A 144179-nucleotide genomic window follows, 5' to 3' on the forward strand; every position below is an offset into this window, starting at 1 on the left:
TGGGAAGGCACGATGCCTTTTTTTTAAGCCCTCACTACAATTTAAGCATTTTAATGGGAAACTATAGTGATACTACAAAGCATTTCTCATATAGAAAATCCCTGTACTTTTTTCAGGACTTCTTCTTGGAAAGACAAGTGAAAAAGCAACTGTAGTGAGAGTCCTCCCTTGCCTACATGCACCAGACATTTGAAATCATTGGTTATCTACAGATAAAAGTCTCCAATGCTTTCAACAGGACAGACAAGAAACAGTTTAGGGAATTATCTGCCTATTTCCTTAGTGTCTTCATTCTAAGGTTAAGTGCATTTTCTGTTTGTTGTTGGTCTTCTTTTAAATTTCAGGTAAGGTAAAGTTGCTTCACTGCGTGTTAGATGCAAACAATTTCTGAGTACATTAAGAGGAATGCTGTTGAGCATCTTCCTTGTCATTTCCAACCCAACACTCTCCTGCCTTTCCCAGCCTACCAGTGTTATCTGGATGACATTCTGCTTACTCTACATTGCCAGAGTATCTCTGGTGTTATCCACACCCTGTGGAATTAAAAGAAAAACACTTTTGCACTGCACTTCAGTGTTTCACAGGGATACACAAGTTTGCTCTTGGACCAGGATTAATTTATTCACCAGTATGCTAATTTCATTTGCCTATGGCTATTAGTGAATAACCTAAAGCTTGAATTTGGTGTGGTTGTTACGAGTGCTTGCAATGATAAATGACCAAGGGGGTATATCTACATGGATTGTCTTCCCTCTGCATTTTACTTCATTAACCAAATGAGGTCTTAAATCCACTTACCTATTTCCTACCCTTCTGATAGATTAGTGTGTGTTTCATAGTCATTCATCTGATAGAGGCAAAAAAAAAAAAAAAAAGCAAGGCACTCTTCCACAGCATTACAAGCAGGATTCTCACCACCCTTCTCATTACTCAGCAAAGCCCAATTTTGTGCCTTTTGTTATTTTCTATTTATGCAGTCATTTGCAAGTGAGAGTGAACCACTTCACTCTGAAGAGGCTGGATCAGACGCCAAGTAACTCCACCAGACTAGAACAAACCGAGCTGCACATCTTCTCACACCTACTACATTCCCAGTTAGCCTGGCAGAGCAACGTTCTCACCAACCTTTTAATGTCTTTTAGGGCATGCACCTGCAGAGAAGCTGAGTTAGTGTTCGCCCTAGGAGATGGGTCCATGAACACTTCCCACCCATATCAGTGGCATTTCCCTCTGGATGAGATGCCCCATCACCTGGGGCTAGGTTTCCTCTTTACCCCCATGGTGCGAGAAGGCTGCAGGGTGAGCAATGGCAGAGTAACAAAGCAGCAGCAGGCTCATCTTTTAGTATTACTGCTGGGTTAACCACTTCAGTGAACCATAATGCTGGCCTGGGTAAGGCAACAGGAACCTGCAGCCAGGCACAGAAAGAAGGCAGCAGGAAGAAAGGAAAGCCATCCCACTCAGCAGCTGCTGCCCAAGAGTGATGGTGGAGCAGCAGTCCAGTGGGCAAAGGAGGACTTGTCTGGGGGCCCTCTGTGAGGAGGGTGAGGTTCAGCTGTTCCTGGTTTATAAATAAAGTCACCTCTATGACAGTTGTCTCAACCATTTGCTCAGGGGCTTTGTTTTCCATTTCTTTTTGAACTTTCCATGCAGGCATTTGACTTGTTGTAATAAGGCTTTATTTTTATTTTTTGTCTTACCCAATAAAAGCACACTACCCTAAAATGAAGAGGTTATGGAAATATGCAGGGAATCCTGTAATGCAAGGGTCATAGCTCCAGAGATCTGTAGCCCATCACCATGTTTTTGGAATACATGGCACAGAGACTGGGACAAATTCCATGCTTCCTCTACTTCCAACCTCACAAGCTGTTGAGTCCAGCAGACTTCAACATTGTCTTTAATTTATCAGTGCTTGTCCTTTAGAAATCTAGTATTTTATTTGCAGAAACACCCTGACTTATCTTTCCTTTTAGAGTCAAGTAAATCACCTTGTGCTCATTCAGTCCAAAGGTGGTGCCTTGTTGTTTTATAAAACCACAAGTAGCTCCTTCAGAACATCCTCACCATTTACTGACACCAAGACTGCAAACATGTCACATCCTATTGACTCGGTAAATATTTGGTCATTGCTTCCAGAAATAGCACTTGTTTTTGGCTTGCATATAGGAAGTCCCCCACCCCAGTACTACAAAAATAAAGTCACCTTTTCCTTTGTGCAAGAGGGCAATGGGGGTAAGCAACCATGTAATATTCCAGATCCCAAAGACACAAATTGTTTTTGCTCCATTTGATGACCATCTGAGACATTCTGGTTCCTGAATGTCTGTTTACCTAGACTTTTTTTTTCCTTTACCTGGCATTTAAGGATTTTACTTAAAAAGTTGAATTTGAAAACCATCAGCTGCTCTCCCACTGAAGGATGTGGATGGAGATTGTGCTACACCATCTGGTCCCAGATGATTTTATGTTATTAAAAAGAAAACTTCTAAAATCAGTAATTCTAAGAATTTTTAGTTTGCATTTGTTGCTAGTCTACAGCTGGGATCACAATGTTTTGAAGTAAATCAGATGAGAATTATACTGTGCAGAATGTAGCAGCAGATATTCAATGCACCTATACTAGGTTAATGTATTCTTTTTATGGATTTATTTTTCTTAGTTCAAGACATACAGAAAATAGGGAAATAATAAAATCCTTCAAACAAGTGATTTACTCTGTATCAGGGATATGTTTACCTGCCCTACTTAGATGGGGAAAAAACAAGTTAGCTAAATGTTGCTGGATATGAATATTTTCATCTTTTATTTCCATAAAGATTAGCTGCATATGGCCCCTTGAGTAAACAATGTGTATTGGCTCATAAGCTCTACTGGGAAAAGAAGCAGCGTTAAAGATGGATCTCTGCTCTCAGTTCCACTGCAATCACACTACAACCCAGAGACTACAAGAAACAAAAATGTTTGATTACTTTCCCCATAACTTTGTATAAAGAATATTGAAAACCAGCAGAGTACACTAATGACTTAACTTCTTTTCTTTAGTTACGGCATGAGGACAGAAGCAAAAAGCAACAGGGAAACCATTTGTTCAAAAAAAAAATTTGGATTAGAGAGCACTACATGACCTTCATTCCTTTCAAATTAGGAATTGTTGCCAGCAGAATACATTTTACTTTATTTTTAAAGTCTGAAATACTATTTTGTCAACTCTCTGCAGGGCAGTAACACAAGGCAATATTGTGTTTCCATAGCTAAGAGCCTGTCATTTAAGAGAGCTATTAACAGAGATGCTGCCAGTGCAGCTCCACTTCCAGGACAAGGGGACTTCTTTCCACCACCTCCTGCAGATCTCCTCCTCTGCTTCCCCGTTCCTTCCCATTCGTTCATGGAGGTTGCTTCGTCTTCTTGAAAGAACTTTCAGGCAGATGCAACGCACAAATGAGGATGGGGGAATGGCAGAACTGAAGTTACTGTTCATGGTGACCATGCACTGCAGAAAACTTCTTTCAATAAGGTTGGAAGCCTTCACAGGCCATCCAGGAAGATGGCAGCTCAGCTTCTTTCAGCTTTAGTTAGTCCTTATTCAGCTTCAATCAATTTTCTCTTTTAAAAACTCAAGTGAGGTCAACATAGATTTCTATACAGACATTCAAACTCAACACCATGTCCCAAATTCACATTTGCACTGCCTTTTAAATCCCTAAACTTAGTGTCTGAGGTTAGAGCTCATCCCTACCTCAGCAGCAGAGAGGCACCCCTTGCACAGAGACCCATGTTAACCACGATGTACATGGTGGACACCCAGAATGAGTCCCCTTTCAAATGTTCATCTATCAGAAATATTCTGACATTTTAATTTTAATATTGCAATAGCAAACAAGGATATTTTTTTTGATTGAACAGCAAATGCTGGCACTTCAGTCTGTCAACCAAACATGGTCCAAGGACCAGTACTTCTTGATTCCCAGATTTCTTTGCTAACAGTCCCTAAGTGGCAGTGGACACCAAGTGGCATAACTAGCACTTGCTTATATTTTTGCAATCTATCAGCATTGTTCGGACATGGTTGCTGCCAGCCCTACAGTCCAATAGAAACTAGTCCATTGGTTGCCTGAGAGCAGAGAACAAATTTGGAAATTTGATGACCATTGCTCCTCCCTAATGGTGATGCACTGAAAGCCTCCGCACCTGCCACTAGCTGCAGCTCTGTACCAAGAATCAGTACAAACCTCATTTATTATACTGTTTGGTCTCAGATGAGACCATCTTTAAAGTCTCCAAACCCACATGTCAATGCTCTTCACTATGAACATCCTTACTGTCTTCAATTTAAGTTTAGGTTAGAAAACAAACACTTTACAATTGCATTCTGTTCAAGCTCATATGACTTGAACATTTATCAGCTACTCCACTGTTCAAGGCATTATTCATTTCAACAGCATTTTGCTTGCTTTTCATCCTTTCCCCAGAGAGACAGTAAAACAGATTTATCTTTACTTTCTGATCTTTACTCTCCATTGCCACTTTATAAAGTGACAAAAAAGCTGCTTTGTTTCCCCTGCTTCTAGACAGTGGTTTTGCCTGGAAATCCAACTTTCTGGGTGCTGTTCTGTTTTCTGTTAATCATTTCCTTGATGTAAACTTTACTAAATTGGCTTTGCCGTTACCTACCTTACTCCAGTTGGCATTACAAAGTGTCTCCATGTTTGCAAATTTAAAGTGAGCCTTCAGCAAGAGAACTAGTCCCAGGTACAGTGCTTCTGAAACACTAGCATGTGCCTGAAAACCAGGCCAATTTCAATCATGGTTGACCATCAGTGGCTTTCCTAATGATGGCTCTTTGTTAATTTGGTTCTGTTATTCCCACCCTCAATTCCATGATTAGATAGGACTGCAGATGTGGCTGCCTCAGGATATTTAGTCTGGGAAACTTGAGAAGTAGAAAGAGAACAGTTGGTTATCTTCTAGTGGCAATCCAGGAGAGGAAAGCTAAAAGGATTAGGGACATCTGGGATATGGTTAATTTTATCTTCAAGAAAGAAATTACAGCCATTTTAAATGACAGCTTATTTGTATAAACATGTTTGATCAATAAGCACTAGAGTATTTACCAAGCTTTCCTAATAGCTGATGCAGCTTTTTATATATGTCTTGCCCTACTGCCAAACAGGTTCATTCTCTATGATCTGTAAAAGAACAGAATTTTAACCATGGACTAGAGTTATGCTGCTCCCCTGAGCCCACCAGAAAGTAAGGAGTATTGCTTTTCTTAGCAGTGAGTAAAATTAATGTTGATACTCAGTAATGTAAGCAGAGAAGTTATGGGGGAGCATTGCATATGAAGTGTAACCCTAACTCTAAGGAAAAAGAGTAAAAGTGGGCTTCTATTATCCTTAGCCACTCCTGACAGCTCTTAAGAATAAATGCTAAAAAGGTATCATCTGTCTATATTTTGTTAGGAATTGGTCACAGTCCCATCTGCTCTATCATTCATCTGAACATCTGAATGCAATATTAAATTAACCCAGTGTGGGATACTTATTCCTGCTCTGTTTAAACTGCAGTATATTTCAGTTTTGGCTTGATCCAAGGCAAGTTTTATCGATACAATTATATTAAAGAAAACTTAAACCGTTTCTATAAATTGAATGTGAAAATATTCTCTAAGGCAATTTAAGTTACTCTCCTGATAGTAGAATCCCCATGGCAAAGAACTACAAGTTTGCTTAGCAGCATAGCATGACTTAAAGCCACATGCCTTTCCCACTCAGGTCATAGGGACAAAACTGACCTTTTTGCCTCGATGCACAATTATTTTCTGAGCAGCGACTGGAAGAGGCTCACCACAGTATGCAGAGGCCAGAACACCACTGCTCAAAGCTACGGTAGCTGCAAGTCAAAAACTACTACCATGTCACTGAGATGTTACCATGTGGCGTGGAAAAACAAAAACTAAACATGGATTTTGCAATCTGAAGTTCATCTGACAACAGCACAAGGTCAGCAGCTCAGCTGAAGCTGTACTGAGCAGACAATTTAGTATTACAAGAGGAAACTTGAGAATGATTAAACTTCAGGCACCAACATCTTTGTCTTTGGTTTAGGAAACAAGTTTACCAATTCAATAGACATTATCAAACTCACCAGAAGTAGCTGTTACAGCTTAAAGATTTTTCAGGTCAAAGAAATGTGCCATTTTCAGCTACAACAACATCAGATAAATTTCCATCTGGATCCATCTCAAATGTTCAACGATTTTTTTTTTAAACTACATAACAAGCATATTTTAACCCAAGTAACAGTTTTAGTACAAGCATAAATAAAAACTTAATAGACAACTTTCAGCAAGGCTTAGTCCTTAGATTTAAATAAGCTTATCTAACCTAAGATGCATCAATACCTGGAAAGGATTTTATCTGTTGTGATCACATTTGGGATGTCCATCTCCACATTCTTATTGGCTTCACTGGGAACTGACTACCCTTATTGTGAGACAGAAGACAGACCTTGCATATGATTTTTCTTCCATCCAGTTCAAGCATTGTTGAAATAATCAGGTCACGTGTGCATTTATGTAAAATCAGACATAATTGACCAGACAAATTTGTGTTTACAAAAAAGGATTTGCTAAATATGGAAGACTCGCTGTCTTAAAACTAAGTGCAAATACATTGGAAGACATTCACAATGTCCTTAAAACAAAATGCCTCAGAAGTTTGAATTGTTACCCACCACAAGACACACAAAAGGCTGGATAGATTTTAAATAGATCCTGGAGCTGTTTGGTATGATTTCATGGACAGCTTATTGCAAAAGAGCAAAATAGTTACCACCTCCTTCCCCTTCACTCAAAAATTCATCCTAACTAGTCTTCAAGATAAAGGAAGAACAAAAAATATTTAAAGAACTATTAATATTTATAGTCTTGGATTCATAACAGAGTGAGACCATACATTCATGGTGACTCACCAGGAATTGCAAGATCACAAGAACAGTAAATAGCTTTGCAAAATCTGAACTATCAAAACCTTTTTCGTGTTTCCTAGACCCTGGTTTCAGCCAAACACTATGCCACTCAAGTTCCCCTGCCGTTCACATGCTGTGGTCAAAACAAACAGACAGTAAATAGATAGTGCTTTTTATACAACTGGACAATGCCACAATGGCATTGACTATAACAAATGACAACTGACAGCTAATTAAAAAACGAGGGGGGAAGAAATGGAAAATCATGCGCAAATGAGTGAGCAAAATCTGGGTGAATATACTTGACAAACTGTAGAGATTAATAAGAACTGCAGAAGGCAGAACTGCAGAATTCAGGCTGCCCTTTTTCCAATGTAAGCAGTAAGTATCTGAGGCATCTTGAGAAAAATTAGTCTGTGGTTGGCTCTAAAGACTCAGGTTGGACTACCTGACCCTTGGTGGTTTCACTATGCAGATTTATCTTTTTCAATTTGCACTGTGTAAAGCACTTTGGAAAACATATGGTAAATGGAGACGTTCTTGAACACGTCCCATGTAATAAATACATTTTATGTTGTATAATAAATAACCAGATTCAATTAAGCTCAGCATAAGAGCCATATTTTGTGAGTATTGTTGGGAATTTTAACATCCAACACTTTTGGAAGAAAGCATTGTTAGAAACTTTCTGAAAGAACATGAAGTTAGAGAGCCTGAAGTCTCCTCCCAGCCACATCAGAAAACCTGAATCTAATTATTGTAGTAATCTTCAGAATGGCATTTTAACCTCTTATCTGTACAAGCCAGGAATCCTTTGAATCTTCATCTTTACAGTTATGGAAATTATCCACTAGACCACAATTGGTTTGTAGTAGGTTTTGGTAAGGTGTAATATATGTGGCTAATCCTAGCTGCAGTGGTACAATTGTAGATTTATAGAGTCTTCACATGTAGCCTGAAAATCTTTCAGACTTTCAGATCTTAGAACTAAGCTGGGGGACCAGAAAATTGAATTTCTGCCTTTTCAAAAGGAAATAAAGCCACAAAGATCCGAGTAAAAAAGGAACCTTGAAATTCAGCACAGAATAAAACTTTTACTTTGGGCAGGCTTCCCAAAAACACTACCCTCCTGCTCCATAGTCATAGTTTGTGTACCATATCCCTTTTCAATCAGTTTCCAAGGTTTGAAATTTTGCTAGTCACATTTGGTGTTTTTCCCATCCATTGTTTTCTCCAGACACCGCTGGAAGCAAAAGTTGGATGGCACAAGAAAGGAAGAACTTTATTCTGTTTGAAGTAGCGTTTGAATACATATGCTACCAAATTGATGTGTGAAGAGTGAATAATCATTTGTTATTAAATGGAAAAATAATGATTTGACACAAAGATGTGGAATGTTTTCCAGATAATTTCACTGTTGTGGTGGATTGAGATTTAATTCACTTTGATCAGTCACTAAAAACATGACTCCAACTTAACTGATTTATTAAGAAACTCATGTTACATAGCCACTAACACACCCCACAATGACAAGAGGGTAACCATCCACAGTCAGAAGGATCATTACAAGTATTGAATTAGGGCAACACAAATCTGAACCTCTCCACACAAAAGCCTAAAAATGTTGGATCGCAACATTTAGAAAAGTATCCATCTTTGAGTTAAAAAACACAATAGACTTTATATATGCCTATCTTGCTCCTGAATGAGTCTGTTTATGCAAAAGTGCCTTCTATCAATTCATTTGCCTACTTTCCCATTTATCCTTTGGATTCTGTTTTGCCATGGCCTGCTGGAAGTAACATCTGGAGCTAGTAACAGCATGAAGACGAACCTTGCTATATAAATAGGCATTAAAAAGACTGTCTTTGGAGACAGCACATATATTTCCTACCCCGAAACTCCTGTGAAAACTAGTTATTATATTTCCTACATCAGCTGTGGCATTTCAGTTGTTGATACTGTGGTAACCATTGCTGAATGACAACTTCTTAATAGCAAGCACTTAAGCTCTGGAAAATACACTGCCTGCGAGACAGGCTATGGACATGGTTTTCAGTCTTCCATCTCCTTAACATCCTCAATCTGCACATCAACTATAAAATTTATTTTTCCCCTTTCACCATTTTAATGCAAGTATCCAAGACTTTAAAAGGAAAAAGATTGAGTTCCTGGATCCTTTCAATTTTCCATTCAAGCCAGTGGAGCTACTCCAGGCTTGCTGGAGCAGACTGTGGTCCTGTAAGATGCATCTCTTGTGGTTCACCCAAGATGCTATTTGGAAAAATTGGGAATCTTGCAAATGCCATGCTATTACTTTAAAATAACTTGGTAGTTTTGTTTCCTATGATGAACACAGGATGAGTCTGGAAACTACAGCAATCAATTGTGGCCAAGCTGTGGATTACAGCAGAAATGTCAGTACTGGAAGCTTGTCCAAGATATCCTATAGACAGAACAGAACTTGTACTTCCACTCCAATACTCTATTAAAGCTCTTGCTATTTCCTTCTTCCATTCTCACACCACACTTATCTGGCTGTATCATAAAATCCCCAGGTCTGGAGCAACTTTTGCAACTTTTCTATACAGCACCTATCACAGAGATGTAAATATTTAGCAGGATATACTGGGTAAATAATAACAAAAGAAGCCCTTTGCACAGAAAGAAAACAGCCTTTGAAAACTTTTGAAAATTTAAATTGTAGCCCAGATTCTCAAAGCAAGAATTATACTCCAGGAAACCAACTCATGCCCATACTGACAACACTTCAACTTTTCTCCTGCTTCAAAGCCAGATGGTTTCAACCCCCTTCCAGTAGATTTTCAGACTATTCTTCAGTAGCAAATTCCTTCCTCAGCAGTAGGAAGACCTGCCAGTGAGCAACTCTAGAGCACAGGATAGGCTTCAGACCCCAAAACTCTCCAAGAAAGGGAGGTTTTTTAAACCAGTTAATTGAGATTGGAACTAACTGATCTTCACAACAGTTTCTTTACCAGCAGACAGACCAGCATTCCCTTGCAGTGCTTAGTCCAGAATTTTCTGTTCCGATGTGTTTGTGTGTAGATGGAAGGTGGGCATATGACCAGCTTTAAAGTTTACTCAGTTTACGCAATCTACTCTATAACAACATTAAAGGCCTGGGCACCTTGCAGCACTCTCATTTGATTTAGTGAAGTGAAAAGCAGTATCAAAGAAAATGGCAGGTTACATTATGTTTCATGTTGCTAAATATCTTATATATTTCATAAAATCCTGTAATAGCAGGAAAAAAATAGAAACAGAAAAGCATTACCACCATTTATGATAACCTGTACCTTGATTACTAACAAACCCACTGGATTTTTTAGTCTTATTCTTCCATGTAAATATAGTCTGAAGCAAATAACAGATGACTGATGTTGCATTACAGAAAATCCCACACCAGCTACATTATAATATTTTAAAATAATGTTACAACCTCTCAACCATCACACAGTATCAGCATTGCGCTAGATTAGTTTTCTGATTTTTTTTCATCTTTGAAACTCTGGACAGAAGATTAGTTTAGGTCATATCATCAACACAATGAGGCTGGTGATTTCTCAAGCTAAATTAAGGATGTATCTTTATCATATGAGCCCAACTGTGTTACAGAAGGTAAGTGCTTTGCACTTATACATATATTTAAGTTCAGCTTCAGTTGCGTTTTTATAGCACTAGTTTGTGCAGTAGTGATAATATGGTTAAAGTTGTTATGCATATATGTAGGATAAAAATTTACAAACCAGACAATATCATAGTAAAACTATAGTTATCCCACGCTAACATCTTGTAAGTTCATTTATTTCAGCATAAGAATGCTTTTGCTGCATGCAAAGTGCAATGGTCAGTGGAAATTCTTAGTGATTTCACCTACCTCAATACACTTCTCAGGCAGAGGTCCCAGGTTGTCATGCTGGCCGAGAGCAATCCTAATATGTGGCAATTCTGACAAACACTGAAAGAAAAACAGAAAAACAGGACTGAGTACCTCGACCAGATTTCATATAGATAAAGCCAACCTTCAGTTTTAAAAGCAAAAGCAACCTCATATTAGATTTAAAGACAGTTTGGTGGGGATTAGTTTCACTACAAAATGAATTGTTACATGAACTTTAATTACACTTGAAGGTTACTGCACAGGATGCACTCAAACATTAGCACGAGATCTGGAGTAGGACAAAACCCCTTCTGACAATTACACTAAAAGAAGCAGCTACAGAGGCATACATGAAAGCCATTTAAATAGGCCAGTACTAATTCAAACAATTCAATACACTTTGTCCAATTTTTGCTTATACATATACACATATATGCATGCAATTCTCCAACTCTGTTCTCACAAAAATCCCACATGTAATGGTTTATGATAGCATAAATTGTACTGATTTACTTGGCAAGTCCATGCAACACACTGACAGGTCTGAAAGCCAAAGGCTGAAGCCCAACCCCAGACATTATTTAAAAACAAAGCCACAAGATCTCCGAGCTTCAAACTAGCATGTCTCACCAAAAAGGTGATGATTTAAATCCACTAAATTTCACACAGAGTAAATGAACTGCTGAAACTTGGTCTTTAACCAATGCTTGGAGCATACATCAAATTGCAGGGTCTGAGATGAGAAAGGTTCATCCAGAGGACACTGCAACAGGTCTGAGCCCAAATAGGTACAAACAAAGTGAGCTGTGCGCAGCTGCCTCATTATTATACTCAGATGGCCAGAAACAGTCTATGTCTTGATGATGTTGTATACAAGGGGTGGGAAAATGAGTTCTCTGTTATGTGGGGATTTTAAAGATGAACACATCTTTAAAAGTTGGAAGGCAAAAAAATCAAATGAAGATCCTGCTGATAATGAGTTTGTTAATTTTTGTTTCAATGGATCAGAATCAGCAAGATTTATTTTTGTTATGAAGTCTTTAAGACATTTTGCACTTCTCTAGCTCAGATGGGGATATCACATGAGAACCATGTGCAATGAGCTCAGCATGTGTTAGGTTTCTGAAGGACAGGAGAAGCTGCTTCTGCAGCCTCATGTGGCTGGATGCTGTGCTCTGCACGAAACCAGGGGCTGCACCCACCCACAAGGGCACTGCAGAGTCAGGAGGTGAAAAGGTACCACTCTCTACCTTTTGCTCTTGCACAAAGCATTTTCAGAAACCAAGCAGACCTTGTAGGGAAAAGCTGGTTCAAATCAACTATCAGACTTATTGTGAAGCTTGAACCTGTATCCCAAAGGCTCCAAGGGCTCTGCTGTCTTAGGAACTTGTTCTTGTGTCAGTGGTGAATATCCAATTCTCACAAAGGACACAGAAGACCTAGAAGCAATCATGACTCAATCCAAGACACTGACATTAAAACCATTCCTTGTATTTCAGCAGAGCTCAAAGCATTTGTTGTTGTTTTTGTGTATGTTTGTTTCTTTTTAGTCAGACCTCAGGGTAATGGGTAATAGCATTCAAATACAAAGAGATATTAACTGAAAACAAGAGGGGACAGAATAGCACTCCAAGATTGCATGTAAGATTTCACATGTAAAGTAAAGATACCTGTTTTGCTAATGATCCAGATATATAAACTACATATTAGATACTTCATATGTCCATGATTTAAAGCCATAATTCCTGAAAAAAATGGTAATTACTGGCAGTTAATATTCACTCCATTCAAGCTCAGGCTTGAAACAATGTTCTTAATGGTAATTTCAAACAGTTTTGTTTTTTTTTTTTGTTTTTTTTTTTTTTAAAAAAAGATCTTAAATGATGGAAGTCACTACGCATTTATAAAACAAAGTAATTGTAGGACTTCACATTTTCCTTAAAATATTTTATAGCAGCCATTTAGATATTCATGTGCCATAAGGAAAGGCTGTCACAGTTTTGTGAAACAATCCTTGCCTACAAAATACAAAGATTTCTGTATAGCTGTATAAAGCATGGCCTGCCCCAAGAACTTTACTTGTGAAGAGGACAATCAAGACCTACCCCAGTTCCTTGAAATCTAGCTGAAGTTTTACCATTCAGTTCAATGAGATGTAACAAGGGCCACACCCAAAGCAATATACAGAGTTCCCAAAACCTCGTTTTCACTAAATCAGAGAACAAAACATATATACTCCTGACAGTAAATAGTGGTGAGAAATCACTCAGGCATAACAATGCCAGAATTTACTAAGATATCTATACAGTTTATTATGATTCTACATTTGAGGTCAACTCAAACAAATCATTAAATCATCAAAATCTAGTTAATTTCCCCCAAATTTCACTATCACACCATAGTAATTTCTTACTGTATACCTTTAAGGCTTTATTTCTCTTAATAATCATTGATCGCCTCTGTTTTCTTGCTATTGAAGCAATAGAGGACTCAAGACTTATTAAAATGGGGAAATATGCCATTTTAAATATAGCTTAACCAGTTCCCAGTTATTTGCAGGAAGTATCCAAAAACAGTGATAAGAAGCTTAGTGTGGTCTACCAGATTACCTAGGTATTTTTATGTTTAAATAATGTTGGAGGATTACCCTACATTAACACCATAATACAAATTAATGAGACACTCTAAACAAAAGTCCTTGTAATACTATTCCTTTGTTTAATTGCTTATAATCTTTGTTTTGTTCAGTATAATACTAGGTGCAAACAGCTAAGTACAATGGTTAAAACAGTTCATCAGACCCAAGGAAGATCCACAACAAGTATTCAGACCTCTTCGCCCTGAGGTTAGATGTTTAAGATCAGAATAATACTGAATCATACCCCTGCTCATAGCCCCATTATCTTTTCTTTCTTTAGTTCTCAGACAAAAATTGATGAAGACGCCTAATCTCTAGATTTTATCATCAAGTAGTAAGAACAGATCCATCACTTGGTATAAATCCATGTTGTTTCCCTAGAGTCAATGGAGTTGTATTAATTTACTTTAGCCAAGGTCAGAGCCATTGCTTTCATCTACTCCAAGCTAGAAGTACCAGATAGCAATCTTTTTTCTCCCTTCCAAATCAGAATCACCACATCAAATGTCTGTTTGATCTTGAAGAGATTTTACATGTTTTATTGGCATAATAATTTGACACTATTAGAAATACTGTTTGAATTATAAGCCTTTTTTTTTTCCGTGTTGTATTTCCCACATACTACAGCAGTGCATAGGATGTACTTACAGGTCCATAAATAATTAAAATCTAAAAGTGCTGTTGGGAAAATTGTCTCAAATGATCATTAGACATCTCACCTGTCTAAACATATTCACTTAGCATTTATTCTTATCTTTAAGAGGCACAATAGATTACACAAACCACAGGTGCCAAAGGAGTATGGAACCAAAGCTCCTTTTTAAGTTAAGCACATAAGTCCTAGCATGGGCCCCTGGCCTCAAATCATTCAAGTGCTTTCACAAGCTTCTCACAACACCTTCTCCCTTCCCATATAGGAGAAGTTTCATCTTCACTATCTCTCATCTATGACCGGCATTGATTTCCACAAACATCTTTGTAGTTAGAGAGCAAGAACTTCAAAGGTAGGCTTTAGGAAAGTAAGGAGCAGTTAGCCAACCCCAAGACACTACTAAAATAGAATCTAAAGGCTGGTGAAATAAGTCCACCAGCCTTCTCTCTTCAAGGAGACTTCTCTGAAGGAGCCATTTTACTCACCAAAAGTAATTACTGTGAAAATATTGTCCTTAACACTGAGTACAGAGCAAAGGAAAGAGTAGCCTGAAAAGGAACATACAAATGACACTCAGGAATTCTCACTCTCACAGACAGAATAACTAATTTTACTAGTTATTTAAGAAATTTAAAAACATGCTTACAATTCCCAAGGTCATCTAAAGCAACAGCTCATGGTCTTAAGGATCAAGCAAAAGGGTTCTTGGCATTCTCTTCCTCCAGGGCAGTGTTCATGCCTACCTCAGCCATCCAAAAAAGCCTCACACCCCCCATTACTTGGTTTATAACTGCTCACTCAGAAACTAAATTCAGTGCAGCTGAAGCCAGCTCCATCTTCACACAACTGGGCTCCCTGGCAACAATTTTAGAGACAACTGCCACCTGTGGTAGATGTTTAGTTCAAGGAGAACATTAACTTTCCCTCTGCCAGTGATTTAGCCCCGGTCCATATACATCTCATCACAGCCCTAAACACACACAACTGCTCCAATGAAAGCAGCCTGTTCCTCATTAGCAATTTCACAGAGTCCGAAAATAATGATGTGACAACAAACTCAACAAAATTTGCTCTAGGGCACAACAAGAAATAGACAAGATTTCCATATTTTTGGAGGACAATTTACTGTACTTGAAAGAGATGAATTCTTTCTGTTTACATTAACTGCCTCACTATTTGGTCCAATTATTCCTACTACTTCAGCAATCATGTTACGCTTGTTCAAGAAGAAAGAAATAACAACAGCTTATCTTGTTGAGAGCAAAGAACAAACAGTAAAAAATCAGTGGATGCACTTAAGCACTACAGTTGTTGCTATTGTGCTAAAGAGATGATTCATGTTCTCATAGCAACTAGGGTGAAAGAAAAATGCTCTTCTTCTGAAAAGGCTTCTGTTGTAATGGTTAAAGAACTCTTGAATAATCAAGCTAAATGGAGAGGGGAAAAAACACTTCCCTATGAAATTATGTGCACTAAACTCAAGGACATGTTGATCTTTATATTATATCGATCTTCATATGTATCTCAGTTTATAATCTGTCACTGGTCTGTGCGGTATTAAGCCAAGACAAAGAGGGGCAGCATCAGACATCAGAAGGCCCTTTAAATAGCGTGAATCTTCCAGCCAACAGCTGTGGTAACTGAATGTTTAGGGAGGCTTGCTACAGGAGAAATCTGTGTCGTATACTCAGAACCAAATGCTCTTCAGTCAAAACCATTCACACAAATGATTACTACCAGCTCTTCGCAAACTGCCCCGTACATTTCGCATTCACACAGCTAACTGGCCACAAGCAGCGAGCACCGAATCCTTCCTGGCATGGCTGTCACTCCATGCTCATGTCACTTTGCTCTCGCTGCACACACATCACAGTCACAGCGCGTTGCAGGAGCGGTAGTGAAGTTCGAGTGGGCCGTGCTCACGTTGAGCTGACTTCAGAGTTTCAGTGTGCTGTGATCTTGTCCTCACCCATTGAGGTTTACGCTGTTATCACAGTCAAAATAGATCACGGTTTGCTAGCACATCGCTGTCATGTTTTATTCATGCTGAATATGCTTTTTTTTTTTCATCCATTCATGGCAAAATGGCTTTCACAAAGCACTTGCTAAGTCGCTGCAGGCATGGAAGGCAAGCTTGTCCTTGACCTGTGTTTTACCACTCCCCTTTGCGGCAAGCTTGAGTTTCAAATAATGGCCAGGTCGTGGGATTAGGAATCGATATTCAGGAGCACTGGTAAGAGAGAGGGGGGTTTGTTTCCCAATATCTGTCAGCACAACAGCAAGCTAGACCTAGGCCAGGTAGCACCAGCTAGCAGCACTCCTTCCTGGAGCTGCTCCTGCACTGAACTTCCCAGGGAAGGATAAACGCATTTGCAGTCAGCTTCCCTTCCCCAGCTGCTCTCCCTTCTTTTCTCACTATCTTCCTTTTCCTCATCATCCTCCTGTCCTTCACTCACTTCTTTTCCCTTCTTCGCTTAAGGGAGCCTCAGCTGTCACCAACTGTGGGTGCTGGAGCTGCGTGCGTCTGGCACCATACACGAGACCCAGAGCAGGATGGAGGCTGTTGGGATGACAAAAAGCCACAGTGGCCAGAGGAAAAATGACTAAGTCTCTTGAACTGATTGCTAGGCCAAGAATTACTGTAAAAATTAATAGAATCCCACCCAAATGAAGGGATCCCAAAAGTATGGCTTTTAATCTTACCAAGGTATGTTCCACATTAGCCCTCTGAGGGAGTATTCAGCTGGTGGCCAACAGCTGGCTGCAAGATGGGCTGCAGCCTTTCATGTTTATTTCCTCTGCAAATTTATGTTGCAACTCTATAGCCACAGAGAGTTCTGTATGCACCCATTAATTAATAGTTTCAGCCAAGTAACATTTGGAGTATCTGCCCTTTTAGTAATGAGCATTGTGGAAACTAAACCCATATTGGTAAATTCTCTTCAAAGTTTTCTCGGCAAGTTTTGACAGCTTTAATCCAGGAAAGTGGGATGGCAGCAGGATATCTATCCAGATTATTATTATTTTTATTTTTTTTAAGCTTGCCCAAAGCTTTTCAGGAACTTCTTTGAATGCCCTATGGTTTGACCATCCTCTCCCTCCATCAGTTGGGATTTTGGCAGAGAAGCTCATCTGGGTATCAAAGAGCACCAGAAGATGCTGGACTGACTCAGACACTGCTTCCGCTGGGATAAAGCCCCTGTGACTGCAGCAAAACACAACTGCAAGCTCAGCATGCAGCCCCAGAGCTTCTGGCGAGGATGCCACAGTGATCCCCTCTGGATGTAACAATTTCTGAGGCTGTTCACTAATCATTTTTAAGACACCGACTTGAGCACATGCCTTCCCCAGATCTTTCAAGGAACCCAGAGATATACTTAGACCAACACACAAATTAAAGCACTGCCTAGCTATGCAAATATGTTTGAATTTCATTGTTTACTATATTTTTTTAATATCTGCAAAACACAAAACTATCTAATGAAGCAATGTTCCTCTGCTCTACTTCAGAATCATGTTGAAACAACTAAAGCAACTCTTTGTGGACCAGGTGTACACACCCCCAAAATTGCCCATAAATTAGATTAATCTTTCCCCTACATCCAGCAGCTTAGTCCCTCTTTTAGCAGCTAGTGCAAGTTAACAGCCCCACCAGGCAGTGAACTTTACTTTAAAACTGCGTCGAGTATATATTTGGTGCAGTGCAGCCAGTGCAGAGCTGAGGAGCATTCCTGACGTGAACTTTCCTCCACTCCTACAAGGCCTGGGAGCTCAAACCCATTTGGAGTGCTCAAAGAGCTTTTCCCCATACATGCACGTTCCAACAATAGACCCAAATGTCTTCTAGCTAATTCTGGTTTCCAGAAAAGCTATGCTGCATGCATATGGCTGTATTATGATTAAATGATGCACATCTAAGTATGTTGAATTTACAAAAAGAAAATGGTTATGAAGCGACTGTTTTCACTAGCTCTCTATGTGCTTAGAGCGTAATTAACTGGAGGACAGGCTTGTCCTGGCACAAGTCAAAAATGATTTAAACAGAGATCTTTCAAATTAAATGTTTGAGAGCCTGCTTGCGGGTTTTATGGATTTCAGGAGGGCAGATTCACATGGCCGAGTACGCCAGGAAGTATGAGAACAACACAAGAAATGCCCGTTTCTTGCAGTACCTCTCTGGCTTGTCCATTCCTGAAGTATTACAGCAGATGATTCATGAGGCAGAGGGTGCTCTGCCGTGCAATTTACAGTCAGTCTCTGTCACTCCTTGACACAATAAAGAGAAACTTTAATACACCATAGTTTGTTCCAAAGGAAAAAATAATCTTAAAGAACAGCAAGCAGGCTCACTGGACTCTTTCAGCCTGTTTCTTCTCGTTAGGCACCAGACAGGTGGGCCCACGTAGATGGCTGATTTATTTCCAGCACACTTCAGCTCCAGTATCTTTGCTGCCCCAAATCACCATGCTCTGGTGGCTAGGCATCTGCAACCCCATCAGCATCCCTGTATGACAGCTTGGCTTCATCTGCAAGGGTCCCTTACCCTGGCAGTGCCCCAAGGGACAGTTTGCTCTGGGAACCAGGAGGCACTTGGAAGCTGTATGCAGTGCAGCCCAGCAAGGAGTGGAGCTCCACGGTCTCCCTTTATCGCAGTAGCGTGATGGAGCTTTACTTGCCTGTACTCATTTTTTCCCCACTGCCAACAGTACAGTACTTTTTAAACCAGCGAACAAATTTCTCACATGTGGTGCATTGTATTTTAAAGCGGACCCCTAAGGAACTTTCAACAGTGTCAGCATCAGTATATTACAGTGCCTGCCACCGCCCATGCCAAGCTAAGCCAAGGGAGACATTCTTCCTGGAAACTCCCGTGTTCAAGGGATTTCTCATGTCTGTTTGAATTTACTGGGGATCAGCATAAATAATCCTGGATGGCTTCTGGGGGCAGAAAGCGCTCTTGAAAGCTGTGGCCCTTTTTGCCTAGAAGATGAATTCTCAAATACTCATTTTGGACGGAAATCAGATCTACTACCATGGTGGCACCACTAGGAAAGCAAATGTCAAAGCTCGGTAGCAAACATGCTCTGTACTTTTTTATACTACTTTCTTGCTTTGAGTATGCTGGTTTATTAATGTTGTGGTAGGGACACGATCCAAGTCAAGGTGAATAAAGGTTACTGCTGCTAAAACGAGTGGTTCCCAGGCCTCCAACATGTTTGCACCACCACCTTTGTGCACAGTAAAAAAAAAAAAAAAAAAAGAGAGAGATCCACAATTAGATCTCAACCGCGGCAGTGCCCTGATATATCGCACTGCATGGCCCCATGGGCATCCGTGTCTGCCTGAAGGAGGAAGCAGAAACGTGTTGCTGGAGGCAGGGCTGGTGCACATTTATAAATGTTTCCAGGGCACATCACACTTAGATGAGCTTGAAGCTATTGTCAAAAATTCCTCTTTTAAATTATTTAAACTCTCTCATAAATTGCTTGACAAAGAAGTAAACTTGCCATTATATAAATTGGGTATCTGGTTGCTAATCAGTTGGAGGCTGGCAAACAACGGAGATATCTTTATCCTGACAGGTAATGTGGAAGACTACCAGTATGCTTATAGTAACCACAAGACTACCCACTTCTAATTATTCTCCCTTTCTACCATTTTTTTTACGAGAAGGGGATATTTCTGGCCCAAATACATTCACCTAAAGTCTGTTATGACTCCAAAGAACAAATATTTTTGCTCTTTTAAGAAAATAAAGTTTTAATTGTCCACAGCAGACCTTTCTGGTAGACCCTACTGGAAGAAGGTCTCATGCCCTACAAAGGTGAGCTTCTCCAGGGATTCACCTCTGTCCCCCCTTTCCTCCAGAACAATGTTGAATTCATTGCTGAAATGCCTTTGGCAGAAAGGAGTGACATTTCTGCTTGGCTGCCCCAGACCAGATCTTGCATGGCATGGATTACATGGAGTCCCATCCTGAAATGTAGTGATCTTCTGCTTTAGCCAGATATATCCAGACCTGGAGGTCTGCTACAGCTGTGTTGACAATACAGCAAGTGGCAGTGCCAGAACTTAAATACAATATTGCTCTTTTTGGCTGCCAAAGTAGCTCTAAGGAACCATTTACACTGAGTACTGCAGAGTCCAAAATGTGGGAGGTATTGCCCAGAATGCAAGTGAAAATGTGACTTTAGTACTGCGCATTGGCAACCAGCCCTCGCACGGCAAACAAAGGGGGCCAAGACCATTCCCAGTATTAACTGAGGAGGGTGGACTCCCTGCTGGAGCTAGTGAAATCTGAAACAAAACGAATCCCCATGACTGTGATCCAGACACGGTATGTCTATAACCAGATCTCCTGTCCTTCTTAAAGCTGACTAAAACTTACACTAAGAGGGCTTTTGGAAAGCCAGCCTTCTCTTATAAATAGGGTACCAGCTATAAATCAAGTGCTGTAGCTGTAACTTGGGTTTGCACCACAATATGAAAAATGGTAAGCTAGTTGCTCGCCTTGGTTTTATCACAAGTTCCCCTTAGCCCAACACAACCATCTGGAGTGAAGGAAATGTTCCCAAAAAACTGTGATTTAGTTTTTAGTCAGACCCCTTAGAGGTCCATTCCTTTTCCATTCATTTTCTTTTTCACACGTTCTTCACTTGGACCACTTCAGTCCTTAAGGACGGCTTACATACTGGAAGAAATGTATTTCTTACAGAAGAAGACCGTTCCTTTCTCTAAGCACTATTTTTCCTTTGGACATCAAATTCACACTGTTTCTCAAAGCTATTTCTATTTCTCTGCAAGTTAAACTTTAACGGAAGCATTATTCCAAAATTCATTGCTCTCAAGTCCATTAGGATTACCTGGTGGGTATGATACTCCTCACCACAGCATCTCAACCCACTTTTATGAAGTATGAAAATATCATAAGCCTCATTCATGTGAAATGCATCATTATCTTTTCTACTGCTGGGAAAACAGTGCTGCCTCGCTCTCCCAAACATTCAAGAAACGAAATGTAAGACGGAAGAACAGAAAAATGATATTTCCTTCTATTTCTTAAAAAAAAGAAAAAAAAAAAAAAAAAAGGAATTAAAAAAAAAAAAAAATTTTATAGCAAATATACTTGCAGAGCAGAGAAGGAGTATTTCAGATGACAAAGCTCTCTGGCACATGTACTGCTGGGCATTCAGAACAGAGTTACCTTGATAAAACAGCTACGTTGTGTTGCCGTTTGCTAAACAAGCAGCAAGTTCATTCTGTTCACCTTTGTGTCCCATTCATAAGAGAACGGCTTAAACAACTCTCGATTCCAAGCTGTCTCCCTGCCTAATAAGTTTCTTTATTGACAGCTTGCCAGCAACAGCCCTAAAGTCAGCCTGAGAACATAAATACAGCCTCTTGAGCTTGCTTCAGAGTGTTAGAGGACTGCTTTCAATACTGTCGACAAAGCTTTAATGGTGTGAACTCAGAGCTTGAGTACTACTGAGTACTGCAGCGCTCAACACCCACAGAACATTTCAGAGAGTTTCATTCCAAAAGTATTTTAGGAACCCTTGAAATCAGAGGCTTTCTCTCTGCTCTGCAAAAGCTCGTTTTGGAAAACAATCCAGCCCATTTTTAGTTGCAGAAATGTTGAGATAACCCCATGTGCAGTGTCACTCTCCTGTTGACTTCATTTCCACAATGTCATGCTTTCAAGCCGCCTGCCTTTTTGGTCCTGAGTTTCTCGCCTTTCCAAAAGTCTCTGAAACGCCATTAACATATATTAAAAGTTCAGCAATGTTTCCTGTTCCTGCTCATTCCTGAGTGGCTTGGGAGCTGGAACATGTCCCTCCTTGCCTGCTGGGGGCTGTTATTCTTTGATTAAACCTAGAGAAGCTCAAGGCTGCTCCAGCTCACGGTCATTGCAGCAGGAACCCCGCTGGCTTGGGCAGCTCTTGGAGAACTTGTGTGTGAGCTCCCCATGCTTGTGAACACGGCTTGCTAAAACCCCTAAGACCCCCAGAACTTCATTACCTAGTATTTTTTCTTCATATAGAGCAATTAATCCTTCTGGGAAGTGAATGCCTTGTATCCCATTCTTGCTTTAAAGCACCTCTAGTCTTCTTTCCCACCAGCTTCAAGAGAATGTGCTGCAGCCCCCAGCTATCAGAGAGCCCCCGTGCATTCCTCAGCCCAGCTCTCCCAAACTTTGGGCTTTAGGGCTGGCCTATGTACAAAAGTTACACAAGCTTAACAGTTTTTAAATTGATCTAAAGTGGTGCAAAATGTGTGGAAGCAAGGCTATTGGTTTGCAACCATCTTATCCAAAAATTAGACAATTAGTGGTTGATGCAGCTATTATGGTAACTTCCTGATTTAAACTAATTTGATGTAAGCTGGTTATAAACCAATTTAAGTGTGTCCAATCACAGACATACACTGGTTTAGCTAAATGGATTTTGCAGCTGAACCGATGCTACTATTGTGCACGGACAAGCCCCCAGGCTTGTGCAGCCTGTTTCTCCATTGCTTCTGTCTACTTTCATTTACACCAGGGCTGTAAATCTTACCAACTCCTGGCAGTACTGCTAAATGCCCACGCAGAACAAGTGGAATGCTGGTACAAGCCCAGAATTCTTTCATTTTTCTGTTCCCAAAGAAGAAAAACATTAGTATTTTATCACACAGAGCATAACTCTTACTGACTAGCCTCCTACGGATGGCAGTCAAGCATAAGAACCATTACAGGAACTAACACACAAAGTCTCATATTTCAGTGGCAAAGGATCATCATCTCCAACCACACAGCCCAGCATTTGTCTGGACTAATTCTAAGGAAATAGCAGTGTTGCCCTTCTGTGGAGCCAGGGAAAACGAGCAGAATTAGGGGCAGCGTCTGCAAGTGTTCCTGAAGGAGAGGGGGACAGTGGTTCCTTGGCACCACAGCAGCACACAGGAGCTGTAAGCAAAGGGAAAGCAGAGAAGCAGGTGCACAAAGGTACCTCTCAGTGACTTTCACTTGCTCTCTATTTCATATGGAAATTGTGTGCAAATTACTACAGGGTGTCCCCCTGTGATGCTGCTCTGATCTCTGCTACTGACTCAAGCTCTAGGCACCATGTCCTGGAGTCCCACTGGAGCCTGATGCTCCTCCCAGCTCATCAGTCTTCTTCTTCATCTCCTTTTCATGACTGTGGCATCTCCCCAGGCCACATTTTCTTCTGACCCATGAAGCGTGGCTCATCAGTTCTGAATTAATCATCTCCCCCTCTAAAAAGCCTGCTTCTATTAAGAGGAATGGAGTTGTTCTGGGAGTAGTGACCCAGATGATACCACCCTACCATTCCTCTCCATGCAGTTGCCACCAAGTCAATCCAATGTATGAAATATGCTCGATCACAAACCTTGACCTTAAAAATATTTTCATTGATATAAAAAATGTGAGGAAAACCCAGGATTTTTATCTTCAATACACTGAGTAGTGTTTTGACTTGGATTTATATAGCCTTGCCATTAAAAAAAAAAAAAAAAAAAAAATCTGTTGGAATATTCTAGGAATTTCCCCCTCAAAGTTCTACATGGTTGAAAAGGCATTTCTGATTGAAGACCAAGCATTTTACTAAAATATTTCAACCAGCTTAAGCAGTAATGTGATTTTATAGTGCACAGACATAGGTCCAACATAATGATATATTAGTACGTTGAGCTATCACTGGTCTGTGATACTACAATCTCTTAAAAGCTTGTAGCGTTTTAATAAGAAGTAAGGCCCAATTCAAAGTAAAGAGAAAGCCCTTAAGCTCAGAGTAGACATATATAAACTAACAGGCTGACTATATTATCTAAACTGCTCTTTTATAGCCGTATTATGCACTCAATCTAAAAAAAAAAAAAAAAAAAAGTAACATAAAAAAATGTTTAAAGATAAGGCACTAGTGAGGGGTGGAGCTGTGTTTTTTTCATTAGATACATTCTTTGATTCCCCTGCCTAAAATGCTGCAGTCAGCAGTAGCTTAATTCTAAGTTATAATTAGGGTTATGCATTACACCAGGACTCTTGAGCATGTCTAACCTAAAGAAGTTCAATGCATAAATGAAAACCAGACCTGTGGCTGGCTGACTTGGCATCAACCAGGATACCAATATATAGTAACAGAATAAATTTAAAATGAAAATTAAATGTGGTCATTATAGCTTAAATTGATGTCATATTTGCCAACTGTTTATGAAAGGAAAATTTAAAGATAAGCATGATTTTGGAGGAGGCAGTGTGCCCTGAAACACAGCAGATTGCTGTGACTTGGGGTGCATTTTAAAATAACATAACACTAATTTTACTGTCTGCAAAAATGATGTCAACTTGTTTTTTTCTGGATTAGTTTTCCCCAAACTGCACATGGTGCCTAAATGCACAACTGCAGGGTACCTTTTTGCTAATGAAAAAGCTTTTTTAATTTTGAGAAATCTGGTTGCTTAACAGCACTGGCTATTAACAACAGCAAGTCTAAGACTCAAACAAAATTCAGATCTCCAAAAGACTTAAAAAGACTTTAAAAACTTACAAAATGAAGGGAAGATGCCCTGATTAGCAGGGTATTTCTGTGTCTTCCATTTATTTTATTTTCTGTTTCTGGCATGAATGGTAAAAAGCCTTTTACCTTAAGGACAATTTCTTCCAAAAACTGAACAAAACAGTGAACTGTGGAGAATAACTTCCAATTTTCTGCATTTCAGCAAACATTTCAATTGGTGTGAAACACATTATTTTCAGATGCTTCTAAGCCCTTTTCAGGAATTATGTTGTTTAGAAACAGAATGCATTTTACAAGCATGCATCTTAATCCCATGCAAATCAAGTATTAAAGTATGTAATCGCCATGCTAATAAAACCAGACTCACAGAAGGGCAAACCTGGATGCAAGCAGTGGTTGAGCATAACTTGCATGTGCCTTGCAACTTGGGAATACACCTTCACATACCAACAGCCATGCCAGATGTTTCAGTACATGCTGGGAGGAATTGCCACGATTTTATCTATCTGTGGCAAAGGAACACGTTGTAAATGTGCACATTGAATCAAGGCATTGAAAGGGAGGCAGCCAGTGCTGAGAGCAGAAAGAAGAAGGGAACCCCTCCCCTGACCTCAGTGTTACAGCTCTGTCAAGCACATTTCTCCAAGTGTTTAAAGGTTTGGAAAGAAGTGTGAATATCTATGTTCCTGTGCAAATTGGACACAAAACAACAATGGAAACACTATTTAGAAAAGGTGGAGTCTTCTTTTTTTTTGTTTTGTTTTGTTTTGTTTCTTCATGATTACATTTGCTCAGTGAAGAAACAAGGTGTTGCTCTTTGGCAGTGCCTCAGCCATTTGTACATGGCTTATTCAAATACATATCACAGTGTTTAAGCACGTGCTTAATTTTAAGCGAAAGAAATCTCTTTGAAGTCATACCATAACAAGTCATGCACCAAATGTTAAAACACATATTTAAGTGCTCTACTGGATTGGAGCCAGCATGCCTAGCTTGCAGGATCCAGCCTTCAATATGTAGGTTTAGGTCTTAATTTACAGACTTGATCTTAAGGAATACGATTGTGCAAAACTGAAAAAACTTGCTTTGTTATCACATCCATTAACCTTCTGAGTCCTTTGAGAACACATACCCTGCAATAGGCCCTGCGGACATGCCTTTATACACATGAATGTTGCAACCACACTGAAAAGTTGGCCAAACTTCAAAGAACATAAGCTTGATTTTATGTGTGTATATATATACATATGTATATATATATATACACGTGTGTGCATATGTATGCATGTCACGCATGCATGTGTTCATGCATATGTATCCACTTAAGAGGCAATGAATTAGAGTTAAACATTTGTTTTTGTAAGTTGTATTGATTACATCAGTGATGTTTCCTAAATAATTAAAGGTTTGCTGTGATCTTTGATTGCAGGCTTGAGTTTATGACAGTTAATGTGTCTTCAAATGATGCCATCCTACACTTACCTATTATACAGCCTGACACAGGGTCACTGGCGTTCATCTGACAATAAAAGGAGTGAATTCAGGAAGCAAAACTAGCATGGAACTATTCAACCAAGGAGGGGAGATTGAGTTTCCTGACAGGTTAAATCTCTGAACTGAATCACTGCAGGGTCAAACAATCATCACTGCTGACCAGGGAAGCCACTCAGAGCACACGGATGGGGAGTAAGGGAAGGGTGCAGGACCTCCTCTCGTTCTGGCTGCTGTGAGGAGCAGGAAGCTGTGCCCTACCACGATAACACTGGCAGCACACAGTCTTCCATCCTCAGCAAAATCTTCCTTCTCGTCTTCCCTTCTTGAAACTAGTATTTAAGCAAAAGAACACTAAACAGAATTCGTATGTAAAATGACTACTTTCCTTGACACAATCTTTTTTCCAGATACAATTGCTATTTAAAGAGATAGAAGAGGTTAATCATCCACCGAACTGACTGCAAGCAGCCTACCACATAAGCAAGAATCAGCCCAGAGGCCCTCGGCACATGTAAATCAGCATCGTTTCATCAAGCTTGGAGCTTACACCATCATGCGCTCGCTGAGGATCTAAAACCTAAATCTGTAAATGAAAATGATGCTAATTACAGTTCACCACCGAGCAACACTGCCTTAATTTTAAGGAAATGAAGGAAACGGGCTTGCTACATGACAGTCGATATCATATTGCCATACAACTAACTTAAAGTTGTATAAGTTAGATTATAACTTTTGAAGAAGCAATTATGATTTTATTGCACCCACTCTGCTGATGATTAATGCAGAGAGCCTAGGGGAAAATGCATCCTATCATTTGCTAACATGCACTATAATTATGCATACCTCTCCAGGTACTGTAATTTAGGACTTAAAAAGCAACATTCTGAACGAGGACTGCTGCACTTGTAAAACATTACAGATGTGTTATCATATAAATGAGGTAGCTTTGACATGATAGTGTTCTAATAAATCCTCAGCTATGATTTGGAGACAAGATATGTCAAAAGCAAAATCCAAACTGTCTCTTAATCTTCTACATAAACTGTTTATTTTTTCTGAGCCCTACAATAATACATGTCTCAAGAAGGCTTTGATGACTTCTAGATTAAAGTACAGTTGGGTTGATTTTTTTTCCCCTTTACGGGTCATCTTGAGAATGCTCATTTTAGTTAAATTAACTCAGCTATTTGCAGGTTTCAAATGTGAAGTGAAATAAAACTGTTTTCACCAAATTGGCGACTCGTGAGATGAACTTCATAAATAACAAACTTATTTCACTCCATTTCAGTGAAAGTTTTTAAATAGCTAATGCTGAATGATCTTCTGTCAGCTGGAGAGCTTCATTTCAAAACATTTGCAGCAAATCCAGAAGAAAAAAAAAAAAAAAAAAAAAAAAAGCCAAACACTTTGCATTCAGGAATTTATGAACCCCCTTGATTTCCTTTCATTCTGTGTGGTTTTCATTTATATCACAGCACTGACTTGATTTCTCAACCAAGACTGGGGCCCTGTTCTGTTACATGGGCTACTGGAAAGGGAGTTTTCATCCCCCTGTACCGCTTGGTTGACAGTCCAGCTTGTCAAAACAGTTTGAGAAGAGAAACAGTGGGAAAGAGGCAACGTTGCAGGTTAGAAGCTGGGAATAAAACTGTATTTCTCAGTTCAGTCTGCGTTCAATCAGGATGCTTCTCAGTGTTCCTGCTGCTGTCCAGTTATATGTCCCTCATCACTAGCAAAAATTTAGCTTTCCGTTTTAAAGTACACTGTGCGGAATAGATCATACACACAGACACACAAAATTGTTCTGGGCTGCTTCTGGAAGAAAAAAAAAAAAAGTGTGGTCCTTTCGGGCTTTTAGTGGAGTATTTCTAAAGGCTGTCTTAGTAAGGATTAGGGAAGGAAGAAAACAAAACAAAGCAAAACAAACAAATAAACGGGAAAGTCAGGATTTCACACAATAATGCGTGAACAGCAGTTGCATGTTGTACCAGCATCTGCTCTAATTATGCTATGTGAGTGGTTCGACTGCATTTTGTGGTTGACTGTGCTGAAAGCCTCCCATAGGTTGCATTGGTAGAATTCAAGATTTATTGCTATTCAGAATCAACGGCTAAAATCAACATATATCTATAGTTATTCATTCCAGCTTGCATTATCAGCCATAATTTTTCATCAATTTTGTATTTTTTGCCAAAACAAAAACATAAATTTTAAAGCTTTTTAACAACATGACCACAGAAAAAAATCCAAGAGAGATATTTTATTTGATATACTACAGACACTCTCTGTCCTAAAAGCAGATTATTTTCAGGTGTATCACACTAAAATAATTTTTTAAGTGTTGACAGAAACACTCGTATTTTTTGTTCCATGAAAGTTAGCTAACTTCTTCTTTCTAGTTCTGGTTTTCAAGCCAGCAAATAAAAAATCTTCACTATATTCTCCTACTAGCTTGCAAAATCAAGCTAAAGCAAGAGGTTTTTATAAATTTTATTTCAGTTTTCTGCAAACATTTTGTTAATTATTTGCTATTTGCCTAATCTTGACTGACATGAAAACAATTCAGAAAAAGACCCTCACTGTGACTGCAGGAATCATTATTCTTGCAATTGCTCAGGTTGCACGCAGGTAATGTCTTTGTGGAAGTAAAGCACATTCAGCTGTCTGAAGTGCTTGTAAAAAAGATGGAATTCTCTTCTGTCCTCAACTTTCCAGAGTAAGCTGAGCATACACTCAATATCCACACACACTTCAGGCCCAGATAGCTCTGCTAACACCAGGTATCAGGTTCTGAAAATGACTGCATTTTGCCAGAAATACAGCAATCTCTTTGTTCTGTGATATCCTTCTTGTCAGGTAGAAATTAAAGCCAGCCTCAGTTTTCTCATCATCACATTAAAAAGCTGCACTAATGTTTTATAGGGCTTTTTTTAAATATCCTGTCTTGCAGAAACTGATACGTCGTTTTGCATTGATAGATGTTTTACAAAGAAACTTCTCAGGAGATTTATATTCATGATCATTTCAATATTTGTCTCCAAAACTGTAAAGATATAACTGATTGCTTCCTATTTGATGTCACTCAGAACAGATCGGTCTTTGGTTTCCTTCAATCAGAAAAAGTAGGATTTGTAGTTGTTTGTTTTGTTAATGGCAATGCCGCTCACTTCTGCAGTGAGGGGACAGACAGACTGACCCCAGACTTTTTTCTCTGTTTTGCACCATGTCTGAAAAAAAAAAAAAAAAAAAAAAGTAAAAAGCAAAGCTTTCCTATTTTTTTTTTAATTTATTTTTTTAATATTCATAAAGGTGTCAAGGGCCCTTAGTTCTACGGAGATGTTTCATGGTGGTTCATCTGCAGTAACCCTTGCCACTGCTCTCCTCACAACGGTGCCTGTGGCGTTCTGGCTCAGGTCAGGCAAACCCCACGTGGGTCCCCTGCCGGGCGAACACAAGTCTTTTGCAGCAACAGAAGAAGATTTTGCCCTTCAGAGGATGGTAGCAGGGAAACATATAACAATTTTGCTTGGGTTAGCACAGCCCCAGAAGCCAGTGCAAAGTCAACTGATATGTGAATGAGAAGAAAAGAAAGGAATGTGCGATGGGCAAGAGTGCACTTGAGCTGGATCCTTAGCAGCCAGCCCTGCACACACCTCTGGTCCAGCTGATTGAAAAGGTTTCTTCAGCCCAAGCTGAATCCCTTCTTAGCACTATTTACCCAGAAAGCCCCAAATTGAGAGATTCAACTGTATCAAGTTGACCTTAGATACTCTCTGCATTTACACATTTGCTGCAGGAAGCCCTTCCAGTTCTGGACCATCAGCAGCAGAACAAACTAAATGGTAAATACTTTACAAGCTAGCTCTTTCTCAATTTTTATTTGGGACAAATATGCAAATTACTGACTTGCAAGTAGAATTAAATGTTCTCATACTGCAGAGCGTGCACTAAAATATGTGCACGCGCCATCACAAGATTTGCTTCGTTACAAATATGGCTGAACTTGTTTCCATAATGGTTTGTGTTTGTTCTTTTCCCTCTTCACATTCAGTTGATGTAAATTGTAGGTTTCGTGTGCTCTGAAATGATGTTCGCTTTATCAGCATTTCAGCACTATTTTATCTGTATATAAAGATCCAGCATCCTCACCCCAACACTCTTCTTTACATTTTTTACCTCAGATCCTTTATGCTTTGTGCAATACTCTTCTAGAGACTTCCTCCTATGACTCATCCCCACAAACCAGCACAGCAATTTCGGGTGCCACTCAAGCAGGTTCTGCACATGTCTGATGTTACATCACTCCCTGTTGGATGATTTAACAGCACAGCGCTGCAAGGTAACCAAGATCATCACGACAAGGCTTTGAAAGAAAAGGACAAGCATATAACCTTGTGTGCAGCTATCACATTTTACCATCTCTTCAAGCTAAAGAAATTGATAAACATCTACCAAAGTTTATCAATTTTAATAGCGATCCTCTCTAGCTACATCAAATAAAGGAAATACCGTCCTTGCTTTGTCAGTTAAAGAATAAACTAGTTCTCATGTGCTATACTGGCTGCCAGGGACTGCTGGCCGTCTGGGTGGACTGAAATTGGCCTGAATGACCTGCCGAGGATCAGTGAAGTGCGAAGCTGACCTGGCCACAATTGTGTTGAGTGCTTCATGGCTATAATTCAGGACAAGACTGCATCTCTTCTCGGTGCACGGGTCATGTCCTCAGGACTGCTCTCATGATTGATACAGACACCTGTCAGCAGATACTGTCGAAATGTCTGACATGGAGAGTCAATACTCACAGTCATGAAATCGCACAGAAGTCACAAAGGGAACAAAAAGTATTTCTCTTGCAAGGTGAGATTTGACACCTCTGTTAATCCTTCAGAAGTGTTTGCAGGGATTTTTCCGGCTGAAGCTATGAATTTGATAGGATGAATAAAGAAGATAATTTTACTCTGCCATTAGTGGCAATGCAGCTCTGCATCTATCTTGATTGAAATAGGTCTTTGGAATTCTCCAACAAAAAGAATAGAAATTGGGAAATATCAATTAATGGTCCCACAAGGTGAGTGGGATTTTAGTTCTGCTATCTTTTCCCCCTGCTATAAATTTCTTAGTCAATTCAAGCACAGTGTTTGTATATGTTTGTATACAAGCACAAGCAAGGTGTTAGGCATTCAGAAATAGTTTCAGTTTCACGTGCAGATGCTAAAAAATGTGTCATTATTGACTTGTTTTATTTCCTCTGTACCTCTAATCCAAAAATCTCCATTGAAATGTCTCCTTCCAGAGGGAAAAGAGGGATAACTTCAGGACAAAGAGACTTTCCTTCCGCTTAGATGGCAATAAACAATAATACACACATTTATATCCATTAAGCAGAGAGAGGGTTCATTGACTGCGTATGATGGCAAAGGGAGGAATAGAATTTTGAGCTGTGGACTTCCCTTTGCTGAAGAGAACCAAATCCTGTGTTGGATGGTACTCACAGAAAGCATCATGTGTGACTGTCTGGACAAGGACAGTTTAAACAGACAGCTTTCCCCACTGGGTAAAAAAGAAAAACTACGTAGTCTTGGAAATACCCATACTGAGACTGCTTTAAGCAACACCAAGTGTGAAATACCACAGGTCTGCTTCAGACACAGATCTTTAGCCACAGATGTCACAAAATGCTGTGTGAACATGTTTAGCAGGACAATACTCATGAAAACCCAGAGAGACATCCCCAGCTTTCACTACAGGGAATGCGCATTTGGGCATTTTCATTCTTCTGCTTTTGTCAGAGGACAAAATCCAAGCAGGCAGCACCAGCAAAGGCATATGGGAGCACAGCGTACACACAATGCTCTGCATGATAGATACCAAAGCAAGAGAAGGTCAACCGACATCTGAGTTGCCAACACACTTTTATGTCTTTGGGCAGAGGTGTATTAAAAGAACAAAAGCATTGTGATATTTAGCTACTTTATCTTTAAAAAAGAAGCCAGTCAAACTAAGGAAATATCCCATCAGATAACCAAAAGGTTACTTGACAATAACTTCAGTTCTCTCTCTGGCACACCAGCCATTCCTGGTCCTCCAGGAATCCGCTGTATTGCTCTTTGGAGAGTTCTCAGAGTCCCAGCACACCAATGGAAGGTGGTTATGTTACACAAAAATCTCTGCAGTGCTGCTTAGGAGCCAATCTTTGGAGTCTATAATGAAAATCAACATCTGTGCATTCCAGAGACTTTGAACTTCAGGTGTTTCACACTTCCTGCTACTCAATTTATGGAAAATGCAAATGAAAGTAAAGCAGATAAATGTTCTTTAACAACAGGAGGGTTTTGTCATGTTTGAAATCACATTTTTTCTGAAGGAGTGGATTAATTTAGCCACTACCCAGGATATCAAAGGTTATGCTTGTAGCGGAGATGAAATAGAACCTGCGCATATTTTGATAAGGTTACATCATCAGGATAGTAACAATAAAACCAGCTTGCCATTTCTGTCCAGACCAATTTTCAAGCAGGAGGTGTCTTGTGCTCCCCCTTAATAATGAATCAGGCTGACTGACATTTGAAATGGCAATAATTTCCCCAGGAGATGCAGCTGCAATCTTAGTATTTTCTGTTCCTGCTCTCAATCTGATTTCTCTTATCCACAGTATGAGGCAGCTGAGTATAATGCAGGAAACATTATCAGCAACAATGCTACAATTAATGCTGAAAGAAAATGAATATTTGTCTACTGAAGAATAGATTTTAGAATACCTAGGGGAACTACTGTACTTTGAAAATGAAGCCATTTTGTGTGTTTATTGAAATGTGCTCATATTTCCATGGTTATACTCTGACTAGTTAACCATATCAAGGTAATAAGTGCATAGGCAGTTTTTACTGTCCTGTATTAAAGCTGTTTACTGAATGCTAAGTAGTCTAGGTCTATTCAGAAAACAGTCTATTTTGGCCGTAATCCATCTATATGTTTCCACACCTCACTTCTTCCATTATTAAATCCAAGAACTAAAAAGGTCATGGCAATTTCTCTCTGATTCAGAGTTGCAACAGCAGAGGACATCCCAACGTGGAAATGAATGGAAACAGTTGTGTGCTCCATTATTGGTGGATGTGGAGGTGGACAGACACAGTGGTTTCCCATCTTTCCTGTCTCAGTGTGTCTTTTTTTTCTTTTTTTTTTTTCTTTTTCCAGTGTTTAAATGCCAAGGAGTCAAACAAGTGTCCCATTCAGCTGCTTGGTGAAAATGGGATAAAGAAACACAAGCTATCAGAACATCCAAGCTTGCAACCAAGTCCCAAACTGAAAGGTGCTATTAACAGAGAGAAATAAGCAGCTAGACTTCAAACAACTCTGGATACAATAAGGCTTTAGAATAAGCTAATGCCCCCTTGACCATCTGCATATCATCAATCAGGTCATCCAAGAAAAAGATCTATAAATAACCTATCTGACCAGCTCTGAAAAGGCTTTTGATACAATCCTTCATAAGTGCAAATGGTAGCATTTAGACTACCTTATTTGTGAGCACAAGAGTCATTTGTCCTGGCAAAGCAGCTAGTTGGTCAAAAATCTTTTATGTTTTCATTCGATTGCATCCACAGACCGCTTCAGACAACAAATTACAGTGAGCCAGCTGAAATCACTCCCGGAGACCTGGAAGTACCAACAGAGGAGCAGAAGGCTTAACCCAGAAGGTCTGTGCTTCTGCCTGGGCTCAGGTACCTTGCCTCAGCTTGCACAAATACAGTAGAGCAATGTAAGTGTCCTGTCAGTCTCCTTAATTTGTTAATCAGGAGATAGAATTTAAATAACTTCTGTAAAAATGGAAAGTGCACAAAGCATAAAAAATCTCTCAAGGTCATCAGTCAATAAGGCATAAATTAAGAAATAACCATTCCCTTTTTCAAGAGTTGCCAGGGTGAGCTGAAAGATGTTAACCTGGGAAATCCCTTTATCATAAGACAGTCAGGGAGAAGACACATTCAGGGAAGAATCGAGGCTGAATTTCACTAGAAACAGCAGCCTAGGAATCGACTAGATTGCATCCTCTCATCGAAGACCTGCCTGTGACTGCAGGCCAAGCAGAGGCCCAGCTGCTCCAGAGAGCAGTCTCAATTTCGCCAGCACAGCCCTGAAGCACGGTGCTAATCCAAAACAACGCCAATGCTGTGTGCAGCTCATCCAAGGGAAAAGTTCAACCTACTGTCCTCAAATCCAGCCTCACCTTTATCTGAGGTTAACGCCGAGGTTTGGCTCATCTCTTTCTCCCCGAGCCCCACCGACAGAACCCAAGTCTCTCCGTGGTTCTGCTCCCCAGGCCCGCAGGCTTTGCTTACCAATTTCCTGGTGTTGTATGACAAGCTGAAAACTGCTCAGGACGCCGGAGTACAAGAATATGAGCAAAATCCTCTTTGACATGCCTAAGGAGGTCTTTAATAATGTAGCCCTCAGGTTAAATAAATATCTTTGATGAACAGGGCATAGTTATTTATTATTCATTTACTTCTGTGCAAGAAATGCGGGTCATCCACTGCAGCAGGCACTGTCACAATCATTTTTAACTCATCTGGAGACAAGTCTTTATTTATTGGAAATGATCATAATCCCATTGGCTTCAATAGAGTTTCATGAGCTAAAGTCATCAGCTAATCCATATCATATTTACTAACTGATGATCCTTCTCAAGCAATTAAAGCCTTGTCCCTCAGATGACATATCGGTTGGTACAAAGAATTCAGTCTAGATGGAGGGTCGCTGTCTTCCCAAAGTGGTATTTGAAGATAATAAAATTCTGAGAGCATTTTCTTCATACATAATAATTTTGTCTTAAATGTTTCAAGGAGAGCCTAAGCACACATGGTATTTCTAGGATATTTATTTATTTTGTGACATCACCACCATTTTGATTTTAGTTGATTTCAGTGGATTAATTCTGGTCCACCAGCGTACTCCCTACAGATCTGCTCCATGAAGTCAATTACATTTTAGTGGATGGGCTGGTACAGCTTTCTTTCTTATTTTGTCTATGTTTCTCTTTTATGTTCATGAGCTATAATAATAATAATGAAACTCTACTTAATGCTTGTATTGTTTTCTAAAGACTACTTTTCACTGAAGTAAGTGTGAGGACAGATTTTTTTTTTAATGAAATAATACAGTTTACTACCAAAAATATTTAATCATAATTACATTAAGAAACATACACAAAAGCTAAGTAATAAAATAAAATGAGATGGAGAACACAAAAGGGAAAAAAAAAAAAAAGACAGAAAGGATTAAGTAGAGTCATATAAGGAATAGATTCTATTTAATGAAAATTTCCACAGTGTTCAACATTTTTATTATGGTTAATAGCACTGTGCTTCATTTTTGTCTGCAGTAATTGTGTATTCTTAATGAATGGGCACTCTTATTTCCCCATTGAGCACTGACAGAAATTAATAAACCTAATTCTGTAGGTTTAAGTTTAATTCTAGTGAAATATATAAAGCAGTTACATTTTCACTTAGCTACTAACTGGAATAGAAATGGGTTTAAGCTTTTCAGCAGCTTAATAGGGAACAAATTGGGTTTTCTTTTATTTCTTTTTTTTTTCTCTTCTTCAGCACTTGGTTCTATTTTTGTTGCTACACGCAAGAAAGGACATGTCATGGTTGGTGAGGCTGAACCAAGCCTACAGTGAGAGTTGTTAATTTTTTTTATTATTATTATTATAATTACTAGACTTAGCCCTTTATGCCAGCCTTGTTGTTAATGATTGGTAAAGACGATCTCCTTGGCTTGCACTTTGATAGAGACTGCAAAAAATAGCAGACTTCAGACTGCCATCTAGAAAACTCAGCTATCATAGCACTCAGAAGAAAAACTGTCAGGTTTTTATTCATTCTTTGTCTGGTTATGCAAAGTAACAAACATAGAAATAACCCGAAGCTGAGCAAGAGTTGGGTGATATTGGATATAATTGCAAATGGCATCTTTCCTGGAAGAGGAAGGAAGGGGATGTCTTCCATGATTTAAAAACAAACAAACAAACAAACAGAGGAGTGTATCTTGGATGTTGTAAGGTGGGTGCAGATATATACATGACATGAACAAAATCCATACATCTTCCCACTACAACACCAGAGCCATGGACCAAGAATATCATAGGTAATGCTTTCATATCAGTTATGTGATACTGCTCTGGCCCCATAATGTAAAACCTTTGTTAATAATAATAAAAACAATAAGCCCTTTTGGCTGTGTAACAGTTCAAACCTAAAACTAAAGAGAGTTTGCAGGTAGGTAACTAACTTGAAATGACAAAGTGAAATCTAAGGCAGAATCTGTTTTGGAGTCACTAAACTTCGAGGTACAGCCTTCTGCAGCCGCTAAGACCTAGGCAGTGAAACAAATGTGGGTCTTGTGTCTTTTTGGATTAGCACTTTTTAAGAGAAACTCCAGGTGCTGAAGGGAACCATTTTAAGAGCCACCACAGAGTGCCTTAAGGACTTGGCATGTTCATTTTTGGAAGAACCAATATTGGGACCACAGGTGGGCAATAATAAGACAATCACTTTCTAAAACAAATTATTTTAAAAACAAGAATAGAAACATCAGTCTGGCATCATGACAAAAGTGCTCTTTGGGGAATAATTATATGGATTCTTCCTATCCTATAGTTTCATTTTAGAGTGGGCCAAATCCCCAGCTGGTTTAGATCAGCAGCTGATTTACTCCAGCTAAAGACCTGGCCTCCTATTTCATTTCTATTATTACCTTATCTTTTACAGTCCCCACTGTCCTAATTTATCATCTGGGTTGGAAATTCCAGGAGCACAGTAAGGGGTAACATGAACAAAGGAGCAAAGAAAGGGAAAACCTTTCAGGAAGATTAGAGTAGAGCCACATCACGAGCTTGTCTGTACACCCACCCATCCATTTTGCGAGATGACGAGACTGAAACATAGCTGAATCATACTTAAAGAACTGGATACAGAGGAGATGGTGAGAAGACAGTCAGAGGCAGAAACCAGACATGAGGTGGTTTTGAAAGCGTCACAAGGAGGAGATGTAGGAGGGCAGCAGGAGAGAAGACGAAGCTATTGGTGGAGGAGGTGTGGACAGAGCAGAAGCAGCAGCAGGAAGGGGTGTCAGCGATACAAGGGATGCTGGAGTGCAAAGGCACAGGGAGGGGACAGTCACACACAGCTTCAAGCTTCGTCTGGCTCACGTGGGGAGTGGGCAGGGTCTGCCTCGGAGTTGGGCAGCTTCTCTGTTGCTGCTTTCACTTCAGGATTAAAAAACTGTACCCATCCCACTGGGAATCCAAAGCAATACCTTCAGTACCATCTAACCCTGGGTGAGCAAAAAAGAAACTATTGCAAAGGAAGTTAAAGAATAACTTACAGGGCTTCCTCATTCGCTTTACACTACAGCAAACAGAGCTGGAATAGACTCCCAGTTCAGGAGTTGTTCCAGAGAGAAACAAAATGAAGTAATATGCTATTGCGTGTCTTCCCAAAAGCAGCCTTTTCTCATGCCTCCCCCAGGGAAAGGGCAGCCGCAGCTGAGAAGCCTACCCTGAGCTGGCTCTGCCAGTTTCTATCAGTTCTGCAAGCCTCCAAGGTTTTTAAGTTAAACATTTTGTGAGAGATTAGTGTTGAAAAGAAGCAAACACTTACTAAGCAGCAACAGGTAACACCCTTCAAGGCAATGCAGAGTGATTTCTTAAAGCCATATGCTTTGTGCCTCATCCCCCTCACACAAACCAGCTCTGAGTAGCACAGCCTATAGTATTTACACACACTATAGGCTGTGCTGCTTACAGAAAAAAAGAGAAATACAGCAGACACCTCTTCAGGGCAATGCAGGACCTCTCCCTGCATAGCCACTGAGGGGCTACCTGGTACAGGGTGGTGGGTGAAACAATCTCACTGAACACTTACTGGTTTAGGCCCTGGCCTACAGAGAATGATAATGGTAAGACCCAAACATCTGTAAATGTCCCTCAGCATTGCAGGTGAGTGGTGGAGTGAAAATGTCAGGCATTTAGCCACAGCCTCTGCTCAAAGAATATGCTGCTCAGCCCGTAGCAGTGACTTGCTGAAAGAAGTGAGTAGCAAGAAGAGTTGCTAACAACATCTTTCTCATGAAAACCAAGGAGAGTAGAACATTTACTCTTCCCAAACAGTACCTGCAGTCTAGAGAAAAACATTTTAGGTTTTAGGCGCCATTTTTTTCAGATGTTTTCACACAATGACGATTTAATTATTTTGCCCTGATCGTCTAAATACCTGTTTGGTTAATGACAAATAGCTAACAGCTTCACTGTAATAATCCATATATGAAATGTGAGGTTACATCCTTCGCTTAGTCATAGAAATGTTTTTTTCCTGCCCTGGTTCCCATCACTTCTCCCATTAGTAGCAGAGTAATAAAGATGCCCTGCAGCACCAGCCACCCTGTTAAGTAACAGGGTCAAATCTCCACCCATATTTTCTAATGGAAGACTAGCAGGCATATACCTCTGCTGTTTACCTCCTTTATAGGTGTCCCAGAGAACATACAAGTGTTTAATTTGAAGATCAGATGCACCTAAGTTATTATTATAAACCACAGTTTCATACTTATTTAAATTTCTTTTTTTACTTGAATGTATTGTCTTTTTTACTTGTCTTTAAAAAAAAAAAGAAACCTAACCCACCATATTCTATTTAGAGCGATGAAGGAACAGCACAGGTGCAATGGAGACTGGCTCTACCAGCTGAAATTCAAGTTTGTGCACTGTGATTGATTTGCTGTCACTGACAGGACCTAACAAAGAAAACACTGGCTCCTGTTCCAGAGTTGCACCTACGGAATATCTATGCAATTTTACGAAATTAGTATCTCTTCATTTCTTTGGACAAAACTGTTGTTTCCCCAGGGCTGTATTTCATTCCATGTCCTACACATTTCCCAGGCAATGGAATATTGTCATGCAAATCGGACAGGCATACTCCTTGGTATGCTACATATAAAATCTGCCCCTACATGTTGAAGATCAAATTCCACCACCTAATACACAATTTTAGCCCTTTTGATTGCATCAACACCCAACACCCCCAGGAGATGCAGCTCTCCTGCAGCCATAAGGCTCTTTCAGGAATGAATTACCTTTTCCAGGCTCAGCCAGGTGAATGGTACATCACCTCCTGCCGCCCCCCCCCCCCCCCCCCCCCGATTTTTTTTTAAATCAACTTTAATCACAGCAAAATGCTCAGGCACACAAGCTGGCAGTGCAGTGAAGATGTAGAGGATTGTGTTCCAGAATCAACCACACACAGAAAAATGTAAGGGCACCCACATATGAGCAGAGGCAATGTCCAACCCCAAATGATTATCTTTATTTGCTTTCTGGACTTTTTATTTTTTTTTCACTGAATCTAAACAGAAATTGATGTTTAACTCCAGGAGCACTTGAGGACATGCCATGAAGGCTACAGTCTGCTGCTGCTCCCAGAACAACATACTTTAAGGAGGGACCAAAATAATCAATGAAGCAGCATGACATGAGACAGTCTGGAGGCTCTAAACTCAGTTTAGCGTTCCTGACAATAATAATTAGCCTGGATTAATCATCATAATGGTTTTTAAAATTTAACTTGAAAGTGGAAACCAGTTAGCTCAGGAATTTTGCCACCAGAATTTTGGCTCCAATGCAGTCCACAGTGATTGCAGCTAAAAGCATCAACACTTTTATTAATCTTCAATGGTTTAAATAAAATGAATTGGTGGAACACCACTGACTCATAACAAATCGGTATCCATAGAACCAAAATATATATGTATTTGTCAGAATGGCATTTTCCACAAAAGTCACAGATTGGCTTAGAAACGAAGTCTTGCCTTCACCACTACTAGAAATCTCACTGCAAATCGAGACCTTGCTAAATACGTGCTCAGCCATCCAAAGTCCTGATGTGTACCTTTCTGTGTCCACCATCACAGTCAGTACACACCATTCACCTTGTTAGGACAGTTTGCTGGAGCCCAGCCTTCATGGATACAGGATATACAAGTGCTGCATTGCTCAATGCCTTGAAATTGCTTTTCCAGTTACGCTTCCCAAGCTAACTTACTGCTCATGGTGTACAACAGGCACAGGCCAGGATGGAAGCCATTTTTAATACCATCACCTGAGTACACATGATTAAGAGAAAAATCAGACTATAATTTTTACATCGGGGACTGCGGACCAGAAAGACAACAAATGCAAGATGAAAGCAAAATGAAGCAGCAAAAATGAGGGTTACTTTTATCTTTGAGCAAGCAGGCCACAAATGATGGTATCAAACAATCTCTTGACTGAATAAGGAAGAACCTGAATAGGGCCTGAGGATCTCACATCCCTAGATTACAATTCTAAGTTACTGAGGCTGTGCTTCAAATTTTACTCTATTTCCGATATTTAGTTCTGTTTCAGCTGGTAAAACCAGGCCTTGAAAAAGTTTCTGCTTCTCCCTACCCCTTACCTGTTATTTTAAGTATGTAAAAAGAAATTAAAAAAAAAAAAAAAAAAGAAAGAAAGAAAGAAAGAACTGATTTTTCACATGATAGATCATTTCATCAGAGAACACTTAAGGTTTCCCAGCTTAAACAAAAGTATCCCTCACGGATTCACACAACAAACAGCAAAGTGACAGCTTAGATTTGTTCCTGTGAATCTTCAAAGCTGAATCTGCAGCCGGCTGTGTTGCCAACAAAGTACAGGTGTAGACCATATGAGCTGACACAACCAGGATTCTCGGGCACGCAGACACATTTACGTGCACAAAACAGCCATGCCGAGGCGCAGCTGGGCATCTGGAATTCACCGCTTCATTCTGGAGTGTCTTTTAACTAATTTCTGAGAGATTTAAGCTGCCAGGTAGCTACCACTAAAGCTGCTCTAATGAGTTCTAGAGGATTTGAATGCCACTGAAACGCACGGGCGTGCAGCTCCAGTGACTTGCTTAAGAAGCTTTAGTGATAAAAGCAAGGGCGGCCAGCTGCACATTGTAAGAGGGACATAATTAGACGGGATCTCTACTCAGTGGTTTGGAAGATCCTTTCACTTGTGCAGCTCAGGGAGCATCTGGGACAGAGGATACTGTCATGAGCTGAGTGGCAGCGTGTGGATCCCTGCCATCTGTAGGACTGGATCAACACCACGTCTGCCTGAGTCACCCTCAGCCATCAGAGGCCTGAGCCGTCCTTGGCCATCAGAGGCCTCTCTTTCCTGAAGTGGGAGCATCCAACTTCTTTCCTCGTTGACACTGTGAAATTAGGCATGAGGTTTGGAGCTAAGCAGCAAACGCCTGCTTTCAAGTGGGCCACTGGTTTCTGCATCACCCAGTGCAAATCTGGGTCAGACATGTGAATACATACACATGACTAACTGAATTGCTGTCAGGAGGCCAGAGCATTTCACCAGTTAAGGTCCTGGAACATCCAAAAGAGATATTTCATTTTTATTTCATTATGTTGAGCGTTTCTTTCACTCTACGAGGAGAACAGCTTTTGGGACAACTAACCAACAGTTTCTCTCTCAGGGTTAAACTTTCCCATTTTCTGCAGTTACGTAAAGGCCTTCAGTTTAAATATGTTCCCCCAGATGTTATCTTTGTGCAGGTGTTGCTTTTCCCCTGTCTACCCTGATGTGGCATCTTTTACATAGGTGAGACAGAGACACAGCCTCACTGCTCCTCCCAGGGCAGCTCCGTTTGCCCTAGCCATGTCACGGTAAGAAATGATGACAGTGTTTCCTACTTCTCTGCGTCTCACCAACGTCCTGCTGCTTGCCCTGTTGCTCGTACTCTTTGCTGTCTGGAAGAGCATTTCACTTCTGTTTGCTTCCTTCTGATGATGTCCAGGTGCTGAGGCGGCAGAGGTCTGCCTTACCGAGATCTCTGAACAGTCTCTGGGGAATTTTTTCCCCTTCTGGGACCTTATCCCAAGCTGTATTATCACTACTCGGTGTTCCAGAACAGCTTGGCTAAATGAGATCATGCTGGACTGGAAGTCACAAGGGCATACGAATGGACATACAGGACCAAAGGTCCCCATGGAGCCATGCCCCACATACAGCCCCTGCGGTGCCCCACAGGAGCCCAGGGCAGGCAGCTGCTGCTACCTCCCCAGAGCCTTCTCTGCCTTCTGCCTTCCTGGCCTGGAGGTGGTAACCTCATATATAATAGCAATTCCCAGTAGACTTCTCCTCCTTGACCATCTCCAGTTTCTGCATGAATGCAAAACACGTTTCTCATACTTGTACAGCAGAGCATGCACCTGGCCGTCACAAGAGTGTGTGAACATGAGCCCCTCCTGGGATCCCAAGCAGCTGGTGTAAGGGCATTCCCCTCCTTCAGCATAAAATAAGTGACCTCTCTTTTATTCACCACAACCACATTTTTATCTCTGCCACCAAGTGCTCCTTTTATTAAAGCAGAAGAAATATCCAAGCCTTCTCAATCTGGGGACTACTCCACATAAAAAGGAAAGGGATGGGGGGTTATTTTAACTCATTTTAAACAACAATCTTTCAGGTATAAACACAGCTGTCTGTGCTAACACTGAAATTCACTTATGTTAGATTAAACAAATAGTCAAGATCAACTACTACTAGGCACTTCAAGCCTGAGCAAGTAATCTCTTATTTAAATGAGTCACTGGGTCATTTTAATCAGTTAAGTGGCTTAGCACAGCTATGCTTGCTGTTCCTCCAGGTTTCAAGAGCTTCCCTACCTGCAGTCAGGGCTACAAAAATAATCACTCCACTCCACCCAGCTATTAGGCCCCAATTCATCAAAATCCCTGAACCGACAAGTGAACTTTCAGTGGCTGAGAAGCCCCTTTAAAACTGAAGGATGACTGACGGTCTTACCCCTGTGCTTCTGGCTTTGTAGCCTTGGTCATTGCTGGGCAATTTAAACAAGGCAGATAAAAGTTACTTAGAGCATTGAGCAATACTCAATAAATGATTGCTGATGTATTGCACTGGCACTTGCCTAAAAATAACAACAACAACGACAATAATAATAATACAGAACAAATGTATTTGAAGCACTATAGGCTTACTATTTCAGTGGCTGCTGCTTTATCTTGCCATGGGATAAGCTGAAGCAGAGGTGTAAGGAGTAATCTTTGCTTCTGTTATTAAACTGTCTAGAAGTAGAAATGTCCCAGAAGAGAGCGCTTCATTCCCCACACATATTTACGTATACACACATGCATTATGTGGCATACATTCAAGGCCTCTCTATCTCTGTTCACAACCAGGATGTTGGCACAACTGTGAAGGTTTGGCCTTTTCCTAATTCAAGTCATCTTATGTGTGTGTCCCTCAAACTTGTAAAGGTCTTTGCTGCAGCTGGGAGAAATTGTGGAGAAAGGGAAACAAGGGAGCTGCACAATAAAAGCAACCAGGTAAGGGATGAAACAAAAGAAACACGAACGTGCCAGGAATAGCAAGGCATGGCAAGAAATGACAAAAGGATGTGCCCTTCCCCGTGTGGAGTTTCATGAAGGTTTTTATTTTGTCCCTAATTTTTAGCCCTTAAAGAGCCAACAAACTGGAACTCATTCCTTCTAAGATATAACACTATTGAAAATATAACTAATAGAGCAGGGAAAAATGTGAATTACAATAGTAGATATATACCTGAGAGCTTCTTTTAGAGTTGGAAGATCACAAGGACCTTTAAAGTACTTGACTTTTAAAAATAACTCCAATTTCCCTTCCTCAACCCTTATGTAGGGTTTCCATAACCACTATCCCCAGTGATGACGGAGGATTCAAGTTGCACACAGGCATTCACAGGGGGATGGATCTCTGCAGGAGCATGACCACTGATATCTCAGACAACAGAAAAGGCTTGAGAAATACATTTTTGGAACCAGACTATTTTCAAATGAAAAAAAAAAAAAAAAAAAAAAAAAAAGCATAAAGGAGGAAAAGTACAACAGAAAAAAGTGAGATTTCTGTCACAGGTTTCTGTCAAAGCCCTGATAGATGTTGCTGATTTTTTGCATGGCCTCAGACAAGACTCTTCTCTCACCCAGTTTCCCATCATTAAAACCAAGGGAAAGGCAAAACAGAAGTGAGAAGAATTCTTCAGTTGGGAGCACTTGTTAGGTCTGATATTTTTCCTTTTCAGGAAAAAGTGAACTGTAGAAAAGCTCAAAAAGAAAGTTATATTTTAATCACATCTGAAAAGAAAAAAAAAAAAAAAAAAAAAAAAAGAGGCAGGAGGGCTATCTATTCAGTGGGAATCCAACAACAACAACAACAAAAACAATTGCTTTACAAGGGCAATTGAAAATCAAAGTGAATGAGTATTTATAGCAACTGAACTGTTTAAAACAACAAACTGAAACTGCAGCAGCAACTACTTCACAAAGTCATATTCTTGAAGAAGGGGGGAAAAAAAGATCAAAGATCTGCAGGCAGCCAGCTCTGCATACAAGTGGCTTTATCAGCTCTTGGCTGTGTTAAAGAGAGTCAGGCAGTCTGAAAGAGAAAACATCTAATGAGGTGATGAACAACACTTTCTTGGCCTTAATTATAAGGATAGGACTAAGCAACAATAATTGCAGGATAAATTATTGTCAAGAGATATTTCCAAACAACAACAACAACAAAAAACCATGTCATTATCAAACAATTATTTTAAGTCTCATTTACATATAAAAAAGAATAAATGGAATAGTCCTCTTTTCTGTTACATTTGTGGGGGTGGTGGAAATTTTCAGGGTGGTGCATGGGAATTAGACGCACTACACCCAATATTGCTAATGACAGATTAATTCTCTGCAGATCACTCTGGGAATTGTACATTTGTATCCAAGGGCAGAATTCAACCCAACAAAAACTCAAACCTCTGTGATGTGCCCCCAAAGAATCATGAGTATTTAATAATAGGAACAGAGGAGTAGCTTCCTTACAAAGTAGCATTTGAACTAAATGGCAGAAAAGTTCCATTTAGGACAGAGAGAATTAAGCTTTGGGTATAACCAAGTAGATACACACATAAGCTACTCAGACCTTATCAGATGAGCGTTTTAAAAGCTCACATGAAGAAATGAGATGTATATAGTAGCCTTGAGTCAAATAGGGCTTCAGGAGCCAACAAGTGTATGTCATACGAATGGAGACAAAATGAGATCATGGCAATTGCTCTCAGGCATTTATCTCAACACTACTTTGTGCCTACAGATCCCAAGCAGTGGAAGACCAGTAGGCTTTTGGCATTACGAGTGGTGCAGAGCCAGGACATCAACTTTCCCACATTAGCAAATGGAGCGAAGGCAGATTTTCAACATGGGTCATATTTAGTAAATAGCCCTTTTTTAAAAAAACAGCTCAGCAGCTCAGAAGAATACTAGGTTCTGTTTCTAAACTTTTTTTTTTTTTTTTTTAATTCAGCTGCTTCTGTCTTACATTTGTCTGTACCGACTAGTGAGTATGGGTGGTTAAACCAGAGACCTGAGGAAGAACTTGAGGGCGTTAGTCTCTTTGAAAATATGATCCTTTACAATTGTTTTAAGTTATCCCTCCAAATATCAATTGTACCAAAGAACTGGTTGCTTGGCAAAAAAAATATAATCTTTCCCTCATGTATACATATATGACAGAAATTTAATATATACTCTGGTTGTGAATACAGTACCCGCAAGGAAACAATAAAATAAAGTGATGGTATTTGAATGTCTTTCCTGTATGAAGGTATTTTGGCAAGTAACTTACCCACAAACAGTGATGATCAGTTATCCTTAGAACAGACCAGGCATATTTTTATATGAATATATGCAGTAAGAAAATTAATTTCTTTCACAGAGAAGAATGAAATACAACTGGGCACCACCAATACTTTTTCTTTAGTTTCATCCAGACAATAGGGGCAGTGATAAGTATTATTGTTCAAGAAAAGCTTACACTTTTTTTTTCCTTTTTTCAAAACTCTGATAAATTTGTCAAACCACTTGAAGCACCCAATATGTTTTTCCAACAGGCAGGAATTCATCAATGTCTTTACTCTTACTACCATGAAAGTATGACAGCAAAAGCATAATTTGAAGAATACAGACCTTATTTCATTCCTATTATATCGGATTCTAGAGCTATAAAATCCAATTTTCAAACATGATAAAGGCAAACACATTTTAGACATTTCATTCATTCACTTACAAAATCTAAAAACCACTGCATAAATTAAACAAGTAGTTTTCAGCTTGTATTTCAGAGATATTTCAAAGTCCACAGGATACCTCAAAGTACTCTACACAGAAAGTTTCCAATACTACTGTTCAATAGGCTTCCATTTACTTATTTACTAAGTCTATCAGATCTCCTTTGGTACAAGACAGGTTCCATCAATGCAAACGGCTTCTCATCTCCATGGCCCCAGCTCACAGCACTCATATATGAGTGCAAACAGTTGAGGTTGAAACAGTTGAGAAGAAAGCCCTAAGACTATAGAAATGCATATAGAGCTACAAGGTAGTAGGGAACAGGCAGCCTAATGAAACGTCCAGCACATTCCAAGATTCTGGCCAAATCAGTCGGATATGAATCAGATCCTAGATACTATTTAAGGCTGGGATTGTGTTAGTGACAAGGACGGAATAAAAAAGTGTTTCTTTCGAGTACTTTGCCTAGTGATGTGAGACAGCACACTAACTGCTTCATTTCTGCCCTTATTGTGCTTATTGTAAATTAAAGCCTTGGCTTGCAAAATACAGAGAAAAGCACAGTTCTTATTTCAAAAGCTCCCTCTAGCTTTTCCCAACTGTGTGTTACCAGAATTTCCCTGATGATCTGCTAGAAAAAGCAGCTTAGAGTCAAAGGTGGTCTCATCAGTCTTAGAGAAACACAAGCGTATATTGTATAACCAATTTCCAGTAGGTTTTTAATTTGTAAAAGCCACACAGTTAAGACGACGTTAAAAACCCACCCACTTCTTTTGATTCTAGATCAAAGAGATTTTTAGAAAAGTGACATAACCCTTAGATGTCCCAGAAAACCACATTTGCCACAATTAACCAGCTTCAGTCTCCGAGCCTCATGCACACAGAGGAGCCGGAACAGCGCGTTCGGAGCAGCAGGGTTTTGTTGCAGTTGTGGGCATGTTGGAAATAAACAAGCACAGGTCAAGCTCCCTGTGGCTTCATCGCAGTCTGTGATAACCGGGGCACACAGGCAACGGGAGCCTGCACTGACCGAGCTGGAATTGCATCAACCAGGGCTCCAGAGAGGCATAAATTTGCAGAGCTCTGCTGAATTCGCCAATGTCTCCGTGCTTCCTACAGTGAGAATCCAATCCTGCGGGTCCAAGCACAGCAGAGGCTAGTGGCACTGGGCATGGGTAGGGCTCAGGTGTGTGTGCGAGACACCTTTGTCATCCAGGTACAAACTACAAACTCTGGTGACTGCCCTGAGGTAGCAGAAGCATTAATAAATACAAGAAGATGACTGAGATGTCATGTAAAGAGAAGATAAGAAGACGGGAAGTTGGAAGCTAGGATCTACGTGCAAGATGCCCCAGCATACTTTCAGCCAGAAGGGGACATGAGAAATTTGGCATACATCTTCCAGTAAAACTTGATCTAAGATATCAAACAAGGTACTCCCTTCTATCTTCAGCAACAAAGCACACGCTTTCAGAGCACAAATGTCAAAGGCCAGTTCTGCTTACACGGGTATGTGAACGGGAAAGGTTGTGGCTATTTGAAAGCACGTATGAAATCTTCTACAGGACTCCTCTGTTCTAGCAGTACATACATTGCTTGGTGTAGATACTAGCTCAAATAAAGACATGCACACTCTGTCAGGTACTACTGCCTGCTCAAACACTTCTCAGAATGGCTAGAAAAACAGATACCTTCAGAAGTAAATCAAAATGATGGGGACTTTCAGTCATTTTGCACATCATCATCAGCTGTGTAGCCACATCTTGTAAAATGCTGATATAGAGAACTAGCAAATAATGCATAATCCTGTATATTCTTTTAATATATTTTAACCCTATCCTACCTTTACACATATTTTCAGAGATCTATGATCTCCCAATATTAAAGTACTTTGTGTGCTACAGGTAGGGATAAAAAGACACATTATAAGTTTAAAAACAGAGAATTTCAAGAGAGAGTTAATATTGTCACTAAGGGCACACCAGAAAGAATTACTGTGTTTTTCTGACTGCTCTAGCATTAAAGGATTAAATAAGAAAAGCAGTCTTTTGTAAACTCAAGCAAACATACAGACAATGTCAAAGTTATTGGGTCACAAATTGGAGCCATCATTTTCACTTTGATGGCTTCCACAAGAAGCTATTCTGCACTAGAACTGCCACAAAAATTGAAGGGTGAAAATGAATAGGACAAGAGAAATACGGACTTTAGGTTCTGAAATGATACAAAGTGCTATGTAGAAGCGATGTCTATATGAGACACCAGAATACTAAAGACTTTACTATTAGCTGTCATGGACAGTAATAGATGGGCTGTATCTGTCATACATACAGAAGGATACACGTGAATGGAATCATCCTCTGTAGAATAAAAATGTTTTTTCCCATATAGGAAATTTTAACTCCTCATCATCGCTGGAGTGATCTCAAACTGCTCTTTGCTCAGCATTCCAGCATGTATTTGTGGCTGTTGACATACAGATCCACATATGCACAGGTCAGAAACCAAACTGAGCAGTTTTTCTCTTGACTTTGTAAATTGCTGGAGTTAGAGGTTTGTTTCAAGACTACTTGGCAGCTGATATTCCATGGGTTGACTTGATAAGCTCTGAGACCTAACTGGGATGGATTCAGACCTACAGCTTCTGCAGGATGCCTACTGTCAGCTACTTCGACCCATACTTTTCAAAGTTGATTCTATTCATAGCACCTTAAGAGGTTTTGTCTCCGTATGTTACACTTACTATTGTAATTATTTATAATAACTCATAATTATGAAGACACCAAAGCTCTGATAGAAGGGAGGAGATGGAAGAGGACAAGAGGACATTTGTGTAAGTTCAATAAAATGGATAAACGTCAGCCATGGGAGGGCCAATGAATGGGCTACCAGCAAGTGTAAGCAGCCATGAAGCTGTGCCACCAGACAGCACAACTCTGTATCAAACCCAGCTGTACACACTCACACAAATACCAGCAAATTCTTCCTGCACTAAAGCAAGCAGAGAGTCCATTTAAATACTTACATTTCCGAGAAGTCTCCCAGCATTGCCCTTTGATGTATTCCATTCTAAAAACATTTGTTGCATGTATGTGTTTCTATTTTCCCTGAGATTTCAAAAGAGTTGGCATTGTTAACTTAGAATATTGCTAGTTAATTGTTGGCAAGAAGAGACAAATTATGAGCAGGGGAACTGTTCTGGGAGGATTTAGTGTATTTGAATAATTTAGACCCCTGCCGTTAACGTGACAGGATTGTTTTTCTCTTGCAGTAGCCTGCTGCTACAAGAATTAAAACTGTCATGGCAGGCTACAGCCTGGGCTAGGCCTCAGTAATGAGCTTTATCAGTCAATAAATGATTTTATGCAGCAAATTAAACTGTAAATTTGGTTTAGGTGGTAAATATTTAGAGAATAAAGATATCCAGCTAATGAGGAGGACTGGGTGGGGAAAAATGTAATGCAAATGTCAATCCTTTAAATCTTTGGTAGGCTCAGGCTTTGCAGAAAGTTTACTGCCACTGCCTTTTTTTTTTCTTTCACTTTTGTAAACAGCAAGGGAACACTACCTACACTGTATTTACAGATGCTAGAGAAGGAGGGGAAAATTTTTGCGGGGCACCGTGTGTGCCACAGCTCCACGTGCACACTTGGCTCTCGGCCCAAAGCATCTAACGGCCTCACAGGGAAAGCACTTGTGCAGAGATGGTGTGTGTGTTGCACTCACAGCAGCCAAGGGGAAAGCACTTGTTCAGAGATGGTATGTGTCGTACTCACAGCAGCGAAGCACAACAACTTTGACAGGAGATGAGCTCCCCAGGGCGAGAGAGAAGCTTAGAACCCGCTCCTGGCTCTAGTTGCTACCTCTAAACGCAGCCCATGTGGAAAGATCTGTTTGGTCCTAGACTTGTAGCAAGGGAGAGTAGCAGCAGCCTTCAGAGGTAACTGGTTTAAAACATTCCCCTTTCAAACAGGAGATTACTCCAGAGGAGATGACCTTTCAGCTCTGGAGCTTGCTTCTCCCTTTGGGCTCACCCTAGTGCCGCACCACTCTGTGGTCCACCCTGGAGGGCATGTACATGGAAAGGGATTCTGAGATCAGTCAAGCATCAACAGGAGGAATATGGTTTTAAAAGACACATCTGGATTAACATGGATGAAAGGACCCCAAACAAATAAGTTGCATTTGTTCAAAGGTCAGGTGATTAGCAATATGCTGCTTCAAAAGCAGACAGGGAGACATTCTACCAAAAAGCTCGTTTCCAGCATAAGTCCTGCACTTCCAACTATGCTCCAAGGACTGTTCTTTCTCCAGGGAAGGTCTGGAAAACTTACTAATTTTTGCAAGGGCATTTACTACCAAGATGAAAATTTTGTGTTTAAATTTTTTACCGTGGACTAAAAATCAGCTTTCATAGAAAAGAAGTATGTGAAAAAAATCAGCTCCATAAAGAAATGCTGGAATTCTTCCCAAAGCCAGAAGTGTTAACCTTGCTATCCTTTAACAGTAGTAGCAATATTGTGCATGATTTCTGCTGGATCTATTATTCTGCACTTTCTGACAAGGAAAATATATGCGACCCTTGATAGGATCAGTGAAACAATGGCTTTATTTATGCCTTCCAGGTGACACTGCCAGATGGTAAAATCTCACGCAAACAAAGCCAGAAGTGCCTGCATGCCACACAGGGCTAACTCTGAACCTACTCCAAGGTGGGAAAACCATCTCTGTTCATGAGACTCAGAAGACAACCAAGGCTCAAGGCCGGAACTCCTCTTTGAGCCCGTTCCAGGCTCAGATGCCGTGCAGTGCGCAGTGACGACACCCAGGGAAAGAAACCCCAGACATCACAGTGCCCCTGCACCAAGTGAGCTCCTTGTCAGGGCTCAGGTCAAGGTTAGCCTTTACGTTTTAGAAACCAGTTGATAAAGCAAAGAGCAAAGCAGTCAGCTACACAAGGCTTTAGAGCAAAATTTGAAAAGGACACGGTTACATATTGAAAGGAAATTGAGCCACGGAATATCCCAGTAAAACTCAGTTGGACCCACACATTGTACACTCCAAACAATATGCTATTAAGTGCAATAAATCTGAACAGCACCCTGGGGATTTGTTTGGAAGATCAGAATATATATTATGGATATACTATGGAAGGCTGTTTTTAACATGAAATCTCTTCAATTGCAAGCTGTTGACGTTAACCATTTCTTGAAAGACCCAATATACTAATGCAGTTTATTTACATGGCAGAGAATGAGACTTCATGTATCACCTTCTCCATGCCTTTCTTTGATTAGATTGCCTGAGTTTAATTACCAAAGTCTGTTAAAGGACTTTCAGCACAGATGTAATTTCATGCAGGTGTTACCTGGTGTAATGAAACCAGATGTTTCCATCGGAATAGGCCTCCCTCATTTGAAATGTGTGTGCTGCAATAGCCTAATTTGTATCTCCATCAGTTCAAGCTGAAAAAAAAAAAATGAAATAAAAAAGTGGTTGGAGATGTTAGGCAAGCTCAGGCTTTGAGTGCAGAATGGATAGTGCCACCTGTTGTTTCCACTTTTCCAACTGTACATAACTTTACTTTAAAATATCTTCCCCTATTGTTCCAACTCTGATTAGTTGAGCAGGCTGGCCGCTTCTGTAAAGCATTTAGGAGCATAATGCACACAGGCACAGACTTACACGTGGAAAAGGAAAGGCTGTTCTTCACTGGGCACAAGCTTTGTATTGACATTTTATCCTCACGTACTTCACATAAACCATGAAACTTTCTAATCAGTTTGTACAACGGAGTGGAAAGTTCTTGGCCAATTATGGAATGAAACAAAACACATTTATTGAGGTATAGCAGCAGCAATTAAAAAAACTCAAAACCTTTTTGGTTTTGTTCATACCTTTGAATAGCTTTTGAATATCCAGGGGTTTCTACAAGTAGAAAGTTATTCTCTAGGCAGTTTTAGAGCTGATAAAATGGCATAAAATACCAAGAGAACTGAGGAGTCACAAGAACATTCATGTGAATTACACGGTCAGATCTGTCACTTATTAGCTAACATATTTGGGGCATGCAGTTTACTTTTCCTGTTATAAAACCCAGTAAACTATATTAAGCTGGTCACTGTTGTAAATATAAAAGAAGTAAATATTCCTTGCATGAGAAGTTCCATGGAAATGTACTTTTTGCATTTGGTTCCTCATGAGTTGCCTCAGCAGCACACCCTCCTCATTTTCCATCACAACATCAGCAGCAGTGCTGTTTTATAATTTATTTTCATTATTGTAAAATCATGACTGGACTAATGACAGACCAAAGGCTTAAAGCAACAGAAAGATGCATCATTCAGCAGCAAGACAGAGAGAAGACTCAAGCCCATGCCATGCCCAAGTTGATAGCAACTGTAGAGTAGTTTCTAAAGCACCAAAATTTTGAATCCCTGTTCTGATTAACCCAGTTTATCAAACACATCATGGTCAGAGAAGTTGTACGCATCAGCCAGCACTGTCCAACACCAGGAAAAAATCCTCACCATCCTGCAGAGGGTAGAAATGGAGGAATTTGCACAGGAAGTTTCTGCCAGCTGCAAGCTGCCACAAAGGGGTTGTGATGAAACGTTCACATTTCAACCCAAAAGGAGCAAGCCCAGCCCCAGCTGGCAGGCTAAGTGACTCCAATTGGCCGTTCAAACACGAGCCTGAGTCAGAACCTTTTCACATTTCTCCCCATTGTTCTGTCAAGCCCTGATGCTGCACAGACAACACAAACCCAGCCCTGGGACTCAAACTCCTGGGACTGCAAAGCTCCGAACAATGCAGAGCGAAGGGCCTATGGGCATTAGCAGAAAGTTCACAAATAACAGCTAACAAGCAGTGGCACAAAAGGCTTGCCAAGCAGACCACTCAAAACAACCAAGGCACTCATTCTTTGGGTTAGTTCTTTTAATATAAAAACAAACAAATAGAGAAGATCAAAATATTCATAAACGAAGCTGCCCTCTCCTACTCTTCCATCTGTACCTCACGCTAAATTTTAATCCATTTGGAAAGTGCGCAGGCATTTTGGTAGGGTGAATGAGAACTTGCAAGGTGAGGTCTTGTACTGCACACATGGCAAGGCCACAGATGCACAAGTGAGCACGTGAACACACACAGACACTGCACACCAACGGCCTCCTTTGCAATTGCCTTCTGGAAGGAATTCATTTTTATGTTGTGTTGTTTTCAGGTTTGTTTGGGGGGTGGGGGGTGAGGAAAGGAAAGATAGAGGTAACTCAACTAAACTACTGTCTGCCCTCATTATTTCAATTCAGGGACTGACAGTACAAGACTTAATATTACAATAAAGCAAAACTGGTGTCAGCAAAAAAAAAAGTTTCGATGACACACTGATATGGAACACTATGATACACTGGTAAAAACTATGTGAAAACCAGAAACACATAAGACTGCAATTTAATCTTTTTATTTGAAATATAAATATTGTTACTATCAAGCTTGACAGTATAGAAAATGTGTGCCCTGCAGCCTTCTGACAAAACAAAATTTATATTTAAAACTTCCTGAAATAATGCCTTTCATATGTGGAGTTTTGTCACATTGCAGCGGCTCTGAGCCTACCTTATGGTCCTGCACCTTTAATTATTTTATGCCTAGAAGACACATTTTAAATAGAAGAGGCGGGTTACAAGAGTTTTGACAGCTGTGGATGATTAAAATACTGACAACATGCACTATATAAAATTCCCTGAGGTTTTAGCTGGGTACTCACACAAAAGTTAGTGACTTGATTCCCTTCCCCCCCCCCCCCAAATCCCACCAGCGTGAAATGTTCATGCCACTGGCCTGCTACCCCCTCCTCTTTAGCCAATACAAACCCCACCACCACCTTTTTTTTTTTTTTTTAAATATCTCAAGGCCACATACTTGAAAATTGGTCAACAAATTTGATTTAGTAATCTGTTCCCATTTAACAAATATGCGGCCAGGTTTCATGAGCAGCTGTTCTATATCATTGCATGAATGGAGGGAAGGGAAACCGTTTAAAATGTATGAATGGGTTTAGGTTTTGTTTCCACCCATCCCTCTCACCCTCCCACCCCCTCTTTACAGGACTGTTACAGCTTGCGCTAATTTTCTGGCCTCCTGACCTCTGTGTTTTGGTTGTGCAAAATATTATATTATGATGGAAAAAGAGCACTCTTCAGTTCAGGAAACACTGAAGGACTTTCTTAATTCTGCGAGCAGCCCCCTGACATTGCACACTTGAGTCAGGGACATATTTATGTACTTTGGTTAAACTGGGACTCTGCCCTTCCAATTCTTTGGATCAAAAGCTACATGTGAAATAAAATTAATTACACCGACTTTGAGCTGTGGCTATGACTACATCAGTCTGTCTCTCACTTTATTACAGTACCGGCTAAGGAGTCAAAGCAACCCTAGAAGAAGCAAATCACCTCCAAAAATACATGAGCAATAGCAGAGTCAGACTCTCTGGATGTCGGTCTTAGAGTTATTGCTCATTTTTATTATCTTTAATTCATTTTAATTAGACACTTCAAAATGCAAGAAAGACAAAGAATTAAATCACCCAAAGAACAGACATCACTTGGATGTTCCTTTCAACCCCAGAAGAGGGAGTTTTGAAAAGGCAAAGAAGGATTTGGGATAAACCAGTTTCCCCACTGCTGGTGGGAAAGCGTATCCTCCTTCAGTCTCATGGAGCTCCCTGGCAGAGGTGAAGTTTTAGGATGGACGGGAATGAACAAACTCAGCACACCAAATAAAACAGGGATGACCCAGAGAGATGTGCAAGCCAGGAAGGAAGGGCAGCAACAAGGCTGATGTCATGGAAAAGGCAGAAAGAGATACCAAGTGCCACACAGCACAAGGGAGAGAGTGCACAGCAGGATCTTATCGAGTCACCTCAGATGCTTCTTGTTCTGCTAAATCTTTTTAAGCAGCTATTCCACCAAAATGAACGTGTTTTGTAGTACCAAATGTCATTACCTATTTGCCAAGCGCTAACCAAAGGAACATGGTGGAGCTTGGCACAACAGCCTTGTGTAACAGCACATGTACATTTTTTTCCTCTGGATGCAATTACAACCTCCGTGCTGTTTCCCATGTCCGAATGCTACTGCTACAGCAAACTGTCAGGGAATCTGTCCACCTGCTCTCCAAACACAGCTCTTCAGGTTTCGAGTGCCCACTGTCCCACAAGGCACACGGTATACCTGCAACCATGTAATCCTTTGTCCTTAATGATCATGTAATCAATTTTCATTTTTGAGCTCTGCAGCATATACAGATTTAATAATCTGTATTAAAAAACACAGGGAAAGGAGGTTCTTGTCCTTATGGCACAGTGAAAGTTTTTGAAGCAGAAGTAAAACTGCAGAAACGGGCTAAAACAGTTGAAATAGTTCATTAAAGAAGTAAAGAAATGATGCAAATTTGTCAAAGGCACCTGTTATCTTTGGCCGAGATACAAAACATTATTTTAATCCTCAATATTTGCAAATACAATGTTGGATAGCTATTTATTTTTATACAAGAAATAAGGAAAGACTTTTTCTTCCTTGAAAAATCACAAATTTACCAGTTACATACTCCAGGAATGAGCTACAGCAATAGGACTTCATACATACAAAACTTCACTGCCTAGGAACACATTAGTTAAAGCAAAGTGTCTAAGTGTTTAAAGAAAATGCCACCAATAAACCAGTGCCTTCAGCCACATGCCCTGAGGGTTTCAGAGGGTGTCAGAGAAGCAAATAGGACCTTCTCCCCTCCTGCTTTCCCCATGTAAAAAATAAAAAATATATAGTTTTGATGACTACTTACCTCAAAAGTAAAATATCTGTACTAAAAGCAGCTTATTGAAGAAGTCACTGTTATCTAAAGGGATACAGGGAGTTATCTGAGGGGTCTCATTTTGGAAATGCGGTCTGAGAGGGGCTAGTCAATGCCTGGGATCGTGTAGGTTTGAAGAAACCAACTCAGCATGTGCTGGGTTTCCCTGTTCACTTGGCCATACTCACCAGTGGGTTTCAAGGCAGAAGCAGGAGTGTGTGAAAGACTACAAGATTTCGGTACAGGTGTAGTTATCTGCCTGCAGTCTATCTGTGAGGAAAGCTCTCCATGAAGTTGTCTAGGCCTCATGCACTCCCCCCTCAATTCCCTGTAACTGCAGGGAGCAGGATCTGTTCATAGCCGTATTGCTTTAGAAAAGTTACAGTTTGGAAAACTGTAAATAAAAAGGAAAATCTGAGATTATAGCTAGTCAAAAAGTGTTTTATATAATACAGGACACAATCACCAAGAGACCCTAACATCATGTAGATGCCAGGCTGCTTCTGCAGATAACGCGGGTTTGTAGAATTAACATGTATTTCACCAAAACACAGCTGAGAAAGGTAAATTCATCTCACCAAGGTGTAAAGGCAAACCCAGCCAAAGGCGAGTGACGTTATGCTGATTTGTCCAGCTTTTGCAGGCATCTTCCAAGGTTGCTTTATCCCTGTCAGATTTCTCAGTGCAACAAGTGTAAGCACAGTTACAGCAACACCACACACATCTTTTTAAGCCTGAAAGCAGAAGTCTTAAGCAGTGCAAAGCAAATTTCTACAGCTTTGGAAAGGACTCAGAGCACCTGGCAATTTTGAGACAGGAAAAAACAAGCCATTCAGAACATCCTTGGAAGTAATTGAAAATGCCCCTTTCTATATCTGTATGGAGTCAAACATTGACTAACAGCTCTGTGATGAGTATAACTTAAACACACATTGGCTGTAATATACATCAGAGGCTGTTCACTCCAGTAAATAAACAGAAGTTAGCTGGGGAAGTGCTCAAATCTTGACTAAGTCCACTCCAGAATACGATAAGGGAGCAGGAATCTCTGCAGAGAGCTTCAGAGATGGAAGCCAGGCAGACTGATGCTACACAGCTAATGATGAAAACTGTTCACAGCAAACTCCTGAGTTTTGAACCTCTTCAAAGAGAAGCACGAAGTGTGGGAAGAGCTAGAATGAGTCTCCCGGTGCGTGCATCACACCACCATCCACTAACAAATGGTCGGAAATGACTGTGGATGGATCACTTCTGGTCTGACACTGAAAAGATCCCAAGTACCTGGCAGTCCTCACTGATATCATACAGTGCTTTTAGCCCTCAAGCCAGTGAGAATTAAACCATGAATTCAGTGCCAAGGAAGCAGTTGTGCAAAAGACAGGCATCTGTGCACCCTAATTATGATGTCTACATTGTGCTGCTGCGAGCTCAGGCCAAGCCGAAAGGGGGAAGCTGGGTGCTCCTCCACCCCTGTTCCGCCCCTCAGTCATCACTGTGCAATCAGCAGTATCTGCTCATTTCCAGACCCTCGTTAAAAGACAAATAGCATTGAAAATCGCTGCCCTTCAGCTAGCCGGTACCCAGCTCTCAGAGCTGGATTCCTCGGGGGTAGGGGACTGCACGCGAAGTGCCGGAGACTACCAGAAAGCCGGGAGCGTGTATTTTAAAAAAAAACTTCAGGGAATATTTAAAGCATCCCCATCACCCCACCCTTGGGAAAATGAGTTATTAAAAACGTTGGAATGCAATCTGTGTCAAAGGAGACATTACATCAGTCGCCTGTCCGCCTGCTTTTTGTTGTTGTTCAAGTTCTCAGTAAAGCAAAAGAATGAAATACATAACCTAGTGTCCTTGTCCTCAAACCTTCATTGTTATATATAGGATATTGCTGAGTATTTTATGGCTACTGCTGTTTCCTCACCAGAAACTATGCAATACAGATGTTCAAGCATTGGTCTGTAAAACACAGCATCTATTAGAGCAGTTAAGCCACCCAAGGCTTGGCTCTTTCCAGTTTCCCAGTTCCTTACACATATCATACCGTATATTATATATATTATTGGTTGAATCATCACTTTCGAACTGATTTTGGTTTTTCACAACGCACAGCTTCTGATACACACGCTGATGTGCTCAGATTCTGTCTCTCATCTTTCTTCGCACAAGTAGTTACAGCTTAGCATTTTTGCTTCCAATTATGAAGAAAGATGAGAATGAAATGGGAAATAAAAAAGTGACAGGTAGAATTACAGAACAAAATGGTATTGTATGCTTGCTTGATGCTAATTGGTTTTCTTAACTGTTTAAAATCTGTGGCATAGCATAAAATAACCCAATGGGAGCAGTCTGCCAGACATTTTAGACATGTTTTTTGTCTATTTAATTTACTTAGTGGCAGCTCTAATACTTTTTGGTTGCTGGGGATCTCAACAGACATACCAAAGACGACCCTTATGGCAGGAAAAAAAAAAAAAAAAAAAAAAAAAAAAAAAAAAAAAAAAAAAAAGGAAAGAAAAAAGTGAGGGGGATAAAAGAAGAAATGTTTTTATTAAAGAAACTGAGATATTTTGGATTAGGTGAAGTTTCCCTTAAAAAAAAAAAAAAAAGAAAAAAAAAGAAAACTTATAAAAGTGCTCTCCCATTACAAAATATACATATAGATGTATAATATATATACTTCCTTTCATGTACTTCTGATTATTGTTATTGGTAGAACTTTTTAAGTCCAGCCAGCTGAGACTGCAGGCAGGTCACTGCTGATGAGCAAGTGGAAATGCAAGCAGCCAAGTGACAGCAGACCAAAGCAATATTCTACAGCTCAACTATTCATCAGCACATGTTGTCTGGGTATAATTCTGGGACTACCTAAACACTCATCAAGAGTGATCAAGAACTGTTGAAATCTCTGCTGAAATGTGGATATTAGAGCCGTTCTGCCACTGGCAGTGGGGAGGGAGGAGTGCGAGTGGCAGGGCTGTTTGCAGAGCCTCTGTCCCTGCTGCCCCGAAGACAAAGCGTGCCTTACAGCCCCAGTATCCTAAACCTGAGCAGATGCATCATTTCCACATGCTGAGGTTATTGGGCATCTAAATAGGCACCTGAAATGAACTATAGCCACTTCTGAAAATGCGGATTGCATATGGCAGAGATGTGACAAGAATGAATTAACTGATGCCTGCTGGCTTTCGATGAAAACTGAGCTCAGAGAACAGCCACTGTTGGTTTTGTATTCTTCTTTATCGATACTAAAGTGATGGAAGGTAAGCAGGCAGAGGAAGAAACAGAATAAACTTTCAGGTGACCTCAGACACGTAACTAGATTTTCAGTTTGGGCTGTGGAATCAAGGTGGGTAATAATTTTAACACCAGCATTTTCACTGGAGGATAATGTTGTTAAATAATAGGCATAAAATCAATAACAACTATCACGTTCTTTGGAACTTTGTGAACTTATCTCATTCAAATTTGAAAGCACTCTGAGATCCAGACAGCCAAATGCTGTAGAAAAGCAAGGTGCATATAAAATTGAGCGCTTTGGGCTTTACGTTATGCTCCCAGCTACAGCTTTTGGGATCCTGTACATGAGCTGTACAGATTTTTTCACATATGTCTAAGAAAAATGGGCCTCGTAAGATGATGAATAGCATGCCTTACCAGAGAGTATATGACAGGTTCCAAAAATGGTACATTTTTAAATTGGTATAGATATTTATACTTGCTCTGATCCTCTGAGAGGTATGTTGAAATCTGTAATATAAACAGCAAAGGGTATTCCAAGACAAGCAAATTAAAATGAATTCTGCATCATTCTCTCCTGTCCTATTATTATAAGGTCTCATGAGGCCTACAAAAATTTGGATGTGAATTAAAACTGTATGTGAGTCTAGTAAAAGTTACTTTAAAGAACAATCCGCAACTAATCTTTTATTAGATCACAGTGTAAGTGATGTTTAAAATGAGAAGTTAGGCCTATTATCACAATACATAAACAAAGTCTGTGATAGTCTATCACTAGCATGCTATGTCTTTATAACATCTTACATTGTTTTCCTATACATCTAAAAATGCATATATCACCATCAGTTTCCAGAGACAAAACTTTATTTTTCAGAAAGTCCTATCAGCCCAATCTCTAGGAAAGAGCTATTTATTAACATCTGATAAAACTGCCATCCATTCATATTCTCTTGGCAGTAGCTTTTCCTCTTTTCTCTCGGGTCACTCTTCACAGGTAATAACGTGGGCCTGGAGAGGACCTCCCCAGCCTTTGAATTGTTAGCAGTGCCAGACCCCCCTTAACATCTGTCTGCCCTGCTCTGGAAACCCTCTGATGAAGTCTGCATCATTACTCAATTCCCCTTGTGGTTAGAAAGTTTCCCCCCCAGTCATCCTAATGCATCTTGGCTGAAAATTAAATTGGTTTCTTTTGAATTCCCTCAAGTGGAGAGGGAACAATAAGCGCTATCCTTTGCGCAACTTTCTCATATTGGAAAGACTATCAGGATGATTTCTCTGTAGGTTTATCAGTTCCCACAACTTTTCTTCATAGGTCATGCTCTGTAAATCCCAGATTTTCTTGTCACACTCCTCTCAATTTAATATTCCTTCTTGATCTTTAAAACAGGGTGCCCAATGCGGTTCTACAGCTGTGTTCCTTACTGGATTTTTTTTTTCCCTAATTTTTCACAAGGTCATTACATGAGACAAAAACAGAAGCTGAAATCAGGATATTTCAGCAACATCTTTCTCCTTACCCCAGGATGCTTATTCTTTCAGAGAAAGAAATCAGATGCATTTGCTGAGAACAAACCACTTCAATCTTATGCTATCTTTTACAACCTCCTTATCATTTGAATAGTTAGACATGAATTTTTTAAAGATTTGTTCCAGTATATTTCCAGGAATAGCTATTGGGCTGACTGGTTTATGACCTCATGGTCCCTTCCTTTTCTCTCTTTAAAAAGGTAGACACGAAATAAAATTTTCTCCCATGCTTTGAGGCTTTCTTCATCTTCTATAATTCTCAGAGATCATCATTTAGCATATGTTTAATAGAAATGCATGCTGCTATTTCATTTCTAATAAATTGATTAAATAATTCTAATATCTTCCTGGAGAACTAAATAGGAGAAAAGCTGGACATTCTTAAAAGTTCAATTGCAATATACAGAGCAGCCGACTTCCAACCCCAAGCACAAGGTATCCTGTTATAGGTAAGGCAGTACTCCGCAGATTGGTCATATATGGCTGGCTCTGCACATATGAGAAAAGAATGAGTAAATTCAGGGAGCTGAAATTTGCAGAAAACTAAGTATAGAAAAAATAATAGTTTTTTTGCATACGCCTTCCAGCAACCACAGGTTATTAGAATGGTTTTGTTGTTTGGTGGCATCTCACCAAAGATGTGCAAGGAACAAGGCACCAAATCCTGGCTTATTAGGAATTATTCTTCTTAAAGGAAGAATCCCAAGCCAAAGAATACCACCAGTGTCCAGATCACCCAAAGTTTTAGCAAAAGTTTTGTTTTGGGGCTTTAGGCTCATTACTACATTGGTACAAGATCCTTTGCTCTTTGGCCCCCTCCAGTCTCAGCTCTATGCAGTGCCAAAATTCACCGCTCGCTGCGTGTTCCCAGAGAGGATCCATCTCACATGGCCTCTGCAGGGCACTGCCACCTGGGTGAGAAACTTCCCTGCAGTTACTCCTCTGCTTACACTTAGGCAGACAAGGAGAGTGGCTGCAGGACCAGGTACACGTCTGAACTTGGCCAAAGAGGAACTTTAATACTGGAAGGCAGGAAACTTGAAACCTTTAGCAAGCATTAAATGCACTTAAAAGAGAACAGCAAGAAATTGCTGTTTTTGTATGCTGCCCCATCTGAATATTTTCAACATACCATGGGAAAAAAAAAAGGTTTTATGAAGAGCTGATTCATGTGTTATGTCACTTGTGCACTAAATACTATGTTATCTTCTGAAATTACAGAAAGAAGGAGGGTATTTTTAGTAATTGTTGGCTACTCAAGCCACCGAAAGAAAGTATGTTTCTCTGGGTACAACTAATTCTGTTTGTGGTTTCAGAAACCACGGCCAATATTTCAATAATATATACATTACGAACTGCTACAGCTGGCAAGGTGTATCTGTGTTGTCTATTCCAGGGAAGGATTTTGCTGCCTATTCAAAATTAATAGATTCAGAAGTGGAATCCAGCATGGAAAATAAAGGAAGGTCAGGGGAAGGGTAATATTTATGGAAGATTGAGCATTTTAGCATGCTACTGGCTTCAGGGGCTGCACTCCCTAAAAATACCGGGTTTTATGCACAGGAATCCTGAGCAGACAGCGTACAACTAGAGCACTTGTTTGAACCTTCAGAAGCAGACAGTTGTTTAGTATTCAAAAAATAAAAGAGAACTTTTTATGTCACTCTAAAGCAGAAACACTTTACTCAAATAAGCAACCCCAAAAGGGTTTGTCAATTGACAAGAGCAAAACTCTCTAAATACACCTGGATTCTGGCAGCTAGTATAGCAGATACAGTACCTCTTCCCCTCCCCACTGTAAGCACAAAGCTGCAACTTTCTGAAATGTTTGTGTGTTGGGGCACTGGATGCATCAAGTGCATGGAGGATAGTAAGATGGGTCTGAAAGATTTGGGAGAGAAGTGGGGAAGCATAGTTGCTGCCATTCAAGAATTGCCAGCCGTGATTACAGATGGAAATAAACAATGAGAGTTAAAACTCTGCAGCCGAATTGCTTTTTTGGAAATGCAGGAGAGCTAGTGAGTTGAAGGATGTGGAACAACTATCCACTGCAAGCAACTACCCAGTTCAAATGTATAAATCCAGCAGGTTTATAACAAGTCTAATCCTCACATAACCATTCACTGATCTAATGACAGGTCTGAGCTCATCCTACCTGTAAATGTTATCCTTCCACGTTGCTAAGCAAATGTGCATGGCCAACGACTGCACAGGCCACGAATGCTATACAGTAGAACATCTTTTCTAAACCTACAGAGCCATTTTGATAGGAAAGAGGTCAAAAGTGCTGTCAATAAAGAAATGTGGAAAACTGTCTTCACTGACAGCTAGAAGAAAATTCGTTCCATAGCTTCCAATTTCATATCTTTAAGCATTAAATTCAGGGGGTCAGAAGGAGAGGGGAATAAGGTACAACAAAATGAAAAAATTAACTCTAAAAATACCCCTGCAGAATGCAAGGAGACCTATGCATTGGGTAGCAATGGATCAGAATGAAAAGGCATAATATATATACATATTTTCCTGTATTTGCTCAGCTCTTCTCCAAAGAGTTCCTACTACTATCAGTAAATTACATGTGGAAAATATTCTGTATTCCATACCACTAAGTAAGGCCTGATTTTTCTCTTGGTTAATTCAATGACCAAACTTGTATTCGCTTTAGTTGGAACATATTGGACCTCTGACTTCTCAGATTTATTTTCATGTGCCTGGGAGCAAAATTCTGGTTATATATCTACGCTCACTCTGCAGCTTCTCTCGCCATCTCAGGCATAACTTAGCTCACATCAACAAACCTCCCTGAGCAAGAAACGAGCACTGCTCCAAGGTTCAAGGATACACTAGCAGGTCCTGCTCCCTGCTCTGTTTCTATGTACATTTTGTTTTGCTTCAGTATAAACTGATTTAAAGGAAGCTTCCAGTAGAGGAAAGTTGTAACTCATCTGAAAAGAATCTGCACTTTAAGGAACAGGCACCTTCTTACTCGATCTTAAATAATGTATCACATAATGCAATTATTCTATGTCTCCTGGTCATCACATGGTCTGGGGAAATCATAGTCAGATTTTATTTTTTAATATTTGGAATGTAAGAATCCTACAGAATGACAATCTACATAGAACTGTATTCTTCTCTCTCCATGATGTAACCTCTTATTGGAGCAAGCAATTTTTGAAAATAATGACCTTTTCTCCATTTCACATATACATACATAAAAATAACTGTAATAAATGTGCTTTGGGATGGTTACTTATCTAAAACATACCAGAAAATTACACTGTATGGTGTTTTAATTAGAAACTCTCTCTCAAGAGGTCCTGTTTGAAATGTGTGATACTCCTCTACTCTTGCTGAAGTTGTGTTGTATTACAATCACATCTCAAGTCAAAGAACATAGCCATTTTTTCCTAGATCAGACACCTGCTATCAATTTGAATGGTATCTGATTGAATATTTGTGCAGGAAGGACAAGAATCAATTATTCATGAGTACTAAACAATAGACTGTATAAACACAGTTCATGAACCTGAATCCTTTACAACCTAGCTTATCTTTGATACATTTATAAGGGCAGTCACATCTTTTAAACAACTGACATATTTATGGCACAAAAAAAGGAGGGGATAAGAGAGGAAACAAATGTTTTTGTTAAAGAAAATGTGAAATGTTTTGGATTAGGTGAAATTTCTTTTTTTTTGCTTATAGAAGCGGTAATATTTAACCGTTTAACTAAATTTAACTAGACATCTCATGTGACAGCCCTTTCCCTGAAACTCCCAGCTCAGATTCCGCTGAACCAGTCCATTTGGGTAATTCAAATGAACACAAAAATGTACGCAACTTTTGGATGCTTACCCAGGAGTGTTGTGTGAGTTTTGGACTCTTACCTGTTCTTGGCAATTTAACAGAACAAAACATTTTGAGGTTCTCCCCTCATTAGGTCTTCTCCACTGCAGTAAACTATGTTCTTTCGCTGGCAGCCTCCTCACTTTAAGCTTTCAAGTACAATTCAATTAAGTTCTGCTAGGTCTGCAGTGCTGATCGGGTTGAATATAAGCCAGCAGAAACCCTGCACCTTATTGTTTCATCTGAGCTTCATAATACAAATGTGGCTATGTCAGAGGGGGGAAAGCCCAATCCACAGCTTCAGGGAAAAAGTAATTCTGACATCGTGGCACAACAATACAAAAGAGAACGCTAAATATTGCATTCTGTTAAAATCCTTCCTCCCTCCAAACAGGGTTGTGAATGCTGCTGTCATGTTTAATACATTTTAATGTACACTCTTTTTATTATCTTATGGCAATGGCTTAAATTTCAATACAAATGTTTAAAGCATGTGACATTCTGAAATTACAGCATCCGTATTTAAAGTCTCAAGATTACAGCGCCGAGTGGTGAGTGCTTGAACTATTCTGAAATACAATTTGAATTAAAATCAATCCTCCAATTGACTTTAAAAAGGCACCCAGTGCTGTTTACTTGTTTTTATGGAAAATAATACAGGAAATTCATTTCTTTCATACCTTAAGTGTCTGAATTACAGCAGTCTATAATGTAACATGGCATGCCTGATGAATAACATTTGAAGTGATTTAGTTTAGAGCAAATGATTGGCAGTTAGTGATTTTGATAGAAACTTGCTGCCTGACACGCAATGGGCAACTCAGCTGTACAGCCGATTCAGTGCAAACAAACTCGGACTGAAAAAAAATTCTACTGGGTTACATTTTATGCTCGGGATTCAGAGAGAAGAAGGAGGACATAACTTTTTCCTAGACCTAGTAGCTGCTGCTTTAAGAAATGAAATGACAAGGTTATGGGCTCTCCCTCTGCCATGCATCTCCTTCATAAATTTTAGCATTAAATTATAAATAAAACATATGAGGACTCAGCTCAATGAGAAATATGTCTGGACTTTGGCACTGTATAGGCCTGTACAAATCCATACAAGCTGCTTAACATTGATTTTCTTTGGCGTCTTTTGCAGCCCTATGTGGGCTTTGCAATGCAATAGGCAGACATGCCTTTTATTGTATCAGGCCCTTTGCCATTAATTACAGACATGCCTTTCCTTAATGACTGGGCACAATCAGCCTGTTGATTCCCTGACTGGATCACCAGAGGATGTAATCAACAGCACCAACCAGAACTGTCAGCCATGTGCTCTTCCTGGCCTGTCCATTTGCCCCATCCTCTTTGTTCTCTTTGTGATTGAGACTGAGGCCAGCAAGGATTCCCATCACACATGCACCATGTCCCCATTCTCCTTGTTCACCCATCTTGCTGTCCCACTTACCATCTCCAAAGGGAAAAGAACTCAACGTGCGTCTCCGCTCTCCTTCAAGCAGAGGACAGTGGAGAAAGCAAGAGGAAGGACTCATCTTTCATACACCTAGAAATGAAAAACTCCACAGCAAAGCCAACATTAGGCTCTTGCTCAACGTGGAAAGCTAACCAAACCTCCTGAGTCTGCAAAACTGAGTGGAAAAATTGCAAAAAAACAAATTTTGCCTGTGGTATTTTCACATCTTTTCTCTGGCCCTGGCTAGAAAAGTAAATGGTCTTGGTGGTTAGTGCATGGGGCCAGGAGTGAGGAGCCCTGGGCTCTATTCATACCTCTGCTACTGACTCACTGCAGCAAACTGTTTGGACAAAATTCTTGAAAAGCACTCGCTAATTTTGGGAGCCAAATTTTTTGCGTAAACAAGTAGAGACATGTAGGCGCAGAGTACCTACCGCTTTCCATAAAGCCAGAGGGAGATTCTGGCACGCACCGCACAACTGTCAGCCATCCAGAGCAGGATCTGGACCTTCATTTAGGAAGACACAAAGCACTCTTCCATCTGAGTCAGAGCGCTGAGAGCTCCTGCTGGGCCCAACAGATATTCTTCCAGTGATTCTGGACTCAGAATTTAATCATGACACCTAAAATTACGGACACACGAGCTTGAGCACTCCCTGTTTCTCCCTTCTGCTATATGGGCATTATGCTTGTGTCATAAGAGCCCCTTGACCTCCTATTATGGCGTGTCACAAAATCTGGCAATCCTGTTTCAGGATAGCAGAATATTACAATAATATTTTGACGAACCTTAGAAGAAGGTTTGGTTTACATTTGTGCATCTCGCAATAGCCAAATTGCTCTTGGAGGATGATTTTAATTTTTCCAGATTAGTTTATCCACAGTAATATTCCCCTGTGTCTGAAGGATTTGTTAAATTGCTTTTCTTAATAAACCTTTCATATCAATTTCATCCTGCTGGGTAGATTTTGCCACTTTAGCAAGAGCTACTGAAACATGTATCTGATTGGAAAAAAAGAAAATGTTAATGTTAATCTCTTTCTTTCTTTCTCTTTTTTTACCTAACTTTGACATATTTCCTGGAAGATCTATCAATAATAGCCAATCCCCATGATTGGCTCATGCAAATAATGACTGTTGAGCATGTAGAACAAATTGGGCAAGACCCTGCCCTAAGAGCAGAAGGTACAGCTCTCATCAAAATCAATCCTCTCTCAGATCTAAAAGGTCATTGATAATTATGCGCATGTATCTAAGAATGAAATTTGCCTCATTGAGTGATATTGCTTCTTCGCTTGCAATAATGTAAAGTAAACAGTAAAAAGACAGAATTGAATGAGACATCCTCACTGTTGTTCTAGCAACTGAATGTTGTGTTTCTGTCCACAGTTCACTTTCTGTTGAATTGCCTGCATGCAGTATTTCAAAACTTGATGCATTTTCTTTGCCCAGGGCAGATTACATATGTCATGCTTTTCCCCTCAACCAGCCTTACAGTTCTTGTGCTCCCAGAGAATTCTCCCCCAGATTTATTCAAATTGTGTGGGAATTTAGTTGCTAATCAGAGAAAAACAAGACATTTCAATATCAAGGTCTAGAGGTGAAGTCCTGAGTCCCTTACTGAAGTGCAGAGAAAGCCTTCATGTTCAGTGGATCTGCCTGGCCTGGTACGGTGTTAATAGATCCCAGATTGTTGTGGCACTGATCTCGGCTGGAAAGCCTTCATCTCTAGGGGAAAAAGGTATTTCACCTCCCCTACTTCTTTCCACACCCCTGAGCAAATCATTTAAAAAAACAGCAAAGGGATGCCATTGCTCCATGAACAGAACGCAATCAATAATATCGTTACAATTTACTGTTTAAGTTTGAAAGAAATATGCTTAGAGAAAAAAAAAAAAAAAAAGAAATGAGAAAATCAAATCAACCATGCCTTAAAATGCTTGGTGAACATGTCCCCAGCCTTCTGTCCCTTATGGAAATTTTGCTTATACAACAGATAACTCAGCAATGCAGTCAATAACTGCAAACTTGATACTTCCAAAGGCACTAAAGGGGAATGTCAACCAACACTGATGAGCAGCTTTGAACCCATGGCCTTTCAGATGCAGACTGACAAGTTAACAGGCTTTTCTTCCTCTGTAGGAATGAGGGCTTTCATAGCCTCATTCCTGTGAATAAAATACAGTCCAAAAGTGCTGGGCACATGCCACGTTTCTTAAACGGGTAATGTTACCAGCCCCTCTTAATACACTGCAGGAGGCCAATGGATGTTTGTACTCTGTGTGTTTTTTCCAGCGAAAAAAAGGCAACAAAAATCATCAGAATATCTTACACCTGGGTAAGTGCATCCTTTTGGCAGCAAAGCAAAATGGAGCATACTTCAGTTAATTCCTCTTCACTTATTTATATTTAGCCCTGAAGTAATGGTCCAGCAGCACCCACTCCATAAGGCTCAGTGTTGCCTCTTGAAATTAAAACTCTGCTGGAGAACAACTCAAAGTGCTTTTACATGTGGCTCTGTGGAGGCGAATCCCTTTATTTATTAAAAGCAAGAAAAGGCGAGACGGAAAGGGTTCTGCTAGGCTGCATGGTCAAAGAGATTAAATGAAATCTACCGGTTAGTCAGATGTGTTAATCAGGGGAAAGCTGTGTTCATCACTTCAGCCTGTCCAGCCCTGATCCAAATGCCACCAGAGTGAAATGCACCTGCAGAAATAGCAATTTTGGGGTCAGCAGACACATAAAGACCACGTCACCCATGGCTGTGGCACTTGGCTTCACTCATCGTCACACCAGACTGCCTGCGGGATCCCAGCGTGTCCATTAAAGTTCCTACAGAAGCTCCACTTTATATGCTGGCTTCCAGACTTCTCTGTATATGTTTAACTACTCAGAGAAATGGCCATTTTGCACTGCTTGAGAAGGACAGAGAGGCCCTCAAAGGCATCCAGGTAAGTTTCAGAAAAGGAGCAATGATCTTAACCCTCTCAAGGCACAGATTCTCCAGGTCCAATTTCTCTCTTTTTTCTTGGGTTCTCCTACGTTTCCATAGCTACAAACGTTATTTGTGGCTGGAAATTATCCTGCCCGCTTTTTATCCCCATATCTCATAAACATCTATTTGAATTTTAAATCTAATTCTAAGGATTCTGTGAATACTTTTTGTTCACGAGCACAATATTTCCATCATGTTGTAAGAGCTGTAAGTATTTTCAATTTATGGAAGTAAAAGCTAACACTCAGGCTATGTGATTTTGAGAAGTGGACTTCAGCCACGCTTGGTATGGGATCCCACAGAATGTGTTCTTTAGTAACTCTGCTGTTTGTATTGAGATATCTGGTAAGGTCTTTTGGGAAAACATACCGCATATCTCTTTAAGGTCCAACCAAAATATCATCTATCCTGCCCTCAGAACAAGTCTTACTGAGATAAACAGTTCAGGGGAAAAAAATCTTCCACTGTAAATCATACTAAGCAAACACTGTTGGGCCAAATTCTCTACCCTCCACTCCAGTGAGATGCTATTTGTTCAATGGGGAGTCTGATTATTTGACAAAATTTAGGAGGTTAAAATTAAGACAACATAACTGTGGTCCTCTAAGAAATTATTCTGTTCTTATTTTCTTGCCTCTCTTTTTCTTGGCACCAGGGGACTTTGGGTCAGAGCTAAAAAGCTTATGAACTCATTTCCTAAAATTTTTCAGTCTCCCAAAAGCTTGCTTTCCTTGGATTATTTTTAATTCAGTCAATTTGTAACACATATTCAGCCTGTATCCTCCACAATATTTTATGATAAATCCCATTCAATTTCACATGTACGGTTGCAAGCTTTATTGCTTAACAAACATTTCATCTTCTCTCCCATAATTTATATCTGAATGGCTTCATTATAGACATAGCATTTCATTCATTGTGCAGTTAATTCTGTAACATGCTGCCTGTTTTCTGTATGGCCGCTCTACCATTATGTGCTTTCAGTACAATTGAATTTTTCCTTGGGAGCTTTATAAAATGGTTTATGAATATGTAATACAAATTGTATTAACAAGGCAAATGTACTTTTTATTCCTTTTGTGAGCATTTCCAGTCAATGACTAGTAAAAGAACAACCGTGGTAGCATGTGTCTCCCTCAGTTCCTATTCACCAGGGCTATCCACGCAATATTATTTTTAAAAGGCTCATCACTTCAAAAACAAAGGTGTTTTAAAATATTTCTTGATGCTGCAGTCAGCTCCATGGAGGAGAACACAAGAAAGCTTTGCAACACAACTTCTCTTTGTAAGGACTTTTCACCTTCTTCTTTGACAGATCCTGGTTTGAAAAGGCACGATCTTTGATCTTTTTATCGTGTTCATTTCAGGCAGTCTTATTACCTTGATTACTATTATGTATTTGTCTTGCACTAACACCTAGAAACACCAGTCCTGTTGCATTACATGCCTATCTGCACATATGACACAGAGGCAATCCTTGCCCTAGAGCTGATTGACCACACACATCTAGTGAGACTGGATATGATCGAAGAATGGGAGTAAAAACAGGATTAGAGAGGGTTACAACATATATGACATATTCAATGTGTTCGGCAGCTGCTGGAGGGAGTATGTCATGCAAGGGGGAGCTATAGGCGACGCGAAATGGTCACAGATTTTTGAGGGAGCTCCTGGGGTGACTGTCCATACACCCATATACTTGAAAAGTAAGAAACAGCATGTTTCTTTACCTAAATTAGTCTGCTTCCATTTGACATGTATCAACTTGCACACTTAGAAATTAAGGTAGGCCCCTGGCCTCTGAGAACACTCAATGCTTCTGTACAAGGGATACAGAAAGCTATTTTACCACAGCGGTGAAGCTCACCACAGTGCCCTTGCTAAACCTCACAGAGGGGGTTGCTAACACCCTTTAACTGCTAACACACTTTCTCTATCTTCAGATCTGTCTCTGATTTGAGAATACAGCTCCTATAAAACTCCATCCTTCCATTCACATCTAGGCCAGCACACTTTCTAGAACAAAACTGTGTCCACTGCACTGGCTGCTGCCCAGTGGCCTGCCACGTGTTCCTACTTACAGCACAGGGGATTCGTTCCTCGGGGGTGTGACAGAAAGGCTAGAGCCTTCAATAGGAAATAATGTGGTACTGACAGAAAAAGGAGGAAATGGGAAACGTCTGAATAGATTTCTGCTCAACTGTACAGATTACAAGAAGGGACAGAGCAAAAATTTGCTGCTGGATTTCAGATTCTTTTGAAGTCTGCCCACAGGCTCAGTGACTTCTATACTATCTATAATGAGAGGCAAGCAGTATTTAGCAGGGTTGCTTTCCTAGCCTAGATAGAAATACAGCAAGGTAGACTTCAGAGTAGGGCTTGGCTAGCTTCTGCTTTCAGATCCCCAGACATACACATGGAAGAAAATCCCCTGGTGTCATTCTAGAGTCTTGGAGTTAGTGTGGATTTGCAGGAAAACACCACCATGAATGAGAGCAAGCCAGCCGACAAGAAGGGACTCTCGCATTTCGTGAGACGTGATGGTAGAAGCACTCCTATTTTAGCAGAGGAAAGAGCCCAGCTTTTAAAGAAGGGATCTTATGTACCTTCACTCCATTTGCATATGCAAAGTGGGGTTCAGTAATGAAACACTATAACAGAGTTTCACACTTTTCCAGATGAAATTCATGGAAGAACTCAGAATTAGCAGCATGGATCACTGAGCCATACCCACTCCTTATTAAATTCCTCCAATGACAATTTTACTGGAGTTTTATATTAGTGTTAACAAAGGACCTGAATAAGATGTAAGTAAGCGATGTTATATTTTAAATAAAAGTCCAGGTAATGTGCCACTGGGGACCTCAGGATCAAATGAGCTTTTATATTTTTATGTAGAATGTAATCACTTTTTTCATGATTGTGGTTGCTACATTACTGTTATTAAAGAGTTTATTACCCTATGGGGGATACTGCTCTTTGGAATTACATGCTTGCAGACCAAAAGAGACAGTGCAGCTTCATCCATTAATGCACGATATAGCCATGGCACAACAGAATGTCAGTACACTGGGATTGGTGTGGTGTGGTACCGAGCCCAATCCTGCTGGCACTGCGGGATGCAGAGTTAGATGCAATCTAAATTGTAGTCATTGTTATGTGGTCATTCAGTTTGCAATCATTTAGTACATGCAGACTACTTAGCAGGCTTTTAGGGAAACTGGCCAAAATGCTACATGTAAAAAGAGGGCAAGTTGGCCAAAAAAGGCAAGATATTCTAAGAAATGGAAAACTACCAAACAGGCCAATTATCCCTGTTCAAACTTTGAAAAACCTTAGAACTTCTTCATAGACTATTATATATATATATATATATATATATATATATATATATATATATATCATTTATTACGAAGCTGACCTTCAGCCCTCTCAACCTTGGCAGCATTGTGCTTGCACGGGAATTGCTTTTTAACAGAGTAGTCAATCTGTCAGAAGACCCACTCAAGACCCACTTTAGAATCAAAGGGGTCAGTACCCTCTTCCCAACGATTTGTTCTTCAGTAAGCACCACGGTGAACATTACAAAGGAAAATAGTGCCAGCTCCTGGGACAATCCTACTGGCTCCTTGCACTTTAAATACCTCCTTTTCCACCTCAGTTTCAGATTGCACTCCTGAGGACTGTCGTTTAGACAGGAGGTGATTTTGCCAGGTTTGAGTTTCTATGCCTCTCTTAGTTTCCCAGGCTAATCACGTACTTAAGTATATACATCCCAGAAAGCAAACATTATGACTGGTTTCCTCCTTAGGACTCCTGTCGTGTAAACGCATGGGCGGTGCTATTCTTTGAGGTTTTGCTTGTTTTTGAGGGGCAGATATCTATATGATATGTTTACATTGGAATGCAAACATCCGAAGACAAATCTAATAAGTGTATCCGTATCATTACCTGTTGCTTCACTGAGTCAAGGAAGAAGTCTCTGCAGAAGACAAACAGGAATGCAGTATCACAGCAGCTTAAGAAATGCAAGTGATCCATAGGGACCAAAAAGGGGACAGCCTCTCTCTTCCCCTCACCACCAGGAACATCTCCTTGTTCCATTTTCCATGACAAGCTGCCAAACAAACACCTATCCATGTGGAGTTCAGGAGGAAACAACTCCTTACTTCCATGTACAGTGGCTGTTTCTGTTTCCATGTCATGGTGGTGGCAGTGGTTCTGATCATACAAAATCCATAAATATCGGTATAACACGTGAAAAACAAATATCCTGGAACATAGATACTTGTATGGGTGTTATCCATAGTATCTGCTGTCACTATTTATCAAACTTGTTATTCAAAGAGTTGATACTAGATTTCATGTCAAGGAAAAATGATATCCAGGCTGGGATCATCAATACTACAAAGCAGTATTTGTTGTCTACAACAGAGGAACAGGGGTTAAATTGCTGTTTTCAGTTTGAATCAAACATAGCGGAGACACCCCTACAGCTGTCAGTGCAGAGGGGGACGAGGGGACCCAGCACTGGGTTGTGTCCTGACAACCTTGTTTTGATAGGACCCCACCCTCCTGCACTGCCAATTAGTAAGCACCTTCCCCTCACCCTGTCATTATTCAATACCCTCGCAGATACTCAGGACCACACAGAATGCTGTGTCCAGCATCAGCACTGGTGCAAGGGCTTTTGCAGGAGGCAAGGGCTGCCTGGAGCCCAGAGACTGGCTCCAGTGGCATGTTCCAGTAAACTGGAACACCATCACCAGGAACATAATCCCAGCTGCTGCTGTGCTTTAACCACACATCCCATTTAGCCTCCGAGACAAGGACAAGGAAGAAGCAGGCAGTTTCTTAATTCTCCTGAGTTAAGAAGATTTATGCTCACCCTTCCTGCATGTGCACCAAATGAACTCAGCCTTTACACAGCCCCCCAAGTGGGAGGCGCCCCCTGTCCTTGTATACCCATTCACACACCACATATCATGGAGCTCATAAACCATGTCACACGTTAATGAGATCCAAATAATGCAGAATCTACAAAGTAGTAACATCTGTAGTTACACTACTTAGTTTAAGTCACAAGGATTAACAGTCCCCATGGTACCAGCAATACACTAATCACTTGCAAGGATCACAGAAGACTTGCTGCCATCTTGCACTGCCTGGCTGGCCAAGTGATTTTAATCTTTTGGGTTAGGCACTGGAGCTTTTTGACCACTGGTTTGTTGCCTTATAAAATGAAAGAATTCGACAGCCCCTGCCTTACCTCTGTCCAGCCACTGTGTCCTTTTAATGTAAGAGGCAGGAAAATCATGTTTTAATGTGGAAAAAATCAGCATTAAAGAAAGGACGAAAAGGCAAAAAGCTACATCAAGACCAGGGAAAAACTCTGTGAAAGCTTTGGTTTTCATTTTAATGACTGTTCCTCAGCCTTGTTTAACAAAATCCTATGAGCAGGAGATAATCTAACAAATCCATGCATATCTAAAAATCTAGTGTTGGAAATAGATTACAAAACCGTTTTTCAATCTCCTTTAAATAACAAAAAATAAATAAAAGGGAAAAAAAATAAAAAATAAAAAGAAGAAGAAGAAAACCCCAAATCCTGGATGAGCAGGATATAACTTTTCATTATTTTTTTCTGCATATTCTAGAAGTTTATTAGAAATCTGATTATTAAACAGCATTTTTAAAACCCTTGCTATAATACTATATTCCCAATATGTGTATGTACTTGTGTTCTGAAAATTTATAAATATATTATTTTACTACCATTTTTTAGGAACTATCAGAAATGATACAATTCTTTTCACTGACTTCGACAGCCTCCATAGATCATCCAAGAGAGCACCACAGAAGAACAGCATTTGAATAATCTGTACTGTGAGTAATAGTTGGAACATAAAAGATCGCTCTGCTGAAGGCAGCCAGAGGATGTATTTTGTACTATCACAGTAACTTTCTTTCTTATCACTTCATTTAGTGATATCATCTCTCTTGAAAAAATAAGGCTGTATGATATTTCTGTCTCTTGGAGTTGAGATGAGTGCGACGATTCTGTTTTAATACATGATAGCACTCCCACATCAGTTTTCCGTGAACAAGTAGAAAATCCAGGGTAAGGGTTTCAAGGAAACAAACCCATATACTACGTTTGTTCTGTGTATGTTCAGCCTTCTCCTTCTTGCAGGCTTTTCACTACAGTGAGGGAGTGCTGGCCCTTTCTCTAGAAAGAATAATCGTAAATCTGCATGAAGTTCACGATGATTAGTTTCTCTTGGAGTTGGGCCAAAGAATAAGCCTTTCTTCAATACAGACTTCACACGCAGGCTCGGTCAAGAATTCATTTATTAATCCTATCAAGCCTGGACTAAGCCATCCAAGGGCCCTGGTGACATCAGGTAACTCTGTGTCTTGAGATACACCTCCCAGTCGAAAGATCTCCGAAACAGCAAGTAGAGATTATCCATGTTGTATCTCTCCTTAATTCTGGAGTGCTGGATCAGGACATCCATGCACAGGCATCGCTCTCCCCTCTGCGAGCACCACCAGGCTCTGCTCCAGTTCAGGCCAGGACACACAACACAAGCATGCTGCAGGCTGAAGCATGCGTGAATATTTGAAAGATACAATGTGCTGCAAAGGATAGTGTGTCTGAAGATCAAGTCTAAGAAATCCAGTAGTTGACCTAAGTGCTTCTTTACTGCTACACTTTAATTCTAAAAGTTCATCCATGAAAAGATTTTAGCGGCCACTTAATGTGTCAAAATCTTCTACAAAATCTTCTACAGATTTACTTTTCCATGCATAGTGTTATTTTGGTATCCAGTGCAATCATACTTTGATTCAACTACTCTTTGTACCAGCTGTATTAAAACTCTGTCACTCCATTTTCTAAGAGCTCAGCTGAAAATCTCTTTCTTTGTCTTTTAGCCCTTAAAAGTTTCTTAATTTAAATTCTTTGTCTTTCATTTTGACATTCAGATTTCGAGGTTGGTATTTCTACTTCAGAAGCAAGATTAAGTAAAAACCTGATTTCCCCCTTCTTTTACCTATTTGGCTATTTAATTTCAAGAAAAGTAAGAAGGATAAGTGACACTGACAGTCTTTTCTTGTAAGTAAGATTTTTCTTTATAACTAGTAAGATTTTGCAAAACTCCCACCTGGTCAGACTTGCTGGGAAGGTTCGTGTTTCCTCTGAAACACAGCTGAGCTCAAACCAATCCTTCTCCCCCTTCCTACCACATCCCCCTCTCAATCCAGGCAAGATTTGTTACAAACATTTCACAGAGCTCTAACGTTGTGTGAACTCTTGCTGAATTATTGTTGTTCCAGGAGTGTCCTGGGGGATTTTCAGAGCTGCTGAGAGACAGTGATATCCCTTGTGGAGGACTAATAGACTGTCACTGTTTCCACTGGGAACAATGAAGGTCAGACGTGCTAGCTAACCTATGTTAACACATAACTTCCTTGCTCTGCTTAGGAACAGCAGTGAAAATAACATCATGCCTCGATATCCCTCATTGCCATCTCATTGTGATCACATCGAATCAGTCCTATAAATGCAGGGGGTGTTTTTTTTATTATTATTATTTATTTATTTATTTATTTATTTATTTTTGTTTCAGCTGAATCACTGGCAGATTAACTCAATAACCCCATAAGGACTACTACTGTGGTTGCTCTGTCAGACTGAATGTCAAAAGACACAGAGGGAGAAGCAGGACAGGAGCAGAAGGTGCCTGCTCTAAGAGTCTGCCCTAACTTCCCTCGTCCTGCAGCACACCTCTACTCACTGCTGGAGCACTTGCTTTTACAGCCTTATCATCCCACCTGTGGTACTTCTCTACAACCTGATTTATCTTTTTTTTTTTTCACCAACCCACCCTCTCGTTTTGTTTTGTTTTGGTTTTTTATTTATTTACCTTTCAAGTCACTTGGAGCTCTTCCAGGAGAAACAGACTGTGCATATTCACGACATGACAAGGGCTGGTGGATGAATCCTGCACCCCTCTGTATTCTGCAATTTCTGTTGCATCCTGCAGGACAGCAGGAAATTCGGGGAGACTGATCCCGGAGTCGCTAGCCTCCTTCCTCCCCCACTGCTTTATAACAGTCCGAGGCTTGGCTGACAGCACGTATGCTCGCAGGTGCTGTTCAGTGTTGTAGTTTAACACATCTGTAAGCATCTCTTATCTTACATCTCCCAATATGTTATTGTCCAGTATTCTACGGTACTCTGAAAAACTGTAGGAGCATATGTAAAGCTGGCTGGGAAAGGGGGATTCAGAAGTTTTAACAGAAAACCTAATTCATAAATATTATGACTACACGGGAAAATGAACCACAGCTTGATCACACAACAAGAATAGCGATTAGGAACAATTGTTGAATTTAGTTTAGGTATGCAGCATACGTAGGTAAATACACTGAATGCTAATGGTTTTATAATAGTCTTATTAATTCACACACATAGTTAATGTTTAAGATAAACTCCCCATCTTTAGAGTAATTTATGCATTCCACTTTTATAGAATTCCAATTGAATGAATATGAACATAATCATTTTGCACAAATGTTCTCTAAGGAGTGTGCAGAGAGTCTGAGGCAATGCTGAGGCTCCCCACAGCTTTATTCATAATGGATCAGTCTATTCATTCCTTATTAATTTAATGGAGTACAACTGAGCAGTCTAGCAGCTTGAGCTTATGAGTGTTTCACAAATGGGGCTTTTTGCCTGTAATCGCTTAATCCTACTGGCTAGGCCTCATAAATTGAATAAAGGAGTGAACTAGGTTTTAATTAAGTCTAAGGAATGAGCTTGTCTGAAAGATACTACAGCCTCTTAAGATCACAGTGGTGAAGTGTGTTTGTCCAGGAGCCTAGCAGGGGCAAGCATCCTGGGCTAGTTAGGTTAGAGACCAGTTGCTTTGATGTGAGGTATTTGTTAATACCTTTTCTTTTTAATTAAAAATCCATTTTCTGCTGTCAGTACCATCCGAAAGCACAAGCAAGAGACCTGCAGCAAACCTGACTGCTTTCTGGAAACAAAAGTGGTTTGGGATTCATTCTTTCTAACTCCATAAAGCAGCTCACAGAGAAAAGCACAGACCGACACCGACAATCAGAGAACAAAACATTTGACCAAAGAGTTTCAAACTGCTCTCTGTCAGGGCTCAGTGCCCTGAGTTAAGCTGGATTCATGCAGAACCCGTGAGCAAAAGTACAAAATGGTGAGCCAGGCCCTCATCCCCTGCCAGGGGTCCTATACCCATGGTCAGAGGTACGGAGCTCACAGCTATCTGCCTCTTTTACCATGATTTTCTGCCTCTGCGCGTATCCAGCGCCAGCTCAGGAGGACCGATTCGGTACCGGTTTCCTATTAAATCTGAGCAAGACACATGAATTCAAAATCCTCTCCTACATTTCTCAGAGGCCCAGTCCTGCCAGCCTTTTCTGAGAAAAAACAGAAACAGAGAGAGATCACATCTCCTGCAAAATGTATTTGCGGCCACTTTCCTTTAAAATTCATCTGCTGGAGAAGCAATTCTGTTCAAGGCTTACAAACTAGCTCTCACCTGGGCTGCAAAAGAGGGATGTTCAAACCCCCCCCCCCCACAACAGTCTCAAGAGAACAGAAATCATCATCTTCTACGCTCTTTTTCATAGAATCATAGAATCATAGAATATCCTGAGTTGGAAGGGACCCTTAAGGATCATCAAGTCCAACTCTTGACACCGCACAGGTCTACCCAAAAGTTCAGACCATGTGACTAAGTGCACAGTCCAATCTCTTCTTAAATTCAGACAGGCTCGGTGCAGTGACCATTTCCCTGGGGAGCCTGTTCCAGTGTGCAACCACCCTCTCTGTGAAGAACCCCCTCCTGATGTCAAGTTTTCCAAACTACCTGTTGAGGATATATACTAGGCAGCAAAGATTTCCAGGTTCGTGGTGATGTGGAAAGCCTTCCTTTTCAATGTATGCCATTTCCCACCCTGGTGGACAGTTCAAAACATCTGCATTAGATAAAGCAGAGATGCTAAGCACTGGACTCAGGTGCCCTCCTCCCCCCTGGGAGCAAGGCTAGAACACAAACAGCACTGTGTACTGCCATGAAAACCATTGGTTTGGTAAATCATCTTCCAGGATGACAGATCTTCTTTTTGTAAATATAGATAAAGAAGATTCTCAGAAATCCTAAAGCAAGGGCTGTGTTTGTTGGCTTGTTTTGCAGTATACTGAAAGGCGACAGTACACTGTTCCTGCTATGATTTTGCACTTCTAGTGCCAAGTACCCAAAAGTGCTCTGTTACCTAGCTATGATTTGCACAGACCCATGCAACACCACAGTGAAGTCCCAACAACACTCAGACCCCTTTTACTACATTATATGGACATTATATGGACAGAGAGAGCTCCTGACCCCAGAGAATCTGAAGACTCCCACCTACAGGCAGCGTTTTACAGAGACCTGGCATTCATTTGTCATTTTCCTTCCATACTCAAAAATAAGAAATGGGGAAATGTAAGGCTGGTGAAAGGAAGGCTAATTTGCCTAGCTTGCTTCTTGTGGGTTTTACTGAATTATACTGCTGCCCTTTAGTCATGTTTTGGTATTAATTTAGCTGAAGGTTTAAGTAATGCCAAAGGCAGGAAGGAGCTGAATTTTAATTAGGCACCCATCTCTCAACAAATTCTCCCAGGCTCCTTTGAAAATCCAGGCCCTAGAGCTGTCATGTATGTGAGCGTGCTTGTTTCTGGGCATGTTGTATATACTTGTGCATTCGCAAATCTACATAAATAAATAAAGTGACAAGATCAGATTTTCAAAGGCGTTCAGTCCCGAGAAGCACCCTGTTGTTCTCAACAAGAGTTGGTGCATGCTGAGCTCTTCTGAAAAGCCGGCCCAGATCTCTGACTCCGGGGAACGCTGAACTTTATGCAGCTGAGACGAACATACACGATTTCTGATCAGAATTAAGTTTTAGTTGCTTTGAAAGATCCTGATCTGAGGGTGGGTGAAACAATGCCTTTTTCTAAATGGTTGGCTTTTCAGTTGAAACCCACTTCTTGTAGACTGGTGACAACGGCAGGCATCCTGCCAGCTGGAGTCTGGCGGGCTCTGGGTAGCGGCACACAGGCTGTGACAGGCTGGAGGAGTGCGAGCGTTCAGAAAGCCTGCTGTAGATTTTCTATTATGTTAAAATGGGATGAAAAAGAAGTAAAGTTAAACAAACACCAGAAGTGCATGTTAAAATGTAAATGCAAGCTGTATTTCTTTAAAGGGCTGTTACGATTGCTTAATTACAGTTCTTAAAAATATATATATATAAAAAAATCCCTGGCTTTTCATCCCCAAAACAGCTTGTTTTCTGAGCACAGCTGGGAAGGCAGGCAAGGTTCATCTGGGGGATGAGGGACCTACAGTGGTCAGTATTTGCAAAGCTGGTACCTATTCAGGATCTCAGACTATTTTCTGTTTTGATTCAATTTTCTAAACTAATTTTAATTATTCATAGAAGTAACAAACAAGAGGACTTCAGTGTATGAATATGAAGGAGCAGAGGCCTCTAGATGTGCTTCTGAGAGCACTCCTCATGGCAGGCAGACTCGCTGGAGTCAGCCTCCCCGGGGTTTGAAAGGCAGACTTTGAAAAGGAAACAGGAACACACAGTTGCAAAACCACAAAATCTGACAAAGGCAGAGCCTGAAATGATAGCTCCCTCTGTTAAAAAAATAATCCTGCTAATGAAAGGCTGGACTCCACGGGCAAAGAGCTGGCTGGAGCAATTCAGCGTCCATGCACTGTAGATGAAAGAATTGCACCCAAAAAGCTAAAGAGCCAGTGGTGTCTGGCAGTCACAAGTGACTCCCTGACATGATAACACGGACTTTTGAACTGGTCTTTTGACTCCCAAATCCCTCACCCCCAAGCAAGCTTGCTCTGCAGCCAACACCTTCTTAAATGCCTTTCCCTTCCATCCCAAAATAAGAACAGAGCCCATCCACTTGGGTTGCCACTACAATAGCTGAGCAAAGGCAGAGGATATGTGTGTGAATAAAATATCACACGGAGCTGCCTGAACATCACAGACCGTGTGTAAGTTTGTTTTGGAAGAGGCCACATAAGTGCAGGTCAAAAGCATTGCTTTGTATCCTCGTTTTCAGTGGGAGCAGTCTGTGGAGCAACACCTTGAAAGCACTTGTATAATAAGTGGAAAACTGCAGGTACAGTGTCAACAGCCTGCTGAATTAATGCATAAAGCTCTCTGAAGCAAAAGCTGCATAATCAAAGTGCTCTGATCTGTTTTTCAAAATTGATAATTTTCTCACATTTTAAACCAATGGCACTTAAAAGAGATAACATATAATAGACTGCAACATTTTCCAAACTAGTGCAATTTTGAAGGTGTTGCTAACACAGATCTATTGACTGATTTGCACTAATTACTTAAAAAGATGCTCCAGGGCAAATTGCACACTCTTGCCAATTTACAAAGGAGGTCATTCAGTAATTGACAAGGTGGGCACCTCCTTTTGAATAGCTGTCGGACTGGAAAGAAAATAAATACTGAACTCAGAGGAAATACACAGAAAATGTGGTTGAGCTAACAGGGAATTCTCATAGTGCTGTTAATTGTTGATGTTAATGCATAATTCCTCTGCTTTTCATCATCCTGCAAAGGAAAAATGCACAACTGACATACATGTTTAATCTGCATAAGAATTAGTCCTGAAGTGCTAATTTGTATATCTCCTTGACAAATATTTTTCAGATTTCTGCGTACGCAGCATTTGTGCCAAGACAGGTACCAGGGCAGATAACTTCACAGGAGCACGCTACATCCGAGGACAGCACACGGTGTCAGCCCCTCACGTGTTTCATGGGAGCTGAGTGGTTGGGAAGGAGAAAATTGCACCTAGCTGTGTGCTCCCTGCTTATGCCGTGGTGAGCTGAGACTTCCCATAGCGTACACAAGCAATTCAGTGGCACAACAAATCTTTGCTAATATCTGACACGGTGTGCAGCAAGCTGGGACCATTCGTTTGGAAAGGAGATGGAACAATTAGCAGTCCACTCGGACAGGATCACGACAGAGTCCAGATGTTCAAAAATGCATTAGAATAAAAATAAATAATAAAAGGTAACCATTAATATCTCTGTCTAATGCCTGCTGAAATCACCAGGGCAACAATATGGCCCTGTGGGTTTTACAAGGAGGCTGTGGCCAAATTCAGCCAACAGGCTGGGTATCAGCAACATCGGGGCAAATCTGCCTGCAGATTCCCGTACTGATCGCCGAGCTTCCTGACTTACGATTCCTAATTACACAAACAGGTGGGACGGAGGGGTTGACAGGCTTGTAGTCTTTTTCACATTGGCACAATATGATAGAGTATATATACAATCAAAAACCAATTTACATTAGCATCAATGGTGAAAAACAGGATGCCAGCATTGTCTACCACAACAGCTGTTCAGCATCTGAATGAAATACTGTATCCAGTATTCACCCATCTCATAACATCCTTTTTGTAAGTCTCAGAGGTCACCTAAACACATTTATTGACTTCATTATTTTTATATAGGGAGAAAAAATTGATGGTGCTACAGAGCTGAGCAAATAACTCACAATAAAATCTTTATTCAATATATTTCATCTTTTTTTACTGTTCCTGCAACACAGTGAAATTCTTACATTTAGCCATTATCTAAAATCACTATCTGAGAATTTCTGCAGTAAATTTTTTTATGCTACAAGTTGTTCCTGGAAAGTTCAGAATGAATATTTATCATTAGAACTGTGTTTATTGCTTAGATAAAGCATGCAGCACTGTTTCTGTTCTCCAATTGACTTATACAATTTATAGTACAGTCTGACTTGTGAATTTTACTGGTAAGCGTACATGACAAATCCAAGAACAGTTGGTTAGAGTGGCTCAGATCCTAGGACTTGTCAATAATTAATTTCATGGGGAGTAAAATTAAAAGGCAATTTGAAAGGATCACATCCCAGGTGTCCTATCCAGAAGAAACAGAGACCAGAAAAACTGATAGCAATGCACAAATCAGAGCTTGATTAGTTGTACATATTCTGAACTGAAACTCCCTGTGGCATTTTATATGAGGATTTTACATGAGGATCTGGGTATACTTCTTTTTTTTTTTTTTTTAAACAAAACAATTTAATTCCACTGAGCACCCATTTCACTCATTCCCTGAGTGGGAGACAGCCAAATCCTCAGATGCTATCAGTCACCCCAAGCCCCTTGGCATAAGCCTAATGACATCTTAGCTGATGAACTTACAACAAGAGAGGCTATAGATAATGTTTCTGAAACAGATACTCGTTGCATAAAAACCGTAGCCCACGATGTGCTCAGGTGAGATATATTAATAAGAATTTGATGAACCCTGGATCATTCAGTGATACAATGATATCAATTCCTGCTGGTAGAGATGGGTACTGATTTCACAATATGCAGTTCTGAAAAGGTGATTTGCTTCAGTGAGCTCGTATTTGGATCCTATTTGGAAGCAGGCTAAGGAATTGAGACAACCTCCAATACAGATACATACGCTTTCAGAGTGCTCTTAGGGATGAGTCTCTTCAAACTGAATGAGGTCTGAAATTTGCTTTAGAAAGCTTGACCCATCCCTATTAAAACAAATGAACCAACAAGTCAAGTACATAGCTCATTATGAGAATAAAAATAATTCAAAGCAAGCTCCCCCACTGGCTCAACACAAAGGGATGGCTCATTGGTTGCCCAGGGTATGAGTAGGAACAACACAGATGCAAATTGTATTGGGGACACAATGATGCAGAGCTCTGTGCATGTGGACAAGTTTTGTCCTTTAACTGTGCACAAGGGATTGTTCAGATGTCTGTTCAAAGAAATTAAGTTGGAAGCTCTGCACAGAAATGTCTCCTCTATGATGGGGAAGCAAGGTGCCCCACTTTCTAAGGCCCTAAATGATAAGCCAAGTTTTATCAAAATGTTCTCTAAATTTTCATGCACTTTTCACCAAGGTAATTTTGTGTAATTAGCACAGGAAATCTAAGGAAAGCATCACCTGATTTCTGCAATTGCCAGAAATACTCCACAAGGAACAGAAGCCTTGGTGCTATGGCATGAGATCGATACAAAGAGGGGTGATACAAAGACACACTTGTATCACTGACATGAAGGCATTCTGACACTGTCAGCCTTACTTTCTCTACAATCCTACACGCCACTGAACACTACAAGTGATTTTCCAGAAGATCACTCGGCAGAGGTTCACCTGCCATGCCCATGCTGACACCCAGTTCCTGTTTTGGCAGATACCCTTTGTGCAAAAGACCGAAAGGAGCTGGTCCCTCCATGGAGCTCCTCTTGATCGGACACGTGACATAAACGGTACGGTCTCATTCTGATTTCTGGCAGTTTCTGCATCTCTCAGTTGTCCAGTCAGTGGGACTGGTCCCTTTGTGGGCAATCTCAAAAGAAGGCAGTGTGTGAGAGAAATGACTGAAGTGAAGCACATGGAGTATTTTGCTTTCTAACTGGTTCTTTCAGGGAGGCTTCAGAGGTGATACATAGAAAGACAGAGGTCAAAATCCTTATCCTCTTGAATCAGTGGGATTTTTGCCAGTGACACCAGGGGAACAAGGATTTCTTTCTAAGATACTTTGAAAAAAAAGATCGCATCCTCACTCAGCAGCATTACCTACTCTACCTTCACTTGCTGCTGTTGATTTACACCAGCTGAGAACCTGATCCTCTGTATCACAGGGAGCGCAGGTTCATCCTGCTATCAGCCTGCATTGTTGCTCACCAGCCTGAGCCTGTGCTGGGGATAAAGAGAGGGCTTTAATCCCCAGCACTCTCCATCCAATACCTTTCACCACTGCCAAATTCACATTTTGTTTTGTTTCTTCAAGATGAGCTTACAAACTGATAAACTTCCTCCTGCTCAGATTGCAGGAGCAGAAGATAATATAACGAGTTAAATGAAACATTAAGAGAAATAGAAAGCACTTTAGAAAACATGCACTGCCTCTTTAACATTTTGAATTTTTCTTTTAACATAAAATTACAGCGTAATATAAGAAAGGAATCCAGCAAGATGCTTTATCACAATACTTGGGCAACTTTAACTCATCTCAAGTGTTATTATAAGAAATAGAATTTACTGGTATGGACTTATATTCAATAGCACTCCTTCCCTTTTTAATGAAATGTCATTATTCCAATACAAATCCTTTCATTCTGCAACCCGCTCCCCCCTTCATCTCACTATATTTCATTTCCTGTAGTTACGTGATATTATTGCCTTTTTTTCCACAGCTATTGATTTAGGTGTATATGGTTATTACAATGCAAAATAAAACAGTTCCCCCATCCATTCTACCTTGTACCGTTGAACATTAACTTAATTTGTTTCAAATCTGCATTTGATTTGGCAAGGAAACCATTTATCTTTATGAAGAAAGCCCTCATAAAGTAGGGACTTCAGGAGATCACTGCTTTAAAAATTTAATAGCCTTGTGTCTTATACACTAGAAAAATGAATTAAACCTTCAAATATTATATGTCTCAATGTAACCTTTTTGCATTTCATACTATGTTTAATTTATTATACCCCAGGAAAAAAAAAATAGATAAAATCTCCCTAGGTTCAGGGTGGTAGTTGGTTCTCAGTTTTGTTTTGGCTTGGGTTCATTTTTTTACATTCCAAGATTAAAAGTCTATCGATACAACATTAGCAGATAGGCTCCTATCCAATTTTGCTTGGTTTGGTCCTCAGCACTGACAGGATTCACTAAGTTCTGGAGCCACCACCAAAGCTGACCTTCCTACCCCAGTGTAACATGCAATGTCTGTAAGGATGATTTCTGTGGGATGAGCAAAGGACAAGCTTTCAGAGTCCACAGCAGTCACAGATCAGAATAATGTTTGTATCCTCATCCAAACCAGGATAACTGGATTGCAAGGTAATGTGTGACACCTTTTGGGTGACTAGTGAAAGAACGAGGTAGGAAGAAGAAACACCAATGAAATACCAATGACTAATGGAAAAGATCTGGTTTAAAGAAATAGTCACTGGATGACTAGGCTGATGAACACCATCAGCAACCAAGGGAAATCAAGCAAATGGTTTTGCAGGGGTGAGAACTGCTTTAGATATCTATGTCCCCTGTTTAATGGAAAAAAAAAAAAAACACACAGTATTTCACATTGCTGTACAAAAACAGTCATTCTGAACATCTTTAAAAGATCATTTTTCCTTAAATCAGCTTGTCCAGACAGGATCCTGCTGTTCCTTGTTCTCCCAACCACTCTGCCCACCTCTTCTGTGCCATTTGGTCAGAGCAACATTAGCCAAAAAAAAAAAAAGTGCCAACAAACTAAAAAAAAGTATCATGCTTTGGTGATTGATTCCCGGGAAGGTCAACTTCACAAATACAGCCCACAGTAAGAAGAGACGTGATGTAGACTATGAAAACAGACAGCTCATAGGGCTTGGTCTGGTTGAATATGGCATGAAGTTTAACCCTAAGTTAGCAAAGCAGAAACATCAACAGGTTCTCAAGACCAGAACTAAAAGAAAGTGAAACTGTGAGTGAAAATTAGGGCACTTACTTGGATGAGGAGTTATAAAGGTACCTAATTTTACCTAACTTAAGGCAGGTTGGCCTTAGTAATCTAAAATAGTTTTAGCATGGCACTCTAAACATATAAGTTGTTAGCACTCTTAGTAGGGAAAAATCATAGTCAAAAGGTACCTAGAAAGGAGAAAGGCCTTCAAGCAGAAAGGCATCAAGAAAGAACCAAAGAAAACTTAAGCAGAAGAAAAAACATCTCAAAGGCCTCCCTTAAGGAGGACGAGCAAGTGAGAGGAAGGAGGCAATGAAAGAGCCAGAAGGTGTGTAAGTAGGGAAAAAAGGAAACTCATAATGTTTGAACCTAAAATAAATTCTACACCAGGACAACTTCCATCAGCACGCACCGCTGTATTACTGAGCTATATTCTTTGGTACACCGAAGTTTTATTGATTTTACAACTGTAAAGCAAACAACAGACACTAGAAATGCATTGGCTCGGTCTCATTACAAATCTCCCCGTCTGTATCTTAGAACATTCTTAAGCTGCATTTAGCAAGCAACCTGGAAGGAGCTGATATACTGAGTACACATATTAGGAACATGACTGTATTTGCCTATTTCTTCCCAGTAGGTAAAAGCGGGCTATTTCCATTGGATGGTCTCCAGAAATGAAATCAGAGCACAGCATTGTGATTAGTCAGCTCGTACAGCGAATCCCCAGTTTCAGTAAGAATAAGTAACATTGTAATTTAGAGTTGGTACTTGACACCGTACAGGAGAGGAGGGTTTACTTTTCATTTTCTCCTTAGACAACAGTGGTAAACTGCAAAACTCCCTGCTAAAACGTATGATCTTTGGAGAATGCTAATTGACCTACTAAAGTTGGCTTATTTTATTCGATGAAATTTGCTTATCACAGGCCTCTAGGTGCTTTACATAAACAATATAAATGAAAATAATGAATAGACCAAATACCTAAGTGACAATGGGGACCACATCAATAGCTGTCTGCCCAACAGAATACAGCTCAAAAGAAACTGTATTTTAGCATCTGATCATCTCAGAAAGGGAACTTTCCCCCCTTCTGAGGTTTGTTTTATTTCCATGCACAGGGGGATTTGTTAGTTTGAGGCAGATCAGGTATATCCGCCCCTTGCAGACTGCAGAGCACGGCAGTTTTGCGAATATGAGTACATGCAGAATTGATGCCATCCTGTGGGTGTAAGAAAGTGGATATACAGGGAGTGCAGACAGCCCTAATGAGAGCTCCTGCACTGCCAGGACAGACCTCTCCAGTGCGGTGGCTGGTCTGAAATTACAAACAAAGCAAAACTGCAGAGCTCGCAGGCACCCCCCTGTTGGCTCCCTACACTCATGACACCACCAGCAGCACTTATCTCTGAATCCCTCTCAAGAAATCTGGATTTTTTTTCTCTCTTTTTGTTTGTTTGTTGCTGTTTCTGTGCCTTAGTTCCAGGGAGTTTTCTGACCAGGATGAAGCGAGCACATCTTCCCGTGGAAAGGCTCATCCAGCACCAACATTGCTAGGTCAACCAGGTCAGAAAATAAGCCTCATATGAAGGAACGTGGGCAGGATCTGAGAGCAAGTCAGTCAGCTGATGTGATTCACATTAGTGCTTGAGGGATACACGTTATAAAATTAATATTGAAGTAACCAGACTAGACTTATGCTAGCCAGCTAACAAAACAAAGTTCAGCATACCTGAATTCACCTGTCTGTTCAGGCAGCTCCATTGCTCACCCTGAACTTGCCATGTCCAGGCTGCTGGTGAGCTTGAGCCTTGGGTGTCTTTACAGACCACTTGTGCCCAAGAGCAGTTCTGAAATACCGATGCCCTTGCTGGTGTGAGGGAAGGAGGAGCGACTGATGATCACCCTGCAGTTCAGAAAGCAGGATCCCAGGCAGGCCCAGGCAGGCACTGCCTGCCGGACACTCATGTCCCACCGCCAACACTGCCTGCAATGCCGTGCTCAGACTCGGATAGCTATAAAGGGGCTATCTCCATCTCACTAAATCCATGATGCCTAGGAGCTATGCAACTCAATTGTCTTAAAAGGTAAGAGTATCTGCTGATTCTTCAGCCAGTGAAAGCAAAGTAGACAATAATACCTGCTCTTCACATTTTTCATAGCACCTGGGGGCAGATACGGAGTCAGAAACGTGCCTTCTCTTCAGGGATTTAAAAGTTCGGATGGCAAGAAGCCTCATTCAATCTTCTGCTAACACAATATGAAACACTCTTCACAGCTGTAATTTCCTGTAGCATCTAAAATGTTTCCTGTTAATATTTTCCATGTTGTTGCCGTTTTTATGAAAAAAAAAGTCCTCTAAATATTAACATTTTCAGATGGCAGGATGCAAAAAGCTAACATAATTCTTAGAGACCCAGCATACAAATCCAGAAATAGATCGAAAGCCAGATTTCTCAGCACTCTGAATTCTGTCATGGGGAACAGACCGAAACTCCAGTCCAGCCTTCTGCTTTTCCTCACCCAGGGCTCAGATGTTGGCACTTGCCCTCAGTTCCAGTCAGAACACAAGCCCCATTTCTGAAGTGTAATACAGATCATGCACTTTTATTTTCTTGTTGTACCCATACTAAGTCCTCCATTGCCTCCTCCTCCCATTGCCGTAGCAAATAATAACCATACCATTGCTTATAATGCTTAGAGAAGAGCATTTAGGCTCCTTCTCTCGGAGCAAAACGATGTCAGTAACCACGATAGCTGCTCTGTGCTCTTGCTGTTGGAAGTTTTTCGCTCAATGGGAGGTTTGTGAGACAGGGAATGCTAAACACAATAAACCTACAAAGTAGCCAAAAACAAAACTAAGCAAATGGAAAAACAACAACAACAACAAAACTGGGGTTTATTCCTATAGTGGCTCTTGGCTATCCTCACAAATTTCATTTTAAAAGATTTAATGACTGCCCATACTGTGAGCAGCTAAAGGACAGGGATGTCTACAAAGACAGAAGAGCAGAACTATGCCAGCAGAAGTGTGCCCAGCATTCGCTTGGAGTTTTATTGCCTCAAGAAAACTAGAAAATGCCTTGCCCTCGTAAACAGCAGCAACATACCCAGTAAACAACTTCTAGGATTATTTTGCTGTTTCTTTGTCCATGTTGCCTGGAGGGCAGAACCAGCTCTGATGGTATGAGTATTTCTTTGGCTGCCCCGGCTGCCCAGCCTAATTACTCAGCCAAAACCAGTGTGGTGATTCCTCACTGGTACCTGTAAGCCAGGGACTGCCAGCCTCCCCCAGAGAAGTCAGCTGTAAGTTGTATCAGTTATATTGGCTGGGATTTGTGGAGCATCTTTTCAGGGCGCCTCTCTAGTTAAGGAAGAAAAATACTGAATTGTACACACTGACAAACTGTTGCTGAACTGGATGTGCAAATTAACATTTGTTCATGTATTTAGCTCTTCATGAATAAATTTTCAGCAATGATGTCTACAGCTGGGGCCATAAATTATGGACTCAGAGACCGTGAGTATTGGCAATCAAATGTCTGGTCTATGCCCACAAATGTGGGAAGGATCTGACATGGGATGAAGACACTTTTCAAGAGCTTTCTGCTGGGTGGTACTCACTTCTTCCACTGGAGAGTACCATCAGTTAGTTGAGATGGCCATGGCAGAGGAAGGCAAGCACGCAAGACTGAAGATCCAAATGTCTCACTACTGACAAGATTTCATGTATCTCTAATTTCAGGAGATTTTGCTACAAATTGGCCTAGTTCGTGGCTTATACGAACAGTGAAAAACGCTCACTCTTCTAGCACAGCATTTGGGATCAGACAGATCAGATCAGACAGACACTGCTCAGCTGAATGGGAAATGCAGCTTTTGAAGATCTTTGCAGACTTTCTGGTTGACATTAAAAGCAAAAGTACGTTTATCATTTCACATAAGAAACTTCTTTTTTTCTCTGCGAATATGCATGCAATTTTGCCTTTGTCATAAATCTGTCTGTAAAAATTCTAGCCAGACTTGTGTTAAAAAGAATGCTTATTGCTGGAGCCATTTTGTGCCAGAAATGCAGTGGCTGGCAAAGCCTTGTTTTAACAGGAGCAAATGTGACCCTATAGGTCGCTCTGAATTGTGCTGGCCTCCACATACAGTCAATTAAATCAATGAGACTGTATGTGGACACAAGAGTAGCAAAATCCATCCCATAACTCTTTATTTGTCTGCTTTTTTGCCACAGACAGCTGCAGGTGTAGCATACAGCAAAGCGTGGGGCCCGTGGCTATTTGTGGATCGGTCCCTTGGAGTGCCATTACCGGGTTTTCATATTTGTGATCACGCACCCATACCCTCCTATTCCTCTTTCTCCATATTTTGATTATTTAGATGCAAATTCGCAGCATATAACAAATTCCCCATCTCTCAAAATGCAATTGATTTTAGAAGCATGCGAGCCAGAAACTGAGCGCCCAGCGTCTTTGCAAGTGTCCATGACATGAAAGACTTTAAGTGACTGTAAGCTATTTTCCTTGCTGTCAAGCAGCCAGATGATTTTCCTGCCATTAACACATGCCTACACAGGCCAAACTAATGCTTGCCTTTTTGGACATATGTGAGGAAATAAATGTAATTACAAGCAAGATGTAATCACAATTGCTTTACTATTAAAGCTGCCGTATGCTCTCACGGTTTAGTTAACAATACATGCAGAGGAGCAGAATTGCTTGATGTTCCCAGAAAAGGGGAAAGGAAGGAAAAAAAGATAAATATGGCCTCTTTCATTTATATCTGTGAAAACACAACATTTAAATGCAGAATTTGACTTTCCAAATATCACACCAAAAACCTTTTAACAAAAACAGCAGGGAGAGAAAGCTCTTTAAACCATGATATTCCATGAAGGATTATGAAAATAGAGGTCATTGCAAGAAAGAGAATTGCAAATACAACTTGAAAAGCTTCTCACATTTGTAAATACATCGAGGAGAATTTATTCCTCTCTGGTTTTGCTACCAGAGGATATTTACAGGTTCCCAGGGAAAAAGGAAGAAAAAAAAATGACATCAAATTTGATATACTCTGTGTGGTGCAACATGCTGATGTGTAGTAGTAACACTCAACTGAGCTTCAAAGGAAATGAGTTTTCTAGGCTGGAGTTACACATTACGGGCCTGATCCTGACAACACGCTGAGCATTTCCTGCGAGCTTTCGCATGCCCTCAGCTCTCACTGAATTCAGAGACAGCTTTTGATTTCTTTTGGTGCTGGATTATGATCTAAAGTAATAAGACAAAAATGTAGCGTGCTTCAAAACAAAAGCTGGAACGTGTCTGCACATTGCCTGTCACACCGGGGCCCTGGTCCTTCACGGGGGAGCGGGGGTATAAAATAATAATAATTATGTTAGTAATAATAAAATAAATCTTTGTCTGCACAAACAGTCCCCAACTCAGTGCCATGACATTTCTTACCCAGCTGGCACAAGAATTCAGCTGGGCTACTTTCATATGTGCTTTGGCTTATCGTTGACACCTGAGAGGCTGAAAATGTTCCTTACCCCTTGACCACCAGATGCTGTTAGCAGTTTTCAGTGCCCTGGTTCAGTGAAGTCTGACTTTCAGCAAACCCTGAGCAACAACATTCTTAAAGCTGTAATTACAGAAAGTGCAGGCGGTCTTATTTCCAAGCAGCTAAACCCAAATAAACGTGCAGATGACATGCACGCAGCCCCTTCATGCCCGAGCCATCGGAGGTGCTAGATGTGAAACGCACCTGGCATGTCCTGCTTTCTGTCCTTCCTGACGAATGACTGACAACACTCAGAAGCTCAGTTCTGCCGGTATGTGCTCTCTTGGATGAGCAAGGCATAAAACTCCTACTGACAAACTAGATTATCTGAAACTCCAGGTATTTCTGCACTTGCACCATGAAAATAAACCGGAATAAAGTGAGATACACCAGGAGCAGCTTTCCCTGCCCAAACTTTTGGTGAATCCAAATACTGGAAAAGTTCTCTCTGAAGTCTGTGACACAGTACAGGTGGTAGTTATCCAAACTGAAAACCCAGGCCAATCTCTGCTGCTCACTGCAAAAGGCCATATTTAGGTCTGCCTTCACCACTTGGACTATACAGTTTTACTTGAACTTGGTAGTTGCTTCACAGCTGCTAGGTGAAACTCTGATGACTGAAATTAATGGGAAAGCTCTCCCTGGTTTAAGTAGAACCAGGAGAACCAGGACTTCACCTTATGATTTCCTTCTGTGCAAAAAAAAAAAAAAATCAAGCAGAGACACAGCTCAACTTCTCACTGCCCAGACATCTGATACCAATAATACTTTTTTACTCTGTCCAAAACTATATTTAAATTGCATTTCTGGCAGGTTTTGAGATGTGTGATATAGATCTCCTGCTATCACATCAGATGTAGTTTCCTTCAGAACTGTTGAACCAGATGTAAAATGTGAGAGATGTAAAAAGTAAAATAAAAACCCTGCTCAGAGTAAAGTGTTTCTGGCATGTGGCTATTATAAATGGGAGTTTTAGATGTATATCTGCTCTCCAGCCATTTCAGAAGGTACACAGTACCATAGCTCTATTGGAGCTGATTAGTGCCAGCTACTTGTGATCAGTAGGAATTTAAAAACCAAGGGCTGCCAAACACTAACAATTTAAAAGCTGTATGCCAGCAATGTGCTGCAACTGAATATTCTGTAGTGCACGTAATTTCAAAGTGGAGCCATATTTAGAGCACTGGGGGGAAGAAGCTAATATATCACGTCAATATTTGATTTTCAGCACTTAGAACTATGCATGTGCTGTTTCGTACTGACAAAGAGAACCAGAGGCACAGAGTGAAAGAATTCTTGCAAGGATGTCAAGCCTCAGTACATTTACACAGACAACAGGTAAAGCTGTAAAGTGATTCTCCCTTTTCAAGCATAAAATTGTCTTGTACAAATCTCAGTTGCAAATGTGTGCAGGTATGGATCTGAGTTACAAATGGAGAAAGGTGAGCAAATACCTTGGCAGCAAAGGTGAGACAAAGCATGGTGACATCAAGGAGGAAACTGCTGCATTCACAGCACATTAGCATCCTGATTGTATCCCACTCCCCACAGACTGAATGCTCACTTGCATGACACTCAGCGCTGTCTGAGAAGTGCAGGAATTTAACCAACTGCATGTTCTAAGGAGAGAAAGGCCATAAGTCTCCTATCACTAGTTTTATCTCTTTGCAACCCCTTTTTAGTCCGAGGAAATAACTTCTGATTTATTGTACAGAGAAGAGAATTAGGCTGAGACTATTTCATCACGGGACACAGAAAGCAGGGATTCCCATCTCACAGGGACTCAGATTTTGCCTCTCCCCAGAGATCATGTGTCTATTAGCATCCCAGAGATTATGCTGCTCAGTGCCTTCAGTTAGCAAGTACAGCTTGCATCACACAAAAAAGGGAATATAATTGTGTGTGCAGTGGCCAAACAAAGAGGAAACAAAGAAGAAGAAAATAAGCCATTAGCCAGTTCATCCAATCATCAGGAATCAAAAAAATGTTTCTAAGAAACAAAATCCGATGAGACAAAAGTTCTGCCTGGTCCCAAGAGAAAGGAGATGGCTTTGTTGTATGCAACACCCTGGCACTACCTCAGAGATGCAGAGGTGGATGCTACTGACAAATGGGCACAAAGAACTGAAGCTGCTGTAAAGTAAAGAAGGCTCCTTCTATCATTCTTGAAATATACCCAAGGGATCTTTTTTTTTTTTTTTTTCCTATGAACAAAAGACTTCCCCAACTTATCAAGCCAAAAAGCCCTACTGGCTTGCACTGAGTTAGAATCGGAGCTAAAAAATAAATAAAGTTCATCCATAATCCTTGTAGTTAGTCAATATCTACGTAGAGTTTTCTGTAAGTACCTAAATCTCCTTAAGTAAACTCAATATACTGAAAGCTCTACGCTTAGCCAAGCTCCTTCACTGGTATAAGCAACTTGTCGGAGGTCACGGAAGGAAAACTGCTAATCAGATCTTTGCCAGCCTGGCTTCCGCATGCAAGACGTGGGGCACAGGAACCAAGAGAACAACCCCAGCATGACTGGAGAGCTAAGAATGTGATAATTCCTGTCCCTGCTGACTTCTGGCAAGTGCTGTTTGGATACTTTAATATCATTGTAATCTGTAATTGTTCAAACTGATGGCATCCCAGTTAATGGAGCTACAAAAATGTACAGGAGCTGAGGCTCAAGGCTCGGACACATGTCTGTAGGACGGAGCACAGGGATTTGGACAAGGGAACTTAAAGTGTCCTCCATGCTTGATACAGACAGGCTTAAATGGTGCCACTTTGAGAAAGGGCTGGGAACACTCAGGGAAGGTTTTTCACAGCTCCAACAGTAAGTCACGCTGTCACTGACAGGGAACTTCAAGCCCTCTGCACTGTGTACTGCACACAGCCAACACGGGAATCCCCAAAACCTCCTCTGAGCACCTCGCCCTGGTGCATCCTGCTGTGAGGCCATGTACTGAAAACAAAATAATATCTACGATTATTCATAACCGGGAGTATTGCGCGTTCTTTGGACAGCACACATCATCCTCTGCACTCGGGAAGAGTCGCGATACACCCTGGTTTACCCCAAGGGCCTGAACGGAGCCCGTGGAGCTAGAAACATCCTTGTGATGACAAACAGGGAGATTTCTCAATATGTATTTTAATTTGTGATCCTGCACTGAATTACCACACCCCATTCATGGACTCACTGAATCGCAGATATGACAAATGTTTCATTAATAGGAAAACCAGATGTTCCTCCATACAGTGCTGAAAAAGATCACTATAGATTATGTTTGGTAGATGTCAGTTATAAATTTTCAAGTACATTTTTAGAGAAATACTGTAACTAAAACAAACAAACAAAAAAAGATTCTAATGGTAAGTGACATTTTAGCTCAGTCACAATTAAAATCACCCTGACTTACTCTTTGCATTAGGGGCAGGATATGATCCTTAAGTTCATACAGGGTTAAGTTTGTTATCCTCAGAGATTTCTTAATGACCCTTGTTATCTGAACCCTCATAATGGTGACTGTATATTACATTTTCAATGCACATCCTCAGACATATTAGGACATGAAGTGAACCTGACAGGGAGAAGAATATTTCCTTTCTCCTCTGAGATGCCCCAGGAGGGCTTTCTGCAGGTGACCTCCTCAGACCTTGGCTCTACATTAGAGTTATTGTCCTGAGAGAAGATTCAGTTAAAACACCCAATTCATTTCATATAGTGCTCTTGAGTTTATTCTTAGTGGCAGCTAACTTGTAAAATTTTATTATGGATTCTTCTTTGGTTTGCTTGATGGAAAACAATTATTCTATCATCACGTCTAAATGCAGTTGCATGAATCTCTGATATACCTTGCTGGACCAAGCAATTTTCTTTCCATTACTATTTTCAGATGAAATGCTAATTTCACTTTAAAAGAAGTATATAAAGATACTGAATTAGATTTCACATTTCTAAATGGCCGTGTTCAGATAGGTCTGATTGCCTAAAATAAGCCTTATGACTTCTGAATACAACCTGTTGACCAAATAACTATCATTATTATTATTATTATCATCACCATTATTGTTATTATTATAGCAGCATACTGATGTCTCTTAGAAGGGCAGAGCTCGCTGTGGTAGGCAATACACAAATGCTTGGTAGGCTTCATCCATGCTCAAAACTGCTCCTACTACTTGCAGACAGAAAGACAGAGTGCCAGAGAGTCCTGCCTTAGGAAGGGGAACTAAAGTACAGAGAAAGATGCAACTTCTGCAGAAACAAATAAGGACCTGTGAAGAAGCAGAGCTGCCTGCACAGCCTTGCACAGGCAGCAGCTCTCGCTCCAGCAGCGGCATGGACCTGTCGGTGCAGCAGTGCCCCTGCCCTACAAGCTCTGCTCTCTGAACAGGCCGATGCGGCCGTGCTGCTCACAGAGGCTGCCTATCTGGGGATCTCTGCACATAATTACAGAGGGTAGGTGTACCCCACACGACTCAGTGGGTTTGAGAAGGGCTCTGCTGCCACCTAGAACCAAGACTACTAAATCCCAGCTGATAACAGCAGCTCTAAGTGTTCAGGTGCAGGGCTTCTTAGGGGAATTTTCTTCACAATAGCCCTGACCTTTACCTGGGGAAAAACGTCCATGACAACAGAGCTCAACCCATACCATTTATTTACATGCATGTGTTGAGAAGATTGTACAGTATGCCTGACCTTGAAATACATTGCTGTACAGGGACTTTGGCAGTGAGCTATTCTTTCCACTACAATAAAATTCTCAGTGCTGTGGCCCCAGCCTAGTGTCATGGCATCGCCCTTAATGCCTGCCCAAGAACAGCAACCCACCAGCTGAGGCAAGAAGCTAAAGCCACCCCTCTCTCTTCCCTTAACACTGTGTGTTCCCTAAGATAAGAGAAATAAAAGTAGATAAGTATCACTGAAACTTTTTAAAACTTCCCTGGAATTAGAGAAAAACAAAAAGCACATGATAGCCTAGATGCTGCAGTAGGTGCACTCCCTCCAAATCAAAGGTGTTTTCAGAAATGAACAACTGTGAGTTAGATGGGCCTGCTCTCTGAAAAAACAGAGCATTTCTGTTAGTTGTTATGTGCTCTCATGCTTCCACACAGGCACACACATTAGAAGTCTGATACGGATTCAGAAATAATAGAACATTTCCCTTGATTTCAGTGGCTTCGGGTAAGGATGGTCAGTGCTCACAGGAGGCTGAACCTGAAATATTTGCAATGTTATGTAGCCCAGGTATCAAGCCTTTTCTTATAAATCTCTGGGTGACAGGCATTTAAATTGAGGCTCACCACTTATCCCAAAATTTGCTGCTTGCAAGTTGCTGTTTCTAGTAGAAGTCTCTCTTGCAAAACGACTTGCTACCTACTGAAAAATTCACAGATTCTTATAGAGCAATTATTCACATATTTATTACATATCAAGTGAAAAATACAAGCCACCAGAAATATTATACAGTTTCTTCAGTGTTCACCAGTCCGATTGCTCTGATGAGGTGGCAGATGCAATCTAGGAAATTGAAGTAAAGCTAGTGCTGAGGATTTGTATTCAGAATCTGGCTGAAAGAGCAAGGAATATTTGAAGCAGCTCTGTGCAAAGCACATTCACAGGGATGAACCTTGTTTTGTAGCAAATATCGTGGTGGGGTTAAAGTCTCTTTAAAGAAACAAAAACATTCTCTGAGAGGAGAAGGTATGGGATATGATTTTATTTAGGGCTTAGTAGAAACGCCTAGGACATCATCCAGTGTTTTTTATGCTTGCATATACACTCAAACGCCAATTTAGAGGCATGTAGAATTATATGATCCCATGGAAATTAACATGGTAATGAATATTAACACGATAATTAATAATATACTTAAGAGTATGTCATGCAGCTGAGTGAGCCAAGAACGAACCAAATGTATTGTACCAACTAACCCCCCACAGTTACAAGACAGAAATGAACAGCATTTTGCAATTATACACAGTGACATATTTTCTCATATCTACTGCCAAAAAAAATATCACTTTCTGGAATTAAAAGAGAGAGCAGCAAATAGAAACAGCTATGTCATCAGTAATTGCAAACATGTTTTCAGCTCCAGCTTCTGATAACTATCCAAAGACGTTCTTTTAATTGGTTAAATTGACAACTGTCCAAAAACACAGGGCCATGTTCATTCCTAACAAGTCAAACTGAGAAATCAGAGTCCCAGAGAACCACCTCGAGCGTTTTGCAAGGAGACAGGAATTAGCAAATGAGTAGCACAACCCAAAAGTGAATGGTGTCACTTGTAAAGGGGCATTTTAGATATTGCAAGACTCTATTAACTTTGCCCCATGGGGACTGATCAGGTTGCCCGTGAGAGGTGAAGGACAGATTGACTTACTGTATTTCAAATGTAACCACCTCTCACAGGAACGATAAGAGGATTCCTTAAGACAAGTCTTCTTAACACAGGAGCTCTCTAGCATGCAATAAAACCAGCTGGTGAAATCCAAAACACCTTTTCAGCTGACATGGATTCAGAGAACTTGGTTCTAGAGCTTTACAACTAAAACATGTCTTTGTAGAGCACGATTCCAACATGCAGGTGAGATGTCAGTCTGAGGTGGTGCCTCAGCAGTAGGGAGAAGCTGATGACCCCATACACAACCTCTTGCCCCACTCGGAAGTAAACTGGCCAGTGAAAGTAAGATCTACAAAGTGATCCAAAGGCAGAGGGAGACTCTGCCAGATCTCCTCTGCAGCCAAAAAGATATTTCACCAGCCTGATCATGTTTGAACATTCATCCTTACTTAACAAGGATTATTGCTTGATAACATCACAGGCAAGCAGGAAAGCAAGGTCCCTGCTCTGAAGTTCCTTATCTGAAGAAATTATGTCTTTCAAGTAACAAACCATATCCATGTTAAACAACAAAGCCAGAAGAAGACAAGAGATTCTGCTACTCCTGGACTGAATAGGAATTAGGACACCAAATATCTCCAATATTCTGAGTCTAGGGAACCCAGGAACACAAAATATCTGCATTATAGATGACATACACATAATAAATAAATAAATACATAAAACAATGATAATAACTTTAGTTCCAGTCAGAACTGACCTAGGACAGCAAAAAAAGAAACTCTCTTTATTCACCTGGTTGAACAACCAGGTATTAAAAGCCTATATGATCTAGAAATGTATGTCCACTCATTACATATTACATACACCCCATATAAATATTTTGCCATTTGGTACTGAAAGTAGTGGGAGAAGTAAGCTACAAGTGACTTTGCAGGTCCTAACCTTTAGGTTCAAAGACATCCCCATATTCTCGCTCTGTTGAAATCAGCATGTCTCCCTATGATTAGCTGCCACCTCTCTCTCCGTGTGGTGATTAAGCTACTAAAAATACTATACTCAAAGAATGCTGAATAAAACTTTTAGGGCCCCATGAGTTGCTGTAGAGATAGCTTTGTGTACATCTGAAAGTATGTGTAAATATATATTTGGACAGTTGTTAAAAAACATGTATAATTTTTCCCAAACACCACAGCTCTTTCCAAACAGTATCATTTAATGGCATCATGCATAGTTAAAGATTTTTAACAGCCTGCTTTATTTATGGTTATTTACTCAATAGAGTATATCAAGCCTTCACAACCTCTGTGGGCAGTTGTGAAAACTAAGTGGGCATTCACCCATATTTTTTTTTAAATGTGTCATTTACACAGTGAATGGATCCATAGAAATCATTGCAATCAGACACTGCACTCAGAAAAAAACAAGGGTTGTGTGTTACCTGGAGAGAGCTACAGTGATACTGCCACATCTACAGGGGACGATTCTGCTTTCAGGATGCCAGTGTAAATCCAATGTCTATTAAACCAGTGCTCTTACTCTGGATTTTTCTTCTTGGGAGCATAATTCCACTCTTTCTGTCCTGAAAGGAGAGAAGGAGGCAGAGCCCACTGTTAGTAAGATTTCCAATAATTCATTTTAAAACATTGCATAAATAAGCATTTACTAAAGGCCCTCTGAAAATTCGGTACCTCTCTATTTTAACTGGCTTCTTCCATATAATACTTGACCTGAAATTTCCTTTCTCAAGTTTTACAGCACGGTCAATACAAACGTGGTGATACATGTTGGTAAAGAAAAAATCCGACAAGTAGCACACCACAAGTTCTTCCAGTATAAATTATTTTGAGTCATGCTTCCCACTGAGTAGATCAGTCACAAAAATCTGGTTCCTATTTGAGGACTGTCACTACCCTGTTGGTAGTATCCAGGTCATCTCCTAGTATTGCACCTCAGTTTTCTTCCTCTGCAAATTTGTTTTGAGATATAATAGTGCAAAGAGTTCTCTGAAAAGTATAAATGGTTACGATCGTTTTTGGCATTGTTGCTGTTGTTAAGCAAAGGTCTTTAAATGCTTGTGCTACTCTTCTGTCTTGTGCAGATACTACAATAGTATCCCAGATACTATTGCATTACAAACAAAACTGGAAAACATTCAGAGTACTTAAGAGATTTGCAGAGACTCAGCCTGAAGAGTGTAAAGTGCATCAAATGATTTACCACAGGCCTATCTATATATCACAGATATCAAATTCAACTTTGAATGTGAGAAGGGAAAAAATGAGAGAGCTGAAATTCATATACTGTAATTAAATGGAAAACACATGCAAACTGTAGCAGAAAAATAATGGAAACATGAATCGTGAATATTGCATCTGTCTGTTATTATGGTAGGAGTGGCAATGATTAGTAGAAATAGGGTTGCAAAATGATTTCTTATATAATATCACTTCCTGTGCCCATAGGGGAACTGTAATAAAGACAACTCACCCTTAGGCAAGGGCAAAGGCAGAAGGCACAGTCCTTTCTGCTGGGAAAGAGAAGCACTCAGTTGCACAGAAGCCTTGCCAGCCAAAGGAGGTGCTGGTTTCTCATCCTTTGAAGGTACCAGCAACCGGTCTTGGAACCGTAACCATACTCATTTGAGAGAACAATGCCAGTGCCAGGGACCTACAGCCTAGATCATCCCAGTCAACAAGAATATGCCTCAGAATTGTCAAGCACAAAGGAGTACACTCTAAGTATACTCTAAAAACCTGAAAATGTTGACTTTTGTGGACAGCACTATGCAAATTCAATGATACCTAAACGTGTATGTTTGCATACCCACTGGGAACTTGCCATTATGCACACATATTGAATGGCTCCACTGAGAGCAGTGACAATATTGCCCATGCTCAGCAGAATTCATGAGTGTTGTGCCACACCTCTTAATGGGTCAAGTGTGAAACACCTCAGTTAACTGATGGGGGTGTCTGTCAGGGTCCCAGTACATACATAACTTCAACAGGTAGCAGTTGGTTATTAATATGTACTTGTGACGTTCTGCATTTTTGCTTTAAGATTTTAACCCCAAGGTCTTCCAGAAGCAGAATTTAACATGTTGCCTAAGAGCATAAGATAAACCAGTGGCAAGCTTGAGCTGGCAATCTGGGTGGAGGATCTCCCCCCTCCACCCAAGCCTGACTCATTGCAGCTCCCTGTAGTCAAAATATGAAGGGGCAAGATCTTTGTAGCTGGTTGACGCAAGCAATCTGTTGGCTGTATTTATGAAGTGCTGAAATAGGGGACCTTTGTGGGGATATCTGAAGTTTGCAGCACTGATGATCCACATTACGGCTTCTGTCCACCCAAAGCGAGGGTGGGCTGTGGTAGATTTCACTGGCACCCCAAAAGAGCTGTCTGTGTGGCTTTGCTTCCAAAACAGTGCAAGGTAGAGGAAGATGAACTGGCTTAAAGATTTCTCTGCTACCTCCTGATTTTAAGACAGGCATCACCCAGGCACATCACTGCAATGCCCAGCACGCAGGCCCAGTCCTTACACATACACTGCTATGAGCACTGCTGCATTAACTTTACAAACACATACCCTCCTGGACTTATTTGGTATGCTGGGTTTGAAAGGTGCAAGGAAGAGGGCATTTTTCTGCACACAGAATTTTTCTTAAGAGGAGTAGTCACCTTTTGCTATTACAAATACCAGAGCAATAACTATATATAGAGGCCTGAGCAATAATGGAGATTCTGGCAGATATTTTTTCCCCGTCATAAGCACACTAGGCCTAAGGCAAGGTTTTCCTTTATTAAATAAAGAAAATGGAAAGGTAGGAAGGAAAAAAAAAAAAACTCTGTTGCCTCTCAAATTACACAACCTGCTAAATATTTAGGATATTCTTTCCCACAAACATTTCAAATGGATGACAAAGAGGTTTGTCTTCTTGACAGTTCACATCCTCTTGCGGCCAAACTCATTCCTCTGGAAGCTTGCTGAGGTCAATGATATAGCAGCAGGGATGACAGATGAAGCTCACGACCCACATTTTGGTGGTACCTATCTGTAGTTCATACAAATCAGCTCAAAATTAAGATGCAAGTGAAGACACTAAAGGCTCAGGTTGAGGACATGACTAAGTTAGCAGAAGCAGTCTGAAATCTGTGGCAAACGTGTGTCTATTCCACTCCCAGTTTCTTGGCTAGAAGAGAAAGGCTTGAACTATATAACAGTAACTAACATTGTTTTTCAATACTTGCTTACAATGACATGTATTCCTGCCTTCTTTTTTCTTTTTGTTTTCAGTCGCTGTAGTGAATGGCAATCATGTACTCTCATTGCATGGCTGGCTATCTTTGCTGTGAAGAGCAAAGTGACAAGTATTTACAGTTGACAAGTAATGGGTCACCCAGCAACATGTCCTAGCTTTGCAAATCATCAATCCAAAACACTTTTAACTTCCTTCAAAACATGAAGAAAACTTCTCCAGCCTTTTAAACTGGAAATAGGAAATCTGCTTTTCACAACAGGCCTCAGGTGTAGTAGCTCAACGAATCACAGCTTATCAGTGAGCTGGAAGTTCACCTCAAGTCCAAATGAAGCCAGTAAACCGTCATCAGAACAAGTAAAATGAAAGCAGAAAAGACAATAAGCCATAGCTGTAACCATCCACTCAGAATCAACCTACCAGCTCTCAAGAAAATACCTGCTATGTTAAAAGCTTTCTCATGTTAGGCCACTTGTTCTCGTAATAATTAAGATACAATGCTTTAATAAAAGAGTTTCATTTACATTCCGATAGTCAAGCTGGCACTTAACTTGATTTGGGGCTGTTCTCAATTAGGAACTGTTTATGGCCTCCAAAATCCCTTCTTGGATGCTCTTGAGGTTCTGCACCAGAAAGAGGAGCGGAAATCTGGCAAATCATAACAGAGATGTGAGAACTGTGCTGGGGGAAAAAAAAGCAGTAACTCCCTAGAATCTGCATGCTGAACCCAATCAAAGCCAAGCTGCACTGAAACATAAAAAGTTTGCCAACTTCCTAAAATCTAGTATCATGATTTTTATTTATAGTACTTATACTACAGCATGTATTGATTTTACATGGGTAGAACACTCTTTTTAGGGTAAACTGAAAATTTGCAAGTTTTTCACCTGCAATTTCCCAGTCTTATCTCCTACCCTAAAACTCCCCCATCCAACCTGCTGTGAGCTGGATCCCCAAGTCACAGAAGTACCCTTTGAAAATCCTCTCCCTGCTCACAGCATCGCCACAGACACGTTAGCACAGTACAGATGAGCACGTTCCATGTCACACTGGCCTCCCAGCACCCTGCCTGTGTTTGCAGCGGGATCTCGCTACCTAATGACGTCTCTGAAGCCCAGCAGCGTGCGGTACACACCCTGTTATATCACACTGCTCTGACAGCTTTGCAGCAGGGGAGAGGTGAGGACATGACAAAGAAGAAGCAACTGTTCTTCCTTACTTCAAAAGACAACACAGTGCCACTAATAATTCTTCACACTTAAGTAACAGCCAGCTTTATAAACAGTAATTAAAGATGCCTTCTGGTGTACCTGCAAAGGAAACATTATTTTTGTTCTCCACAAGGACCACATTTTCTTAAGTGACTTTTCATTAAAGAAGTCAGCCTTGAGCACAAAAGGCTTAATTTTCAGAGGGACAAGCAGCTACAGGATGTATTATACAGCCTTCTAACCATGTCACATCAGCTAAAAGTTAAAATCTGAGATTTCAAGCAGAAAACCTCCCAATCTTTTATCTCAGAATCGTTCTGCACACTGCTAATCAGCAATATGGAAAGAGGAGCAGGACTCATGCAACAAAGCAGTATGAAATCTGTTAATAATTTTTACATATACATACAAAAACACTCGCTTAATCCTCTGACATTTCATTGAGTTTGCCTGCCAGGGCATGAATTAAACCAGCATTCTGAAATTCATGAAGTGGGTAGTTCATCTGCCTGCATTTCTCTTTTCAGTTTTCATCTTCGAACTGGCCAGGGCTTTTAGCACTCACCATTTACTTTCTCCAAAAATTAAGCCTGCTTTGAGTGCTAGCTGGAAGTGAAGATCGGTGACAGTTACAGCCCAGCCCACTCCAAAACCCCAGTGCAACCTGGGTGAGCCCAGAGACACCAAGTCACTGCTCTGTCTAATTACAAACCCGAGGCAGATTAACCTTTGATGACTAAATTAATCTTCTAAATAAAATGAATATGCATCAGCCTGCAAATTAGGATTAAATGCTTAGTAGAATCTTTATGTGATCAAGCAGGTTTTGTGGTGCAGATGTTAACCATTAACATGAAGCAATAAAATCATTCTTTTTTCTTATAATAACACCTAACAATTCTAAAGCCACCTTTCATCTGAGAATCTCAAAGGGTTTCATGCACATAATTAATTAACCCTCTCAGTATCCAAGAGCATAATAATGTCCCCGTTCAACAGCTGAAGGAACAAGCGGAGGAAAGCCCTAGCTCACGTGCCTCGGATGGTGCGCAACGGGGATGTTACACACTTTGAAGAAAAAGAAACAACCGGGTTTACACTGGCTTCACTTCTACCTCAGGTAGTGCTTGTGCCGGGCATGTAGGGTGGCTTCTCCACAAGCCCTGACCCAGGAGCACACACCTGTCCCCAGCCCCTGAGGCTGGGCATGGCCCCAGCAGGCCGCAGGCGGACAGCACCTGTAGGCCGCGCACCGCCACGGAGCTGGCACAGCCTTCTGCTTTCCTCTAGAAAAGGCAATCAAACTCATCTCAGCACTGACAAGATGAAAACAAACATTGCACTTTGTGATCTACTACTTAATTCTGAAATAAATCATTTCAGGGGTGTGTGGGGGGGGAATATTTTCTGAAGAAAAATCTGTTTCTTTGTGATTTCTCCCTTGGGCACAGGAGCCTACTGGTCTCTTAGCACATCTGTTCCCTGCATGTGCCGGTAACAACAGTTTAATCACAAGGAGACCCAAACAATGGCAATCCCACTTCTTTCTGACTGCTGGTGGCACAGTTGCCCCTGCAAGCTGATTCTTACGTCTACATGGAGTAAAATGCTTGCATGGCAGTGAGGAGGAGGAGGAGATGTGGCCCTGCTTCTTTTGTGCTCTCCCAGAAGAGCAAATAGTTGCAGGGGATCAAGGTAACCTGCTGCTGTCCCCTTTCTGAGCTCCTTCTTTCAAAGGGATATTCATTTCCAGGAGATTTAAAATGAGGAACTTACACAAATGCACATATCATGATTTTTCAGCCTTACTATCCCTGATTTTAACTTACAAGTTTCAAACATTGCGACTAACTAAATTGTAAAATTAAGTTTTGATTCGATCTATTTGAATAAAAAATAATGTAAAAGTATTAATGAGGTATGGACAGGCATGGGAGACTTCATTTTCACAATAACCCAATTTGCTGACATGTTTTGTTGCCCAAACATAACAGCTTCTCCTGGTGTGTAAGCATTTCTTCCAATGCAAACTTTCTGCCAAGGTATTTTTACTTGTTTCAAAGGGTACTGGGTAAGTTTGTAAGGTCAAGTTACATTTTTTGTCTTCTAAAAGGAAGCTTAACTAGAAATGTACAGTTATTTTAGAATATTGACATCACGGATATAATTCTGGTCACACAAGTAACTTTCACTGTAAGTTGCACAGTTAAAGGCATTTGTTGTTTTGATACAATGGCTGCTAAAATCCATGGAAAAACTCCAAAGACTTTAATAAGCTTTGGATTGGGCACATTATTACTAATGACTGTAATTCGTGATACCTCTTGTAACATCCCAGTCTATGTGAGAAACTTAGAAAAAGCAATTAACATTCCTCCATCGACTTTTGTATTTACATTTTAAATTTACCATTTAAGACTTTAATTCTCCATAAAACTGCTTAAATATACATAACTTCAGTATTATTTAAATGTTTTATGATCCTTCTGAAATGATCATCTAATTAAAATCACTTATCCAATTTAGTACCTAAAATTTACCTGCCTTTATTTGGGAGGAATTGGATTTAATGTGCAGCTTTTGTTCATTTCCTTTCTCAGAAAATCTTAATTTGGAAGGAAAATCATGATTACATTCTGGGGAAGAGTATGTCTTCTAGGCTGCAAACTTAAACGTGTGGTAATCATTACTACCATGTATGACATGGTGAATATAATTAAGAAATAAATTTATTAGAGAAACTTGGAATTATCAATTAAAAAGTAGTCAGTGCAGTCCCACAAGGTCCGATATGATTACCTACGTTATCTGGGCTGTCACTTCCAATGTTAGTTTGAATCTCAAAGACCTCTGAGGGGTGCTCTGTGTGTCAAGTTAAATAAGTCAGACAACCTTAGTGGAAAAATGCAGTGATACAAGCGGGTGCAAACACAACTCTTTTAGAGGAAAATAAAGATGTCAGCTTTAGCTTGAGTACAATTGGCAAACTGTTCTTCCTTCCTACTGTACTTCTAAGTGTACTGACAGGACAATTCAATCTGTGGCTGTAGCACAGTCTGTTTGATGGGTTATGAGGGGCAGAACCTCAGGGGCATTAAAGGATGCTGCAGCCTGTTACATTTTTTCCTAATTTCTACCTTTGCAGACTGACTTTTCCATCTTCAGATTTCTCAGGTTCAAGACCAGAAAATACCATTAACTAGTTTGACCTTGTGTATATGCTAGGACATTAAACTATACTCACTGACCCATCCTCCATGATCCCTCCTGCTCCTCTTCCCTAGGCCACCTCTCATAATACTGATCTACAAATGTATCTCAATTACGAGGCCATAAAACAATGTAAAAAAAAATAATAGCTCCTCCTATCAGCCTTTCTCTCCAAGATCCCAACTGTAGAAAAATGATTCTGTTGCTCACTCTGAATCAAAAACTTGGCATGCTCTGATGAACCAGATTTTGCTTCTTGTGTTGAGTGTCTCACTTCTCTATTGCTCTGGGCTCTAGCTTGGGTGAGAAATAAAATGAATAGAAAATGTCACCTCATCATATTTTTGACCTGATCGAGGTAGATGGACCTTAAATACTTCGTATTCAGCTATGGAGGTTGTGTACAGCTATTTATGAAATCAGATTCAAGCAGAACAAAGTTAAAACACAAGTTGTTTATCCATAAGCTCACAATAAAATCTTAATCTTTTCTAGCACTACATAATGTGTTTAAACCAGTACACATCAAAAAACTTTACATCTTCCTCACAACTCCAGTATCTGCCTATGCAGTAAGAATTCTGTCATTTACCAAAAACGGGAAAATAACAGTCCAAAATGTATGCTACCATCATTTAGGATACAATTTGAAAACTGTCTCTTGGCTCTGAATCAAAGACTACCGTAGACACAAGAATGTTGACAGATAGTGATTGTCTCCTCTTTTAAAATTGCACTGACAGCATCAACACCATTCTTCCATTTGGTATCAAGGAGTGTCAGTAAGAGTGAAATACAGCTTACCTTAATGCATCATGCAAAATATAGCAGCTCTGTGCTTCCCTGGATTCACCCCCCTCTGTGTTTCCCTGGATTCACCCCCCGTGAGCATTCCAAAATGTGCTCAACAAAACCACAAGAAACTCAGATGATTTCAGATCATGTTACGAAGTCAAAACACGGAGCAGATTCACAGAAAGATTTGCTAAGGTTCACCAACCTGTTGAGTGAACCTGGGCCCAGTTCCAAGCAAATCTGGATTGATTAATGTTTTCTTTAAATCAACATCACCTGATGTTCTTTGCTACTGATGTGAATCTCAGCTTTTACTTTTCTCTTTGAAATTTTGGATCAGCTCAAGTCCAGAGCTAAAAACAGCACATGGGATGCAGATCTGCCTACACACTAACTGAAGAGCATGTAGCATTGTTTTCTGCAAAGCAATGAAATATTGCAAAACCAGCTCCCTACCTACCTTATTAGCACTTTGCAGTATTATTAGCCTTTTGGTGAGGACCAGGAGTAGTTTTTTTTTTTTTAAACTGTTCATGCATTTAAAAACACAACAGTAAACAAGCTCTTTCTATATCTCAAAAATGGGACCAAATTGAGATACACTCAGCTACACGGAATAGCACCTCTTTCTACTAATGGACCCACTGAAATCGATGGAACTACTTATGGAGTAATATACCATTACCCACTGTGAATATGAGCTACTGTGAATAAGCTTTGGAAACCATATTCCAGCTACAGTTGTGCTTGGTGGCTTGTAGTATTCCAGCACTTGCTAAATATAAATAAATGAAATAAAGTGGGAGATAGTGATACTCTGATTCCTGTTAGCACTGGCTATACATTTGTTCCAAGTGTCTGAGCAATCAGAACACTACATAAATACCTTGCCATGCCTGTGGGATCCCACGCTAAGTTATAATCCATCACTGAAGCAGGCAGCCACTCTTGGAGACATGCTAAAACATTTCTGAGGTTGAGTGTAATTCATTGCTATGCTGTCTGGTTGCATGTTTATTTCATCTTGCAGGAAGAAGTGGCTACATGTGGAGTGGTTGTGTGCTGTAAATTTCACTTAAAATTTGTGTCATATTAAACAATTATTGACCAAAGGCTCTGCAATTTATCAGCTGATTTATCTTCTCCTTTCTATAAGAACTCTTTGTCAATAACCTTTACATTCAGTAATGCTACATTGACACATAGCTTAGCTGTATTTATATCATTATTTGAAAGCTGCGGGACTGAGCCAGGTAAAACCATTCAGATTTTTTTAAAAAAAGAATCTGTCCCATTGTGTCCTTACTATATGCATGCATATATTTATATGAAGGAAAAAAAAAAAAAAAAGAGAAAAAGAAAAAGAAAACTGCTTATCACGTAGCTGCTTTATTTATTTTCTTCATTTCTGACTCCTGCTTTCAGACAAAAACTGAGGAAAATATTAAAGAACTGCCAAAGTTTCTGTTGGAATAGAAAAGGAACAGGAATATTCTAAGACACACTGTTCCCTCCATTTCTTCTGGCCAATTTGTAGTCCCAGCAGACCTACACAAACTTTGAACAGGCACAGAGGCCTGGCAGCACTGACATGAGACGAACTCCTCTAGACTTGTGAAATTCAACCACTGCAACTTCACAGTCAGCTTTGGCAAAATGCAGGGAAGATCAACCCAGAAGAAAAAGAGATTTAAAACTGACTGGATCCTTAAGGAGAATTTTTGTCAGCAACTGAAAAAGTCCATCAAGTTCCCCATAAGGGAACTTTCCAGCAGCTTAATTTTTCCCTTACTTGCTTGTATTGCACTGAAGACCATTGCCAGCGTCCCTGCTCTTTCCTGCTACTACCAATTTAAATGTTGGTGTCCACTAAGAATCTAAAAAAAAGAATCTTTAATGTTCAGGCTGTACATACACCACGTCCCAAGAGTCTGAGATACGTCAAAGGTGTGAAACGATGACCATGAAAGGGAACTCCACGTCTGTGTTTGCTCAGTAGAAGAACTGCAGGGCTGACCTGTGGACTGATGTGGCTGTTTAATATGGTCCCTGCAAACCGTTCAATAACATCAGAACTGCTGTTTAATCCTCTTACCATTATCATTGACATTATTTCATGTTCTGCTAATTCCAGCCCATCTGCAGGAGAAATTCTTGCCTCTCTGGCAAGCCAATACAGAGGGCCATTTTTTTAAAAAGGCTGCAGCTAGAATCTTCCACATTCTTTCAGAACAAGACTTTTTTTTTTTTTCCATGGGAACGTTTTTGCATACCACTACAATCTGAGTCTCATGACAATTATACTTCTATGTGTCAGAAGTAAAGGTAATGCATCAGGATCAGGGCCTAAAGCGCTAAGAAACTAAATTTTTTGAAACAAATATACAAGCACATTTTGACACTATAAATGCAAAGGTGTTTAGACGCAAAAGCCTCAATATTTTGGCTTTTGGAAGAACAAAAAATATGTTTAAAATAGGAAGAGACAAGTGTGAGATTTGAAAAGCTTCAGAACTGTCTGTATTTCTACTTTGCAACTTCTTGACCAGTTTATGCAGTGTTCTCCCTTTCATTTGAATTTCATATGAAGAGCTTACATATAAATGAGCATGACCAAGTTTTTCAGACGGTGATTCCCAATTCAGTGTTCATTACTATAAAACTTACTTAAAATTACTGTAAAAGAAATATTATTTCCCAATGACAATAAAATAATCTTTCTTATTGATTTTTCCATGCATTTCCAAAGGGTCACAAAGAGTGCCATACCTTGAAGGGGAAAGATTCAAGGGAATGAAAACTTGCTGGTTTTGTAATGAACTAACATTTTCAGTGCTCCATGATCATTCTTACCTCTCTTTGCAACTCTCTTTGGAGTTGTAATCCATCCACGGAGACTCACTTATTGAATGGAACAGTAAGAGCCTTGTGCTACCATTTGTGTCGTGTCACTGTCTTCTGTTGGAGAACGCAAGTGGGTCTGAAACCAAAGCAGACACACAGTTGTGAATGAACTGGAAAAAAAAAAAAAAAAAAAAAGTATTTCAAAATCTGGAAGACTGTTTAACACCAATGTCCTACTCAGAGTATTACACACCACAGAAACTGGTCGAGGAAGGAATGTTTCTATATACAATACACTCAGGCTCCCACTATCACATAATCCCTCTTCCATCTATGCCAAATTCCAGCTGCAGTCCATACTCGCCTCCAAAGAACCAGAGCTAATAGCAAAGTAACAGTCGTATCTATTGGCTCCTCCACCAGCATTTCACAACAGATATCACATGATTAGGTGTTAAGTGGGACTATTTGCACTTTTGCTTAAAGCACATATAATTATGTAATTCTGTATAATGCCAAAATGACTATTTAAGTAGCAGCTGCACAAAACAGAGATACTGGTTGGACAGCACAGAAAATACAATCTTAAATAAAACCAGCACAGTAACACATACATAAACATACATATATATGTATTTATAGCCTTCAGTGGAATGTTTTTCAAAAGTGGAAATGTGGAATATTTTTCCAAAAGATCTAGTTAATGGCTCTTAAGCAAGATTCTGCTGCTCTTCTCACTTCTGAAAGTTTTGCCAGAGTCCTCCCAATACCAACTGTGGTTTGACAGACCCTTAAATCCTAATGGATGAAGTCCTTTGAGTTTTTGATCTCATCCATCAGCTGTTGCTGGTGTTTGTCACCGAGCAGGCTGGCATTAGATGGCTCTGTCTGAGTTTTAGGTGAGGGAGCGTAGCACTTATTTGTGCTCTGGGTTTGCCAGTGCTTTAAAGCTCTATCTGGAAAGGCACTTAGGCGTTGCTAAACGGGGGAGACCGTGTAGTCAAGCTGCACAGAGTCACCCTCTGCAGAGTTCCTCTTAAGGAACTGATTTCCCAGCCATAAACAATATGGAGGAAGGTACATTCCATTTACGTTTATTATTTTTCAGAGAAAATGTGTCCTAAATTCATGGCACAGTAACAGAGCTCCTGTGAACTTTGATTTAAGCCGTCACCAAATATCAAGGTTAGTCAGGAATGCTACTATATTTTAAAATACGTCCCTCTAACCGTATGGGGAAGGTGGTGACAATGAGAGGAGCCTGCCACCGAGGTGCTCCAGAGAGGTCAAAAGGAGATCACCATTTGTTTAATCTAAATAAATCAATTTGTTAAACAAGGAGCTGCTGAGATTATACAGTTAGAGGGTGGAGAGCAAAGAAAGATAATTATTTTTGTTTGCATAAATCATTTTCTTATTACTTGGGGATCAGGGTGGTATTGTTTGGGTTCGAGAAAGGAGGGCAAAAGAAGATAAGTATATCAATTTGCTGATCAGGGTTACATGGGATTTTGCTGCTGGGTCTGGCAAAAGGAAAGAAGATCATTATTTTTATTTAAATAAATCAATTTGTTGTGATCAGGGATCACATGGGGTTGTTCAGTTTGCAAGGAAGGCACAGGAAATTCTTTTATGGATAGTGAGGTGTAGAAGAAATGTTCAAACACTCCTCTTTCAGTTGGGAAAGGACCAAAAAAATCTTCAAGACCTCAAAGCTAAGTTTAGATTTCGTTCCTTTTTAAGGCCTCATCTTTGGTATCAAATTGGTCTCCAATTTGAGTTAAATTTTTAACAAACCGAGTTAAGATCATGTATATGTATGTATGTGTAAGTGCATATAAAACAAATACGTAGATAATTAAATAGATAGGCCAAGCGCAGCTAGTGGGACCTGATCTTGCGAAAGCTCTTGTACTTTGAGCCAATGCCTGCTGCAACCAATGGAAAAACTGTGCCTGCCTTCCCAGGAGGTAGGATCAGTCCTCCAGTGAGGAATATTCATTGAGATCAATGGCCATTCTGTGCACAGACACTTTGAGGGCCTGGTATTTGTTGCTGCTTTTCTGAGGCAATTAATGAAGCTCTGTGTGTAATTTTAAAGGCCCTTCATGAACTAACTGGAAATCTACAGCACTGAATATCAGTGAACTCATATCCAAAACTAATAGCTTCAGTATCACTGCCAAAAATTGACTAAGCGCTCTTTGTGCCTGCAAATGGGGTTCTGTAGGCACTATCCTTCTATCTGCCTTGAAGGGATAATCTCCTCTTACAAATAAAACAATTGTTTCATTTGCTCATTGCAATGGTTGAATGAGGCTGCAGAAATGAATGTCACTGGTTTGTAATGTTCCAAAATCAATCTAGTGAGGATTTGGGGAGCGGGGTTGCTTTCAATTAACATGTGTTGCTATTTGCAAAACTAGTTTTAAAAATGTAGTTTCACAGGTTTGGATGCAATTCATGCAAACTAAAAGCAAACCGTTCTTCTCACTATACCACATAAAAATGGCTTAAATGTAGTGTTAGAGTAAAAAGTCTCTATATGCAGGATCAAGGTGTCCCATACATTACCTCAGAGTAAAGAGAATGAACCGTCTAGTTAGCTGGTTAACAAATGAAACAATGGTAGAGTAATTACAGAAAATAGTGGGCCTTAACCATCCCTTGGATGCTTTCAGAGCCAATGGCATAGTCCAGGGGATGAATTTGCGTCTATAACAAGAATGATAAATCTAACTAAACATCTTTATTTTTACAGTACGTTAAAGAAGCATTTTTATTTAGTGCAGTCATATATCTCCACATTATTTTGAAGTATGCTCTTTTATTGCTTTTATGTCTTCAAAATTGCCTGAGGAAAGCATCCTTTTCTCCCTCAGTTTCATTGTTGTTACCCTTGTAGAGTATAACATGCACAAACTTGATTATGATTAATTGAGGGCTCTGGCAAATTATGTTTTTATTCCTTTCCATCTAAGTCTTCCATCTGCTCAAGGAAAAAGAAGGAAATTTTACATTTATAAGGACACGTAGGCCTTTGTGGCTAAAACATCAGAACGACATGTTCAGCAGTAATGGCTACAAGTGCAGAAAGCCTTCCTTCACTCGCATTCCCGCTCTTACATCATCCCCACATTATGCATCCCCATCCTACAAGTAAGGCAGAGACGACGATAACTAGTCAAACCGCATTTGTTCCAAAATCTTGCTGCAGAGCTGGAATTTCAAACTGAATTAAAGCAGTTTAGAATATTACTCAATTAGATCTTACCACCAAAGAATCACTTAAAGCAGGTAAGTACTAGGTCTGTAAATATAAACACCTGTGTCCTTCGGCATAATGCATGTAACGTCAGGCATGCTATTTATAAGAGGCTCTGATAAAGTTCTTACCCAAGGTGATGCAGCTGCATCTACCAGCCCCATTAAGCCTGGTGTACCACATCAGATAAGGCCCTTCCTTCAGGGTTTATGATTCAGATATATATACGCTTGCCATCCCTGGAAATTGGCAAATGAGGTTGCACTTGGCAATCTGGGCTTTACTTAATAGGATGAATGACAGAAACAAGAAGCTGTGTTTAACTTGTGTGAGTGTGAGGGGGAAAAGGCAGAGCATTTTCACTTAAAGAGAGCCCTGTTCTCCAGCCTTGTCAGTACCAGCGTAGGATAGAGCAGTGCCTTCGGTTAAGAGAAAGCTACGCTATTGAGGGATCTGCTTCTCTGTGACCACACAGTTGAAATAACAAAAACCCAGCCAATTCTAGCAACCAGATGCAGATACAATCAGCCTCTAAAAGGCTGCTCTGGACAGCTGGTGGCACAGGGATTGGGGCTGCATATTTAGGACAAGGTCAACATCGGTGGCATTTTTCTTGCTGAGCCAATAACATGAATGGAGCAGTTGGCTGGAGCCCAGGTCTCTGTGCCGAATACCGCGGGTGACTAACACCGCACCCCTCTTCTCAAACCACCAGGAAGAGGCAGGTTCGCTCTGCACGCCTTATGCTGGAGTGAACTCGGGAGCACTGCTGTGATCTGCTGCTCCAGATCAGCCATAACGGTGGTGACTCCAGCAGAACGGATAAAAATTATCACCGAAGTGTAAGCCTGGGTCTAATTGCCTACCAAGATTATATCTGGCTAGCAGGGAAGTTACTGCAGCATTCAGCATCTAGGTGGACAGAGCTGAGGCTAAGTATCCAAACCAAGAAGTCTGTGTTTCAGGTGAACCAGACGAGATTTACAGGTAGATACAGAAGGTACACTTCCTCTGGCAAAGTTTGCAAAAGATCCTTGTCGAAGCTGTACTGACAGCAATGCTGCAAAAGCTCTCAACAGCACTAAAGATTATATTCTCTGGTAGCCTCAAAGTAAATGAAGAAGCCACTTTGTGTAAGAGATGTGGCTTGTGTAGCACAAGCACTTCTGTGGAAAGGACAAAACAGATCAGGAGTCCTCCTTGTCAGAGCAAAGGACAGAGCTGCAGATGAATGCCACACGGCTGGTAGTAGTCACTGACAGGACTGCGGAGAAATAACCAGCAGTCCCTGCCTAGCCAGGAAGGATGTTCTGTAAGTCCAAAAGGGGGTTGTTGCCAGCTGAGCCCCCCTAGCTGTTGGTCAAGTCACTGAAGCAGTTTGGTTTCCAGGCTCACCAAACCACCACCGCAGAAGGATGTCAGCAAGAAGAGCCACCAGAGAGCAAATCTTCAGTGATCTGCATCCGCTTTTCCTGCTGCGGTGACACCGCCGTACCAGAGCGGAGGGCTGTCCCATGGCTTTGCCTCTCCTAGAAACAACCCGCACCCCTCCAGGCCCAAACAGGACATCACATTGAAGATGTGGAGATTGAAGTAAGCTGGTAACAAAGCTGCTGGAATCTGTGGTGAGAACCCACCGAAAACATTGTTCCAGGTTGCTCTGGGGATTAACATAAGGCTGCTGCAGCCCTCCTCCCCTCCCTGCTCACACATCGTGTATACACAAGGGCACGGGAGTTAATTCAGTCTTCTATGGAAAGCTCTGCATGAAGTCTCTTTAATTGGGCTTTGTGTGTGTGTGTGAATATCATCCCGATACTTTCAGGGTACTCGGGGAAACATTAGAATGGCAGCACAGCAGAAATGCAAAATGCATTACCGTTCATTGGCAGCAAGGAATTTATTTGATATCCGCCATTCCCCCCCCCCCCCTCTTTTTTTTTCCTGCTGGCTCTGTTTGTGATTGTATGTGAAATTAATTTCTGAAGAGTTTAGCTAATAATTAGTGGTGAGAAGATCCTGTCAGTCTCTCGAGATAAGCAGGAAATGGTCAGGGCTGACACTCAGTGTGTGTCACACAACTATCCTATTTTTCTGATTTAAGAAAAATTAACCTTTGTGCCTTTTAGGAGCATTGTGCCATATTTTTTATCTTCTGATTCAACATGGGAAATGACCAATACATGCCAAAACTATTCCTATTATATAAAAAGGCAAACTTTCCTTATTTACTTCAAGATGACATTTTTCAAATTAAAATTAACACGCGCACAGATTATATCTTCTCTTACACAAATCTATGCAAGATGCTATTTAGGGTGTGCCTCTTTTCCTAACCACGAATTCTTCCAACATCAGATAAAAGAGATTTATTGTCACATTCCCATTTTATCTTCTAACTTTTGCCCAGTGGGAAAGCATAAAGGAGACAGGTGACCCCCCAAAAAGCCGTAGAAAATGATCTTACATCAAGACACTTGGCAGAAACTCACACAATTGCCTGGCAGTTGCTAAATTAGCCAAAGGTTTTGCCTTCAGCAAACCTCTTTCCTTCTTTTTGCCTTGGTTTCCAACTGTAAAGCAAAAGGGATGGGAAGGTCTAATAGGGTTTTCTCTTGCTCCTTCTGACTTGCCTGTCCCTATTGTAAACTCTCCGAGGCAGGTCTGATTATGCATTTAGCAGATGGGGGCTCCAAACTCAGCTGGAGCCTTTAGGCATTACTATAGTATAAATAACAATAATGATGATGGAGTGTTAAAACAGAACGTGTTCTTTGTTCTCTGTAATGTGAATCAAACTGTGGCTGGACTTATATTTAACACCACCAGCCAGTTTATTTATGACAGGCTTTATAAAAAGTGGTTGAGTTTAATTTTCTCTAATTCACACTGTATGAAAAATGGTAACTGTCTGACTGTAATCTATAACCTGATGATAGGGCTTCCCAGAAATAACAAAAATACCCCGTTCAAGGTATCCAAGCAGTTAGTGCAGCACAGGCTGAATACTCCTGCTGCCTCCACTCCATCCTGTCCCTGCCTTGTCTCATCCAACACTATCTGCACAGGGCAGAATCAGTGAAACAGCAGATAAATTATTAATGGTAATAAAAAGAATTTCAGGCATTCAAGTGCCTTCCTTGGCATGCTGACTCACGGAAAGAGTTAATCTTTTGTTCTTAGATTGCTCTTTTCAATTTTTAGCCAAGTGGATATGGGTTTGTTAAGCTGTCTTCTTCCTAAAGAGGGAGGAGAAGGGAGAAACTGTGAAAAAATACTGTCATTTTCAGATGGAACAAATGCGTGAAGTTAAACGTAAATGTGCATTGACAAGCTCGCAGATTATCATGGAGTGAAAAATAATAATATAAAAAAGATGGAATTTCTTCACAAACCGATAGAAGAAGGATTCAAAAGCAGGGCAATCAATACCACCCCGTGATCAACAGGAAATGCTAAGAATAACTGTATATCATGTGTGGCTTCAAATTTACAACCAGGACATATAATCTCATTGTAAGAAGAGAGTCAAGTTCAAGAACTTAGCCTCTACAGTAAAGCTCTCATTTTAACTAAAGAAGCTGAGGTCGACGGCCTCTCAAATGAAACAGATAAGGCGACATAGGGTTCTTGTCAGAAACAAATGTTATGTCTCTCCCTACTGAAAAGCTTAAAGATATTATCAGCAAAAGCCTAGTTGGGCCTGAAATGGGTCCCAGAGAAGTAATATTAACCAGGCTCCTGGCAGATCATTTATTTATCTCAAGCTAAATTCAATAAAGAGAGCCATATATAAGTGAGGGAAAATAATGCAGCTGCTAGTAATTTATCATTGGATGGAAAGTCATTGTTATCCTTATCTCTCCAATGATGTTCTATTTCCAACTGGTAATGAATTATGGGGCTTGCCACATCTTTACTATGTGACAGGTCAACACTACCTCATGGGTACTGTACTGTATTTATGCAATCAATAGGGAGTTTGCTGGGAAGATATTGGCAACCATTTTGTGAGAGTGACCTGGAGCTGGATGGCCTTATGATCATTGGCGGTGGTCAGCGGCTATAACAGCGCTTCCATACCCCTCTAAAACAAAGATTTATCTGAATGCTTTGCAAGTAATTTTCACTTTGCTCTTTATAAAGCCAGGCATGTGAAGCGCACTGCTGGATTGTTAATTGTAAAGCACTCTGCTCATTTAAGCTGGCTCAGCCACCAAAGGGATCTTTTCTGTTCCTTTGTTGCACTTATTAGAGGGATTTATTAAATCAAACTTCAGTACAGCCTTAGCCAAAATTCTTTGTGCCTGTGGTGTTCGGGGCACAGCAGAGGCCCGAGGAGCAGCGGTCTGGGCAGGTTGCTGCTGAGATATGAGGGCAGGCTAACGAGCAGCGCTGGCTGCCCCACAGAGCTCGCCAATTCCACGTGGTTTTAGGAGGAAGCAATGCCACTCAACGCCACATTTACCTTTCTCAAGTCAACTGTGAGGGACCCTCCTGACATGGCTCCTGTAAGAGAAGCAGTGAAAAACAGAGCTGGCTGATGGACGGCTTCAGGAGGAGCAGCCCCGCCATGGGGACACGTCACGAGGGCTCCTGGAGCTGGAGCTGTCCTTTCTCTGGCCCTGCTGTCCCATCCCCAAACCAATTATGTTCATGTTTTCTCTTCTCTAGTTCCTTCCACTGTATTTGGTTTTCATTATTCACAAGAAGGGATCATGAGGCCTGTAAAGTTTGGTTTTATATTAAAAAATCAGAAATACACTTTTTAAATTCTATATGGATTTGGGAGGCAGAATAAGTACTGCAAATGATTAAAAAAAAAAAAAAAAAAGTAAGAATTTGAAAAACAGCTCTTGAAAAGAACAAAGAAAACTTACAATCAATACTATTTTTATGGGGAGGGAGAAAAAAAAAAAAGAAAAAAAAAAAAAGAGGGGAGAGAAAAGGGGAGAGTTTGGAATAAGAAGACTTTTGTCATTGAAAATTACTAACGGAGAAGAAAACATTTTGCCCAGACCTTATTTTCAGATTTGGCCATTTGATCTTTGTGCCAATTAATTCATAGTCTCCTCCTGAGCCTTTCACTCCATGGAGAAACAATAGACTAACCATTTGTGACCACAGGTTGTTTCAAGAACTGAACAACCCAGAAAATCCTCTTTTGATTTTTTTTTTTTTATAGTTAAAATTTCAAAAGGTAGACAAATTTATGTCCCCTAAGGCGGAGCAGGGACACATTTTAAAAGCCAAAGGGAGTGAAAGTTTTGCTGAAGAGCAGCAGCAGCCATGTTGACAGTACCACTTCCAACTCTTACAACTGGTAACTTTGCAATTTTAAGCCATGCAGCGGGATGTCCAGCTGAGGGGAGCCACCCATATTGTACTCACAGACATTCCTAAAAGAGCACAATAGGACAGGGCAACAAGAGGAAAAGTAAAAGCTGTCTTTTCTCATTATTATGGGAAAAGGAAATTTGGATACTCTGGCCAGCTACAGTTCACTCAAATAATGTATTAGGTCACCTAAATGATATTAAGTAAGGTGGCAAAGATTAACCCAGATGAAAAACAAAGGTGAACAGCCCTGTCCATTGTTATATAACGAATGTGCTTCCTGGTTACAGAGACATAGTGTGCCTTCTGGCATGCATGCATGTGTTAATATGTCTCTTTGGCTCTCTGTGTTTAGGAAAGTCTTAGTAATGGAAAAACAAGGGTGTTGTAGGTGAAGGCTGAAGTCCTTTGGCAGAGCAGCCTGTGCAAGAGCTTGACCAGAGCCTGCTGGATTGTACACTGGCCTAGCCTGTGATATCAGTCTGTCAACTCCACGAGCATTAGCACTCATTCACAAAGACTCACAAAGTCAATAAGAGCATTACCATATCCTGGAGTAAATAATGTCGTTTTCCCATATACCGACTGAGATATAAATTCCATATGGTTTGGCTATGCTAGGATGGGTCTTGCCCAGATCACATTAACACATGAAAGCTCCGATACTCTCATAATTAGTTAACTCATGGGGTCATCTGGTTGATGCCAAGAAGATCTTGCCTTTCTCTTAATAGCTGAGAAAGTATGATGGATTTGTACAATTTAAACAAGTAATGTAGATAGCAAAAAATAAATTAAAAATATAGGTGTCATAACTCGTATAAACCAAGATAATCCAGAGAAATAAACTCCTTGAAATCAACTATTGACTTCTGAGTCTATCATAGCCAGCAAGGAGTCTGCTACTTGTCAGATACTCTTTCTCATGTAGTTTCAAACACACTGTCAAAACAGTGTATAGCTTCTAGCTCCCAAGCTTTCTACTTACTTACTAATCACTCAGTTCACTTTCTAATTTCCATAGTTTGGGGTAATATCCTTTTTTTTTTTTTTTTTTTTTTTTTTTAAGAAGAAGAAAAAAAACATGCACACACAACAAAACCTAAAATATTGACTCAAAACTACTTAGGTTTACAGAGGTACAGACTGGTAAGAATGATGTATGTGTTTAATAATACGTTCCCTGGCTAATAAAATACTAGATTATTTTTGGACTACAGAATTCAAATGGAAGGAAGTTTAACCATTAAGAATCTGTTTACTATTACCAAGAGAATAGCTAGTTGGCAGGTCAATTGCTATCAGCAGAAATAAAGAGCCACAGCAGCCACCTGTGCTTAAGGCTGGTCCCTGTTAGGAAAAATAAATAAATGACAGGGCAAAATCTGAAAAGTAAAGCTACAATATGATGATGTTTTTGGTTTCTTTTTGGTTGTTTTTTTTTGTTTGTTTGTTTGTTTGTTTTAGGTTAAAAGAAACAAATAAAAGACATAGCTCCAGGACTACTGATTTCAGAGTTTACTACAAATGATAGCCAGGCTGCTTAAGATGAAATGGGCAGCAAATACCCGTGTCAAACTGTTTCTCTAGATGAAGAGTTGAATCTGAAACCCGTTGAAATATCTCAGACAGCTTCTTCATGGCATGAGCATTAGTTGTAAAAGGAAGTGCGCATGCGGGGATGTTTCCCTTTCCTTTGTGAATAGTCCCACCATTGAGCCAGTTGGAGGTTGGCCACCTAGAGTTGAAAAGGCCAGAAGACACCTGTTTCAAGTGCATCCTTCCTTTAGCAGATGGAAATAATTGGAGCCTTGAGAGAGCTCTCACTTATTGTCATTTGACTGGGTCAGATATAATCACATCTGCAGAAGAGCTGCTCTGTGTGTCTCACGGACCAACAGACCTGGGTAGAATCACAGTCCTGTTCGTGTCAACAGGACTTGTGCTGTGGAACTTGATGCTAAGGCTATCTATTGCCAGCAGTGAACATTTTCGGAGGCAATGAAATCTTGTTCCTACATAATCCAAGACATATTTCAATCCTGAAATAAAACACAAAGGAGAAGGTTTGTTTGTTTGTATTTCCCTCTGATTTTTTATTTGCACATGAAGATGATTTCTCTCTCCTTTACCAGTCAGCTGTGGTAACTATGCTCTGCAGCCTGTGTCATGTGTGCATGTATCAAGCAAATGAGTCCATGGCGAGGCACGAAATCTGAATTCTGTGTCACTGTTTCTCAACAAAGAAACGAGAGCAATGGACTCAACAAACTTTCAGAAGGACAAGCTCACAGGGGTTTGACCAGATAACAAAGCTCACTGTGGTCACCGTGAATTGTAACACGACCTGCAACACGACCAATGTAGATCAAGATGCCTTTTCAGCACACTCAATACACATCTTTATCTTAGAAAGCAAATTGTCAACTTCTAGTTCTGTGTTGGCTTGCTAAACAGCATTAGTATTTTTTAACTTCACAGTTTCCCAGAATGAGGCCTCCAAGAATAAAAAGAAACACTTTAACTGCCAGAAAAATTACATCTCTGTGTAACGTATAGGAACTTCACTGTAAATAGTTTAAAGAAAAAACACCTCCTTCTCAGGGTGTAGTGTTTTAATGTACAATTGCTTTGAAATTCTGAAAATATGTGTGCACTGATTTGTAAAAAATAAATTACAATATTTGCGGTGCTTAGTTCTGTTCATGGTAAAATGGGAATCATGGAGGTAGACACCATTATCTTTTGCTTCTTCTTCTTCTTGTAAAGCCGAAGTTCTGTAAGCCAGATGATTGATCCACAAAAGCAAGCCAGGACGGGCAGTAAACTACCTAGGACAAACTCCCTGTCACTTCAGTTTTTATATCAAAGTCAAACGTATTTCTAAACTATGTGCTATAGATCTACCACAAGCTCAATGCTGGAATCAGTAAGTGAAATCCTCTGGCTTACGGGAATCAGCCAAGATGATTATAATGGTTCCTGCTGGCCTTAAAAATCTGTAATATAGGTGAAATAGAAACTACGGGTGAAATTTATCCAAGTGCAAAGCCCTGTGATAAAATTCTGAATAGAATTTCAGCCAAAGTGTTTAGAAAGTCTAAGACCACCCTGCATCCAGTGAGATTTTCAGAGAAAACCCCCTAAAATACACATGGAGAAGAACAGCTATGTCAAGCCTTATTAAGGCTTTGTTTTGCATATGTGAGAGGAAATAAAATGCATCACCTTCTGCCCCAGGGTTGCTGCTGGAAGAAAAAGACCGGCTGGGACCTCTTGTGGAATGCAAAGGAAGCTTAGCATTTATCTGCCTTTGCTCTCCCTGGTATTTGTTGGAGGAGCACTTTAAATGTGCATCTCCAAGGGAAGAAAAAAAAAAAAAAAAAAACAAAAAAAACTCTAAGGAAGCTTGTTTGACCTATCAGCAAGTTTCAGAAGGGCTGGAGTCAGCGGTGGCTCTGCTACATATCCTCTGGGCTCCCAGAAAAGCCAGTCTCCGGTGAATAATGCTAAGGCGCCAGTGTAGGACACACACCTTGTAGCGTGGTGCGTGAGAAACTCTGGTCTGTGAACCCGGTAACTTCTCCACCTCAATAATGTCTATTGTAGAATGAGATTTATGAAGGGAAATGCTGACTCCACAGCTCACTAATATAAATCGTCTGTTGAAGGGCAAAACATATGAAATTGCCTTGAGATTGAGAGCGGTCTTGGAAGCCCATGATTTTAGCATACCGCATTTGGCCAAGGCACATCACTGGCACCCGAAGCGGGCAGGTGTCTGCTGCTCCTCCCACATGGATACACAGCACTGGGTAAGTGGGCAGAACTGAGCCGCAGCTACCTGCACACAAACTGTACGGGGGAATTGGTAAACACACAGGTTCCGCCATAAAAGGATTATATGACTCTTCCCTGGCGTCTGGAATGCACATTATGTTGCCAAACAAAGGAAATTATGCACAGGTAGCCCCAGAGGCAGAATAACCATGATCCGCTCATACTTGTGAGTACTGGGCAAATATTTACTAGCCACAATTAATTACCTGTCTCTGCTCGTTTTGTTAAATGATCAAAGTAATCCATCCACTCCTTGCACATGAATGCCACTATTTGTACAAAATCGCATCCTTCTAGTGGTGGTGCAGGGCCAGATTCTGCAGCCCTTATCACTGTTCACATGCAAGTCATCTTATTGAGGGAATTGCTTCTAATTACTTAACATCAGGACTGCAGGAGACAGGCCAACTTCTGCAATATTAAGGTGGTAAGGATGTATAGCAGAGCAAGAGTGGGATCAATTGTTCTTAGATTTCTTCTCTTCCTCGTCAGCCCACCTGACACACATGAAATATTTGTGAAATCAATTTTAGAATGACCAGACAAGGCACTGGAAGTACCACAGTCAGTTCATCAGCTGGCTCTTCCAGGAACACTTCAGGAATTAGGATGGAAGCATATTACTTCCTTTCCCACAGGATAACTGCAGTGAATACAATAACCTTTGTTTGAAGAGATACTGCCTTGCACACTGCCTCACGCACTCCGTCAAACCAACATCGTTTGCTCCCTTTCAGCAACAGCTGTGCAAAAGACCATTCTATAAGCTTAAACTTTTTTTTCTCTCCTTCTTTCTTCAGTACTGTGCAGTATTTTGCATCAGCACTGAATCACGCTGAGGTGCTTCCAAGGAAGTTCTTCTAACCCCATTACTTGCACACAGTTGTATTTCCCCCTTCAAAGCACGTGGTCGGCTCACCTCTTACACAGTGTAACCAGAACTGGGGATGTCATTCCCAAGCGTGGCTGTCTGAAACAAGAACTGTATTATCAGCCACGCAAAGGGGAGAACACAGAGCAACAAGGATACTAATGGGGCTTGATTCCTGGGCCACTCAAATCCTTAGGTAGTTTTCCCCTGCCCAAAACAAGTTTTGAAGCAGACTGCTAATTTCCATCGCAGACAATTCAGCCCGTGTTTGCTCACTATAAGGCAGCAGTATCACAAACCCTAGCAAAGCCAGCCCAGGGTTTCTCTCTGCTTATGAGAGCTTTGCGTATGCTCACCTGGCACAGAAAAAGGACAACTTTTCAATAAAGGTAAGGAATAGGGTTCCCTAAGACTTTTGATAAAGTGCATACAAAGGAAGCTGTACTTTGTGTCCGTGCAGACTCTTTAAGACACCTACATGAATATTTATGAAGTTTCCCTTTCTTTCAGGAATTGTTTGTTGCTCTATTTGATCACAGTACTTTGCTAGCTCCTAATACTTTTGGATAATGTTCTTGCCTTTATTTGTAATCACTCTTTATTCGGTGTGGAAGATGGATTTTTCCAATTTTGTGCTATTATATACCTTAGCATGGAAAGGATTAGATGGGTTTTTCTTTTTCCTTTTAGTCCTTATTTAACCGCTTGTGCGCTTCAGGGATTTATATCCCAGTAGGTCTAATTCCAGGATTATAGGTATCTGGATATCCAGTAAATCATTTAGCAGCATATAGGTTTAAGGCAACTCCAAATAACCCCTCCAGTTAGCTCTCCAGCTAAAAAGTGAAGTTAGCTGAAGTACTACTAGATATGCATAAGAGTAGTAAAGTAATGCAGACTCACCAATTTAGAGTCTGATTCTACTTCTCTCAAAGTCACTGGTAAAATTTATACCCACTTCAGTGTAAATATGGCAAGGCCTTCAAATCCTATTGCTTTAGAAGTGTTCCTTCTTAGCCAAATGCTTATCAAAGTCTCCTCCTCCTCTGATTTATGGTTCAGGTCTCATTCCCATAACTATTGCAAGTTTATTTAGATAAATACTGTCAGGTTGAGTTGACCCAAAATTTAGATTTATTAAAAATGAAATAAAATGAGCAACAGAAAGCTTTCTGTATTTGTTTTTCTAAATTCCACTGAAAGCAGCTTCTTGGTTTGGACTTCAGTTTTCCTTGGCATCATCTACAACCTGAACATTGAAGCACTGTGCTTGTGCATGAAAACAAAGAGAGGACAGAAGAAAAAGTGAAATTGAGCTCTAGGTTTTCTCTGTTTCAGCTTAGTGAAAAGTAAGCATGTAGTATTCAAGATCAAAAGTAGATTTGTTTTCTTACAATCTATTATTTAGAATAATCAAAAACAACGCTTATAGCAAAGATGAGGAAATTGATGCTTTTAACTGTCTTTTAACTTGTTCATGTCCCTTTAACCATGGCATAGGGATTGAGAAAGGCTTTGCCCTGGCAGAGTGCTTAGCAAAATTACACTTCTGTGCCAGTTCTCACCAGGCGTGTCTAAGGATTTGTCATTCTGTGTGTTGGTTTGTTGTTTTTTTTTTGTTTTGTTTTTTTTTTTTGGTTAGGTATTGTTCCACTGGCAACTCTGCCAGAAAAGCTGGAGAGCTACAGGTGTTTCAAGGTCAGATTTCTGTTTTGGTTTGAGGTGCACGAGGGTGTTAAATCTGTGACTTAGTTACATTTGTAGCACCGGCTGATTCTCTTCAACCTGTGCAAGAAGGTGCTGTTGTACCTGACAGTTTTCTTGCAGTAGGCAATATTATGGAGCAAGAGACTGCTAAGTGAGACAAACCACAATGTGGAGGCCATTTACCACACACAAGGAAAGAGCCTGGTTGCTCTAACAGGGCCTGGAGGAAACCAGGACTGCATCTGGGGTGTGGTAAGGTGATAAATCTGAGCATCCCTCCCACCCTTAAGGGTAAGTGCTTGTTTAAACTTTCTTTAATACTGGGTGTGTCAGAGGTGTGGGCCTAGAGGAACTGCCATAGCCAGAATTAACGTGTTCTTCTGGAGAACAGAAAAGGCCTTTCCAGACAGAGGCTTTTTGCCTGCGTGAGTGTCAACACAGAGTTCATTTGAGGCAAATTCTGTGGTGAAGAGAAAGGTAAGGTTAGGTGAGGAGCCCTTCCCATCAAACCAAACTTGACGAAAGGACAGGACTGCAGGGCTGGATTAGGACTGGGCACATCCCAGCACATAGGGTGGTGAGTAAGATGCATCAGCTCAAGAAGGCCTCGACTGCAGTTGCAGTCCCCTTCCCCACAGGGGATGGGAAGGTGGGATTAGTAGCTCAGTGAATTTCTGTTCACTACCATCCCATGCTCTGGTGCAGACAAGTAGGTCAGTGAGTAGGGTGAGCAGACAACCACTGTTCTGCTCCCTCCATGTCCATCCCGCAAAACCAGCAGGTAGGCCTGTTCACTTCTGCATGCCTGGATCTGTGGTCCAGGTAGCCAACAAATAGAGAGGAATAAAAAATAGGGATAAAAGAGAGTTCGGTACACTTTTCTGTCTCCTACGAAAGAAAGAAATGAAGTCACCACATAGCCTTTCTTTACTGACCACTCAATCTTCTCTGTAAACCATTCCCTTCCTATGGCTATAGCATATTCGGCTCAATCCTTTTAAACTCGCTTGAGAGAGTTGATCAATACATGAATGAACACCGAATATAGAGAAATAATGCATTCCATTGGTGCCATGTCATATCCTGGTCCATCATACATAAAATGTCATGTGGAACTAGACCCTGTCAAAAGATCTGCCTCAAAGGACGCGCAGGATCAGCAGTCCGCAGTTTCACAAACAGGCAACATCTAAATCCACCACCGATTCAGTAAAATCTCTGCCTGAATATGATAGATAAGGATTTCAGGAAGGCATGTCAAAGATAAAAGGAAAGCTACCCCTTGCTCTTGTTTAATTTCCCTTCCAATTTCCTAAAAGGCCTGTTGCAGGAATGACTGTCACCAGAAAGATACAGGGCCCAATTTACAGCCATTGCACAGAACTGCAATAAGCAGTTGCAGTCTATAATTTTCAAGTAACACCACATTTATGAAAACTGCAACAATCCCTTTTACCATGATTTGTGGACTCTGATGCCAGAAGAGCCAACTCCTCTCTCATGTAACAGAGAGCAAGAGAGAAAGAGAGAGAAAGATGAAGAGAAACAAACTGGCTGCTGCCTCAGCATGTAGACTGCAAAATAAATAAAAAACAGTCTTAAAAAGTGTTAATAAAATATCCGCTAAGAATAGAAGGGAAGATTAGAGCTGACAAGTTGGCCATAGGGCCTTCTTCAGGCTCTTCCCGTTAGAACTGAGACAAGATGATGAGTTGAGAAATTGAACCGAGTTGACATGGCCTGCATTTTCATAAATTTCCTGCTCCTTTTTTTATATTAATAAAAGAAATCTATAAAATAAAAAGAACAGAATTCAACTGTAGGCCTGTAATAATGTGCAGTTCTCCTAAGCATCTTGTACCAAGCTTTGGAACAAATGCAAGAGTGATTGAAAGACCTGTAACATATGATGCATTATATTTACTGAGTAATCAACTCTAATTTTTTTCACCGAGGATCCTATTTGAGTGGAAAGACGTCAGCATGAGTTGGATGAGGCCCCAGATCATCCTGCAGTTTTTAGGGAGAGCAGTGTTACTACTATAAGAGTGATCCAGAAAATATAGTGGTTAGAGCTTATTATCTTTTGGTTGTTGTGTTGTTTTTCTTTTTTTTCCTCCAAATCCTACCAAAATTGGCAGAAAAGCTTTCATTAGTTCTAATCCCTTTGTAAAAAAGAGTTGAATTATTTCTGAATTGGAATAAAAATTGTGACATTTGGGAAAAAATCACAAAGAAACCAGGGATGCTTTTATAAATGACTGAAACAGCAAGCAAATGTTTTCTTCCCTTACAACTGCAAGGAGTCAAATCCAGCGTTGTACTTTATCACTATTTAGCTCTGTTTGTGTCTCAGGCTACTTCAAAGTTTTGAATCTAAACTGTCTCTTTTTTTTCCCCAAAAAAAGCAGCTCCAAAAACAAATAACAACAATGCCTTTAGTTTTGCTGTCTGGGAATTTCTTTCCCAATCTGACTTTTGGGAACAGGCAGTTTTTCTCTAAATTGCTTGGAATAAGTAAACGTAACATGAGAGATTTTCCTATTACATCATTTTATTTTTATCAGCATCATCATTATTATTATTGTCATGATTTTTTCTTTGGTGTTTTAGTCATTACCTAACCGACGTGTAGTGCTGCATAGCACGTAGTCTGCTTTCACATTTCAAATCAGCCCAGCCTTGCAGAGATTAGAGGTCCAACAAAGAGTTTATCATAAGTGCATCTAGTATTGTTTCTGATCAGTGAACTACACAACACCAAGTGCAACAGAGCCAACGGCTGGCAGGTTACAGAGGTGCTCCTCACTCAGTGAGCTCAGTAATAAGGATGTTTCAGGAGAACAGGCTTTCATAAGCTTCAGTCATACATTCAGTTGCACTGCTGTCTTAACCTTCACTCCACCTTCTTTGAGGGGGCAGTAGAAGAAGCAAATCTCGACCCCTCTGAGCACAGACAGCTTTAAATAAGTAGACTTTTTCTGTCTTCACTATACAAGACATGGTTGGAAAGAGAAGAAGATCTTCAACAGGGAGTCTATGCCCCTGTAACCTGCTTTGCAATCTTGAAGGGCAGCAGCAGAACTTTCATTGCTCCTTTCTGGCCACAGTTGTGTCAGAAAGTGCACTCACCTGTGGTAGAGCTGGCCTTCGAGCACTGAGAATCCTCTGGATATTTGAGGGAATGTAAGACAGCTGGACTTAGTGCCAGAGAGGTTCCCATCTTGAGTTTCAAGGTTTGTGAAGACCCTACTCCCAGTCAGTTCACTTGGCCTTTTGGCCAGTTTCTGATCAATGTTTCTGCTCAAACAAAAAAGTTTCTATGCTCAATGATGCCAAGATGGATGGTAAATGATTGTCCAAAGGCAGCCACTTACATAAGGGGGATACCCTCTCTGCTGTGATGTTAGAGATGTTAAGGGGTGGACCAGCAATCAGTTTTGGTAGCACAGCAATGGTGAGAGGCAAGGCACACCAGGACATAAAAAGCTCTCCCTGCTCACTGGTTTTAGTCATTTTCCTACCCAAACAGCAGACAGCCAGGTGGGACTCTTAATGAAGGAAGTTATGTAAGGGCAGAAAGTTTGATTCACCAAGCCGCCACACTGGCAACACGTTTACACAACTTCTCCACCCAAAATCAAGAGGTTTAACCTGTAGGGATAATTGCACCCCTTTGGCAAGGGCGGTAGAGAGCATTTAAAGAGGCAACCAAAGCAGAGAAAAAGGGAAAGCAACATCATTTTGGATAATTGGAGCACAGAGGTAATACATATCTCAGTGTCACAGCAGGGATTGGCCAATGCAATCTGCACTTATTCTTATCTCAAAATTGTATTTATCGAAATAAACTGTGCTTGAGTTAAAAGGGAGCACATAAATCTTCTCTCATTGTCATCTTGCAACTCACAGCAGCTGTTAATTATATTATAGATCTTCCAGAAGTATGTACAGTAATTACCAGTTTCACCCACATTATTAGACTTGCAAATGCATTTTGCTTTTTGCAGGCCTGACAGGAGCAAAGCATTAGACCAAAAATGGGGTAAATTAGCACAGACTCAAGAAACCAAATGGGAATCCCTAACTGTACTGGATCTACTCTGAATTGCACTGGACAAAGACACCACCTTTAGCACATATACTTGCTGAACTCTCATTTTGGCTCGCTCACCCAAGCTACAAGTCACTTCAGGCTTTTCCAAATGTCCGGTTCCTAAAGATTACCATGGTCTGACCTAGGCCCACACTCAATGTACTGGAACTGGTGACAGCTCTCTTTATATCTTAAAATCTTTCAGATAGAAAAATTGATGTTATTATTCTTAAAGCTGGAGTAAGTTCAAGTCCTCTGGAGTTCTCAAGGAACCCTTGATACTGCATCCATCTGTGGATGAATGGAAGCATCATTTTTGTCACTTGCATAAACAGGCAAAAATGAAATTTATTTAAATAACCAGGGTGTGGTTATGGTAAACACTTTCTCCACGTACCACAGCTGAAGATAAAAAGCGCTACCAGGCATAAACCTTAAGTATTATTTATATATGCATACATACATGAGAAGAACCACTTGTATTACTAATTTGTTCTATTTGTCTGGTTTTCATATCAACTGAGCACTGACTGGAATTCCTAAACCAACAGGAATTATGTGGGCAAAGACTGAAGGGTTGTCACGTAAGGTAGAGTTTTCAAAAGCCTTATGGGACTTGTGAGCTGAACTTCCAATTTGAAAACTTTTTTTTTATTATTTTTATTTTTTTGATAATTTACTCTTAAGTCCAACACATTCTTCCACAGAAAATATATTAGGACTAACATATATCTCTTCAGAAACAACTTTTCTTAAATACTACAAATCCATATGAAATCTCTGTTTCTTAAAAAGGGTGGTAGAAATTCAATAGTGGCTAAAATAACAGAGTAGGGAACTAGTTAATGTATTCTGGTGTTAGACCAGTTGAGGCATTTAAAAATCATAATTTCTTCCTACCTCAAGCACAGCCTAGTCTGTGAAGCCACAATAAGATAAAAGTATGTATTTTTTGTGGATTATAATTTGCAAAACATTTTGACATCGTTACTGGAAAGGTTTGATGTGAGCGCAAAGCCGTATTATTAATGAGAATTAGGCATAAAGGCATTTAAACAAAGACATCTTCACAGTCTTTTGCTGCTTCAGTATCTACCCTTGCAAAATGCTGCATTTCCTCCATTCTCACTGAGAATTCACATTGAAATAAAAGTGGAAGACTTTCTTCTGTGCCCAGCTGGATGGGCAAGGTTTAATGTGCCACATCCTCCATGGGAAAAGAACCTAAAGAAGAGTTTCGAGATTAATATCCAATTTCCAGGCTTCTACACAACTTGGCAATCACTCAAATCTAACAGTGAACCAAGGGAAAGATTAAAAAGCCAAAGGCCACAAACCTGTTTAAACTAGTATAGTGGGTTCAAAGTTTCCTCTGAGATCTTGGGCTATAGTTTCCAGATATCACAGAAGTACAAAACCTAGACAGCTCCACAGATAAGCTCCTATTTACTCTAGATGAACCAAAGAAGTATAACAAATCACACTTTGGACCTTGTTCTTAGCCACAATTAATACCTGGTTATTTTGGTTACTCACTGCAAAGTGACTTTCAGAAGTGTTTAGGAACAAAATGAGCTCCCAAAAAGGGGAGTTGCTGCTACTGGGCGGAAGGATGGTGGGAAAATATTTATGGCCTCCTGCCAAAGTAGAAATGTATTAAAGTGCCTGCAGTTGTTGATACTCCTGTTCTTGCTGAAAACTTAGGGGGAATCCCATTGACTTTGGAGACTGCAGGAGGGAATGCTGGCAAACAGAAGTGTATACGTGAAAGGAAGCAGAGAGAATAAAGAAGTAATAATGCAGAGTCTTTATTTACCTGTGCTTGCCACCTACAATCCCCTCTGGTTGTTACACTGTCTTTTCACAGGACAGGATTTAGTTCTGCCAATGGATATGATCCATACCCTTCTGTTCAAAGTGAGATCTGACTTTTACCAATAGGAGTGCCAAGAGGAATCCTTCCTCTCTTTCCAGCCATCTTACAGGAACAGATACAGTCCACTTGGATGGAGGCATGCCATTTAACTCTTCATTTAAATGGGCACAGTAGAAGCCCATTTTACCATCCTACGACTTAAGACATTGAGCCTAATGAAGCGTGCATGAAGAAGGGAGAAGAATACAATCAGTATTTATCATTTTTTTGAAGCTTTTTCTCAGTCTTCCAAATATTTGGGAGCTTTCTGATGTCCTCAGTTGACCTGCTGAAATCCTCCTCTGCATGTTTACCAAGACCTAAACCATGACACCTTGTGTCAAATCACTTTCCTCTTGCCTGCAAGCTCTTTCCTATTAAAGAGAACTATGCTTTTGATAGATAAGAAAACCCAAAGATATGTTTTCTGCAGTGAGATTCACAGGATCTCTTCTCCTGGCAGCTGATAAATAGTTGTCATAGCCAGGGGAAGGTTCAAATTCTGAAAAATACCTGCTGAGCTTTGAAACATTGACTCTTAAGTCATCAAGAAGCTGGTTCAAAACAGCTCTAACACCATAAAGACTCCATATAACCATAACAGGTGCTTACAGTAAGTTCCATTATAAGGAACCTCCACCAATAGCTAGAACTGTGAGCTCTTAAAACCAGGGGGTGTGTCAAGGTATATATCAAGGACATGTCTTAGAAAACAAATCTTAATGGGTGACCTGGAGGGGAGGAAGAATTACTTTAGCCAGGTCTCATCTTTTTTACAGAATTTTAACACCACATCAGATTTTCTGTTGCATCCCATCGCACCATCTTGGAAGGAAGGGCTGTTATCAGTTCTACAGGCTGGTGCTTCATTCTGTATTCTCGGGGGATTGTCACTGACCTGTCCTCCCTGGTCTGGCTGAACAATCCAGGTAAACAGCCACTACCTTTCCCTGTAAGCGGCTCTTGCTGGCAGCTACTCCCAGTTCTGGAAAACAAATTGCAGACCATTATCAGCTCTTCTGGTAATTGCTGCAGGATGGAAACTGAGAGTGCAATAAATCACAACATCATTATACGAAGGCCCAAATGGTCTGGCATATTTTAGCTTGAGATGGTTAATACAGAAGTGATGTAGACTGCAATGGTAGATAAAAATATCCTATATTGACTAGCTTGCATTTGAGCTTTTCTATATAATTTTCATATTATTCACAATATATTTTAAATTTAAAAAATGAAGCATCTTTAGCTATAACAACATTTTGCTTTTTAACCTGGTGGGAAGAAAATCCCTCAGCCTTTAAATATGTGAGCCTTGAACTCTGCACAAGGCATTATATTTATTACAGAGATACCACACATAATGATTGTGGGCTAAAGGTTGGTGTATTTTCATTGTTTGTATTCTGTATTTAAGGCAAATGTCCAGTGACCCATTATAACTCCGTATTCACGTGAGCATGGTGTAGTTTCAGTGAAATTTTTCATGCCCAGGCAAAAAGAAGTTAGCTGGGTTGAAGCAAATTTCTCCAAAGGCCAATATAATACCTGCACTTCAAAACTCAGGTGTTAAAAGAAAGAAGCTGAAAGAACAGGCACCTTCAAACAAGCGTTAGGTCATGTGAACAGAAGTTGTTTGACGGGATCTCCCTTGGGATATTCCAAGAACATGTACAATCCCAGGCATGGAGCCAAGAGGATCCAGGCATATCAGTGAGGTGCAAGACAGGGAGGAGTTAGCAGTCATGTTCAAAAATATGCTTTTAATGTTCAGCCAAGGAGCAATATTAACAGCACTTGCATATTTGCCAAGTGCCCAGAGAAAAGTGTAAGGATGGAGTGGAGAGAAAGGAACTAAATAAAGCTGGAGAGGGAAAATTATCTATAAAAGAATTTTGTTTCTCCCTCCAGTTCCAGACCAACTCATCAAAGCCAAAAGGTAATTCCACTCATTGCAGTATCTTCCATCTTGTTCAGATTTCATCCATGAATAAGCAACTGGATTTCTACCAGACAACTGGAAAACTACCAAAAGCACAATCTTCTGACGTGCTAGCAAAGCTGGAATTAGATAAAACATTCATGGGAAAGACCCATAGATTTAGTGGATGTGACTTTCATAAATGCTGGTGTTCAGAAAGAGCAGCTTTATAGAAAACATTTGCCCTTAGTTTAAAGAGTCTCTGCTGAAATGAGTTTAAACTACCTCAGTATCAACTGAAGCTTTTTTTTTTTTTTTTTCCTTTTTTGATGATGGCATTGTTATTATTTTCATTCAGTTATAAAGTAAAATAAAATAAAAGGCTCTACAGAGCTTGCATTAAACAGGTTAGGATTATTATAATCAAATTTTGATTGAAACACTATTAATCATCAGTCCTGGGAATATTAAGTATCATTTCTGGGTTGATAGCATCTTTGTGATGGAAAGCATATTTTTTTAATTGGATTCTTGGAGAAAGTACTGTAAAGCTTATTCAGTTTATGTTTTAATCCAGGTTGCCCTGTGCACACATACATGGCTGCAAATACTCGTTTATGTTCATGACCATGCATTTCACAGAGAAAAAGAAACGGATGGAGCAGCAGGTGAGGCAATCTGCCTCCCTTCAGCCAAGATCATGAGAACGCTACTAGATGCTGCCAAGACCAGCAGCAAAACTGAGGCAGAGGCCACAGCATCGTCACCAGCAGACACACCTCCCTGGGTCACCGGCCGTGTTGAACTAGGCTGCTTCCTCCTTGCACTTCAGCCTATTTTCTGACCCTTGTACAGCAATGCAACTCAGCCAGAGCAAAAGGTACGAGGCATTTTCTCTCCTGTCCATATTCACTACTTTGTGCATTAAAAAGAATAGTTACAAGCAGCACGCTCTGGGCAGCACTACACGCGTTCAGGAGTTGCTCTGGCACTGAAAACAATAGGCTCACTTATCTGAAAGGTACGGCAATGCACTGTTACAAAGCCATCCCGATTTAATTGAGAGCTGACAGCTATTTACATCACCGAGGATTTAGCTGCACTGCTGTTATGATGAGCCATGCAGCTCTGAACAGTGGATAGTTTGCTTCCAAATCTGTTATGCCGTGACAGCCTCCCTGATCACTCAGCAAATAAACTGCGGAAGTTCCTCAATGGCAGTTCCAGAAATGACAGCTTTACTGCTACCATCTTACACCAGTACTCCACAGCCACTGTGATTTCAGAGCTGTTAGGGATTTTAATTATTTAAAGAGAGAGAGAGAGAGAGAAAGGGAGAAACGGAGGGAAGGAAGGAAGGAAGGAAGGAAGGAAGGAAGGAAGGAAGGAAGGAAGGAAGGAAGGAAGGAAGGAAGGAAGGAAGGAAGGAAGGAAGGAAGGAAGGAAGGAAAACTACTTACATTACGGAACAGTCAGTACTGGTGGCTCTTATGCTACCATCTACCTACATAAATACAACTTCCGTTGCTGGTGAGACATAAGATAATATATTCAAATGCAAACTACTTGCTGCCACTTTCACATTATTTCAGTGTTACCAAATTGCTGAAATTAAATGAAAGCACCCTAGTCAAAGCAGAGTGAAATGTCACATTCAGTCTGAATATATGATATGAGAGAAAAAATTGCAGAAGCACACAATTCACAGATCTTGTCTTTTTACAAAACGCTTTGCTGATTGCAATTACATCAACAAAAATGAAATTCTTATTTACCAGAGTGGATATTAGCAGAGGAAATGCTAAAACAGCTTTGCTAATTCCAACACTGTTGGATATTCCAGTTTGCCAAATACCTACATTGATTTCTGAGTGTCTCCCTCCAGCATCACTCTCTCTTGTGGCGACCATTCTTACCCCTCATATTATTGCCAAAAAACACCTTATGACAACGCTCAGCTAAAATCACCAATGTCTTTAGGCATGGTAGCATTTCCTCAATCCATTCATATTCCTCAGCCATGCCCCAAGTTCCACTTCAGGCCAAAATCCCTGGAGATATCACCACCTAATCCTCTTGCTCATTTTATTGTGGGAAAGAACCCAGGTGCTTGTGCTGGAAGGGAATTTTGATGGATGCCTGAGGCACTCAGATCTCCTGGCACACCACCACCTGTGTGGCCCTTGCACCAGTCTCAGATATGATAGCAATGAGTGTTGCATAAGAACCAGAGCACATCAGCACCTAGCACAGCACTGGTGAAGTTGGGGCGCTGGGAGGAGCTGGGCAGACGGGATGAAACCTCTAGCTGCCATTTAGTTCCACTTTTCTCCCCAAGCACAAGACTGTTGCCAACAGCAGACCATAGCAGCCGTGGCACCACGTGTCCATGTCCTCAAAGCCTCCCTGGATACAGGTTCCAAGCTTCCCTGGTCTACCTGCTCTGGAGCCACACCACCCTCTTAAATGTATAGGAGGAGCTGGATAGGTCAGGAGTGTTCCTAGAACCAGGCTTCTTGGAGACAATCTGAATGCATACACTTAGAACTGTAATCAACTAATAAAAGATTTCTAATCTCTGAGCTGCATAGGAGGCCCAATATTCCACTGACAGTGATTGAATAATTTATCGCTTTATCACTTGTTTTCCTCGCTGAAGGGAATCATTTATCTGCAATGTCACCTGGAGAGCAGTGGGTGTTGTCAGAGGATCAAAGTCCAGCATCAGGGTATGCAACAAATATTAACCACTTCATCCCACTTCACCGGGCTCTGTTTTAATTTCATTTTTATTGAGTCTGCTTATCACTTTACAACAGCCCGTTCATTATAGAAGATGTAAACCTAGATCACCTCCTACAGGCCAAAGAGAGAGAAGTCCTTTTTCCTTCACATGAACATCGCTGTTGTACCTTAAAGAGTTGAGTAGACTGTTCTAGCCATGCCAAACTGCGATTATTTATGTTAGCATTAGGTCATTATGGAAGATTACCTTCTAGCACTCTGAATTTTGGGGTTCATAGCAGACTTCCCCATCTATGCACATCAGCCAGTACAATAGGATGGTTTAGGATATCAAATAAAGGGACTGATTAGATGTCTGCCCACTTTACGCAACCAGAAACAACTTCTGCACTTGAATCAAGATCAGTTTTTTATTCCTAGGAATGCCTTCCTGCAAAATGGGGTTTCTGCAGTAAAATACTGTGAGAGAAAGAGCATATTATAAGTATAATATATTCTTTTTACTGATCACAATCTGAGAGTTAAAGTGTGTTTGAAACGTTGTGTTTTGCAATCCGGTCTGCGTGATGAGTGATAAGTTATATAGCCACAATAAACAGTAGCGATACATAAAATGTATTACATTCTGTACAGCCCTATTTGCATTGCAAAAAAAATCTCCATTTAGATTACAATGAACTCTAAATTACAGAGTAAACAAGTTTTGGCGATATGGTGAGGCCCAGCAGGGAGGAAGGTATCGTTTGCCACCCCAGCAGAGGAATGCTGTTTACATCCAGCGGGACTGTACTTGGAGACTTCGCAGCTTTAACGCGCAGGGGCTGCAATCAGACCCCTCAGCCTGTGCTCAGCGATTTTCATTGCATGGCTGTAGGCCCTCTGCTCAACACCAGAAGCTTTCAGCAGTGCTTAACTTTCCCAAAAGTGGTTAGGCCTCAGGCAATTTAGCTGAATGTAGCCTACCTTTAAGTCTGCTTGCTGGGCAGCAGACGGCAGGGTCACTGAAATGAAACACTATTGTGTGCTTTCAGAAGGGAACAAGCCTGTGACTTCATCCTGGACTAGTAGGAGGCAAGTGGCAATGGGATATTTGCTTTAAATTTTCTCTTGCCTTTCCCCTTACTGAAAACATAGCTAATAGCTCGCAGCACTGAAGGGGCTCAGATCACCCTGACCTCTGTGCCAGCACCGCCATGGGACAGGCCATGCTAACTGCTCGGTTGATGATCTCTTCTTAGAGGGTACAAAGAAAAGACAGACATTCACTCTCAGATACCCAAATATTAGCAGGTCATCTGTATGTACTTGACACCCATATCAACTTCTGTGTTCTAAATGTTGTTTTTTTTTTATAAAGTTTCAGCTTTATGCTTCCTTTCATTAAATGCACATGCAAGGCTACTAGGAGTGAGATAACATTAGTCCCAGTGATGTCAGGAGGAAAACTTTTTTTTTTTTTTGACCTGAAAGTGGCACAGATTGCAAACAGCAGACAAGGAAGGCACGCATTCACATCTGCTCCAGATATTGAAGGCTGGCTGCCACCTAGTTTCACAACTTACAAAACCCGATAAGATCCCCAGTTTCTTCTGGACAACCAGCTTCCCACTGCCTTTATTCGCTTGACTCCACCAACACTGACGTAAGACACTTTTCCTTCCCCTTGGCTATCATGAGTCATGTTTCACGCAATGATCTGTTGGGATTCCCATCCTGAAGTCATCCAGAAACTGAAGGTTGTGCAAAAGGCATCAACTCTCTTAGCAGCTGTAGGTCCTTTGTAGACCCAGACCGTACCAGGCCAGCAACATCACCTGCAGCACTCAGTCGTGAGCTCTGTCACGACAGTGAGCCAGCACACTTATCACCCCAAACACTCAAGCTGCAGCCCACTCTGTACTTAAGACTAGGATCTTCACTGTCCTTTGAAGATATTTGACATATGAATTGATTCTCTCCCCTTTGTCCAAAGTAGCTCAAATTAGTTATTCTTCCAGATGTGTTGCAATTTTATTTATTTATTTATTTATTTAGAGGAAAGAAAAAGAGGCAAGGGTTGTCTTCCAAAAAGAGTTGTTAGGCAGGGTAGGGTTGTTAGTTTTTTACTTTGGTGCATATTGTTGATATGACTGCTACTTTTTGTGCTTAATTTCAAATCACAGTTGGTAACGTAGAACTGGGCTTCCAATACTTGTTATAAATCATCCAGTACAACTTAGATTTATGAGGCTAACATCCAATATTCATTTTTTCTACAGATAATCTTCATAAAAATTGGAGCTTGGACAAAAGTGTGACTGAGCAGCAATGATTGTGTTCTTTGGAATGATGTAAGGCACTCCACCTCTCACCTGTGCGCTCGTGGTGGCTTTCTTCTGCAACCTCCCATTTACTGCTTGGATTGGGATCTGAAGCGCGGGAGAGGCCTCAGTACATGAACACAACCAGTTAAAAAAAAAAAAAAAAGCAGCACAAACCAAAACAAAATGAAACAGGTTTGATGCATAAACTGAGGTGTGGCTATGCAATAAGCAGGCCCCAGAATCTTCTGGTTCAGGTGACAATAGCAAAAGGAAAACAACTTGTTAAAACATTTCCCGAAGCAGAAGTTTCTAACTCTGTGCCAGGTGTGGTACATGCTTGAGCAACTCCTCTCAATTAAGCTATCATCCCAGAGATCCCTCGTGGGTGGTAAGGCTCCGTACTGTCCCCAATGTGGGCTAGATCCTCTACCACATCACTTTGTGCTAATTATTATCTTTGCTGTCGTGTGTGTTCATCAGCAGCCATGCTTCATCATCACAGCTCCGCACCTGCTCCAGTAAGGCAGGAGTGGAACTGGATGTGAGCTGGGTGCCTCGCTGGCATGAACAGCCAAAGCAGGCAGAGAGGCTTATCACAGCATGGGCTTTGTGTCTGAACTTCCCAAGGTTTTAAGATTCCCTCATGAAGTTGGTATGTGCCACCAGTGATTTTGTAAAGCAGAAGCTCCCAAGTAAAAATAAATAAATAAATAGATAGATAGATAGATAGATAGATAAATAAATAAATAAATCTATGCGTTAGATTTGCAAAGTCAAGGACCGAATTTCTTAGCAACTCCTGTACTCCTCAGCTACTCACTCCACATCTACTGAAGTCAATGGCAAAGTTACAGATGAAGTAACAGACAGATTTGTCTTGGAAAACAGGAAGACTTCCTGGTTGAATTAGCTTTTCTCTGGTGTCTCTAAAAACAAAACTCTCTAAAACACCAGTAACGAATCAATTTTGTTTCTCTTCAGCAGAGAGCAAGGAATTACCTTTTCTGATTTCAACCCCCTTCCAGTGTCACAAAACCCTCAGGCCAACTAATCTCAGAAGAACTTACCATATGTTCAAATTGGAACCTGAAAATGGGCTTACTTTCTGTTTAGTCTGTGGCCAAAGCCACAGAACGAAGTTTATGTTCAAGGTACCTGAAGCTGGAACCTCTCAAAAAGTGAAGGGCCTGTACTTGTAGCTTTGTTTTCTGTTCTATTTCTAATAAAAAAATAACTTAAAGTAAGGATTAACGATTTATGGGGTAGTAAGCTATAAAAAGCTCTGCATTCAAGGTATTAGAAAGCAATATAAATTCTTTTGTGGAAATGTAAACGGTATTTAAATGTAAGTAGGTATTATACCCAGTTGGTTAGATGGGGGCAGCGAGAAGTCTCTGGCTGGCTTTTCTGGGAATCAGATAGGTCCCTAAATCATTAACTCGGTATTAAATCATCTTAAAGATATAAATAAATTGAAGGACTTATCCAGGGATGTCTTGCAGAACTTAAGTAGTTTCTAGGTGAGTGACTCATAAGATCAAAGTCAAGGAAGACACCCATTTAATTAGGGAGGAAAGTCTTGAGCAAACTCTAACAACACCTCTGCCAGGGACAGAACTTTTCTTGTGAGCACTCCAGTTCCAGCCAGCTGTTCTGGAACACAATTGCCCCCAAACTATCCTACAAACATTGGAATGAAGCTGAGAAGCAGCTGATCTAGGAAGCCACCTACTGATTCCAGAACACTGCTACCACCAATAAATATTCAGGTTTTTCTGCGGCGCAAATTATCCAACAGAACAGGTTTGCGATCCCGATCCAGCTTTACGCAAGCCACTCTTTAAATTCCATGACAACTTCCCCAGCTCTCCCCTTTGGCTGGCAAAATGGCTCAGTTTATTGCCGTAATTGCATGGTTGCTTTTATCACAGATGATCTCTGTCTGGCATGGTATATTTTCTCATGACATAATCAAGCATGCCATTAAGGAACAACTCATCCTTGATGGCTTGTTCAGAGCTAACCAGAAACCACAGATTTTTTTCACCTTTCAAAAATATGAAGCACTTTCTTCTCCTGGCAGCCAACGTATCTTAGCTGGTATCTGAGGCAGGGCAGCTAGAATCACTTTTCAATGAATGTTCAGAAATGAAAAAAAATACAAAGTATTAAAGTCAACACCAAAAAAAAAAAAAAAAATCACCTTTGTACTTCTGTATTTGCATGAACTAGGAAGGCTGGTATGTCAGCAAGGAGAAAATATTATTCATTCTATGAGCTAATGTTTCCTCTGTGGCAGTAATGAATTGGTAGGTGTGTCTCGGTTACGGATTGGAAAAATCATGGTCTTACACATTTTACAGCACACTTTATTTTTGCACCAGCTGACCTTATTTCAGTTAATTATAAATGCATTTCAGAGTCATTGTTACTGCTGGTTTTAGCATTTTTAGCATTTTTTAAAATGTTTTTAGTAGTTGAAGTGACTATTACCACTGCTGAGTTCTCTACATGCATGCACACTGTCCATTTGTTCACTTCTCATTGTAACCCAACATCTTTTTTCCTGGTCACCCAGCCTGAATCCACGCTGGGCTGCCTCTGGGTCTTTTCTGGAGAAGAACAACCAGACTGTCTAAATCTCTGCACCGATTTAGTTCTTTGATCTAACAGAATACAGTAGAGATGGGCACAGTTGCTATACTGTGCTGCTTTATAACTGTGTAGCACTAAATTAATCTGTGAATCTGTTGAAAAAGCTGAAGTTCAACAATTAGCTGCAATTTGTCAACATTTAGGGCTTGACTGCATATAAAAGGACTATCTTCCTCGGGTTTGGCTGCTAGCAATGCTTTGAAATCTATTGTTTCGATGTGAAGAAAACATTAATGTAAACTCAATTCTCGCTGTCCTGTAATCCAGCTAATTTTGTCAAGCAATATACATGGTTTTGTTTCCCTAAAGCTGCAGAAATTACCTAAGGATAGACGGTTTATATGATCATACTCTGAAGACCTTTTCCAAGCAGCACTTAGCCCAAAAACTCCCTCTCAGTAAGAATGACAAACAAGAGACCTGCACTAAGAAACCACCCGAGACACATGCGGTACAGCACAAGAGGATAGTTATTTCTGCTCAGTTTGGTGAAATCACAGGACTGCTGTATGTCCTCTCTCCTGCCCCCATTCACATTGACCACTGTTTTCTTTCATTCAGGAAATGTGCAAGTCACCCTCACCTAAAAATTGGCAAACATGAAAATCTCTCTCACTGGCTTTTCCTTTAAAACTATAATTTACCACAATACCCCTACATCCTTCACTGGAAAAGCATTCCACAAATACAACAGAGAAAAGAAAAACTAGTTTTCTGTTCTCCTAATTTAAGATACGCAATTAGTAAAGCTGTAATGCAAACACTTTCTCTGCTCTAGTCACTGTGGCTGTATGTATGTATGACATATCTAATAAGAAGCTGAGCATCCAGCTACTAAGATGCTCCTATAAGCTGTACCACAATCCTCTTAAGGATTTAGGGAAATCGGAGGCTCAGCTTTGCCATCTGTGGCTTAATAATTATTTTATTCGGAGGCTTTGTGCCTTGTTTTAGGGACCAAGAAAATAGTCCTACAGTAATTTCTGAGTCACGGCATTAACACAGAGCTCCTTTTTCTCTTTCCTTCTGTCCACAGCGAACATCTTTTTCCCCAGTAACATATTTCCTAAGTGGACAACCTGTGGTAGGTCATCGTGTGACCCAACAAGTCTGTGTTAGGTCAAGGGCTTCTGTACAATCTGAATCTCTATCTTTGGGAGAAAACTCAAAGGATCAAAAATAATCCCTCCCTTTTTTGCTCAGTGGCAATACAAACACTATTTTTACCAGTGCTATTTAAGCAGCATCAGAAGACCTGAGGCATTTCTACAGTTTTGTAGTTTCTTCGCTACATTCAGTGGTGGGGTCTCATCCAGTACTACCACCTCTGAGGAACTCAATTTTTTCTTGCTCCAACTGTGCTAACCATATCCCCAAGCTCTGAAGCTTCAGAACTATTCAAATCTAGCTCAGAACAAAGAAAATCAGAAGAAGTTGGCCAGTGTCTAAAGAAGGACAAATTAAGGAAATAAAGATGAATAGCTTTTCCCTCTGGAGCCTTAGATGAAGACAAAGAGGGCTTGCACAGGCCAAGGGAAGTTAGCATAAAAGGTGCTGGGTTTTAAGGAGATTTAAAAATAAAAAATTCAATAAAAAGTCAATAATTTCTTATATCTTCATAAGAACCTGGAAAAAGAGGGAGAGTAATACAGAAATAAATATACAATAACATATGGAAGCAGTATGTTATTGTGTTGGTCAGGTGCTAAGGGCAAAAGCCTGAGAGCCAGAAGACCTGGTTCTCAGTGCTGACATTGCCACCGACTTGGTGTATGGCACACTTTGTTGGTGAAATTACTCTCTCTGCACCACAGATTTCCTTCACACGTGTGTTTTAGATGTAATCAAGCTGAAGAGTCTCTCTTCTTACTTATGTTTCATATTTTTAGGGTTTTCAATTTCTGCTGCAGCCTGCAGCTTTTAAGTTACAACCTAAAAATAAAAGCAAAACAGAATGAAAACTCTAAAATGTAGTTCACTGTTTTGTTTTGATTTTTTAACTGCTTCAAGAGTGATAGTAATCATATTATTGCTATGTTTTCAGAGTTGGATCCTGGGCTGGTGCACAGCACAGTTTTTGCACATGCTTCCATCAGAGCACCACGCACGAGGAGGTTATATTTTAACTTGGAAGCAGATTGGGGATGGTGTTTCAACATACTGCTCTTAGCACATGCAAATCTTAACAAGCACGTTCACAACAGCTTCAAGAAATGTTCTGAGAGTAGAACTGCACACAAATAAAATGCCGCCCATAGGATATTTCAGAACTCTTTTCTGAAAAGCCATGTCCTGGATTCCTTTGTACTACCTTACATCAAAGGGAAGTTAAAAAAAAAAGAAATTCCTTTGAATAATTTGTTGTAGGAGAAGGTCTATCCTCATCAGACGAACGCACCTCAGTCTGCAGTTGTTAA

At 40.5% G+C, this 144179-nt stretch overlaps 1 long non-coding RNA gene across 1 annotated transcript; it reads right to left on the bottom strand.

The window, feature by feature from the left end:
- Positions 1–10873: 10873 nt before the first annotated feature.
- On the bottom strand, positions 10874–111205 carry LOC116493957. Its single transcript, XR_004253815.1, has 4 exons — positions 111117–111205; positions 100230–100370; positions 51736–51832; positions 10874–10948 (listed from the first exon to the last, which is right to left on the bottom strand). It is a non-coding gene; the product is annotated as an uncharacterized LOC116493957 (long non-coding RNA).
- Positions 111206–144179: the final 32974 nt, after the last annotated feature.

This window comes from Aythya fuligula, chromosome 12 (genome assembly GCF_009819795.1).
Source record: "Aythya fuligula isolate bAytFul2 chromosome 12, bAytFul2.pri, whole genome shotgun sequence".
Taxonomy (NCBI): Eukaryota; Metazoa; Chordata; class Aves; order Anseriformes; family Anatidae; genus Aythya; species Aythya fuligula.